Here is a 144,179-nt window from a genome sequence, read left to right on the forward strand (position 1 = left end):
GCTATTTTTTAATGAATGAGCCAATGGCTAGATGAATGGATAGTTGAAATAGTTTTTCCTAATCTTTGATTCTTGTTGTCTGGTTTCTAGTTTGATACCCAAATTCAGCTTTCAATTCAGTTTAGTCACTCAGTCCTGTCCGACTCTTTGAGATCCCATGGACTGCAGCATGCCAGGCTTCCCTGTCCATCACCAACTCCCCAGAGCCTATTCAAACTCACGTCCATCGCATCAGTGATGACATCCAACCATCTCATCCTTTGTCGTCCCCTTCTCCTCCCACCTTCAATCTTTCCCAGCATCAGGGTCTTTGCATCAGGTGGACAAAGTATTGGAGTCTCAGCTTCAGCATCAGTCCTTCCAATGAATATTCAGGACTGATTTCCTTTAGGATGGACTGGTTGGATCTCCTTGCAGTCCAAGGGACTCTCAAGCATCTTCTCCAACACCATAGTTCAAAAGCATCAATTCTTCAGCACTCAGCTTTCTTTATAGTCCAACTCTAACATCCATACATGACTACTGGAAAAACCATAGTTTTGACTAGATGGACCTTTGTTGGCAAAGTAATGTCTCTGCTTTTTAATATGCTGTTGAGGTTGGTCATAGCTTTTCTTTAAAGGAGCAAGTGTCTATTAATTTCATGGCTGCAGTCACCATCTGCAGTGATTTTGGAGCCCCTCAAAATAAAGTCTCTCACTGTTTCCATTGTTTTCTGATCTATATACTATGGAGTGATGGGACTGGATGCCATGATCTTACTTTTCTGAGTGTTGAGTTTTAAGCCAACTTTTTTCACTCTCCTCTTCCACTTTCATCAAGAGACTCTTTAGTTCTTCATCACTTTCTGCCATAAGGGTGGTATCATCTGCATATCTGAGGTTATTGATATTTCTCCTGGCAATCTTGATTCCAGCTTGTGCTTCATCCAACCTGGAATTTCACATGATATACTTTGCATATAAGTTAAATTAGCAGAGTGACAATATACAACCTTGATGTACTCGCTTTAACCATATTACCATTTGTTTCATCTTTCTATACAGGGTGGCATGGAAAGACAAGTGTCGAAACCGAGATCTCAGGAGTTATGTTCAGGATTGCAGAGTCTAGCAGTGGCGCTTTCTTTCTTCAGCTTATTTCATCTCTTTTTCATATTAAGGAAATAATAGTTGAGTGGGAGTTTATGCTACCATTCTTTCAAACAAATAATGTTTTTACAGAAGCAGAAGCATGCGGTCTTCCTTCTAAGAGGCTTAATGTTTGCCTCATGTGTTTATTGTTTGATATTAGCCTAGAGTATATTTAAGTTTGTTAATTGACTTAAGCTAGTGAATATTTGTCTAAAATGTTGATTATCAAATATATCTCCAGTACATTCATTTCTTAATTAAATAACCCAGACGTAATCTTGAATGATGCAAGTACTCCTCAATACTCAATATAAATATAACAAAAGAATACCTTTTTGTTATATTAAACAAATTGATCTTAGGCAAAAATCCCACCTGTGTAAGCCTGTGACACCTTCATCTGTGGAGTTGTCTCTAAAAACAGTAAAAGATAACTACTCTTGTTGGGCAATATAAAATTTAAAAGGAAGCAGAATGCCAAATAGCTAAAAATGAAAACAGCCTGCCCTAAGGATTTTGTTTTCATAAAGTGTGACCTTTGAATTAGATGTTTTCTTAGAAATGCTGCATTTACACAACTTTAGGAATAAACTCAGAATTTATTTATCAATGTATTTTAAGCCTTTTAAAAAACTCATTTATGCATCTTGCTTATCATGAAAGAATATAAAGAAGGATTAGATAAATTGTTGCTTTCTCTTAATTTTATTTGCTTAGATTAATGCCTTATGACTGAATTCAGAGGCAGATAATTTTGCAAATATTGAAATCATTGCTAATTAATCACAGGTATGAAATCATGCATGCTAAACATTTTCAATAAATCTTTGCAATTCATATCTTGTCTTTTTCTGTTCAGAGCGATTTAGTGTCTCTGAAAAAATGCCTATGTATATCTTAGGAAAAAATGATGTGACACTTGGTATTTCCTACCTCCTTACCTGTACCAAAGAAGATGGATATGGCTGCAGAAAAATTCATAAGCATGTTCACAGATCTCACTTTATTTATTTATTTTTGTACTTTTGGCCATGCCACTGGCTTGGGGGATCTTAGTTCTCTGACCAGAGATTGAACCCCCACCCTCACCAGTGAAAGCTGGGGTCCTAACCACCAGACCCCGAGGGAGTTTCCCTCACATTAAATTCATAACCACAAATCTCAAATGGCCTTTCAAGTCTGCCTGGTTGTCTTAGTCACTTCTCTGCAATCCTTCAGTGTTGGTGTCCTGACTCTTCAAAATGGCTGCCATTTTACTTCTCTCATTTCAAAGTCCCATTTACCATTTACTTCTCTCATTTCAAAGTCTCATTTACCATTTACTTCTCTCATTTCAAAGTCCCAGCGCACATGCCAACCACTGGCCTTCCACACTCTGCTCTCAGTAGATAACCTGGCCTCACTTTACACTGCCAGAACAGAAGCAACTGATACAAAATTCTCTGCTCCTGGCTACCATATAAAGCTCACATTTTCCCTGGGCTCACCCTCCCTTCCTTAGCCTTTTTTCACTGGGATGAAGGGCTTTTGTTCCTGCCAATGGCAGTGTATCCACATGCAGTCTTTTTTTTTTTTTTTAACTTTTTATTTTGTGTTGGGATACAGCTGATTAACAAACAATGTTGTGATAGTTTCAGATGAACAGCGAAGGGATACAGCCATACATGTACATGTCCCCCAAACCCTCCTCCCATCCAAGCTGCCACTTAGCACTGAGCAGAGTTCCATGGACTCTACAGTAGGTTCTTGTTGGTTATCCATTTTAAATAAAGCGGTGTGTACATATCCATCCCAAACTCTCTAACTATCCCTACCCTCATCCTTCCCCAGGGCAATTATAAGCTCATTCTCTAAGTCAGCGAGTCTCTTTCTGTTTGGTAAGTTCATTTGTATCATTTATTTTTAGATTCCACATATAAGGTGCTATATGATATTGCTCCTTCTCTGTCTGGCTTACTTTCACTCAGTATGACACTCTCTAGGTCCATCTATGTTGCTACAAATAGCATTATTTCATTCTTGCTTATGGCTAATACTTCATTGTATATATGCACCACATCTTCTTTATCTGTTCCTCTGTTGGTGGACATTTAGGTTGTTTCCATGTCTTGGCTATTGTAAACAATCCTGCAATGAATATTGGGGTGTGTGATTATTTTCAGATAATGTTTTTCTCTGGATATATGCCCAGAGTGGGATTGCATGGTCTTATGGATGGGTCATGGTGTGGAGTTCTGACAAAACGTGGTCCATTGGAAAAGAGAATGGCAAATCACTTCAGTATTCTTGCTTTGGAACCCCATGAACAGGATGAAATGGCAAAAAGATAAGACACTGAGAGATGAGCCCCTGAGGTCAATAGGTGTCCAATATGCTACTGGAAATACTGGAGGAATAGCTCCAGAAAGAATGAAGAGGCTGAGCCAAAGCAGAAATGACACCCAGTTCTGGATGTGTCTGGTGGTGAAAGTAAAGTCCAACGCTGTAAAGAGCAATATTGAATAAGAGCCTGGAATGTTACATCCATGAATCAAGGTAAATTGGATGTGGTCATACAGGAAATTTGGCCTTGGAGTAAAAAATGAAGCAAGGCAAAGGCTAACAGAGTTTTGCCAAGAGAACGAGCTGGTCTTAGCAAACACTCTCTTCCAACAACAAAAGAGATGACTCTACACAAGGACATCACCAGATGGTCAATACTGAAATCAGATTGATTATATTCTTTGCAGCTGAAATGGAGAAGCTCTGTACAGTCAGCAAAAACAAGACCTGAAGCTGACTATGACTCAGATCATGAGCTCCCTATTGCAAAACTCAGACTTAAATTGAAGAAAGTAGGGAAAACCACTAGGCCATTCAGGTAGGACCTAAATTAAATCCCTTATGATCTTACAGTGGAAATGACAAATAGATTCAGGGGATTAGGTCTGATAGACAGAGTGCCTGGAGCAATATGGATGCAGGTACAAGAGGCAGTTACCAAAACTATCCCCAAGAAAATAAAATGAAAGAAGGCAAAATGGTTGTCTGAGGAGGCCTTACAAATAGTTGAGAAAAGAAAAGTGAAAGGCAAAGGAGAAAGAGAAAGATATACCCATCTGAATGCAGAGTTCCAAAGAAGAGCAAGGAGAGATAAGAAAGCCTTAAATGAACAATGCAAAGAAATAGAGGAAAACAATAGAATGGGAAATATTAGAGATCTCTTCAAGAAAATAGAGATACCAAGGGAACATTCCATGCAAAGATGGGTACAATAAAGGACAGAAAAGGTAAGTAGTAACAGAAGCAGAAGATATTAAGAAGAAGTGGCAAGAATACACAGAAAAACTATACAAAAAAGGTCTTAATGACCTGGATAACCACAATGGTGTGGTCATTCACCTAGAGACATACATCCTGGAGTGTGAAGTCAAGTGGGCCTTAGGAACAAAGGTAGTGGAGGTGATGGAATTTCTGCTGAGCTATATCAAATCCTAAAAGATGATGCTGTTAAAGTGCTGCACTCAATATGCCAGTGAATTTGGAAAACACAGCAGTGGCCACAAGACTGATAAAGGTCAGTATTCAATCTAATCTCAGAGAAGGGCAATGCCAAAGAATGTTCAAACTATTGTAAAGTTGTACTCATTTCACATGCTAGTAAGGTTATGCTTGAAATCCTTCCAGCTAGGTTTCTACAGTATGTGAACCAAGAACTTCCAGATGTACAAGCTGAATTTAGAAAAGGCAGAGGAACCATAGATCAAATTGCCAACATTCATTGGGTCATAGGAAAAGCAAGAAAATTCCGGAAAAACATTTACTTCAGCTTCATTGACCATGTGAAAGCCTTTGACTGTGTGAGTCACAACAAACTGTGGAAAATTCAAGAGATGGGAATACCAGACCACCTTACCTGCCTCCTGAGAAATCTGTATGCAGATCAAGAAGCAACAGTTAAGACCAGATATGGAAAAATGGACTAGTTAAAAATTGAGAAAGGAGTACATCAAGGCTGTATATCATTCAGTCTACTTATTTAACTTTTATGCAGAGTACATCATGTGAAATGCTGGGCTGGATGAATCATAAGCTGGAATCAAGATTGCTGGGAGAAATATTAATAACCTCAGGTATGCAGATGACACCACTCTAATAGCAGAAAGCTAGAGGAGCTAAAGATCCTTTTGATGAAGGTGAAAAAGGAGAGTGAAAAAGCAGACTTAAAACTCAGCATTTAAAAAACTAAGATAATGGCATCTGGTCTCATCACTTCATGGCAAATAGATGGGGAAAAAACAGAAATAGTGACAGAGTTCATTTTATTGGGCTCCAAAATCACCTTGGATGGTGACTGCATCCATGAAATTAAAAGATGCTTGTTCCTTGGAAGAAAAGCTATGACAAACCTAGACAGCATATTAAAAAGCAGAGACATCACTTTGCTTGAACCATCACAACCAAGGTTCACATAGTCCAAGCTATGGTTTTTCCAGTAACCATGTATGGACGTGAGAGTTGGGCCACAAAGAAGGATGAGTACTGAAGAACTGATGCTTTCAAACTGTGGTGTTGGAGAAGACCCTTGAGACTCCCTTGGACTGCAAGGAGATCAAAGCAGTCAATTCTAAAAGAAATCAATCCCGAATATTCATTGGAAGGACTGATGCTGAAGCTGAAGCTCCAATACTTTGGCCACCTGATGTGAAGAGCCAGCTTATTGGAAAAGACCCTGAAATGCTGGAAAAGATCGAGGGCAGGAGAAGAAAGGGGCAACAGAGGATGAGATGGTTGGATGGCATCATTGACTCAATGGACATGAGTTTGAGCAAACTCCAGAAAACAGTGAAGGTCAGGGAACCCTGGCCTGCTGCAGTCCACGGGGCTGCAAAGGGTCGGACATGACTTCGCAACTGAAAAACAAAAACAGTTGCTCTATTTTTGTTTTATTAAGAACTTCCATACTGTTCTCCATAGTGACTTTACTAATTTATATTCCCACCAACAGTGTAGGAGGGTTCCCCTGTCTCCACATCCTTTCCAGCATTTATTTTTTCCACAGGCAATCTTCATCACAGCCCTCTTACTACTCCACTTCAAGCTGAGTATTTTCTGCATCTGAGTTTCTCCCTCTTTGCTGGATGATTTTTATCACCATGCAAAGTGCCCTGATAAACGTCTGTCTTCAAAGAACTCTCCAAGAACTCTACATAACCCTCCAAGGACAACATCATTCTCTGCTCCCTTTTATAGGAACACTTCTGGGATGAGATATCTATGCTAATCTTCTCTGTATCCTTCCAATTTTTGTGTATTTGCTGCAGAGGCAAGCACAACCGTGAATTTTAAAGTAACTCATCTTTCAATGCCATTCTCCCCAGAGGGATGGTACAGGGAGGGAGGAGGGAGGAGGGTTCAGGATGGGGAACATGTGTATACCTGGGGTGGATTCATGTTGATATATGGCAAAACCAATACAATATTGTAAAGTTTAAAAATAAAATAAAATTTAAAAAAATAGAAAAAGAAAAAAAAAAAGTAACTCATCTTTAGCCAGTCTTTCTAAAGTATTTAACAAAGTTTTCTTTGAACCAATTGTGTTCATAGTTGTATTTTGTTGGTTTCCATAATACCAAGCCATGAAATCACTGGAAAAAGTACTATTGCTATAGTTTAGGAACACATGCCTGAGTCTGATGGAATGTAATTAGTAAGCAGAAGTTTCTGGACTTAAATGTGTGAATAAGTCAGTTTTATAGAAAGACTGTATAGCTAGGCTGTGTAAAGTTCTTATAATTGGGTACTCAGGTTATTCCACTAGATTTCTGACTTGTATAAAGGATACTCTAATGATATCCTTACAAGTAAATCTAAATGCATATCTTTTCCAAAAAGTAGTTTCTTGTGGTGCTTGATTTAATAAGTATGAACAATTGAAATTTTTTGATACACGAAGTTGCTCTCTGACTTTCACCACATCTATACGTGAAGATGCATATTTTCCCACAGCTTTTTCAATAATGGGTGCTTTAAAATATATTTATTTTAGTGGTAAAAGCTGGTATCTTTTAAAATATTTTGTGATTTTTTTTTACAGTAGCTTAAACTCTTTAACATTTTAAAATATTTTAGGTATTTAAAAATATTAGTGTACTGCCATCTAGTGATAACTTTGTAAGAAAGAAAAGGGTAAGTCATAATACTTCAGTAGTTTCATCTTGTAATAGAGGAAACAGTTAAGTATATGCATTCACACCCCAAGTAATATAACCAATTAAGTGCGAACTCAAGAACAGAAAAATCCAAGCCAAGCTCTCATCCAAGAAAGATCTGAAAGATTCTTTTCTAATCCATTGTTCCTCCTAAGTCACAGCAGTACAGTCAAACCCAAAGTTCAGATGGTGAGGAAAATAATATTCTCATTCTTCTGATGAAAGCAGTTAATAAAACCTTTTTATGTTTATACTGAAAATATTTCTAAATTTGCTCAATGCTCATAAAAAGAGTCATTTGAAGGAAAGGAGTTTTGTACCTACATATTTTGCATTTATATATAGATTATTTGGGAAATATATTTAACATCTCTTTGAAGAGTATAGAATTCTAATGTCATTCTGAATAGATTTCTCATGGTAGGTGTAAGAGTGTGGACTTAATTTTACTTAGTTACATAGTACCTGTTTTGTTTTTATCCCTAGGTGAAAGAGCCTATTTTTTTTTTGGCATTTGAGTGCCCACTCTGATGCTATACATGACATTTGGAAAGGGGATATGAGTCAAGGAATATTCTTTCTGTCCTTTGAGAGTCAAGAAATAATTTATACCCAACAAATACTCAAAATTACTACAATGTGCAAAATTCCATGAGCACACAAAGAAAGAAAACCGTGTGTTGTCTTGGAAGAAAGCAGTTGAAGGGACATCCTGGCCACTTTCCCATGTGGTATTTTTAATGTAAGCATCAAATCAATTCCATTGGAGTTCCTCAATTTACAGGTGCGGAAAGAAATTTAGGAAGATTCAGTAGCAAAGCAGTAATCCACTTAGGCTCAGAAGAGCCAATCTAGAGCATGTGATGGGGGACTTAGTGGCGATTACTTACAGAAGACGGGAGACGGCGTGAAAGACTCCATAGATAAAGCATCAGGATCAACAGGTTAGAAAACTTTGTGAACACAACGGTATAGAAACCAGATATAAAGTAGCTAGTATTAAATCTAATAAAGAGTTCAAGCCCTTTTGGAGAAAGTTTTAAACCTTTAACGGAGGCACTAATATAGACCCAAAGTCAACAGACATACCAAGTTCATGAACAGGAAAGTTTAATGTAGTAAGTGTGACAATTCCCTCCAAAGTGACTTAGCATTAATGCAAAGCCTATTAAAATTCCAAGAGGGTTTTCAAATCTTACTGGATATGACAATCTAGTTCTAAACTTTATGTGGAATTGAAAGTAAATGAAGAAAGAGACTGGGGAAGAGTTGCTCCATCACATATGAAGGCCTATAATAAGATAGTGCAGACTTTCTACAAGAATAAATAAATAGGCCATGGAAAAATACAGAGGTACCAGAAACCATATGTATATGAAAACTAGAGTTTATGCTAAGATGGAAATTGCTATGGATTACACTGAAATACAAAAATGAGATCTTTACCTAATACTACACATAAATATCAGTTCTAGGTGGATTAATGTGGACTTAATGGGAGAGGCAAAGCTAGACTATTAAGAAGAAAATATAGAAAACAATTTTATGACCTCAGATTAAGGAAGAATTTTTTAATATACAAGTACAAATCATAACAGGAAAGATTGATAAATGTGAATAAAGTAAGAACTTCTATTCATTAGAAGATACCACAAAGGCAGAGAAAAGACAAGCCCTAAAATGGGGAAACATACTTGAAACATACAAAAGTGACAAAGGATTAATATCAAGTATATATAATAAACTACAGATCTATAAGAGAATGACAGAAATCCAGTAGGAAAATGAGCAACAGACATGAACTGATATTTCACACACACACAAATAGTCCATAAATATAAAAATGATATCCAACTTCATCAGTAATCTAAGAAATGCACATTGAAATCACAGGTGCCATTTCATACCTGCTAGGTTGACCTCCCAAAAAAGTTTAATCAGTTCTAAGTAAAGTAAATGTCCATATACCCTTCAGGGAAGCTTGCATCTTTGCACTTGGGGGCATTTGCAATAATGCATACAGCAACATTATTTCTAACAGCAAAAAACTGGGAACAGCTCAGATATTCACCATTATTAGAGGAGATAAATAGTAGGACATCTATATAATGAAATACTATACAGGCTGAAAAGACAAGAACTCTAACAGCACACTATGACTTAAATGAATCATAAAATTATGTTGACTGGAAGAAGCAAGTCACAGAAGAATTCACACAGTATTATTCTGTTTATACTACTGGCAGGATCCAAGGATTCCAATTTCTCCACATCCACACCAATGCTTATTTTATTTGTTGTTTGGGGTTTTGTTTTATTTTGGCTTTATAATGGCCATCCTAGTGGGTAGGAGATGATATCTCATTTTTAGTTTAATATGAATTTCTCTAGTGATTACTGATGATGATCTTTTCATATGCTTATTGGCCATCCCAGGGATCAAGCCCATGCCCCCCACAGTGGAAGGCAGAGTCATAACCACTGGACTGCCAGGGAAGTCCCTCTCTTACCCATTCTTTAATCGGGTTCATCGTTTTGGTGTTGAGCTGTTAAGAGTTCTTTATATATGTTAAATATTGCCCTTTATCAGATATATGATTTACAATTTTTCTCCCATTCCACAGTTACTTTTCACTCTGTTGATTATTTACTTTAGTGTGCACAAGTTTTTAAGATATGAACCCACTAATCTATGTTTGCTTTTGTTGCCTGTGTTTTTGGTGTCTTATCCAAGAAATCTTTGCCAGATCCAAGGTCATTAAGTTTTTCTCCTATGTTTGCATCCAGGAGTTTTACAGTTTTAGGAGGAGATGAGGATTGAGTACAGTTTTCAGAAAGATTATGGCTACATTCAAGTTTCCTACTTTTAGGTCCCAGAACTATGAATCAATGGGAGAGAAATTAAAGTGGCTTGACTGAGATAATAGCAGTAGAGAGGAAGTAAGACTGAGTATATTTTAAAGGTAGAGCCAACTTCGTTTGTTGATGGACAAAAGGTGAATGTGAGAGAAAGAAATCAAGGATGTCTCTATAGTTTTTGACCTAAGAAAGATTTATTTATCTGTTTATTTTATTTTGGCTGTGCTGGGTCTTCACTGCTGTGCTCAAGCTTCCCCTGGTTGCAATGAGTGGGGGATACTCTCTAGTTGTGCTGCATGGGCTTAGTTGCCTCACAGCATGTGGGATCTTCCTGGACCACGGATAGAACCCATGTTCCCGGCATTGGCAGATGGATTCTTAACCACTGGGCCACCAGGGAAGTCCAAAATTTTCTTATTGAGTATGTTGGGTTTGAGAAAATGATTAGACTACCAAATGGAAACATCAAGTACTCATTTGGATGTATATATCTGGAATTCACCTACTTGATGGATGTGAGTTTGAGCAAGCTCTGGGAGTTGGTGATGGACAGGCAAGCCTGGCATGCTGCATGGGATCACAAAGAGTCGAACATGACTGAGTGACTGAACTGAACTGAGTCTGGAATTCTGGGACAATTTAATGGTTGGAAATATAATTGTGCAAGGTTATCAGTGCCCAGATAGTGTTTAAAGCAGTGGGACCAGGTGAGATCACCAGGAGATTGTTGATGGATAAAGAAAAAATGTCATCAGCCTGAACCATAGGGAGCTCCTATGCCTAGAAAAAGGGGAAATAGAATGATGCAATTAAAAAGGCAGAGGCAGAAGCTTATGAGGTAAGAGAACCAAGGAAGAAAGGAAAAGGGTGAGAAGGGAAAGAAGAGAGAGAGGGAGGGAGAAAGGAGGGAAGACAGGGAAGGAGAAGGGAGAAAAAGAAGAGGGAAAGTAGAGGAAGGAAGAAAGGAGGGAGGGAGGGAAAGAGGGAAAGAAAAGTTGGGTGTCTCAGAAGCCAAGTTTCACAAAACAGGCAATGAAGTGTGTCACATGCCACTGAGGGTTTTGATGAGATGAAGACTAATCTGAGCTTTTGGCTTGACATCTGGAATTCACTGGTGACTTCGAGTTGAATGATTTTAATGGAGTGGTGAGGATAAAAGGATGATTAGAGTGAATTCAGGAGGGAATGGAAGGAGAGAAACGAGTTTTTAAAAGAGTAAAGAAATGGGAAAGTAACTGGAAAGGGATGTTGTTATTAATTGGTAGATGTCTGGAATCTTACACAAACCAAGGGTCATGATGATGTATTCAGGAATGGCCAAGCCATATTTGAAAGATCATCTTCCACTTGTTGACTTACACAAAGTTGAAGGCCCACAAGGAGCATAGATTTTTACAAAATATCCACCTTCCAGTGAGCCGGTTTTGAGTTGTGAGTGTATGTAAAGATCCAGAATAGTAATCTCATTAAGGCCTCCACAGTCCTAACAATGGAATTTCATATTTTTCTCACATAGTAAACCTGTGTGTCCTCATAGGATACTTGAAAGGCATAATGAACTTTTACCAGAACATGGTATATATTGACTTCAAAAGAACCTTTGTTTCTAGCAAGGACACAAAGTCACTATAACTCTAGCCTTCTAGATTGTGGTCCCACTTACACTATGGAGAAGTTCATTTGCCTCCATATACAAATATACTCCTTAAATATATTTATTTATTCAGGATAATTTGTGAGTTAGCATATGAAATTAGAGCCCATTCCTTTTGGGAAAAATCATGTAAGAGAATTCTTTTGTAAAAATGGAGAATACTACTAGGCTGTGAAATTGGTGACATCCTAGATCCAAAGTTCCTTTTACCTTCTACTTAGAAACCAGCCAGTGCAACAAGGTGGCAAGGGAGACACCCTCTGTATTTGCTTCCTAGCACTGCTGTAACAATGCACCACAAAAACAACAAATGTATTGATTCACGGTTCTGAGACCTAGAAGTAGGAAACTTGAATGCAGCCATACTCTTTCTGAAAACTGTACTCAATCCTCATCTCCTCCTAAAACTGTAAAACTCCTGGATGCAAACATAGGAGAAAAACTTAATGACCTTGGATCTGGCAAAGATTTCTTGGATAAGACACCAAAAACACAGGCAACAAAAGCAAACATAGATTAGTGGGTTCATATCTTAAAAACTTGTGCACACTAAAGTAAATAATCAGCAGAGTGAAAAGTAACTGTGGAATGGGAGAAAAATTGTAAATCATATATCTGATAAAGGGCAATATTTAACATATATAAAGAACTCTTAACAGCTCAACACCAAAACGATGAACCTGATTAAAGAATGGGTAAGAGAGGGACTTCCCTGGCAGTCCAGTGGTTATGACTCTGCCTTCCACTGTGGGGGGCATGGGCTTGATCCCTGGAATGGCCAACAAACATATGAAAAGTTCATCACCATCAGTAATCACTAGAGAAATTCATATTAAACTAAAAATGAGATATCATCTCCTACCCACTAGGATGGCCATTATAAAGCCAAAATAAAACAAAACCCCAAACAACAAATAAAATAAGCATTGGTGAGGATGTGGAGAAATACTTTGTGAAAAGTATATATAAAATAATTTTAAGTGAAAAAGATAAAGACAATATACTGCAGACATATAAAATGACTTGATGTAAATGCATGTTAATCAAAGATGGGAGCTCATTTTCAGTTGAGTAAAATGTTCATTCAGGTTTTTTTTCTTTAAACTTGCTCAACTTCATAATAAAATAGGAGGAAATTTTTTTTGGCAATAGTGCTAATCCCAGTTTTTCCTGAGCAATGTCTTTAAGCAATCTCATTTCATTATTTTCTTGCAGGTTAATTCTTAGAGTATCAGAATATCTCTCTTCAAATGTAAGAAGGAAAACTTTTAAGTCAGTGGACCAATAAGCTCTTTCTGTTTTCCACATATCTCAGAGGGTGGAGTGACCAAACCAGTGATATAAGAGGGAAGTGAAAAGATGTTAAATAGCAAGTCCAGCTCACCCTGGTCAGTCTGGAGGTCTGGCTTCTCAGTCAATGTGAAGGCTGTCCTTATTCTGGGGCTTCTCCTCCTTTCTGTCACTGTCCAGGGCAAGGTCTTTGAGAGATGTGAGCTTGCCAGAACTTTGAAGAAACTTGGATTGGATGGCTATAAGGGAGTCAGTTAACTCTGACTCTGTAAGTTAACTCTTCTTCATCCCTCCAAATAGGTAGCCAGGTGTGGAACAGATACTAATAGAGAATGAATAATAAGAAAGGGACTTTGGGTGAATGGCTTTTTTCTTTCTTGGAGGGTTTGTACACTTACATCAGCTTGTTCCTTTAGAATCAGATGTACAAGCCGAAGGATTGAGGCATGGGAAGTTCAAATCCTATACCGTTCTAAGCATGCCAGGTTCCCATGTACTCCTCTAGCACCACTAAGTTTGCCAGCTGGCACATGAAGGCTGACTATAAGATATATCTCAGCACTTGGGATATCTCTTTCAAGCACTTGATGTCTGACTCTATCCATTTCCAGTTTAGAAGTTGGGTTCTTCAAGCCTGAGTAAGACTGTAAGATTTTCAATCCCCCTCCCATGATGTTGCGAGAAGGCAATGGCACCCACTCCAGTACTCTTGCCTGGAAAATCCCATGGATGGAGGAGCCTGGTGGGCTGCAGTCCATGGAATCGCTAAGAGTCGGACACGACTGAGAGACTTCATTTTCACTTTTCACTTTCATGCATTGGAGGAGAAAATGGCAACCCACTCCAGTGTTCTTGCCTGGAGAATCCCAGGGACGAGGGAGCCTGGTGGGCTGCCGTCTATGGGGTCGCACAGAGTTGGACGCGACTGAAGCGACTTCTGTCCTTGGACTGCAAGGAGATCCAACCAGTCCATTCTGAAGGAGATCAGCCCTGGGATTTCTTTGGAAGGAATGATGCTAAAGTTGAAACTCCAGTACTTTGGCCACCTCATGCGAAGAGTTGACTCATTGGAAAAGACTCTGATGCTGGGAGGGATTGGGGTCAAGAGGAGAAGGGGATGACAGAGGATGAGATGGCTGGATGGCATCACTGACTCGATGGACGTGAGTCTCAGTGAACTCCGGGAGTTGGTGATGGACAGGGAGGCCTGGCGTACTGCGATTCATGGGGTCGCAAAAAGTCAGACATGACTGAGCGACTGATCTGATCTGATCTGATCTGAAGCGACTTAGCAGCAGCAGCCCATGATGTTGGGCTTTTAACAGCAAGGTTTTTTTAAAACTTACATTGAACTCTTACAACAGGGATAGTTAAGAACTATTTCCTTTCAATCAGTATCTATCTGAGGATCCCAGAAATGCAGTATGTAATGATGTTTTATTATTCTGACTCTAGTTCATTAATTATTTTTCATTTTCTTACATAGAATTCAAGATGTTCCCTAAGGAAAAGGTACTTTATATTTTAGTCCATATTTGTCAATGTCATCACTGTATTTGTCAGGTAGAATTCAGACATTTCGCCTCCATAACTATTTTTGAATGAATGAGCCAATGGCTAGATGGATGGATGGATGACATAGTCTTTCCTATTCAATGATTCTTATTGTCTGGATTAAATTTGATACCCAAATTCACCTCTAGGTATCATAAGAAATTTTCTTTCATCCAGAAAATATTCATTTTTCCTAATAAAAGTATTTTCCACTAGTGTATACATCTGCATCAAACAACCAAACCCACTCAACAATTCTGTTGATTTTCTATTCTAGGCTCAATCTTACCTGAGAGATGGGAGCAGAAGAGCATCTTTTAATATTTAAAAAAATATATCGTTTCATTGGTATTACCAAATGATTTGCCAATGAAAGAATTTTCTTAAAAGCCCTTTAACACAAAAGTGTTAAAATATTTCACAAGTAAATACATCTTTATACTTATAAATAAGTCATTACTAAAGTAGAATTAGTTAAATTGAACTAATTGGGCTATGAACTCTAAGTCTAGTTGTGTTGCTGTTTATAATCTAAAAATATTTTTATTCAGGGTTGTGTTTGACCAAATGGGAAAGCAGTTATAACACAAAAGCTACAAACTACAATCCTAGCAATGAAAGCACTGATTATGGGATATTTCAGATCAACAGCAAATGGTGATGTAAAACCCCCAAAGCAGTTGACGGCTGTCATGTGTCCCACAGCGGTAAGACAAGATGAAGTTGAGTGATGGCTCAGGCCCCATCTGGTTATACCTATAAGAACAGAGATTCAGTAGAAATGAAAATGTCTTGAAGAGTTCATTAGGGACCTAGAAAAATTCCACCATAACTTCTATAAACACTCTATTATCCTTCTCCTAATTTCTTAACTAAGAAATTAAAGAGCTGGTATCTTAAAAGGTTACTGTTTGCTAACATACAGGTTAATTTACACATCTGTTTACTTGGAGTGAAATAAATATTCTACTGAGTTTCTTTTGAAATAGAGATAACATGTAATCTTAGGTGCACAAAATATTGGAGAACAATCTAAAATTTATATTGTTAAATTTTTATACATTAAAATTCCTAATAAAGAAGATTAGTCTAAGAATATCTTTTGTAACCAGGTAATTTACTTTAAAAAATATTTTGTATTATAATCTGTGAAGTGAAAGTCGCTCAGTTGTGTCCAACTCTTTGGGAACCCATGGACTATACCATCCATGGAATTCTCCAGGCCAGAATACTGGAGTGGATATATGTTCCTTCTCCAGGGGATTTTCCCAACCCAAGGATCAATCCCAGGTCTCCTGCACTGCAGGTGGATTTTTTTTTTTTTTTTTGTAGGTGGATTCTTTACCAGCTGAGCCACCAATATATACACATCTGTCCCACATATGACCATGTAAGCAATGTATTTCACATAAAAAGAAACTGTAGTAAATTTACTGCTTTACAATATGTTCTTTATTATACAAAATTGTTTTTATCAACAAATACCAATCTTTATTATATTTCAAGATGAATAAATTCCACTAAATAAATATTCTATAATTTATCTACCCAACTCACACTGTTAAGGACTTAGGCTATAATTTCTCCTTTTATTAATTGCTTTGAAACATCTTAAAGACACACATCTTTGGATGCATCTCTTATTATTTCTTTAGGTTAAACTTCCAGTAATAGAATTGCTAAGCAAAAAACTGCTAGACCAGTTTCTGCTTGTTTGTTTTGTTCTGTTTTTGTGGTGCATAGTAAGAAAAAGAAGCTTCTATCACATATTCAATAGTTCCAAAGATTCCAATGACTTTGGAAAATGAGAAACAGAATGCTTTATTTCATGCCAAATTGGACGGAATAAGGAAAGAGTTTTCTTCCAACATTCACAGATACACTCACTCTTAAAAAATAATTTTAGTTGTTTTTTCCTCAACCTAAGAGAATTTAGTTGTTCTTTCATTAACCTAAGAGAATAAACTTACATGAAATTTCTGTGTTGTTTTCATTTCTCACCACCTTATTTTCATAATTAATGGAAAATGACATAGCTAAAGCTGTAGCATGTGCAAAGAAGATTGTCAGCAAGCAAGGCATTACAGCATGGTATGTTGTTTTTGTTTGTTTGTTTGTTTTCTCCTTCCAGTTCTATTGAGATGTAATCGACATACAACATTGTAGAAGTTTAGGGAGTATAGCCTAATGATTTGACTTACATACATCATGAAATTATTGTCACAATGTTTAGTGAACATCCATCATGTCATATGGATACAGAATTAAAGAAATATAAGAATATGTGTGATCAAAATTCTCAGGCTTTACTCTCAACAGTTTTCATTATAACATATAGCAGTGTTAATTGTATTGATCACATTCCAAATTACATCCTTAGTATTTATTTTTCTTATTCCTAGAAGTTTGTAGTACCCTTGACTGCCTTTGTCTAATTCCTCACCCCTCACCGCTCAGCCTCTTACTTCTGGTAACCACATATCTGACCTCCTTTTCTATGAGTTTGTATGTTTGTGTTTGAAGTATAATGGACCTACAACAGTATGTAAGTTCATGTTACAGAGCATGGTATGTGTTAAGCATTAAAGAGGAGAGCTGGGGACTTCCCTGGTGTCCAGTGGTTGAGCCTTTTTGCTCCCAACAAAGGGGATACTGGACAGGGAACCACTTGGCATGTGATGGAGCCAAAAAAAAAAAAAGGTGATGGGGGGGGCTGGGGGCTTTTGGCAATGCCTCGGGCCAGGTGGGATTTTAGACCCCAACCCCACTACCAAGAATCAACCCCCAACCCCAGCATTGGAATGGTGGAGCCTTAACAACTGGACCACCAGGAAAGTCCCAGATGAGAGCTCTTTTATCCAACTTATGAGAGATGCGAGGGAATATTTCCAAGTATGTTACTGAGAACTGAAAATTACAGCTTTAGGTTTATGCTAGACAATTTATTACGTAGAAACTATCTATTTTCAGTGATTCAGAATCTTATTCTTTTATTCCTCAATTTATTTTAGGGGATTCTAGAGTTTTTAAGGTTTTACAGGCTCTACTAATCCCTTGTCATATTTTGAAATTATTTTTGGAATTAAGTAAATGTGGAATGCACTCTGCAGTTGTGTTGTGGACTATGCGGGACTCACCATTTGTGTTCGGCATTCTGTGCCCCAGTGAAGAGGTAGATGCGAAGTCCTTGCTATACATGTCTCCAGTTAATAAATAGCAATACTCGGATCTGTCTGTAGACTCTATTTCATGTACTGATAAACTATTTTGTTCTCCCAAAGGATTTGAAGTATGTACATTACAATGAAGCTATGTTTTAGCCTAAGTACCATTTGTTTCATCTTTCTCCACAGGGTGGCATGAAAAAGTCACTGTCGAGACCATGACATCAGCAGTTGTGTTGAGGGTTGCACCCTGTAACTGTGGAGTTAACATTCTTCAGCTCATTTTGTCTCTTTTTCACATTAAGAAAGTAATAGTTGAGTGAAAGCTTATACCATCATTCTGTCAAGCAAATAATGGTTTTACAGAAGCAGGAGCTGCGGTCTTTCTTTTAAGAGACTTAAAATGTATTAATATGCTACTTGTTTGATACTAGGCCTACAACATTTCTGAGTTTGCTATTAGAACTAATGCTGGTGAATATTTGCCTAAAACCTTAATTATCAAATATATCTCCAGCATATTCAGTTCTTAATCAAAAAGATCATTTATGCATCTTGCTGATCATGAAGGAATATAAAGGGGAATTTGGTGAGCTGTTGCATTTCCTTAATATTATTATCTTAGATTCATGCATTATGACAGATTCAGAGGCTGATGAGTTTGCAAGTATTGAAATAATTGCTATTAAACAAATGTAAATTTATGCTTGCTGTAAAAACAATGCATTTTCATTAAAAGCTTTGCAATTCATACCTTGTCTGTCTTTGTTTAGAGCCATTTAGTATTTCTGAAGAAATACAGAAGTATATATTTGGGGAAAAATGAGCTGACACAGTAATTCAAACATCCTCACCTGTACACCATCAGATAGATATTGCTGAATAAAACTCCATAGGCATGCTGACAGATCTCACTTAATTTTTTTTGAGCTGAGCTGCACAGCTTGTGGGATATTAGTTCCCCAACCGGGGACTGAACCCCGACCCTCAAAAGTGAAAATGTGGAGTCCTAACCACCAGACTGCTAGGGAATTCCCTTCAGTTTAAATCTGTAAACATAAACCTCATATGGGCCCTGAAATCTGCTTGCTCATCTTAATGTCTTCTTGGCAATCCTTCTGTGTTGCTTCCTACTCTCCAAACTGATTGTCCCTATTTACTTCTCTCTTTTCAAAGTCCAGCACACATGCCAGCTACTAGCCTCCATACTCTGCTCTCAGTAGATGACCTGGCCTCACCTTACACTGCCAGAACAGAAGCAACTCATACAAAATGCTCCCCTCCTGGCCACCATAACAGAGTTCACGTCTTTCCCTGAACCTCCCTTCCCTTCCTTCCCCTTTATCACTGGGATGAAGGGGCTTTGCTCCTGCCAATGGCAGTGTCTCCGCATGCCGTCTTCATCACAGCCCTCTTACTAATCCAGTTTAGGCTGTTTCCTGCATCCTGAGTTTCTCCCTCTTTGCTGGATCTGCATCACTGTATGAACGGCCCTGGTAACCTTCCATCTTAGAAAGAACTCTCCATGGACTCTATATAACCCTCCAACTACAACATTTTCGACTCCCTTTTACAGCAGCACTTTTGGGGTGAGATATCTATATTCACCCACTCCACATCCTCACCTCCCTTTCTCTTTTCATCTCTTCTTAATCTGACTGCTGTCCTCACACAGCTCTAAAGGGCTCCAGCCTGACTCCTCTCAGGATGCCTTGGGGCTGATTCTAGTGATCACCTGATTTCTGTTCATCCTCCGTGATCTCTCAGCAGCATTTGACAGAGTGAACCACTTCCTACTTCTAGAAAAATATTTTTTCCTCAGCCTTTCCTTCTTTATATCCTGCCTCATTGATGGTTCCTTTTAGCCCTCTTGGCTGGCTGTTTCTCTGCTGTTTGATTTTCAACTGTGAGAATGCCCCAGGACTCAAGTCTGTAACCATTTGATAAACTTGTTTTACTTATTCATTTATTTGTCTCTTCTTGCTGAAGGATAGCTTTCAAAAGAATAGAATCTTTCCAGCTCTTTAAGGCAATTAAAATATTTCAATCTTTCCCGAATTTGCAAGTACAGGATAGACTTTTATGTTTTCTGAACAATATGAGAATATACTGCCAACAGGGTGCCCAAAGGTTCTGAATCCTTCAGTATGTAAATCCTACAGAACCTCAAAACTTCATCCAAATCAGGAGGTGAACATTAACAAATTAGGACCACCTCATCATCAGATCTATGCAATTTTATCAATTGTGACATAACTTTTTCTTAACTAAAGGTCTAATTCAGAATCACATGTCAAAATTGGTTGTTATGTTTTTTCAGTTTCCTTCCATCTAGATCATTTCTTCACTTTTTCCTTAACTTTTATGACTTTAACCCTTTTAAAAACCTCAACTAGTTGTGCTATAAATGGCCTAAGGTTTTTCTGATATTCTCTGGAGTAGATTAGGTTATGTATCTCTGGCAGGGATGCCACAGACGTGATATTGTGCTCTTCCTCTTGCTTCCTTTCAGGTGACATGCAGTTTTGAAATGTTCTATTATTGATGATGTTCTCACTGATCATTTGATTAAGATGATGTCTGAAAGTCACTTACATTGTGAGGTATATTAAAGGATGAGGTGCTTTGAGAAATCTTCTTCCTCATCAAAATGTCAATTTATGCAATTATTTCTTGTATCAGTATAAAACCCTGGCTTTCTACTTTATTCCAATTATAATGAGTCTGAAAGTGAAGTCGTTTCATCGTGTCTGACTCTTTGCGACTCTGTGGACTATTGCCTACCAGGATCCTCAGGCGACAGTCCATGGGGTTTTTCAGGCAAGAGTACTGGAGTGGGTTGCCATTTTCTTCTCCAGGGGATCTTCCCGACCCAGGGATCGAACCTGGGTCTCCCGCATTGCAGGCAGATTATTTACCATCTGAGCCACAGGGAAGCTTCATTATCATTTACTTTGATGTTCACACTGTCCCTGATTTGGCCACAAGAGCCTCTGCAAGCTATCTTCTGTGTCATTTTAACACATCCCTGTCATTCTCTGGGCACTTTTTTGTTTTCTGGCATAAAATGTTGTAATGCTCACTTTGTTCTTTTCTTGCTTCAGCCTGGAATTAGCCATTTCTCCAAAGAGCCCTTATTTTAAAAAACCAGCTCTGGGAAGTAAAGTCACTGTTCCCAGGCCCCATCAATGGTCAGAGCTAAAGGATGTAGTATTTAAGTAATTTTTCTCTATTTAAATTGATTTTATATATCTCCAACTCCAATCTCACATCACAAGGTTACTTCTAGCTTTTTTCTTTTTCATGTTGGCAACTCCCTTGTATGACAGTGGGAAACCGGGCACATACTGTCTTTAATATCCTTAAGATGTATCCTAAGCACATGCATATATTTGATCAATTTGCCTGTTTGTAACCAATTTTGTGATCTCCCAACACTGCCACATCATGGAATAGATGGTCTCCACTCAGGCTTTGATACCTGTCATCCGATTACCCTTCTTTCACTTCTGGACACCTTCTTTATTGTGTTACATCTCTGATACTGTATGCAGGGCCTGTGTCCTTGCAGGAAAGAGGGCAGAAATCCTTTGCTCTTCTTTACACACATGTTGCAAATATAGAGAATAGTGTCAGTAGCATTGTACATGCAGTAGCAGTAGTATTCTACATGATCAATAAATATTGGTTAATTTAATGAATATTTTGATACTTTGGCACATTCCCCCACACTGGGCATTCTGAGAGTTTTCTTACTCTCTGATCCCACATGACTCCAGTACAGCAGCTTTTGGGACTCCAAGGGTTAGGTGTCAAGTCTATGTGACCAGACATGAGAGGACAGCTGGGGGTCCAAGATTCTGGTACCATTTTAATATGAATAAATGGCAAAGAATGTGGGTTTATTCATATCAGGATATCCAGAGGTGTATGGAAAATGAGTCAAGGTAGGGGAGAGAGACTTGACGAGTGACAACTCAGATGCAGAGACAGGATATAGCTAAGAAGCCCCAGAACTGACCCATGAGAATGGCTGACTGAAGAAACAACCAGAGATTAGCAAAAGTTGGCCTAAGAGGGATAGTGATTCTTGTTGAAGATTTTGCTTAGTGTTTTTGATAAATGTCATATCTTACTTATACCTGTTATTTTAATACCTTCAAGTTCCCAAACCAAATTTTATCCTTGTTCTGAGATAGAAATAAAAATCAATATGAAAGTTTCATCATTTTTAAAAGACACTCAATTCCAATGTTGCTCAGTTTCACCTCAGGATATGATTTGAAATGCAGAGTGATATTCCAGATGATTACTGGGCTCTTCCTGTAGCACCAGTTGTAACTGAGCCTTGAGCACATCTCTTGCACTTATATTTAGCGGACTTATTTAAAGAACATTTTCTTAGAAGTTGCTAAAAGGGAATTACTAAAAATGACTAATCATGTGTGACTAATTAGATATGATGCTTTTATATACATGTCTATTATGCAAAGTATACTTTAAATCATTTACAATTTTTTGTTGTTGCTGTTCAGTCACTAAGTCGTGTTGGACTCTGTCTCCTGCACAATGTTAGGAATCTCCACCCATAGTTCTTTAGACACTCTGTCTACAAGATCTAACCCCTTGAATTTATTTGTCACCTCCACTGTATAACCATAAGGGATTTTATATAGGTCATATCTGAATGGCCTAATGGTTTTCCCTAATTCTACAATTTGAACCTGAATTTTGCAATAAGGAGCTCATGATCTAAGCAACATTCATCTCCAGGTCTTGTTTTTTCCTGACTATATTGAGCTTCACCATCTTTTGCTGCAAAGAATATGATCAGTCTGACTTCAGTATTGACCATTTGGTGATGTCCATGTGTAAAGTCACCTCTTGTGTTGTTGGGAGAGGGTGTGTGCTATGATCAGTGTGTTCTCCTGAACACGCTGTTAGCCTTTGCCCTGCTTCATTTTGTACTCCAAGGCCAAATTTGCTTGTTACTCCAGGTATCTCTTGACTTCCTACTTTTGCATTCCAACCCTCTATGATGAAAAGGATGACATCTTTTGTTGGTGTTAGTTCTAGATCTTCTAGGTCTTCATAGAATCAGTAAACTTCAGCTTCTTCAGCATTAGTTTTTGGGGGCATACCTGAATTACTGTGATGTTGAATGATTTGCCTTGGAAACAAACCACGATCATTCTGCTGTTTTTGAGACTGCACTGAAGTACTGCATTTTGGACATTTTTGTTGACTATGAGGGGTACTCCATTTCTTCTAAGGCATTCTTGCCCACAGTAGTAGATACAATGGTCATCTGAATTAAATTTGCCATTCTGGTCCCTTTTAGTTCACTGATTTCTAAAATGTCAATGTTCACTCTTGCCATCTCCTGCTGATCATATCCAATTTACCATGATTCATGGATCTAACATTCCGGGTTCCTATGTAATATTATTCTTACAGCATTGGACTTTACTTTCTCCACCAGACAAATCTACAACAGAGCATCATTTCCACTTTGGCCCAGCTCCTTCATTCTTTCTTGAGCCATTAGTAATTGCCCTCCACTCTTCCCCAGTATCATATTTGGACCCCTGTGACCTGGGGGGACTCATCTTCTGGTGTCATATCTTTTTGCCTTTTCATACTGTTCCTGAGATCCTCACAACAAGGATACTGGTGTGGTTTGCAATTTCCTCCTCCAGGGGACCACATTTTGTCATAACTCTTCAAGGGGACCTGTCTTGATAAACCTCTAGTAGGCTAACTAAGTAAAAGAGAAGGCACAAATTACTAAATTCTGATACATGTGCTGATTAGTACAAGAACTGATACAGGATGAACTTTGAAAAATTATGCTAAGTGAAAGAAGTCAGTCACAAAGGACCACCTATAATATGATTCCATTCATATAAAATACCCAGCCCAGGGAAGTACATAGAGATAGAAAGTAGATTAGTGATTGTCTAGTGCTGGAATTAGGTGTCAGTGGGTGAAAGCTGAAGGATACCTGGTTTCTTTTTTTTTGTTTTGTTTCTTTTTTTAACGTGGTTTCTTTTTGGTGTGATGAAAATGATCTGAAATCAACTTGCTAATGCTAATGCCAAGTCGCTTCAGTCGTGTCTGACTCTGTGTGACCCCATAGACCGCAGCCTACCAGGCTCCACTATCCCTGGGATTCTCCAGGCAAGAATACTAGAGTGGGTTGCCATTTCCTTCTCCAATGCATGATAGAGAAAAGTGAAAGTGAAGTCGCTCAGTTGTGTCCGACTCTTAGCGACCCCATGGACTGCAGCCCACCAGCCTCCTCTGTCCATGGATTTTCCAGGCAAGAGTACTGGAGTGGGGTGGAAATCAACTTAGTTAATGGATATACCTATCTGTGAACAATTTTAATATATTCTTATATCCAACAAACTTGTTGAACTTAGTTATGAGTTCTAACAGGTTTTTTTAATGGGTTCCTTAGGATATTCTAAGTTCCCCATGACTCAGAGGTTAAAGCATCTGTCTGGAATGCAGGAGACCCGGGTTCAATCCCTGGGTCGGGAAGATCCCCTAGAGAGGGAAATAGCAACCCACTCCGGTACACTTGCCTGGAGAATCCCATGGAGGGAGGAGCCTGGTAGGCTACAGTCCATGGGGTCACAAACAGTCGGACACAACTGAGCAGCTTCACTTTCACTTTCTTTCACTTTAGGATATTCTATCAAGTTGGCCAAAAAGTTCCATAACATTTTATGGAAAAACCTGAAGAACATTTTTGGCCAACCCAATACATGAAAGATCATGTCATCTGTGAATAGAGATAGTGTTCCTTCTCCTTTCCAAAATGAGTGCCTTTTATTCTTTTCAGTGTTGAACTGAGATGGTGAGAGTGGGCTTCTTTGTTTTGTTCCTGATCATAGAAGAAAAGTATCCTGTCTTTCTTCATTACGTATAATCTTATCTGTAGCTTTTTAATAGACGTCTTTTATCAGACTGGAAATGTTCCCTTCTAGTCCTAGTTTGCTAAGTAGTTTCATCATGAAACTGTGTTGGATTTTTTCCATGCTGTTTTCTATGTCTGCTGAGATGATCATTTTGTTTCTTTTTTTTTTTATCCTATTAATGTGATGTGTTACACTGATTTTCAGGTGTTGAACCAACTAGTATTCCTGGGAAAAATCCATTCGGTTATAGGATATAATTCTTTTTATGTGTTGCTACATTCAGTTTCATAGTATTTTGTCAAGGATTTTTACTTCCATATTCATAAGAAATATTGATCTGTTAGCTTTCTGTTCTTGTGATGTCTTTCTTTAATTTTGGTATCAGGGTGATATTTGCCTCATAAAATGGGTTGGGTACCTTTTCTGGTTTTTGGTAGAGTTTATGAAGAATTGGTATTCATTCTTCTCTTATCCATTTACATTTAATGTTATTATTGATATAGTTGGATTTACATCTGTTATTTTATATTTTATTTGTACATATCTCATGTCTTTTTTGTTCCACTTTTCCTCCCTTACTGTGTTTTTTCATTAAACAAAATTTTCTAATGTAGTATTTCAATTTCTTAAATGATTTTTCACTACTTTTAGGTATTTTTTCACTTGTTCAAGAAAATGTGGATAGTTTACAGGTGTTGGCTATTAAGAATAAAGTGTCTATGAATACTCATATAAAAGTTCTTAGGAGGAAAGAAGACATTTCTCTGGGGTAAATACCCAAGAGTGGATTGCTGGGTTGTATAATTTTCAATTTTGACAGGAACTGCCAAACTATTTTCATACTTAATAGAGAAATGAAATCAGAATACTCTTCTGGAAAGAGAAAACTAAAATGGGAACATTTCCATCACTTTGCAAACAAGATTATGCTTTATGACCTGTTTGAAAAATAATTTCTCAGTGATGATAGCCCAATTGTTATGTAAATTGAGAAAGAATTTTTGTAACTTGATCTATGTGGAAAGGGAAATATTTGTTTATAAAGTGAAAAGAAGTGAGATCCAGCCTAAGTTCTAATTGTATTGACTGTGGATGTTTAAAGATAACAGAAATAATAGTACAAAGAAAGCATGCACAAAGAAATCCAAAGCTTTCCACAATTATCAGTTGTGCACATTAAGAATATTGATATTTATTCAGATCCTCTGGGGAGCCTGGTGGGCTGCTGTCTAAGGGGTCTCCAGAGAAGACATACAGATGGCAACAGGCACATGAAAAGGTGCTCAACATCATTAATCAATAGGGAAATGCATATTAAAATCACAATCAGTATCACCTACTGTCAGAATGGCTATCATCCAAAAGACAAGAAATAACAGGTGCTGGTGAGGATACGGATAAAAGGGAACCTTTGTGCACCATTGGTGGGAATGTAAATTGGTATAGCCACTATGGAAAACAGTTTGGAGGCTTCTCAAATTATTAAAAACAGAACTACTATATAATCCAGAAATCCCACTACTAGGTATTTATCTAAAGAAAATGAAAATACTAGTTCAAAAAGATACATTCACCCTTATGTTTATTGCAGCATTTTTTATAATAACCAAGATATGGAAATCTAACTATTCATTGATGGATGAATGAATAAAGATGTGGTATATATATGTAATGGAATAAATGCTGTTGTTGATCAAAAAAAAAAAAAAAAGAATATTGATATTCTCTTAGAGAAAACTCACACCTTAAAAATAAATACATAAAATGGGTTTGCATGACTATATTGGGATCCAAAATCAGACACGTGATAGACAAAGAAGTTATAGCCTGTTGAGGGATGAGGATTACATTGCAATAGAATTCCTTCCCTTTCACTTCAACTTCAAGATAATGTGGTAAACTGAAAAGGCCATGGAATCAACCTGAATCTTAAATCCTAGCTCTCCCGCTCACTAGCTATATGTCTCTGGACAGATGATGTATCTTCTCTAGGACACATTTTTTTCATCTGTAAAATGGACATAATTCCTACCTTAAGACCCCTGTACAATTATGTTGTTGCTGTTGTTCAGTTGCTAAGCCGTGTTTCACTCCTTGTGACACTATACACTACAGCAAGACAGACTCCTCTGTCCTTCACAGTCTCTGAGAGTTTTCTCAGATTAATGCCATTCAGTGATAATGTTTTCTAAACATCTCATCATCCGCCACTCCCTTCTCCTTTTGCCTTCAGTCTTTCCCAGTATTATGGTCTTCTCCAATGAGTCGACTCTTTACATCACATGGCCAAAGTATTGGAACTTCAGCTTCAGCATCAGTTCTTCCAATGAATATTCAGGGTTAATTTCCTTTAGGATTGATTGGTTTGATCTCATTCCAGTCCACGGGACTCTCATGAGTCTTCTCCAGCATCACAATTCGAAAGAATCAACTCTTCAATGCTTAGCCTTCCTTATGGTCCAACACTCACAACAAACATGACAACAGGAAAACCCATAGCTCTGAGTATACAGACCTTTGTTTGCAAAGTGATGTCTTTGCTTTTGAATACACTGTCTAGTTTGTAGTCGCTTTTCTTCCAAAGGGCAAGCATCTTTTGATTTCATGGCTGCACACACCATCTGCAGTGATTTTGGAGTCCAAGAAAGTAAAATCTGTCATTCCTTCCACTTTTTTCCCCTATTTGTCATGGAGTGATGGAACTGGGGCCATGATCTTAGGTTCTTGAATGTTGAGTTTTAACCAGCTTTTTCACTCTCCTCTTTCATCCTCATCAAGAGGCTCTTCAGTTCCTCTTCGCTTTCTGCCATTAGAGTGGGATCACCTCTATATCTGAGGTTGTTGATATTTCTTCTGGCAAGCTTGATTCTAGCTTGTGATTCATCCAGACTGGCATTTCCCATGATGTATTCTGCATATAAGGTAAATAAACAAGCTAATAATACACAGCCTGTCGTACTCCTTTCCCAATTTTGAATCAATCAATAATTGGTGTATTAAGTCATTACCCAAAGTCTTGGCCAGATTAGTGGAACTCCTTTCAATAAGTTCACACATTCCAGGCCATCTTCAAGTTTTTCCCCAGGAAGTCCACAGGGACAATTTTCCCTTCATCTCAAAAATTTACCTTCTCTTTTCTCTTGTATTAGAACCCCATTTCCTAGACCCCTCATATTCGATCTTATTTGCTCTTTAAAATTTTTATTTATTTATTTATTTTGGCTGAGCTGGGTGGCTTGCAGGATGTTAGTTCACCAACCAATGATTGAACCTGGCAGTGTAAGCACCAATTCTTAACCACTAGCCTGCCAGGGAATCCCCAGGAATATATAATTTTGTAATTTCTAGAGACATATGTCTTTTTATAGGATATTTGTTTAGAGTGGTGCTCTTTTTTTTGCATGTTATTAACAGACCCAAATATTCTTCATTTCTCTAATAAAAAGTCAAAAGCAGATAAACATATGTTTGGCAATTAATGTTTCAGTATTTTCTCTTTTTTTGGAAATGATGTACATATTCAGTGCTTGAGTTGCCATGAAAATTTCATGAGACACTAAAAATTAACCATTGTTTAAAATCACTGCAGAAGGTGATTGCAGCCATGAAATTAAAAGACGCTTACTCCTTGGAAGGAAAGTTATGACCAACCTGCTGCTGCTGCTGCTAAGTCACTTCAGTCGTGTCCGAATCTGTGTGACCCCATAGATGGCAGCCCACCAGGCTCCCCCGTCCCTGGGATTCTCCAGGCAAGAACACTGGAGTGGCTTGCCATTCCCTTCTCCAATGCATGAAAGTGAAAAGTGAAAGTGAAGTTGCTCAGTCATATCCAACTCTTAGCGACCCCATGGACTGCCGCCTACCAGGCTCCTCTATCCATGGGATTTTCTAGGCAAGAGTACTGGAGTGGGGTGCCATTGCCTTTTCCTAAATAGTATATTAAAAAGCAGAGACATTACTTTGCCAACAAAGGTCCATCTAGTCAAGGCTATGGTTTTTCCAGTAGTCATGTATGGATGTAAGAGTTGGACTGTGAAGAAAGCTGAGTGCTGAAGAATTGATGCTTTTGAACTGTGGTGTTGGAGAAGACTCTTGAGAGTCCCTTGGACTGCAAGGAAATCCAACCAGTCCATTCTGAAGGAGATCGGTCCTGGTTGTTCTTTGGAAGGAATGATGCTAAAGCTGAAACTCGAGTAGTTTGGCCACCTCATGTGAAGAGTTGACTCATTGGAAAAGATTTTGATGCTGGGAGGGATTGGGGGCAGGAGGAGAAGGAAACAGCAGAGGATGAGATGGCTGGATGGCATCACCGACTCAATGGACATGAGTTTGAGTGAACTCCGGGAGTTGGTGAAGGACAGGGAGGACTGGCGTGCTGCGATTCACGGGGTCGCAAAGAGTTGGACACGACTGAGAGACTGAACTGAAAGTTATTTTTCTTGTTGACAAATCCAGCAAGTAGCAAAACTCACAGAGGCAAAGAACATTAAAATTTACATGTCCTTTTTTCTTACCATATTGATGACATACATTAAAGAAATCATTTTTTAAAAATTCAGTTCTAAACTTGAATTTATAATTTTATCACACCAAGCATCTAGTAGAGACAACATATTTGTTATCAAGCTTATTTGAAGAAGCTTAATTTATTTTTTAAAAAATATTTATTCAGTTATTTGGCTACACCAGGTCTTAGTTATGGCATGGGGGATCTAGTTCCCAGGCCAGGGACTGAACCTGGACACCTTGCATTGGGAGGTCAGAATCTTAGCAACTGGACCACTAGGGAAATCCCATGACTAGTCTTAATTTATACAAGTGCTTCTATTTTGTTTAAGCCAGTTAAATAGAGCTCTTTCACAAGTTTTTAGGAATATATCAAGAGGGAGAAAAATATCCCATATACATAACATACATATATAGATATAGATAGACATATAGATAGACACAAACAGGGATCTTATAGCTTTCATTTAAACATTTTAGCCACATTTCAGGTACAGTAGTACAAAACTCAATAGCTTATAAAAGAATGTGCTCAGTTGCTTTAGTTCATGGGGTCTTTGAGACCCCATGAACCATATCTCACCAGGCTCCTCTGTCCATGGGATTTTCCCAGCAGGAATACTGGAGTGTGTTGCCATTTCCTACTCTTGGGGATCTTCCTGACCCAGGGATGAAACCCTGTGCCCCCTGCATTGCAGGGGGATTTATTACCCCTAAAGCCCTGTAGGGAAGCTTCTGGGAAGCCCTATAAAAGAATAATTGGATCAAAATGGTGTTTCTTGCAGATAGAACAAGTTAAATTTACCCACTGAAATGGCTGACCCCTTTTACCAAGATTTGTGGATAAGACTTCTAAGATTTTTATTTGCCTTTAAAAGATAATCTTACAGAGGCTGTGGACAAAGTCTGGAGTAAGGGAGCTTATGGAAATATCAAATAACAGTTTGTTTTAAAAATCTCTCTCACTATTTTTTTTCCAGTCACATGTTTGCTTTAGGCTACAGTTATCTCTTTAGATCTTAATGTTCAAAGATATGGTAAGGTCGATATTTCCAAAGTACTGAGAAAGAATTGTAGGGTTTATCTAAGAATGAACACAGGGGCATGTTTGCCTATTATCAGAAATCTAGGATAATTCCTATGACATTTTTGTTTTCTTTAACAGTAGGATAGGCTAGTTCAATATCTTAGTTTTTTAAAAAAATTTTTGTAGCACAGCCCCCAAATACAGGAAAGTCTGGAAATGGTCAGGTCTGCTATAGAGTAACAGGCAATACATTAAGCCCTCTTGTGCATTTCCTGGACCTTTGTCAAAGCTCTTTCCTGGCTATTTATATTAATGTAAATTTTACACCTGCTTGAGTGACTTCTGCAGTCCAGATGTTTATTCTCTGATCTTTTCCTAATCTTGTTAAGAATGTGTTTTGTTTTTTTTCCTCACACCAAAGTATTCTTCTATAGCTATATTTTTCCTTTCTTTCTTTTTTCTTTTCAATCTGATCTTCCCATTGATAAAAATAGGACATTTGTTTAAAATATGAGCTCTCTTAAAAATTCTTTTAGGTATAACAGTTCAAATCTTCAATATACCTATTTCAATTGTGACTCCAAACCACTGAGTCTTTTTATGACTTAAAACCAATATTAGGGCTTACCCATGGACATGAGAGGAGTACCTTAAGAAATATAGCTCTCTTGAGATGAGGAGCCTCTCCAGAGAAAGCTGAAGAAACAAAGATCTTCCATGTCTCAGGTGGCAAAGAAACCTCTGTCTCACACAAAGTAAGACCTCTAAAACAACTGATCTCCTCACCCATATCACTAGAAAGGTGATACTGGGTTGAGAGTTTTCCCCTCAAACCAAGCAGGGAAGGTAGAGGCCATAAAGACCCCTTATGCATGTGGACACTCTGTTAAAACAGACTGCCCTGAGAGTCGGCATGGTTGGACAGAGAATACTGCCTGTCACTTCATGTCTTAGGCTCCTAGCTGGCTAACTGTTGCATGCAAGCCTGATAACCTGCACTCCACAAGTGGCAGAAGCCAGAGGGAATATTCTCACTGGTTACAAAGCCAAATTCTCAGGATATAAAACAAGACAAATGGAGATTCTCATCTGATGATTTTTCATCCTTATAACAAATGACAGAGACAAAGTAAAACATGACTCCTACTGGGAGGCTAAGAATCAATAACCACAGGTGTTGATTACCAAAACCAAATTCACGAGTCATAATTTAAGATCTATTTTCACAAATGTCTTTCTCCTGCTGCTGTGAATTTGGAAAGGAAGGGACAAGGAAAAGCTTTATCCTCCTGTCTTGACTGTGCACTTTAGACAGAGAACTGGAAGCCTGACATGGTAAAAATTCTTACTTTCTGCTGGTCTGTTGTCGGTTATCCCATATCTCAACAGCAGTCTCCGGGGAGAATGGAGTGTTCCAGCCTTTCGCTGTCCCATCCTCATCACTAGAAACTACAGGAGGAAACATGTGTTTCCCTTTACTCTTTACCATTTTTAGCTGGGGCTCTGTAACAGAACACAGATTAATAAGAGAAAAGGAAACAAGTTTATTAACATGTACATCTCATGTATACTTGGGCTTCCCTGGTAGCATAGATGGTAAAGAATCTGCCTGCAATGCTGGAGACTTGAGTTCCATCCATGGGTCAGAAAGATCCCCCAGAGAAGGAAATGGCAACCCACTGCAGTATTCTTGCCTGAAAAATTCCATGGACAGTCCATGTGGGCACAAAGAATTGGAAATGACTGAGTGAGTAACACTTTCACTTTCCCATGCATACTTGTGAGAAATGAAGGGATAAGTAACTCAAAGAGGAGGCTAGAATTTAGATTTACAGATCATTTTAACCAAAGAACAGCATATATTTAGAGAGGCAACTAGAAAGAGGAAAAGAATACTAAGCTTCTGAGGGTTCCAAATTTTGGAACGATAAATACATTAGAAAGGGAAAAAAGATAATATCTAGTCAAATCGTTGTTTTGTAGAATCCTTTGGTGCTGTCTTGGGGCTGATAAGTGTCCAGGGTTGTTGGTGATTAATTTATGCACAAATTTATGTTCAGATTTCAGGAAGATAGGGGGAAGACAGAGAACTTGTCTAGGATTTGTTTTTTCAGCTCAAAATAATCCTTATGCCAAAGGGGAAGATTTTGGAATGGCATATTCTGTTATTCTTCTGTAGATTTACTATACAGTTTCCTTGCTTTACAATGACGCTTTAAGTTCTAACATGGAAATGTGAAGACTTAATGTAAATACATGTTCATCAAAGATGGGAGAAAACTCAACTCATTTTCAGTTGAGTAAAATGTTCATTCAGGTTTTTTTTTCCTTTAAACTTGCTCAACTTCATAAAAATAAGAGAAAGTTCCTCTTCGGGCAATAGGTCTAATCCTGAATCTACCTGAGCAATGTCTTTATGCAATGTCATTTCATTATTTTCTGCAAGTTAATTCTTAGGATATCAGAATATCGCTCTTCAAACATAAGAAAGAAAACTGTTTAAGTATATGGACCAATAAACTGCTCCTGTTTTTCACATGTCTTAGAGGGTGGAGCCACCAAATCAGTGAGATAAGAGGGAAGTGAAAAGATGTTAAATAGCAAGTCCAGCTCACCCTGGTCAGTCTGGACATTTGACTTCTCAGTCAACATGAAGACTCTCATTATTCTGGGGTTTCTCTTCCTTTCTGTCGCAGTCCAAGGCAAGGTCTTTGAGAGATGTGAGCTTGCCAGAACTCTGAAGAAACTTGGACTGGATGGCTATGAGGGAGTCAGCCTGGCGAACTGTAAGTTAATTCTTCTTCCTCCTTCCAAACAGTTAGCCATGTGTGGAACAGATACTAATAGAGCATGAATAATAGGAAAGGGACTTGGAGTGAATGGCTCTTTTCTTTCTTGGAGGGTTTGTACATTTACAGAGGTTAAAAACAGCAACTTGTTTCTTTAGAATCTGATGCGCCAGGGGAAGGAGTGAGGCATAGGAGGTTCAAATCCATATCATTTTAAGCATGTTAGGTGTGACTGTGCTTGTCTAGTGCCACTAAATTTTCCAGGTGGTACAAGTAGGCTGACAATAAAAATATTTCAGCACCTGTGATATATCTATCAAGTGTTTGACTCTAACCATTTTCAGTTTGGAACTTGGGTTCTGCAAGCATGAGTAAGGTAGTATTTTTCCACTTTTAACCCCCTTATCACGATGTTGAGTTTTTAACAGCAAAGTTTTAAAAAATTACTCTAAACTCTCAAAACAGGGACAATAGGAACCTATTTCCTCTCAATTAATATCTACATAAGGATCTCTGAAATGCACCATGAAAGGATATTTTATTAATCTGACTTTAGTCCATTAATTAATTTTCATTTTCTTCCACAGAATTCAAGCTGCACACTACAGAAAAGTAACTGTGTATTTTAGTCCATATTTGTCAATGTCATCACTGTATTTTTCAGATTGAATTCAGACATTTCCCCTCCATAACTATTTTTGAATGAATGCGCCAATGGCTAGATAGATGGATGGATGACATAGTCTTTTCTATTCTATGATTCCTTTGGTCTGGATTCTAATTTGATACCCAAGTTTACCTTTAGGTATCATAAGAAATTTTATTTCTCCCAGAAATTCCTTATTTTTCTTAATAAATAGTTTTTTAAATAAAAGTATTTTTCCATTAGCTTATACACCTGCTGATAATGAACAAACCCATTCAACAACTCTGTTGACTTTTCTATCTTGGCTGCATCTTACCTGAGGGATGGGAGCAGGGGAAGAGTAACAGGAATGGCAGAAATAGCTATTTTAATGTTTTTAAAAATATGTTGTTTTGTTTCATTAGTATTACCAAATGATTTGCTAATAAAAGAATTCTCTTAAGGGAATTCTTAACATGTAGGTGTTAGAATATCTCACAAGTAAAATACATCTTTAAACTTATAAAGTTGTTACTAAAATAGAATTAGTTAAATAGAACTGATGGGGCTATGAAGTCTAAGTCATGTCATGTTGCTGTTTATAATCAAAATATACATTTTTTTTTCAGGGTTGTGTTTGACCAAATGGGAAAGCAGTTATAACACAAAAGCTACAAACTACAATCCTAGCAGTGAAAGCACTGATTATGGGATATTTCAGATCAACAGCAAATGGTGGTGTAATGATGGCAAAACCCCTAACGCAGTTGACGGCTGTCATGTATCCTGCAGCGGTAAGACAAGATGATGTTGAGTGATGGTTCAGCCCCCATCTGGTTATACCTATAAGAACAGAGATTCAGTACAAATGAAAATGTCTTGAGGAGTTCATCAGGGACCTAGAAAAATTCCATCTGAACTTCTAGAACCTATTATCCTCCTCAAAATTTCTTAAGTTAAAAATTAATGAGCTGGTATCATAAAATGTTGCTGTTTGTTAACCTACAAGATTTTCTGTAATGACCTGTCATGTTATTATAACTGGACTTGTTGATGCTTGTAAAGAACAATGCTATTCCTCTTACTTACCTGGTTTGGGGAGGAGAGGGTAATTCGATTATGTGGTATTTTTCTAATCTGCCCTGATTTATTGGAAAACAAAGGATTACTAACTAACCAAAGAGGAGGACTATGTGTGGTCCTTTTAAAAATTTTGTTTTTACTTTTTATGATTAAATATTTTAAATATATGGAAAATTAGAAACATTAATATAATAACCTTCAATATGTTCATCATGTACTGTGACAGTTATTAATATTTGGTCATATTTATTTATCTTATGTATATAAACTATATATATATATATATATGGGTTTTTTTGCTGAGTGATTTAAAGTGAATTATTCATGGTGAATAGAAAATTATGACCTTTCATTTCGAAATTCTTTAGCTTGCATCTCCAAAAAGTACAGTTCCTGTATGAACGTTGTCATTCTGAGAAGTCAATTTATAGATCTGTTGAACTGGGGTGAAATAAATATGCTACTGAGTTCCTTTTAAAATAGAGATATGGAATCTTTAGTGCATAAAGTACTGGAGAACTAATGCAAAAATTGTTAAATTTTTACATACGAAAATTCCTAATAGAGAAGATTAGTCTAAGAATATTCTTTTGTATGCAGTTAATTTACATAGATAATATTTTTTATACAGTAATCATTAGTCATTGAGTAAAAATTGTCTCTACCCCAGGATTTATGAACACTGGGTAATTTTTGGAATTACAGCTTCTTTCACAATATACATCACTCATGGACATGAATATAAAACTATATTATGCACATTTGTACCCACATACAAACATGTAAGCAATGTGTTCCAACAAAAATGAAATTGTACTAAATTTTCTGCCTTACAATATGCTCTTTATTGCCCAAAATTATATTATCAGCAAACACCAATCTTTATTATATATCAAGATGAATAAATTTCACTAAATATATATTCTATAATTTATCAATCCAATGCACACTGTTAATGCACTTAGACTATAGTCCCTTTTTATTTTCCCCTATGAATCATTTTGTACACACATCTTTGGGGACATCTCTTATTATTTCTTTAAGGTAAACTTCCACTAATATTAACAGAAAGAGAAAGTGAAGTCACTCAGTCGTGTCCGACTCTTTGCAACCCCATGACCTGTAGCTTACCAGGCTCCTCCATCCATGGGATTCTCCAGGCAAGAGTATAACAGTGGGTTGCCATTTCCTTCTCCAATTACAGAATTGCTGAGCAAAAAATTGCTAGACCAGTTTCTGCTTGTTTGTTTTAGTTTTGTTTTGATTTTCTGGTCCCTAGTAAAAGAGAACCTTCCATCACATTAGTTAATAGTTCCAGAGCTGCCAGTGACTTTGGTAAAAGAGAAACAGAATGCTTTATTTCATGCCAAATAGGATGGAAAAAGAAAGAGTTTTCCCTCAACATTCACAGATACATGGACTCATAAAAAACAAAATTTTGGTTGTTCTTTGCTCAGCCTAAGAAAACAAAGCTGATTGAACTTAAACTTATAATGAAATTTCTATGAATGTTGTCTTCATTTCTTACCATCTCCTTTTCAGAATTAATGGAAAATGACATCGCCAAAGCTGTAGCATGTGCAAAGCATATTGTCAGTGAGCAAGGCATTACAGCATGGTATGTTTTGGGTTTTTTTCTCCCCTTTTCCAGTTCTACTGAGATGTAATTGCCATACATCACTGTAGAAGTTTAAAGTGTACAGCAAAATGATTTGACTTACATACATCGTGAAATTATTGTCACAATAAGTTTAGTGAACATACATCATGTCATATGCTGCTGCTGCAGCTAAGTCGCTTCAGTTGTGTCTGACTCTGTGCGACCCCATAGACGGCAGCCCACCAGGCTCCCCCATCCCTGGGGTTCTCCAGGCAAGAGCACTGGAGTGGGTTGCCATTTCTTTCTCCAATGCATGAAACTGAAAAGTGAAAGTGAAGTCACTCAGTCATGTCCGACTCTTTGCGACCCCCTGGACTGCAGCCTACCAGGCTCCTCCGCCCATGGGATTTTCAAGGCAAGAGTACTGGAGAGGGTTGCCATTGCCTTCTCCATCATGTCATATAGATACAAACAAAGAAATAGAAGAAAAACTTTGTGTGTGTGATGAAGTCTTAGGCTTTACTCTTTTAACAATCTTCATATACAACATATATCAGTGTCAATTGTATATATTACCACATACATTACATCCCCAGTATTCGTTATCTTATACCTAGAAGTTTGTAAGAACTTTGACTGACTTCATCTAATTCCCCACCCTCATCCCCTCCCACTACCCCTACCTATGATAACCACATATTGACCTCTTTTCCTATGATTTTGTTTGGATGTATGTGTTTGAAGTATAATGGACTTACACTATGTAAGTTCCTGTTACAGAGCATGGTATGTGTTAAGCATGAAAGAGGAGATCTGGGGACTTGCCTGGCCATCCAGTTGATAAGACTTTGTGCTTCAATGTGGGGGGTGCTGGACAGGGAACTGCATGCCATTAGATGTGGCCAAAAAAATAAGGGGAGGATGGAGAACTGGGGTTTTTGGTAGTGCCTTTGGGCACCTAGGATTTTAGCCTCCTACCTAACTACCAGGAATCTACCCCAATATTGGAGGGGTGGAGTCTTAACCACTGGACCTCCAGAGAGCTGTTTTACTCTACTGTTATGAAAGAAGCAAAGGAATATATTCCCAAAGACCAAAATATGCTGAGGACTGAAAATTGCAGCTTTGTTTGTGTGTTCCGTCAGTAAGTCAGATCTGACTCTTTGTGACCCCATGGACTGTAGAACACAGGCTTCCCTGTCCTTCATTATCTCCTGGAGTATGCTCAAATTCATGTCCATTGAGTTGGTGAAGCTATCTAAGCATCTCATCCTCTGCCGTACCCTCCTTTTTTTGCCTTCAATCTTTCCCAACATCAGGGTCTTTTCCAATGAGTCGGCTCTTCAGGACACCTGGCCAAAGTATTGGAACTTCAGCTTTAACATCAGTCCTTCCAATGAATATTCAGGATTGATTCCCTTTAGGATTGACTGGTTTGATTTCCTTGCTGTCAAAGGGACTGTCAAGAGTCTTCTCCAGCACCACTATTCAAAAGCATCAATTCTCAGGCACTCAGCTTCTTTATGGTCCAGCTGTCACATATGTACATGACTACTGGAAAAACTATAGCTTTGACTATAGGAACCTTTGTCGTCAAAGTGATGTCTTTGGTTTTGAATACACCATCTAGGCTTGCCACAGCTTTCCTTGGAAAGAGCAAGTGTCTTAATTTCATGGCTGCAGTCACCCACCACAGTGATTTTGGAGCACAAGAAAATAAAATCTGTCACTGCTTCCACTTTTTCCCCTTCTATTTGCCATGAAGTGATGGGACCAGATGCCATGATCTTAGTTTTTTGAATGCTGAGTTTTAACCAGCTTTTCCACTCTTCTTTCACACTCATCAAGAGGCTCTTTAGTTCCTCTTCACTTTCTGCCATTAGAGTGGTATCATCTGCATATCTGCGGTTGTTGATATTTCTCTTGGCAATGTTGATTCCAGCCTGTGATTCATCCAGCCCAGCATTTTGCATAATATACTCTGCATATAAGTTAAATAAACAGGATGACAATATATAGCCTTGTCATACTGATTTCCCAATTTTGAACCAATGAGTCGTTCCATGTAAGTTTCTGACTGTTGTTTCTTGACCCATATGCATGTTTCTCAGCAGACAGACAAGGTAATCTGGTATTCCCATCTCTTTAAGAATTTTCCACAGTTTGCTGTGATCCATAGCACAGTTTGCTTGTATATCCATACAAGGCTTAAGCATAGTCTATGAAGCAGAAGTAGATGTTTTCTAATAAATTCCCTTGCTTTTCCTATGATCCAACGGATGTTGGCAATTTGATCTCTTGTTCCTTTGCCTTTTCTAAATCCAACTTGTACATTTGGAAGTTTTCGGTGCATGTACTGCTGAAGCCTAGCTTGAAGGACCCTGAGCATAACCTTACTAGCATGGGAAACGTGCTATGTGAAATGTGGAAGGAGCACAACTGTAAGATATTTTGAACATTCTTTGGCACTGTCCTACTTTGGAATTGGAAGGAAAACTGATCTTTTTGAGTCCTGTGGCCACTGCTGAGTTTTCCAAATTTGCTGACATATTGAGTCAGCACTTTAAGAGCATTATTCTTTAGATTTGTGCTGAACAATGTATTATATAGAAACAGTCTATTTTAATGGAATCAAAATCTTATTCTGTTATTCCTCAGTTTATTTTAGGGGATTTCTAGAGGTTTTAAAATTCTCTCTCGTCTATCAATTACTTGTCATATTTTGAAATTATTTTGGAATTAAGTAAATGTGAAATGCACTCTGCAGTTGTGTTGTGGACTACATAGGACTCAACATTTGTGTTCAGCATTCTGTGCTCTAGTGAAGGCTTGATAGAGATGTGAAGTCCTTGGTATACATACCTCCAGTTAATAAATAGTGATACTTGGAACTGTCTATAGTCTCAATTTCATGTATTGATAAGCTATTTTGTTCTGCCAAAGAATTTGAATATGTTTATTACAGTATCACTATGTTTAAGTCTTATTACCATGTTTCATCTTTCTCCACAGGGTGGCATGGAAAAGTCACTGTCGAGACCATGACGTCAGCAGTTATGTTGAGGGTTGCACCCTGTAACTGTGGAGTTATCATTCTTCAGCTCATTTTGTCTCTTTTTCACATTAAGGAAGTAATAGTTGAGTGAAAGGTTATACCACCATTCCTTCAAACAAATAATATTTTTACAGAAACAGGAGCATATGGTCCTTCTTCTAAGAGGCTTAATGTTTACCTGATGTGTTAACGGTTTGTTAATGGGCCTACAATATTATTCAGTGTGCTAACAGAACTAATGTTGGTAAATATTTGTCTAAACTCTTAATTATCAAATATGCCTCCAGTACATTCAGTTCTTAATCAAAGAGAGATCACTTATACATCTTGCTGATCATGAAGGAATATAAACAGGGATTAGATGACCTGTTTCTTTTCCTTAATTTTATTATCATAGATTCATGCATTATGACTAAATTCAGATGAGATTGCCAGTATTGAAATAATTGCTAATTAACTATAGATATGAAATGATGCATCTGTAAAAAATACAGACATTTTCATTAAAAACCTTGCAATTCATACCTTGTCTGTCTTTGTTTAGAGCTATTTAGTGTCTCTGAAGAATACATACGTATATATGCAGGAAAAAATGATACTTAATATTTACAACATCTTTATCTATACCCAAACAGATGGATATTGCTGGAGAAAAATCCATAAGCATGCTGACAGTTCTTATAATTATTATTATTATTTTTTTGGCTGAGCTGATCAGCTTGTGGGATCTTAGTTCCCCAACCAGGGATTGAACCCACACCCTCAACAGTGAAAGATCAAAGTCCTAACCACAAGATTCCCAGGGAATTCCCTTCAGTTTTAATTTATAAACATAAACCTCAAATGGGCACTCAAGACTGTCCGGTGTTCTTAGTCACTTCTCTACAATCCTGTGTTGGTGTTGCCACTCTCCAAAATGACTGCCACTATTTACTCATTTCTTTTCAAATTCCCAGCACACACGCCAATTACTAGCCTTCCACACTCTGCTTTCAGTAGATGACCTGGCTTCTCCCATTACACTGACAGAACAGAAGCAACTCATACAAAACTCTCCCCTCCTCACCATCATAACAGAGCTCACGTCTCTCCCTGGGCCTGCCCTCCCTTCCTTCCCCTTTATCACTGGGATGAAGGGCCTCTGCTCCTGCCAATGGCAGTGTCTCCACATGCAGTCTTCATCACAGCCCTCTCCCTACTCCAGTTTAGGCTGAGTGTTTCCTGATCCTGAGTTTTCCCTCTTTGCTGGATCACCCCCATCATGGAACGAACTGCTCTGGTAATCTTCCATCATAGAAAGAACTCTCCATGGACTCTACATAACCCTCCAACCACAACATCATTTTTGACTCCCTTGTTTACAGCAACACTTCTGGGATGATATGTCTATATTCACCCACTCCGCCTCCTCACCTCCCTTTCTTTTTTCATCTATTCCTAATCTCAGAGCTGTCCTTACTCAGCTGAAAATGGCTCCAGCCGACTCCTCCCAGGATGCCTTGGGGCCAGTTCTAGAGATCACCCGATTTCTGTTCATCCTACTTGATCTCTCAGCAGCATTTGACAGAGTGAGCCACTTCTACATCTAGACAAGTTTTTCTTCCTCAGCTTCTCCTCCTTTACATCTTGTCTCATTGATGGTTTCTTCTTAGCTCTTCTTGGCTGCCTGTTTCTCTGCTGTTTACTTTTAACTGTGGGAGTGCCCCAAGACTCAAGCCTGTAACCATTTGATAGACATGTTTTATTTATTCATTGATCTGTCTCTTCTTGCTGAAATATAACTTTCAAGAGAATAGAGTCCTTCCCCCTTTTCTAGACATTGAAATAATCTCAATTTCCCCCCAATATTTTCAAGTACAGTATAGCCTTTTATGTTTTCTGAACAGTTTGAGAATACACTGCCAACATGGTGTCCAGTGGCTCTGAATCCCTTAGTGTGTAATTCCTACATAACCTCAAAACATCATCCAAATCAACAAGTGAATACTGACAAATTAGGACCACCTAATCATCAGATGCTATGCAATTTCATCAATTGTCCCATTAGTGCTTCTTAATTAAAATGTCTAATTCTGATTCATGTTATATTTGTTTGCCATGTTTTTCAGTTTCCTGCAATCTAGGTCACTTTTCACCTTTTCCTTGACGTTTATGGCTTTAACCCTTTTGAAGACCTCAACCAGCTATGGTGTGAAATTTTCTAAGATTTTTCTGATATTCTCTGGGTTAGATTAGTTATGCATCTTTGGCAGGGATACCATAGCAGTAATGCTGTGCTCATCTCCCTGCACCCTTTCAGGTGACATTCAGTTTTGAAACATTCTATTACTGATGATGTTCTCATTAATCATTTGATTAAGGTGATGTCTGCAAGTCACTTCCATTGTGAGGTATTTGGGAGAGGGTGAAGTATTTTGAGAAAATTTCTTCCTTATCAAAATGTCAATTTACATTTTTACTTATTATATCAGTATGGACTCTCAGCTTCCTACATTACTCCAATTATTATGTATCATAATCCATGGCTATCATTTATTTTGATGTTCACATTGTCCCTGATTTGGCCATGAGAGCCTCTGCAAGCTAGCTTCTATGTCACTTTGACTTGTCCCCATCATTCCTTGGGGACTTTTTTGTTTTCTGGTGTAAGATGTTCTAATGCTCACCTTCTTCTTTTCCTACTTCAGCCTGGAATCAGTGATTTCTTTCATGAATCCTTATTTTAAAAAATAGCTATAGGCAATAGAGTCACTGTTCCCAGGCTCCATCAATGGTCAGAGCTAGAGGATGTAGGTATTTACATTATTTTAATCTATTTAAATTGAATTCATACAGTATCTCCAATATCAATCTCACACCACAAGGTCAATTCTAATTTTTTCCTTTTTCACTGTGTTACATCTCTGCCACACCATCTGGGCCGCTGTCCTTACAGGAAATAGGGCAGAACTCCTTTACGCTTGTTTACACCCATATCCCAAATATCTGGAACTGTGCCTATAACATGATGAACAATAAATATCAGTTGATTTAAAGGATCTCTGAAATTATTTGGCATATTCCCCCACCCAGGGAATTCTGAGAGTTTTCTCACTTTATAGTCCCACATGATTCCAGCACAGCAGCTTCTGGAGCTCCAAGGTTTCAAGTCTATGTGACCAGCCATGGGAGGACAGCTGGGGGGTCCAAGATTCTGGGACCATTTTTATATGAATCAACAGGAAAGAATATGGGTTTATTCATATAAGGATATTGAAAGGTGTATGGAGAATGAGTCAAGGTAGGGAGAGAGACTTGAAGAGTGACAGCTCAGATGCGGAGACAGGATATAACTAAGAAGCACCAGGACTGATCCATAACAATGATTGGCTGAGGAAACCATCAGAGTAGCAACAGTTGGCCTAAGGGGGAAAGCAACGCTTATTGCAGATTCTTCCTTGTTTTTTTTTTCAAGTCATATCTTACTTATACCTGTTGTTTTAATACAATCAAGCTCCCAAACCAAAAATTGACCCTTATTCTGAGAATGAAGTAAAAAATCAATATCAAGGTTTCCTCATTTTTAGTTCAGTTCAGTTGCTCAGTCGTGTCCGACTCTTTGCGACCCCATGAATTGCAGCATGCCAGGCATTCCTGTACATCACCAACTCCTGGAGTTCATCCAAACCCATGTCCATTGAGTTAGCGATGCCATCCAACCGTCTCATCCTCTATTGTCCCCTTCTCATCCTGCCTTCAATCTTTCCCAGCATCAGGGTCTTTTCAAATGAGTCAGCTCTTCGCATCAGGTGGCCAAAGTATTGGAGTTTCAGCTTCAACATCAGTCCTACCAATGAATACTCAGGACTGATTTCCTCTAGGATGGACTGGTTGGACCTCCTTGCAGTCCAAGGGACTCTCAAGAGTCTTCTCCAACACCAGAGTTCAAAAGCATCAATTCTTAGGCACTCAGCTTTCTTTATAGTCCAACTCTCACATCCATTCATCACCACTGGAAAAACCATAGCCTTGACTAGATGGACCTTTGTTGACAAAGTAATGTCTCTGCTTTTCAATATGCTGTCTAGGTTGGTCATGACTTTCCTTCCAAGGAGTAAACATCTTTTAATTTCATGGCTGCAATCACCATCCACAGTGATTTTGGAGCCCCCCAAAATAAAGTCAGCCACTGTTTCCACTGTTTCCCCATTTATTTGCCATGAAGTGAAGTATTAGTGGCTCAGTTGTGTCCAACTCTTTGTGACCCTGTGAACTGTAGCCCACCAGGCTCCTCTTGTCCATAGAATTTTTCAGCAAGAATATCAGAGTGGGTTGCCATTTTCCTCCTCCAGGGGATCTGCCAGACCCAGGGATTGAACCCAAGGTCTCTTGCATTAGCTGGCAGATCCTTTACCAATAGCACCATCTGAGAAGCCCCCAAAGTAAATGGTCGCATTCCTAATTTCTTTCAGAAATCTGAGTTAACTTTATCTAAAAAGTGATTCTGTCTTTAAAATTCTAGGTTATCTTTTGTAATTGCTTCCTCATGTTGGAGAAGCTCATCCTTCTGTAGTTTGTGTGCTATGCGTGTGCTTAGTTGCTCAATCATGTCTGACTCTTTGCGACCCTGTGGACTATAGCCTACCAGGCTCCTCTGTCCAAGGGATTCTCCAGGCCAGAATACTGGAGTGGGTTGCCATGCCCTCCTCCAGGGGATCTTCCCAACCCAGGGATTGAACCAAGGTCTCCCACTTTGCAGGCAGATTCTTTACCATTTGAGCCACCAGGGAAGCTGTGGCTCTAGTTTGTGGTTGATATTTGTTTGTAAGCTTGCATTACTTCCCTGCATCATTTGTAATATCAAAACACTATTTTAACACAGGTGGTCAAGAGAGGAGTGTAACACCTTAATTGTAGGTGGAGTATATTTATATACAGGGAATTTACCAATTTCATTGAATGTCTACACTATACATATGAGTGTCCTTTCTGAGAAAGCAGAGAAGCCTTAAGGGAGCATAAGATCTCAAGTAGCTCATCATGATGAATATAAGGACATGACAGCAAACCTCAGGATAGACAATAAAGTCATAGGTGACATGTGCTTGACATATGTGTGTTATAAAGGCCGAGTCCTCTGAGTTCAAGGTTGGCATGCTCTGGATGAAGACTGGGTTGGAGGGAAGAGAAACTGGAGGGAAGAAGACTGCTTAGAAAGCCAGGTCAGTCCCATCATGAAATTCAAATCCTAACCAGATTTCACACACTGACTACGCAGAGGATATTTGACTTGCCGTGGATTGAACCTTTACATAAGGAAGATATTTTAAGTCCATTCACTCAGTCGTGTCCAACTTTTTGTGACCCCATGGATTGTAGCCCTTCAGGCTCATCTGTCCATGGAATCCTCCAGGCAAGAATACTGGAGTGGGTTGCCATTTCCTTCTCCAGGTTTCTATATTTAGGTTTATTTTATTCCTGTTATTTTTCAGAAAAATTAGTAGTCATGCACGTATGTATAAGTGAGTTTGTGGAAACTTTCCTATAAGAAGATAGTATACTTATGAGAAAACTTAAAAGTACCTTAACTTCCTAGATGTTGAAACATCCATTCATTTTTTTTAAAGCAGATTTAAGTTTACCATTTTATATTTACATGATATTTCTGATTTACTAAATTGCTCTTTAACTGAAAAATCCTTTTGCAGTGGAAGGGAAGCTCAAGAGGGAGGGGATTTATGTAAACTTATAGCAGATTTACATTGTTATACAGCAGAAACCAATACAATATTGTTAAGCAATTTAATTAAAAAAAATAAATCTTAAAATAGAAAATCTTATTGAATCAGTAGTCAAGGAAACTATTTTCCAAAATAAATCTGTAAGGCACTGATACTAGTCCTCATCATCTTTGGGGTCAAATCATGTTAGACTCTGTGAAAATGGTGCCATGTTTGTGAGTTCAGCTTCTATTTGACTGAGTTGGAAATAGACCACTCCCATGCCAGCAACCAGCTACCTCACAGAGGTATGATATTGGCTTGAGGTGAGGGGTTGGGGTGAGAAAATGAATTAAAAAAAAAATCTTAAACAACTTGGAGTGTTTCATCTTCAATTCAATGTGTACAGATAAATTGTTGTTAATAATAAGTTGAGTACGTTATCTTATTCAGTTCCTATGCTATGCTAAGCTATGCTAAGTCACTTCAGTCGTGTCCGACTCTGTGCAACCTCATAGACGGTAGCCCACAGGCTCCCCCGACCCTGGGATTCTCCAGGCAAGAACACTGGAGTGGGTTGCCATTTCCTTCTCCAGTTTTTTTGTGATGTTGCTAGAGCTAAATTACAGATTGAAACCATAGCTTTCTAGTTCAAGAAAGAAACCGAATGACTATGCAGCTGCACAAATAAAAAGATCAAACCTAATCTTAAATCAAAAAGTAATGCTTAACAGAGAAATAAAATAAGAATTCTCTTCTGGAAAGAGGAAACTAAAATGGGAACATTTTGTTCTCTTTGTAAACAAGATTATGCTTTATCATCTGTTTGAAAAATTATTTTTCAGTGATGAATGCCCAATTGTTATGTGAATTGAGAAAGGATTTTTGAACCTGACCTGTATGGGAAGGGAAATATTTGCTCATAATGTGAAAAGGAGAAGTGAGATCCAGCCTAAGTTCTAATTGTATTGACCATGAACCTTTAAAGATGATAGAAATAATAGGACAAAGAAAGTATGCACAAAGAAATCAAATTTGCTCAGTTATCAGGTGTGCACACTTTAAGAATTTTGTTATTGAAATAGTCTCTAATTGTTTTGTGGCATTCCTGGTGTGGGATCAATCTCTTAAAGAAAAGTCACACTTTAAAAATAAATACATAAAATGGGTTTGTACAACTGTATCAGGAACTAAACGTGGTAGATAAAGGAGTTACAGCATGTTAGGGGGTGTGAATTGCATAGCGATAGAATTCCTTCCCTTTCACTTCAACTTCAAAGTAATGTGGTAAACTGAAAAGACCATTGAGATGATCTGAATCTAAATCCCAGCTCTACCACTATCTATGTCTTTGGGCAGGTGACTTTTCTTCTCTGGGAACACATATATTTTAATTTGTAAAATGGACATAATACTTACATTTAAGATACTTGTATGAATTATGTTTTTGTTGTTCATTCAATAAGTCATGTATCCTCTGTGGCCCCTAGGACTATAGGACACTAGGCTCCTCTGTCCTGCACTATATCCCAGAGTTTTTTCAGATTAATTCCATTCAGTGGTAATACTATCTAACCATCTCATCCTCCGCCACCCCTTTCTCTTTTGCCTTCAATCTTTCCCAGCATCAGGGTCTTTTCCAATGAGTTGGCTCTTTGCGTCACATGGCCAAAGTATTGGAGCTTCAACTTCAGCATCAGTCCTTCCAATGAATATTCAGGTTTGATTTCCTTTAGGATTGACTGGTTTGATCTTCTTGCAGTCCAAGGGACTCTCAAAGTCTTCTCCAGCACCATAATTAAAAAGCTTCTGTTCTTCAGCACTCAGTCTTCATTATGATCCGACTTTCACATCCGTACATGATTTCTGGCAAAACCATAGATTTGACTAGATAGACCTTTGTCAGCAAAGTGATGTCTCTGCTTTTGAATACACTGTCTAGGTTTGTCATAGTTTTCCTTCCAAGGAGCAAGCGTCTTTTGATTTCATGGCTGCACTCACCGTCCACAGTGATTTTGGAGCCCAAGAAAATAAAATATCTCACTGTTTCCACTTTTCCTTCTTCTATTTGCCATGAAGTAACGGGATCAGATGCCATGATCTTAGTTCTTTGAATGTTGAGTTTTAAGTCAGCTTTTTCACTCTCCTCTTTCACCTTCAAGAAGCTCTTTAGTTCCTCTTTGCTTTCTGCTATTAGGGTGGTGTCATCTGCATATCTGAGGTTATTGATATTTCTCTGAGCAATCTTGATTCCAGCTTGTGCTTCATCCAGCCCGGCATTTCACATGATGCACTCTGCATAGAAGTTAAATAAGCAGGGTGACAATATACAGCCTTGTACTCCTTTCCCAATTTTGAACTAGTCAGTAATTTGTGTATTAATTCATTACCCAAAGTCTCAGCCAAAGTTGTCAAACTCCTTTTAACAGTTTCACACATTCCAGAACATCTTTAAGTTTTTCCCCAGGAAATTCACAGGGAGTCTTCTCCCTTCATCTCAATAATTTATGTTCTTATCTCTCCTGTATTAGGACCCTGTGTTTAGAACCCCCATATTCTAACTGATTTGCTCTTTTTATTTTTTATGTATTCATTTTTATGGCTGAGCAGGGTGACTTGCAGGATCTTAGTTCCCCAACCAAGGATTGAACTTGGGCCCTGGCAGTGAAAGCACCAATTCCTAACCACTAGAAAACCTGAGAATCTCCAGGAATACATCATTTTGGAATTTCTAGAGCCACATGCCTTTTTAATGTACATCTTTTTAAAGTGGCAAAAAGAGCATGTTATTAACACCCAGATATCTTCATCTCTCTAATATGAAGTTAAAAGCAAATAATCTTAAATGAATGTTCGGCAATTAATGTTTCAGTATTTTCTCTTTTCTGGAAAGGATCTACATATCCAATGAATATTCATCTTAAATTTAAGGTTACAAAATGATTTTGAAAGCTATTTTTAAGTAGATATAGTTTATAAAATATAATGATGGTTGCAAAATTCATTTATAAACCTTTTTCCCATTTAGTAGCAGAAGTAGTAGTAGTTAGTCACTCAGTCATGTCCAACTCTTTGCAACCCCATGGACTGTAGTCCACCAGGCTCCTGCATCCATGGGATTCTCCAGGCAAGAATAATGGAGTGGGTTTCCATGTCCTTCTTCAGGGGATCTGCCCAACCCAGGGATCAAACCTGCATTGCAGGCAGATTCTTTACCATCTGAGCCACCAGGGAAGACCCTTTTGCCCACTTATATGCATTTAATTCGTGTGTTCTTAACAATTATGCTTGAGTTGCCATGAAACTTTCATGAGATATTAAAAATTAGCCATCATTTTGAGTTACTTTTCTTGTTGAAGAACCAGGCAAGCAGCAAAAATCACAAAAGGATAGAAACTTAAAATTTACACATGGCTTTTTTCTCTACCATATTGACATATATCAAGAAAATATTTTTATTGTAAACTGAGTTCTTAGATTGAATTTATAATTTTATCATCTCAAGCATCTAGTAGAGATAACATAAATTTATTTGACAAGGCTGATTCATTTATTTTTTAAAAAATATTTACTTAGTTATTTGGCTGCACCAGGTCTTAGTTGTGGCAAGCAGGATCTCTATTTGCAGTATGTGGGATCCAGTTCCCAGACCAGGGACTAAACCTGGGCCCCTGGCATTGAGAGTTTAGAATTTTAGTCACTGGACTGTCAGGAAAATCTCATGACTAATCTTAATTTATACAAATGATTCTATTTTCTTTAAGCCAATTAAATAGAGCACAAGTTTTTGGAATAATATCCAGAGGGAGAAAAATATCACATATATACAACATACAAACATAGATATAGATAGACATATAGCATCTGGTCCCATCACTTCCTGGGAAATAGATGGGGAAACAGTGGAAACAGTGTCAGACTTTATTTTTTTGGGCTCCAGGGTCACTGCAGATGGTGACTGCAGCCATGAAATTAAAAGACACTTACTCCTTAGAAGGAAAGTTATGACCAACCTAGATAGCATATTCAAAAGCAGAGACATTACTTTGCCAACTAACGTCCGTCTAGTCAAGGCTATGGTTTTTCCTGTGGTCATGTATGGATGTGAGAGTTGGACTATGAAGAAGGCTGAGCGCCGAAGAATTGATGCTTTTGAACTGTGGTGTTGGAGAAGACTCTTGAGAGTCCCTTGGACTGCAAGGAGATCCAACCAGTCCATTCTAAAGGAGATCAGCCCTGGGATTTCTTTGGAAGGAATGATGCTAAAGCTGAAACTCCAGTACTTTGGCCACCTCATGCGAAGAGTTGACTCATTGGAAAAGACTCTGATGCTGGGAGGGATTGGGGGCAAGAGGAGAAGGGGACGACAGAGGATGGCATCCCTGACTCGATGGATGTGAGTCTCAGTGAACTCCGGGAGTTGGTGATGGACAGGGAGGCCTGGCGTGCTGCGATTCATGGGGTCGCCAAGAGTCGGACATGACTGAGCAACTGAACTGAACTGAACTGATAGACAGATGCAAAACAGATCTCATAGCTTTCATTTCAATTTAGTCACATTTCAGGTACAGTTGTACAAAACTCAAGAGCTTATAAAAAAATCAGATCACATCAGATCAGTCGTTCAGTCGTGTCCGACTCTTTGCGACCCCATGAATGACAGCACACCAGGCCTCCCTGTCCATCACCAACTCCCGGAGTTCACTGAGACTCACATCCATCGAGTCAGGGATGCCATCCTCTGTCGTCCCCTTCTCCTCTTGCCCCCAATCCTTCCCAGCATCAGAGTCTTTTCCAATGAGTCAACTCTTCGCATGAGGTGGCCAAAGTACTGGAGTTTCAGCTTTAGCATCATTCCTTCCAAAGAAATCCCAGGGCTGATCTCCTTTAGAATGGACTGGTTGGATCTCCTTGCAGTCCAAGGGACTCTCGAGAGTCTTCTCCAACACCACAGTTCAAAAGCATCAATTCTTCGGCGCTCAGCCTTCTTCACAGTCCAACTCTCACATCCATACATGACCACTGGAAAAACCATAGCCTTGACTAGAAGAACCTTAGTTGGCAAAGTAATGTCTCTGCTTTTGAATATGCTATCTAGGTTGGTCATAACTTTCCTTCTAAGGAGTAAGTGTCTTTTAATTTCATGGCTGCAGTCACCATCTGCGGTGATTTTGGAGCCCAGAAAAATAAAGTCTGACACTGTTTCCACTGTTTCCCCATCTACTTCCCATGAAGTGATGGGACCAGATGCCATGATCTTCGTTTTATGAATGTTGAGCTTTAAGCCAACTTTTTCACTCTCCACTTTCACTTTCATCAAGAGGCCTTTGAGTTCCTCTTCACTTTCTGCCATAAGGGTGGTGTCATCTGCATATCTGAGGTGATTGATATTTCTCCCGGCAATCTTGATTCCAGCTTGTGTTTCTTCCAGTCCAGCATTTCTCATGATGTACTCTGCATATAAGTTAAATAAACAGGGTGACAATATACAGCCTTGACATACTCCTTTTCCTATTTGGAACCAGTCTGTTGTTCCATGTCCAGTTCTAACTGTTGCTTCCTGACCTGCATACAAATTTCTCAAGAGGCAGATCAGGTGGTCTGGTATTCCCATCTCTTTCAGAATTTTCCACAGTTTATTGTGATCCACACAGTCAAAGGCTTTGGCATAGTCAATAAAGCAGAAATAGATGTTTTTCTGGAACTCTCTTGCTTTTTCCATGATCCAGCGGATGTTGGCAATTTGATCTCTGGTTCCTCTGCCTTTTCTAAAACCAGCTTGAACATCAGGAAGTTCACAGTTCACATATTGCTGAAGCCTGGCTTGAAGAATTTTAAGCATTACTTTACTAGCGTGTGAGATGAGTGCAATTGTGCGGTAGTTTGAGCAATCTTTGGCATTGCCTTTCTTTGGGATTGGAATGAAAACTGACCTTTTTCAGTCCTGTGGCCACTGCTGAGTTTTCCAAATTTGCTGGCATATTGAGTGCAGCACTTTCACAGCATCGTCTTTCAGGATTTGGAATAGCTCAACTGGAATTCTATCACCTCCACTAGCTTGTTCGTAGTGATGCTTTCTAAGGCCCACTTGACTTCACATTCTAGGATGTCTGGCTCTAGGTGAGTGATCACACCATCGTGATTATCTGGGTCATGAAGCTCTTTTTTGTACAGTTCTTCTGTGTATTCTTGCCATCTCTTCTTAATATCTTTTGCTTCTGTTAGGTCCATACCATTTCTGTCCTTTATCGAGCCCATCTTTGCATGAAATATTCCTTTGGTATATCTGATTTTCTTGAAGAGATCTCTAGTCTTTCCCATTCTGTTGTTTTCCTCTATTTCTTTGCATTGATTGCTGAAGAAGGCTTTCTTATCTCTTCTTGCTATCTTTGGAACTCTGCATTCAGATATTGATATCTTTCCTTTTCTCCTTTGCTTTTTGCTTCTCTTCTTTTCACAGCTATTTGTAAGGCCTCCGCAGACAGCCATTTTGGTTTTTTTGCTTTTCTTTTCCATGGGGATGGTCTTGATCCCTGTCTCCTGTACAATGTCACAAACCTCATTCCGTAGTTCATCAGGTACTCTATCTATCAGATCTAGGCCCTTAAATCTATTTCTCACTTCCACTGTATAATCATAAGGGATTTGATTTAGGTCATACCTGAATGGTCTAGTGGTTTTCCCTACTTTCTTCAATTTGAGTCTGAATTTGGCAATAAGGAGTTCATGGTCTGAGCCACAGTCAGCTCCTGGTCTTGTTTTTGCTGACTGTATAGAGCTTCTCCATCTTTGGCTGCAAAGAATATAATCAATCTGATTTCGGTGTTGACCATCTGGTGATGTCCATGTATAGAGTCTTCTCTTGTGTTGTTGGAAGATGGTGTTTGTTATGACCAGTGCATTTTCTTGGTAAAACTGTATTAGTCTTTGCCCTGCTTCATTCCATATTCCAAGGCCAAATTTGCCTGTTACTCCAGTTGTTTCTTGACTTCCTACTTTTGCATTCCAGTCCCCTAGAATGAAAAGGACATCTTTTTTGCGTGTTAGTTCTAAAAGGTCTTGTAGCTCTTCATAGAACCGTTCAACTTCAGCCTCTTCAGCGTTACTGGTTGGGGCATAGACTTGGATTACTGTGATATTGAATGGTTTGCCTTGGAAACGAACAGAGATCATTCTGCGGTTTTTGAGATTGCATCCAAGTACTGCATTTCAGACTCTTTTGCTGACCATGATGGCCACTCCATTCCTTCTGAGGGATTCCTGCCCGCAGTAGTAGATATAATGGTCATCTGAGTTAAATTCACCCATTCCAGTCCATTTCAGTTCGCTGATTCCTAGAATGTCGATATTCACTCTTGCCATCTCTTGTTTGACCACTTCCAATTTGCCTTGATTCATGGACCTGACATTCCAGGTTCCTATGCAATATTGCTCTTTACAGCATTGGACCTTGCTTCTATCACCAGTCACATCCACAGCTGGGTATTGTTTTTGCTTTGGCTCCATCCCTTTATTCTTTCTGGAGTTATTTCTCCACTGATCTCCAGTAGCATATTGGGCACCTACTGACCTGGGGAGTTTCTCTTTCAGTATCCTAACATTTTGCCTTTTCATACTGTTCATGTGGTTCTCAAGTCAAGAGTACTGAAGTGGTTTGCCATTCCCTTCTCTAGTGGACCACATTCTGTCAGATCTCTCCACCATGACCCGCCCATCTTGGGTTGCCCCACGGGCATGGCTTAGTTTCATTGAGTTAGACAAGGCTGAAGAATAGTTGGATCTATGTGGTGTTTCTGGCAGATGGAACACGTTTTCCCCTCAGATGACTGGTGCCTTTTACCAAGATTTTTATTAATATTTTTGCTTGTCTTTAAAAGATAATCTTAAGGAGGCTGTCAACAAAATGTGGATCAAGGGAGCTTATGAAAATATGAAATAACAGTTTGTTTTTCAAATATCTCTTTTTTTTCCAGTCTCATGCTTGCTTTAGGTAACAATTTCTCTTTGCATGTTTACATTTCAAAGATATGGTAAAGTCAATATTTCCAAAGTACTGAGAAAGAATTGTAGGGTTTAATCTAAGAAGGAACTCATGGGTATATTTGCCTATTATCAGAAATCTAAGCCTATTTCTATAACATTTTTCTTTTCTTTTATAATAGGATAGTTCAATGATATTTTAAGTTTCTTTTTATTTATTTATTTATTTTTTTGCAGCCCAATCCAGACTATAGGACATTCTGGACATGGTGGGATCCTTCTACAGAATAACAGACAATACATCAAGACTTCCTGTGCATTTTCTGGACCTTTGTCGAAACTTTTTCCTGGCTATCAATATTTATGTAAATTATAAACCTCCTTGAGTGATGTCTGCAGGTTTTGACATTTATTCTCTGATCTTCTTCTTTTAATCTTGTTAACAAAGTGTTTTGTTTTGCTTTGTTTTCTCAAGTAACCAAGATATTTTTCTGTAGCTATCTTTTTCTTTTCTTTTCAATAGGATCTTACCACAGGTAAAAATAGGACCTTTGTTTAAAATGCAAGCTCTTTAAAAATACTTTTTAGATATAAAAGTTCAGATCTTCAATATACCTCTTTCAACTGTGACTCCAAACCAGTGAGTCTTTTTATGGCTTAAAACCAATATTAGGGTGGCTCAGATGGTAAAGTGTCTGCCTGCAATGCGGGAGACCTGGGTTCGATCCCTGGGTTGGGAAGATCCCCTGGAGAAGGAAACGGCAGCTCACTCCAGTACTCTTAACTGAAAAATTCCATGGATGAAGGACCCTCACTGGCTACAGCCCATGAGGTTGTAAAGAGTCGGATATGATTGAGCAACTTCACTATGGACATGAAAGGTGTCCAAGAAATGTAGCCCTCTCAAGATGCAGAACCTCTCCAGAGAAAGCCTAAGAAACAAAGACTTTCCTTGTCTCAGGTGACAAAGAAAGCTCAATTCCCACAAAGTGGGACACCTTAAATGACTGACCTCCTAAACTATGCTACCAGAAAGGTGATACTGGGATGAGAGTTTTTTCTTTCCCAAATCAGACAATGAAAATAGAGGCAATAAAGTCCCCTTATGAACTGAGACCCTTTATTAAGACAAACTCCCCTGAAAGCCAGCATGTTTGGACAAAAAGAAGGTTGCCTGTCACTTCATGTCTTCAGCTCCTAGCTGGCTGACTAGCTGCTGAGGCAAGCCTGACAGACAACCTGTGTTCCCAAGCAGCAGAAACCAGAGGGAATATTCCCAGTGGTTACAAAGCCAAATTCTCAGGATATAAAACAAAACAATTGGAGATTCTCATCTGATGATTTTTCATCGTTATGACAAATGAAAGGGACAAAGGAAAATGTGACTCCTTCTGGGAGGCTAAGGATCAATAACCATAGGTGTTTATTACCAAAACCATGTTTACAAGAGTCACAATTCAAGATCTATTTTCACAAATGTTTTTCTCCTGCCACTGTGAATTTGGAAAGGGAGGGACAAGGAGAAATATTTATCCTCCTCTGTTGACTGTGCACTACAGACAGAGAGCTGGGAGACTGACATGGTAAGAATTCTTACCTTCTGTTGGTCAGTTGTCAGCTATCCCATAGCTCAACTTCAGTCTCCAGGGAGAGTGGGGTGTTTTGGGTTTTCACTGTCCCATCTACAATACTAGAAACTGTACAGGAGGAAGCATGTGTTCCATTTTACTCTTTTCAGTTTTTGGCTGGAGCTCTGTAATAAAATGCAGATTAACAAGAGAAAAGGAAACAAATATACTAACATGTACATCTCATGTATACTTATGAGAAATGCGGGGATAAATAACTCAAAGAGGTGGCTGGAATTTGGACTTACAGAGCATCTGAACCAAAGAACAGTATATAATTAGAGGAGGGACTACAGAGAGGAAAAGAGTAGTAGGCTTCCAAATGTATCAAATTTTGGGATGATAAATACATTTGAAACTAATGGCAGATAGTAACTAGTACTAATGTTTGTTCTGTATAGTTCTCTGGGGCTGTATTGGGGCTGATAAGTGTTCAGGGTTGTTGGTGATTAATTTATGCACAAATTTATGTTCTGCTTTCTGGAAAATAAGGGGAGGACAGAGAACTTGTCTTTGATCTGCTTTTCCTCCATTGCCTTCAGCTCAAAATAATATTTGTCTCAAAGTGGAAGAGTGACATATTCTGTTAATCTTCTGTCAGTCAGTCAGTTCAGTCGCTCAGTCATGTCTGATTCTTTGCAACCCCATGAACCACAGCATGCCAGGCCTCCCTGTCCATCACCGACTCCCAGAGTTTACCCAAACCCATGTCCATTGAGTTGGTGATGCCATCCAACCATCTCATCCTCTGTTATCCCCTTTTCCTCCTGCCCTCAATCTTTCCCAACTTCAGGGTCTTTTCCAATGAGTCAACTCTTCGCATGAGGTGGCCAAAGTATTGCAATTTCAGCTTCAACATCAGTCCTTCCAATGAACACCCAGGACTGATCTCCTTTAGGATGGACTGGTTGGACCTCCTTGCAGTCCAAGGGACTCGCAAGAGTCTTCTACAACACCACAATTCAAAAGCATCAATTCTTCAGCACTTAGCTTTCTTTATAGTCCAACTCTCACATCCATACATCACTACTGGAAAAACCATAGCCTTGACTAGACAGACTTGTGTAGACAAAGTAATGTCTCTGCTTTTTAATATGCTATCTAGGTTAGTCATAACTTTCCTTCTAAGGAGTAAACATCTTTTAATTTCATGGCTGCAATCACCATCTGCAGTGATTTTGGAGCCCCCAAAAATGAAGTCAGCCATTGTTTCCACTGTTTCCCCATCTATTTGCCATGAAGTGATGGGACCGGATGCCATGATCTTCATTTTCTGAATGTTGAGCTTTAAGCCAACTTTTTCACTCTCCTCTTTCACTTTCATCAAGAGGTTCTTTAGTTCTTCTTCACTTTCTGCCATAAGGGTGGTGTCATCTGCATATCTGAGGTTACTGATATTTCTCCCGGCAATCTTGATTGCAGCTTGTTACAGGTTTTACTATGAAGTTCTCTTGCTTTACAATGACCCTTTATGTTCTAATGTGGAAATGTGAAGTAAGGCTTTGTTAGAAAGGAGTTAGGAATGTTGTTCACATGAGGCTTACTGATCATAGTAAAACATTGATTTATAAATTAAGAATTTACAATAGACACCAAAAGAGTGAGTATAGGAATCTGTGATCAACATGGTGCTGGGCTATTTACCAATCAGAACAACAGGAGTGTGTCACGTTCTTTGTGAAAAGTGTATATAAAATAATTTTAAGTGAAAAAGATAAAGACAATATGCAAAACACCTTAATGTAAATGAATGTTAATCCAAATGCGAGCTCATTTCCAGTTGAGTAAAATGTTCATTCAGGTTTTTTTCTTTATACTTGTTCAACTTCATAATAAAATAAGAGGAAGTTCCTCTTTTGGCAATAACGCTAACTCCAGTTCTTCCTGAGAAATGTCTTTAAGCAATGTCATTTCATTATTTTGTGCAGGTTAATTCTTACGATAACAGAATATATCTCTTCAAAGATAAGAAGAAAAACTTTACAAGTGTGTGGTCCAAAAAGCTCTTTTTGTTTTCCACATGTCTCAGAGGGTGGAGCCACCAAACCAGTAAGATAAGAGGGAGTGAAAAGATGTTAAATAGCAAGTCTGGCTCACCCTGGTCAGTCTGGACATTTGACTTCTCAGTCAACATGAAGGCTTTCATTATTCTGGGATTTCTCTTCCTTTCTGTTGCTGTCCAGGGCAAGGTCTTTGAGAGATGTGAGCTTGCCAGAACCCTGAAGAAACTTGGACTGGACGGCTATAAGGGAGTCAGCCTGGCGAACTGTAAGTTAACTCTTCTTTCTCCTTCCAAACAGTTAACCAGGTGTGGAACTAACAGAGGATGAATAATAAGCAAGGGACTTTGAGTGAATGGGCTTTTTCTTTGTTGGAGGGCTTGTACACTTACCATGGTTAAAAACATCAACTCGCTTCTTTAGAATCAGATGTACCAGGTGAAGGATTGAAGAATGGGAGAGTCAAATTCTATATCATTCTAAACGTAAGATTAGAAACTATAAAACTCCTAGAGAAGAACGTAGGCAAAACCCTCTCCGACATACATCACAGCAGGATCCTCTATGACCCACCTCCCAGAATATTGGAAATAAAAGCAAAAATAAACAAATGGGACCTAATTAAACTTAAAAGCTTCTGCACAACAAAGGAAACTATTAGCAAGGTGAAAAGACAGCCTTCAGAATGGGAGAAAATAATAGCAAATGAAGCAACTGACAAACAACTAATCTCAAAAATATAAAAGCAACTCCTGCAGCTCAATTCCAGAAAAATAAATGACCCAATCAAAAAATGGGCCAAAGAACTAAATAGACATTTCTCCAAAGAAGACATACAGATGGCTAGCAAACACATGAAAAGATGCTCAACATCACTCATTATCAGAGAAATGCAAATCAAAACCACTATGAAGTACCATTTCACGCCAGTCAGAATGGCTGTGATCCAAAAGTCTACAAGTAATAAATGCTGGAGAGGGTGTGGAGAAAAGGGAACCCTCTTACACTGTTGGTGGGAATGCAAACTAGTACAGCCACTATGGAGAACAGTGTGGAGATTTCTTAAAAAACTGGAAATAGAACTGCCTTATGATCCAGCAATCCCACTGCTGGGCATACACACAGAGGAAACCAGAATTGAAAGAGACACGTGTACCCCAGTGTTCATCGCAGCACTGTTTATAATAGCCAGGACATGGAAGCAACCTAGATATCCCTCAGCAGATGAATGGATAAGAAAGCTGTGGTACATATACACAATGGAGTATTACTCAGCCATTAAAAAGAATACATTTGAATCAGTTCTAATGAGGTGGATGAAACTGGAGCCTATTATTACAGAGTGAGGTAAGCCAGAAAGAAAAACACCAATACAGTATATTAACACATATATATGGAATTTAGAAAGATGGCAACAATAACCCTGTATATGAGACAGCAAAAGAGACACTGATGTATAGAACAGTCTTTTGGACTCTGTGGGAGAGGGAGAGGGTGGGAAGATTTGGGAGAATGGCATTGAAACATGTAAAATATCATGTATGAAACGAGTTGCCAGTCCAGGTTCGATGCACGATACTGGATGCTTGGGGCTGGTGCACTGGGACGACCCAGAGGGATGGTATGGGGAGGGAGGAGGGAGGAGGGTTCAGGATGGGGAACACATGTATACCTGTGGCGGATTCATTTTGATATTTGGCAAAACCAATACAATATTGTAAAGTTTAAAAATAAAATAAAATAAAATAAAATAATAAAAATAAAAAAAAACAAAAACAAAATAAACATTCCAGGTCCCCCTATACTCCTCTAGGGCCACTAAATTTGCCAGCTGGCACTTGTAGGCTGATTATAAAATGTTTCAACACCTGGGATATCTCTTTCAAGCCCTTGGTGTCTGACTCTAGCCATTTCCAGTTTGGAACTTTGGTTCTGCAAGCCTGAGTAAGGCATTATTTTTCTCATTTTTATACTCCTACCAAGATGTTGGGCGTTTAACAACAATGTTTTTTCAAAAAATTACATTGAATTCATAAAACAAGAACAAGGACAGTAGGAACCTATTTCCCTTCAGTCAATATCCATATATGGATTTCTGAAATGCAACAAGAAATGACATTTTATTATTTTCACTCAAGTTGATTAATTTGCATTTTCTTCCTCAGAATTCAAGATGTGCATTAAGTAAAAATTACTCTGTATTCTAGTCCATATTTTTCAAGGTCACCACTGTATTTTTCAAATTGAACTCAGACATTTCCCCTCTATAACTATTTTTGAAAGAATGAGCAAATGACTAGATGGATAGATGGATGATATAGTCTTTCCTAGTTTATGATTCTTGTTGTTCAGATTCTAATTTGATACCCAAATCCACCTTTCAGTTCAGTTCAGTCGCTCAGTCATGTCCGACTCTTTGCGACCCCATGAATCACAGCATGCCAGGCCTCCCTGTCCAACTCCTGGAGTTCACCCAGACTCACGTCCATCGAGTCGGTGATGCCATCCAGCCATCTCATCCTCTGTCGTCCCCTTCTCCTCCTGCCCCCCAATCCCTCCGAGCATCAGAGTCTTTTCCAATGAGTCAACACTTTGCATGAGGTGGCCAAAGTACTGGAGTTTCAGCTTTAGCATCATTCCTTCCAAAGAAATGCCAGGACTGATCTCCTTTCTCTTAAGGATGCTTTAACATGAAAGTGTTAAAATATTTTGCAAGGAAAATATTTCTTTATATTAATACTTATAAAAGTCATTAATAAAATATTATTATTTAAAAGAATTGATTTGTCTATAAAGTATAAATCGTGTCCTGTTGTTGTTTTTCAACTAAAAATACATTTTTTTCAGGGTTGTGTTTGACCAAATGGGAAAGCAGTTATAACACAAAAGCTACAAACTACAATCCTAGCAGTGAAAGCACTGATTATGGGATATTTCAGATCAACAGCAAATGGTGGTGTAATGATGGCAAAACCCCTAACGCAGTTGACGGCTGTCATGTATCCTGCAGCGGTAAGACAAGATGATGTTGAGTGATGGCTCAGCCCCCATCTGGTTATACTTGTAAGAACAGAGATTCAGTACAAATGAAACTGTCTTGAGGAGTTCATCAGGGACCTAGGAAAGCTCCATATTAATTTCTAGAAGCTCTCTATTATCCTCCTCCTGATTTCTTAAGTAAGAAATTAAAGAGCTGGTATGATAAAAGGTTACTTGTTTGCTAACATCAAGAGTATCTGTAATGACCTATGATTTTATTATAACTAGACTTGTTGATGCTCTGTAGAAAACAATACCATTTCTCTTTCTTATCTTGTTTGGGGAGATTTAGGGATAATTTGGTTGTGAGGTCTTTTTTTTTTTTTTTTAAATCTATTCTCCTTTATTGGAAAACAAAGAATTATTAGTTAAACAAAGAGGAGGAATACATGTGATCATTTTAAAAAATTATTTTTACTTTTAATGATGAAATGTTTTAAAAAATAGTAAATTAGAAACATTAATAGACATCAATATGTTCATTATGTACTTTAACAGTTTTTAATATTTTTTAATATTTACTTCTTTTATGTATATAAATTATATGTGAAAGTGAAATTTGCTCAGTCATGTCCAACTCTTAGTGATCCCATGGACTCTACAGTCCATGCAATTCTCCAGGCCAGAATACTGGAGAGGGTGACCTTTCCCTTCTCCAGGGGATCTTCCCAACAAATTATATATATGGGTTTTTTTTTCTTGCTTAGCAATTTAAAGAAAATTAGAAACATTATGATACTTCATTTCTAAATTCTTTAGCTTGCATCTCCATAAGATACAGTTCCTATATAAATATTGTCATTTGGAGAAGTTAATTTACAGATCTGTTTAATTGCAGTGAGAAAAATATTCTATTGAGTTCCTTTTAAAATAGAGATATGGAATCTTTAGTGCATAAAATATTGGAGAACAATTACAAAATTTATGTTGTTACATTTTTAAATATTAAAATTCTTAATGAGAAGATCAGTCTAAGAATATTCTTTTGTATCCAGTTAATTTTCTTTAAAAATATTTTGTATTATGCAATAATATGTGGTCATTGTGTAAATATTCTTACTACTCTGAGATGTATGACCACCAGCAACTTTTGGTACCCACAGTTTCTTTCAGAATATACATCACTCACGGACATGAATGTAAAGCTAAATTACATATATCTGTACTCAGATATGAACATGTAAGCAATGTGTTTCAACAAAATAGAAATTGTACTAAACTTACTACTTTACAATATGCTCTTTATTGTACAAAATTATTTTTATCAACAAATACCAATCTTTATTATATTTCAAGATGAATAAATTCCACTAATAAGATTTTCTATAATTTATCAATCCAAATCACACTGTTAAGCACTCAAGCTGTATTTTCCCCTTTTATTAATTGCTATGGAACATCTGGTACACACATCTTGGGTACATCTCTTATTACTTCTTTAGGATAAACTTCCAGTAACAAAGTTGGTAAGCGAAAAACTGCTAGACTGGTTTCTGCATGTCTGCTTGTTTTATTTTGATTTTATAATCCCTAGTAAAAGAGAACATTCTATCACATTAGTTAATAATTCCCAAAGCTTCCATTGACTTTGGCAAATGAAAAACAGAATGCTTCTTTTCATGTCAAATAGGATGGAAAAGAATTTTCCCATGGTATTCACAGACACATGGACTTTTTTTTTTTTTTCACATTAATATAGTCTATTTATTATTGACAAAGTTACAAAAGTAATTCAGGGAAAATGGCTTTTTAACAATAGTGTTGGAAAAATTAGACATCTATTTGAGTAAAATAGAACATCAGCCTATTCCTCATCTTATATAAAATTAACTCAAAATGGATCATGCACATGTGGATAAACTGTTAAACTATGAAACTTCTAGAAAAAGAAAAGATAAAAAATATGTGATTTCAACTAAGCAGAGAGTTCTTCTATATAACCTCAAAGTATGGTCCTTTGAACTTTTTAAAAAATAATAAACAGGATGCTACCAAATTCTTAATCTAATGCTATGCAAGTAATTCTAGCCAGAGAATAAAAAAGGCAAGCTGCAGACTGGAAAACATATTTTCAAATCATAATTGACAAAGTACTTGTATTCAGAATATATAGAGAACTTCAAAAGGTTCAACAGTAAGAACAAATTCAATTAGAAAATAAGAAAAAGTTTCCATAGACCTCCTGCCAAAGACCAGTTCAGTTCAGTTCAGTCACTCAGTCATGTCCAACTCTTTGTGACCCCATGAACCACAGCACGCCAGGCCTCCCTGTCCATCACCAACTCCCAGAGTTTACCCAGACTCATGTCCATTGAGTTGGTAATGCCATCCAACCATCTCATCCTCTGTTGTACCCTTCTCCTACCCTCAATCTTTCCCAGCATCTGGGTCTTTTCAAATGAGTCAGCTCTTCCCAATAGGTGGCCAAAGTATTGGAGTTTCAGCTTCAACGTCAGTCCTTTCAATGAATATTCAGGACTGATCTCCTTTAGAATGGACTGGTTGGATCTCCTTGCAGTCCAAGGGACTCTCAAGAGTCTTTTACAACACCACAGTTCAAAAGCATCAATTCTTCGGCACTCAGCTTTCTTTATAGTGCAACTCTCACATCCATACATGACTGCTGGAAAAACTGTAGCATTGACTAGAGAGACCTTGACACATGGACTCTTAAAACATACTTTTAATTGTTCTTTCCTCAGCCTAAGAGAATAAAGCTGGCCAAACCTAAACTTAAAAAGAAATTTCTATGAATGTTGTTTTCATTTTTCATCATCTCCTTTTCAGAATTAATGGAAAATGACATCGCGAAAGCTGTAGCATGTGCAAAGCAGATTGTCAGTGAGCAAGGCATAACAGCATGGTATGTTGTTCTTGTTTGTGTGTGTGTGTTTTTTTTTCTCCTTCCAGTTCTATTGAGATGTAATTGACATGCGGCACTGTAGAAGTTTAAGACAAACAGCAGAATGATTTGACTTACATATATCATGAAATTATTATCACAATAACTTTGGTCAACATCCATTATATCATATGGATACAAATTAAAGAATTAGGAGAAAAAAATTTATGGGTGATGAAAAGTCTTAGGCTTTACTCTGTTAGCAATTTTCATATATAACAATAGCCATGATAATTGCATTTATCACGCTGTACATTTGATTCCTAGTATTTATCTTATACCTAGAACGTTGCAGTATCTTTAACTGCCTTCATTCACTTTCCCACCCCTCACTTCACCCACTACAACCTCCACTGGTAACCATAAGTTCAGTTCAGTTGCTCAGTCATTTCAGACTCTTTGTAACCCCATGGATTGCAGCACGCCAGGCTTCCCTATCCCTCACCAACTCCGGGAGCTTGCTCAAACTCAAGTCCATCTAGTCCGTGATGCCATCCAACCATTTCATCCTCTGTCGTCCCCTTCTCCTAATCTGACCTCTTTTACTGTGAGTTGTTCCTATATTTGTTTGTTTGTTTTAAATATAATTGACCTACAACACTATGTAAGTTCCTGTTACAGAGCATGGTTTGTGTTAAGCATTAAAAAGGAGAACTGGGGACTTCCCTGGTGGTCCTTTGATAAGACTTCGTGCTTCTAATGCAGAGGATGTTGGACAGGGAACCACATGCCATTAGGTGCTGCTAAAAAAAGGTGGGACTCAGTAAGAATTGGGGTTTTTTTTGCAGCACTCCAGGGCATGTGGGATTCTAGCCTCCCACCCCACCATCAGGAATCAAAATCACTCCCTCAGCATTGGAAGGTCCAGGGGTCCTTAATGCTGGACCACCAGGGAAGTCTCAGGTAGAGCTGTTTTACCCTACTCTTCTGAGAGAAGGGAGAGAATATTCTCAAAGACAAAAGTATGCTACTGACAACTGAAAATCACAGCTTTAGATTTATGCTAAACAATGTGTTACATAGAAACAATCTACTTTAACTGATTCAGAATCTAATTCTTTTACTCCTCAATTTACTTTAGGGGATTCTAGAGTTTTTACGATTCTACAAATAATACCAATTTCTTGTCATATCTTGAAATAATTTTTGGAATTAAGTAAATGTGGAATGCACTCTTCAGTTGTGTTGTGAACAACACAGGACTCACCATTTGTGTTCAGCATTCTGTGCTCTAGTGAAGGCTGGTAGAGATGTGAAGCCCTTGGTATACATATCTCCAGTTAACAAATAACAATACTTGGATTTTTCTATAGCTTGTATTTCATGTACTGATGAACTATTTTGTTCTCCCAAAGGATTTGAAGTATGCACATTACAAGGAAGCTATGTTTTAGCCTAATTACAATTTGTTTCATCCTTCTCTACAGGGTGGCATGGAAAAGTCACTGTCGAGACCATGACGTCAGCAGTTATGTTGAGGGTTGCACGCTGTAACTGTGGAGTTATCGTTCTTCAGCTCATTTTGTCTCTTTTTCATGTTAAGGAAGTAATAGTTGAATGAAAGCTTATACCACCATTCCTTCAAGCAAACAATGGTTTTACAGAAGCAGGAGCATATGGTCTTCTAAGAAGCTTAATGTTTATCTAATGTGTTAATTGTTTGGCACTAGGCCTATAATATTTTTCAGTTTGCTAGTAAAACTAATGCTGGTGAATATTTGCCTAAACTCTTAATTATCTAATATAGCTCCAGTACATTCAGTTCTTAACTAAAGCAAGATCATTTATGCATCTTGTTGATCATGAAGGAATATAAAGAGGGATTAGATGAACTGTTGCTTTTTCTTAATTTCATTAGCATTATGACAAATTCAGAGACAGATGAGTCTGCAACTATTGAAATAATTGCTGGTTAACCACAGATATGAAATGACGCATGCTGTAAAAATACATTTTCATTAAAAACTTTGCAATTCAAACCTTGTCTTTGTTTGTTTAGAGCCATTTAGTGTCTCTGAAGAAATATCTATGTGTATATTTTGAACAAAAAAAAGGGCTTCCCTGGTGGCTTAGAGGGTAAAGTGTCTGCCTGCAATGCGTGAGACCCGGGTTCAATCCCTGGGTTGAGAAGATCCCCTGAAGAAGGAAATGGCAACCCACTCCAGTACTCTTGCCTGGAAAATCCCATGGACAGAGGAGCCTAGTAGATTACAGTCCATGGGGTCACAAAGAGTCGGACACAACTGAGCGACTTCACTTTCCTTTCCTTTCCTTTTGAAAAAAATGACATTTAGCATTTCCAACATCCTCATCTATGCCCAGAGAGATATGCTGGAGAAAAACCATAAGCATGGTGAAAGATCTTACTTAACTTTTAAAATTTTTTTGGCTAAGCTGCACAGCTTGTGGGATCTTAGTTCTCCATCTAGGGACTGAACCTCTGCCCTCAACAGTGAAAGCAGGGAGTCCTAACCACCAGACTACCAGGGAATTCCCCTCAGTTTAAATTCATAACCACAAATCTCAAATGGGCCCTCAAGACTACCTGGTCATATTAGTCACTTCTCGGCATTGGTGTCCCCACTCTTCAAAATGTCTGTCGTTATCTACTTCTCCTCTCATTTCAAAGTCCACGCACACATGCCAACCACTGGTCTTCCACGCTCTCAGATCTCAGTAGATGACCTGGACTCACATTACACTGGCAGAACAGAAGCAACCTCATAAAAATTCTCCCCTCCTCGCCACTGTAACCGAGCTCATGTCTTTCTCTGGGTCCATCCTCCCTTCTTTCCCCTTTATCACTAGGATAAAGAGCCTATGCTTTTGCCAATTGCAGTGTCTCAACAGGTAGTCTTCATCACAGCCCTCTCACTACCCCAATTTAGGCTAAGTTTTTCCTGCATTCTGAGTTTTTCCTCTTCACTGGATCATCTCCATTACTGTATTAACTGCCCTGGTAACATTCCAGAGATCTTGGTGTACTCTACATAATCCTCGAAGTAAAATATTATTCTCTGCTCCCTTTAACAGCAACACATCTGGGATGAGATATCTATTTTCATCTGCTTCATGTCCTCACCTCCTTTTGCCTTTCAACTCTTCTTAACATGACTGCTACCTCACTTAGGAGAAATCTGCTTCAACCTGACTACATCCATGATGTCTTGGGGCCAATTCTAGTGATCAGCTGTTTTCTGTTCATCTTACTTAATCTCTCAGCAGCATTTGACAGAGTGAGCCACTTCCTACTTCTAGAAAAATTTTTTCTTCCTCAGCTTCTCCTCCTTAACATCCTGACTCAATGATGGCTCCTCCTCAACTCTTCATGGCTGGCTGATCTCTGCTGTTTGATTTTTAACTGTGGCATTGCCCCAGGACTCAAGCCTATAAAAGCATTGGATAGACCTATTTTACTTATTCATTTATTTGTTTCTTCTTGTGGAAGTGTAACTTTCAAAAGAATAGAGTGTTTCCCACTTTTTCAGGAGATTGAAATATCTCAACCTTTCCCAAAATTTGCGAGCACAGGACAGCCTTTTAAGTTTTTGAACAGTTTGAGAACACACTGCCAATACAGTGCCCAGTTGCTCTGGAATCCATCAGTGTGTAATTCCTGCTGCTGCTGCTGCTAAGTCGCTTCAGTCGTGTCCGACTCTATGCCACCCATAGACAGCAGCCCACCAGGCTCCGCCGTCCCTGGGATTCTCCAGGCAAGAACACTGGAGTGGGTTGCCATTTCCTTCTCCAATGCATGAAAGAGAAAAGTGAAAGTGAAATCGCTCAGTCATGTCCGACTCTTCGTGACCCCATGGACTGCAGCCTACCAGGCTCCTCCGTCCATGGGATTTTCCAGGCAAGAGTACCGGAGTGGGTCGCCATTGCCTTCTCTGGTGTAATTCCTACAGAACCTCAAAACATCATCCAAATCAGGAGGTAAACACTGACAAATTAGGATCACCTAATCATCAGATTCTATGCATTGCATCAATTGTCCCATAAGTCCTTTTTAATTACAAAGTCTAATTCAGAATTGTGTTATATTTAGTTGTTATGTTTCCCAGTTTCTAAATTTAGATCACCTCACATTTTCCCTGACATTTATGACTTTAACCCTTTTGAAGATCTCAAGTAGCTATGGTATAAAATAGCCTAAGTTTTTTTTTTTTTTTATGTATATTCTCTGGAATAGGTTAGGTTATGCATCTTTGCAGTGGAATCTTAACCAATGGACCTCCAGGAAAGGCCCTGAAAGTGAGATTTTTTTAATGAAATATAGTTGGATTTTGCTTTTTTATTCAGTCTGACTTTTCATTTCAGTGTCAAGTCATCCTAAGTGCTTTTTCTTTTGATTTTCAATACTTGCACTCTTCTTCTGCTATTTGCTCTTAGCCCACTTTTTCCATAAAATTTGATTATAGCTACTTTAAATAGCTTGTTGTTGTTCAGTCAATCAGTTGTGTCTGACTCTTTGCAACCCCATGGACTGCAGCACATCAGGCTTCTCTGTCCTCCACTAGCTCCTGGAGTTTGCTTAATCTCATTTCCATTGAGTCAGTGATGCCATTCAACATCTCATCTTCTGTCTCCCCCTTCTCCTCCTGCCCTCAATCTTTCCCAGCATGAAGATCTTTTCCAGTGGCTTTTCATATGGCTTTTTCCCAGCATCAGGATCTTTTCCAATGGCTCTTCATATCAGGTTTCCAAAGTATTGGAGCTTCAGCTTCAGCATCAGTCCTTCCAAGGAATATTCAGGGTTAATATCCTTTAGGATTAACTGGTTTGATCTCCTTGCTGTCCAAGGGACTTTCAAGAGGACTCTCCAGCACCACAGTTTGAAAACATGAATTCTTTGATGCTCAGCCTTCTTTATGGTCCAATTCTCACAGCCATGCATGACTACTGGAAAAACCATAGCTTTGACTATACGAACCTTTTTTAAAAATCATTTAAAATTTTGTTGTTGCTGTTGTTCAGTCACTAAGTCATATCCTACTCTTTGGGACCCCATGGACTGCAGCACACCAGGCTCCACTGTCCTTTACTAACTCCTGGAATTTGCTCAAATTCATGTACATTGAGTTGGTGATGCCATCTAACCATCTCATCCACTGCCTTCCCCTTCTCCTTTTGCTTTACAGCATGATGGTCTTCTCAATGAGTCATTCTTTATATCAAGTAGCCAAAGTATTGGAACTTCATCAGTCTTTCCAATGAATGTTCAGGATTGATTTCCTTTAAAAATGACTGGTTTGATCTCCTTGCAGTCCAAGGAACTCTCTTTTTTTCTAGTATTAGATATAATGGTCATCTGAATTAAATTCACCCAATCTTGTCCATTTTAGTTCACTGATTTCTAAAATGTCAATGTTTTCTCTTGCCATCCTCTGCTTGGCCATGTTGACTTTATCTTGATTCATGGACCTAACATTCCAGGTTCTTATGCAATGTTGTTCTTTACAGCATTGGAGTTTACTTTCACCACTAGGCACATCTGCAACTGACTATTTTTTTTCTACTTTGGCCCAGCCACTTCATTCTTTTTGGAACTATTTCTCTGCTCTTCCCCAGTAGCATACTAGACATCTACTGACCTGGGGGACTCATCTTGTGTCATATCTTTTTGCCTTTTCATACTGTTCATGGGTTTCTTGAGGCAAGAATAATGCAGTGGTTTGCCATTCCCTTTTCCAATGGACCATGTTTTGCCAGAACTCTCCACCATGACCCATCCCTCTTGGGTGGTCCTGAAAAGCATGGCTCATATCTTTATTGAGTCATGCAAGACTGTGATCCATGTAATCATTTGTTTAGCTTTCTGTGATTGTGGTTTTAGTTCTGGAGGATGTGAGATTATTCTTCTTACTTCTGTCTACCCTCTGATGGATGAGGGTAAGAGGCTTGTGCAAGCTTCCTGATGGGAGTGACTGGCTGTGGGGAAAACTGGATCTTGCTTTGGTGGGCTCAGACAGTAAAGAATCTACCTGTGATGCAGGAGATCTGGGTTCAATCCCTGGAGAAGGGAATGGTTACCCACTCCAGTTATTCTTGCCTGGAAAATCCCATGGACAGAGGAGCCTGGTGGCCTACAGTCCTTGGGGTCACAAAGAGTCAGACACAGCTGAGTGACTAACACTTTTGGTGGGCAGGGCCATGCTTAGTAAATCTTTAATCCAATCATCTGCTGATGGGTGGGTCTGTTCTCACTCTCCATTAGTTGTGGCCTGAGGTAACTCTTTGAGAAGAGCTGACTCATTGGAAAAGACCCTGATGCTGGGAAAGATTGAAGGTAGGAGGAGAAGGGGATGACAGAGGATGAAATGGTTGGATGGCAATACCAATGCTATGAACATGAGTTTGAGTAAGCTCCGGGAGTTGGTGATGGACAGGGAAGCCTGGTGGGGTCACAAAGAGTCAGACACGACTGAGTGACTGAACTGAAGCAACTCAGTCCTGGAGTGTACAAGCTCTATGGTGGGGCTACTGTTGTTGTTCAGTAACTAAGTCGTCTCTGACTTTTTGTGACCCCATGGACTGCAGCATCACAGGCTCCTCTGTCTTCCACTAGCCCCTGGGGTTTGCTCAAACTCAAACATGTCCATTGAGCTAGTGATGCCATCCAACTATTTCATTCTCTTACCCCTTCTCTTCCTGCCCTCAATCTTTCCCAGCATCAGGGTCTATCCCAGTGAATCAGCTCTTTGTATCAAGTAGCCAAAGAATTGGAGCTTCAACTGCAGCGTCAGTCCTTCCAATGAATATTCAAGGTTGATTTCCTTTAGGATTGACTGATTTGATCTCCTTGCTGTTCAAGGGACTCTCAAGAGCATTCTCCAGCACCACAGTTGGAAAACATCACTTCTTTGATGTTCAGCCTTCTTTATGGTCCAACTCTCACAGCCATACATGACTACTAGAAAAACCATCATTTTGACTATATAGAACTTTGTCAGCAAAGTCATGTCTCTGTTTTTTAATATGTCGTCTAGGTTGCTCATAGCTTTCTTTCCAAGGAGCAAGCATCTTTTAATTTCAAGGCTGCACTCACCATCCACAGTGATTTTGGAGCCCAAGAAAATAAAATCTCTCACTGCTTCAACTTTTTTCCTATTCTTTTTGCCATGAAGTGATGGGACCAGATGCCATGATCTTAGTGTTTTGGGAATGTTGAGCTTTAACCCAGCTTTTTCACTCCCCTCTTTCACCTTCACCAAGAGGCTCTTTAGTTCGTCTTTGGTTTCTACCATTAGAAGTGGTAATGGCAGTGGCATCATCTGCATATCTGAGGAGGGCTACTGGCTATCTCCACAAAGGACTGGTCCCAGCACATGCCTCCCAGGACTGCTGCTGCCTGGGCTCTTGTCCCCATGGCAGGCCACTTCCAACCCCTGCCTCTGTAGGAGAAAATCTTTTCATCCGTGTCAGACTGGCTTCTGCTCAGGATTTCGAAGCTGCTATATTTCTGAGTCATTCTCTGCTCTGCTCCTCTCCATTCATTCTAAAAACTGTTCAGGAGGTCAAAAGTCCATTACTGGTCTTAGGTGATAATCAAAGCACTGACAGGCCTGTATTCCATTCTAAAGGCTCAGGGACAATCCAGTTTCTTGTCTTTTTCAGTTTCTGGAGGCCATCTGGTCTTCCTAAAGCTGAGATGCCTGCAGCAGCAACTTCTTCCAGCCTCTACTTAGTTAGGTTTATCAAACCTCTACCAAACTTTTCAAAGAGCCAGATTTTTATTTGTTGATTTTCTCTATTGTTTTTCTGTTTTCAATTTCACTGATTGCTGCTTTAATTTGTATTATTTCTTTTCCTCTGCTTTAAGCTTGAGTTGTTCTTCTTTTAGGTTCCAAGTTAGAAGTTCAGGGTTTTTTTTTTTTTTTTTTTTTTTCACAGTTTATTCTCTACTAATATATGTCTTTAATGCTATACATTTCTCTGTAAGCACTGTTTTTACTGCATCCCATACATTTGGATGAGCTTATTTTTATTTTCATTTAGTATAAACAAATTTTTCATTTCTCTTGAGACTTTTTTTGGACCCAGTGTTATTTAGAAGTGTGGTGCTTCATCTTTATTTTTAAAATATTTTTTCTGTGTATAAAATACTAGGTTGACTGTTTTTGCCTTTCAGTACTTTAAAAATGTTACTCCAATGACTTCATTGTTTTTATTGTTTCTGACAAGAATTCTGATCTCACTCTTTCTCTATATGTAACTAGTCTTTGTTTTCTGGATCCTTAAAAAGCAGAAACAGCTTAATTGAGATAAAATTATTTTCATAACCCATTAGTAGTCACTTCTCATTTCTCCCCAGTGCTCATAGCACTAGCCAGCCACTAATCTCCTTTCTGTCTCTACAGGATTGCCTAACTAGACAACTCATGCATATAGTGTGTGGTCTTCTATAATTGTCATTTTTCACTTAGCATCATGTTTTCAAAATTTATCCATGTCATAACATGTATCAGTACTTCATTTCTTTTTATGGTGAAATAATATTCAGATATATGTATCCTGTTAAATGTATGTACCACATTTTATTTATGTGCTTATTAGTTGATGGGCATTTGAATTGTTTTCATTTTTAGCTGTTATGAATAATGCTGCTATGAACATTTGTTTACAAGATCTGCATGAACACGTGTTTTCATTTCTTTTGAAATGAAACCTAGGAGTTGAAGTGCTGGATCATAAGGTAACTATGTGCTTAACATTTTGAAGAACTGCTAGACAATTTTCCAAATGACTGCACCATTTACATTCCTGCCAGGAGTGTATGATATTTCTATTTCTTTGCATCCTAACCAATATGTGTTATTATCTGTATTTATGAATCTAGCCAGTACCACACTGTCTTGATTACCATTGTTGTGTAGTAAGTTTTGAAACTGGGGAGTGCGAATCCTACTTTATTCTTTTCCAAGATTTTTTTTGCTACTCTGGGTCCCTTGAATTCGATATGAATTTTAGGATCAGCTTGTCAGTTTCTACAAAGAAGTTACTGGGATTCTAATAAGGATTTTGTTGAATCTATAGATCAGTTTGGAGAATACTGCTATCCTAACAATGGTAAGTCTGCTGGTCCTTGAACATGTAATTTTTCCCAATTATTTAACTTCTCTCAACAATGGCTAGTGGTTTTCAGTGTGTATGTTTTGCACTTTTTTGGTTAAATTTATTCCTGAGTATCTTATTCTTTTTTATAAAGAATAAATAATCTTATTTTTTAATAAGAATAAATAATAATTACATTTGTAAAAGGAATTATTTTCTTAGTTTCATCTTTGGATGGTTCATTAAAAGTGCACAGACATGCAACTGACTTTTATAACTTGATCCTGTATCCTGCAACCTTGCTGAACTTGTTTATTAGGTTTTTTTTTTTTTTTTTTTAACAGATTCTTTAGGATATTCTATCAGGTTGGCCAAAAAATTCAGGTTTTTCCATAACGTTTTATGGAAAAATCCAAATGACATTTTTGGCCAACCCAATACATACAAGATCATGTCTACCATGAATAAAGATGGTTTTACTTCTTTCCAATCTGGATGACTCTTATCCTTTTTGTAACTAATTGGTTTGGCTAGGGCCTTCAGTACAATGTTGAAAAGAAGTGGTAAACAAAGAAGGGCTTCTTTGTTTTGTTCCTGATCTTAGGGGGCAGGTATCCAGTTTAACAAAATTAACTATACAGGTTTTTTTTTATAGACATCCTGTATCAGACTGAAAATGTTGCCTTCTGTTCTTAGTTTGTTGAGCAGTTCCATCAGGAAATGGTGCAGGATTTTTTTCAATGTTTTTTTCTGTATCTACTGAGATGATAATATAATTTTTGTTTTTTATCTGGTTGATGGAATGTATTGCATTGTATTCAGGTGTTAAGCCAATTAGTATTTCTGGGATAAAATCCACTAGATCATGGTGCATAATTTGCTTTATGTGTTGCTATTCAATTAGGTATTATTTTTTGACGAGCTTTACACCCATCTTCATACGAAATACTGATCTGTAGTTTTCTGTTTTTGTGATGTCTTTAATTTTGGTATGAGGGTAATATTTGCCTCCTAAAATGGATTGAGTACTGTTTCTTATTCTGATTTTGGTAGTTTGTGAAGAATCGGTATTCATTCTTCTTTTATCCATTCACATTTAATGTTATTATTGATAGTTAGATTTACATCTGCAATTTTATTATTTTTTACATGTTTCATGTTTTTTTGTTCCACTATTCTTCCTTTACTGCATTTTTTCATTAAACAAGTTTTTCTAATGTAGCACTTTAATTGAATGATTTTTCACTATTTTTAGGGTTTTTTAGTAGTTGCTCTAGTTTTTACCATCTTTATCTTAACTTATCAAAATCAGCTTCAGATTTTTACCACCAAAAAATAAAACTATTCTTCTTGGCATTCAGTAGGAGGGGCTTTCCTGATGGCTCAAATGGTGAAGAATCTGCCCGCAATTTAGAAGACCCAGATTCAGTCCCTGAGTTGGGAAGATCCCCTGTTGATGGGAATGGCAACCCACTCCAGTATTCTTGCCTGGAGAATTCCATGGATAGAGGAGTCTGGCAGGGAACAGTCATGTGGTCACAGAGAGTCAAATACGACTGAGTGACTAACAACACAACAGCTTTATTAGTCTGTATTTTGATTAGTAGAAAGGGTAATTCACTATCTTTTAAAAACAATTTTATATTATTTACAATTTTGCAACAACTGTGTTCTTTTTATAGTCACACAAAAAATAAAAATAAAATACACAAATAAATAAATAAAAAGAAAAACAACGTTAAGGTTCAAGTAACCTGCAACACAAACAGGAAAAAATTTAAGGATAAAAGATATACTTTCATGCCCAGCTTATTTTCTTTTTCCCAAAATGACAGAGTGTCCAGATCATTTGTGAACCCCTGTAATTACATATTTCTCACTGGTCTTTTTTGTTATATCAGCTTTTAAGTGTCAAAATAATTATATTCAAAGGTTTTCAATGAAAGGTAAGAGAAGATAGTAGTTTTAAATTCAGTAAAGTTCAACAAAGGTAAAGTTTTTTTCTGTGTAACTGACAAAATTATTAATTATAAGTAAATCATATTCTTAAAATGTACATCAGATCAGATCAGTCGCTCAGTCGTGTCCGACTCTTTGCGACCCCATGAATCGCAGCACGCCGGGCCTCCCTGTCCATCACCAACTCCTGGACTTCACTGAGACTCACGTCCATCGAGTCAGTGATGCCATCCAGCCATCTCATCCTCTGTCGTCCCCTTCTCCTCTTGCCCCCAATCCCTCCCAGCATCAGTCTTTTTCAATGAGTCAACTCTTCGCATGAGGTGGCCAAAGTACTGGAGTTTCAGCTTTAGCATCAGTCCTTCCAAAGAAATCCCAGGGCTGATCTCCTTTAGAATGGACTGGTTGGATCTCCTTGCAGTCCAAGGGACTCTCAAGAGTCTTCTCCAACATCACAGTTCAAAAGCATCAATTCTTCGGCGCTCAGCCTTCTTCACAGTCCAACTCTCACATCCATACATGACCACAGGAAAAACCATAGCCTTGACTAGACGAACCTTTGTTGGCAAAGTAATGTCTCTGCTTTTGAATATGCTATCTAGGTTGGTCATAACTTTCCTTCCAAGGAGTAAGCGTCTTTTATTTCATGGCTGCAGTCACCATCTGCAGTGATTTTGGAGCCCAGAAAAATAAAGTCTGACACTGTTTCCACTGTTTCCCCATCTATTTCCCATGAAGTGATGGGACCGAATGCCATGATCTTCGTTTTCTGAATGTTGAGCTTTAAGCCAACTTTTTCACTCTCCACTTTCACTTTCATCAAGAGGCTTTTCAGTTCCTCTTCACTTTCTGCCATAAGGGTGGTGTCATCGGCATATCTGAGGTTATTGATATTTCTCCTGGCAATCTTGATTTCAGCTTGTGTTTCTTCCAGTCCAGCGTTTCTCGTGATGTACTCTGCATATAAGTTAAATAAACGGTGACAATACACAGCCTTGACGAACTCCTTTTCCTATTTGGAACCAGTCTGTTGTTCCATGTCCAGTTCTAACTGTTGCTTCCTGACCTGCATACAAATTTCTCAAGAGGCAGATCAGGTGGTCTGGTATTCCCATCTCTTTCAGAATTTTCCACAGTTTATTGTGATCCACACAGTCGAAGGCTTTGGCATAGTCAATAAAGCAGAAATAGATGTTTTTCTGGTACTCTCTTGCTTTTTCCATGATCCAACGGATGTTGGCAATTTGATCTCTGGTTCCTCTGCCTTTTCTAAAACCAGCTTGAACATCAGTTCAAGTTCACGGTTCACATATTGCTGAAGCCTGGCTTGGAGAATTTTAAGCATTACTTTACTAGCGTGTGAGATGAGTGCAATTGTGTGGTAGTTTGAGCATTCTTTGGCATTGCCTTTCTTTGGGATTGGAATGAAAACTGACCTTTTCCAGTCCTGTGGCCACTGCTGAGTTTTCCAAATTTGCTGGCATATTGAGTGCAGCACTTTCACAGCATCGTCTTTCAGGATTTGGAATAGCTCAACTGGAATTCTATCACCTCCACTAGCTTTGTTCATAGTGATGCTTTCTAAGGCCCACTTGACTTCACATTCTAGGATGTCTGGCTCTAGGTGAGTGATCACACCATCGTGATTATCTGGGTTGTGAAGCTCTTTTTTGTACAGTTCTTCTGTGTATTCTTGCCATCTCTTCTTAATATCTTCTGCTTCTGTTAGGTCCATACCATTTCTGTCCTTTATCGAGCCCATCGTTGCATGAAATGTTCCTTTGGTATCTCTGATTTTCTTGAAGAGATCTCTAGTCTTTCCCATTCTGTTGTTTTCCTCTATTTCTTTGCATTGATCGCTGAAGAAGGCTTTCTTATCTCTTCTTGCTATTCTTTGGAACTCTGCATTCAGATGTTGATATCTTTCCTCTTCTCCTTTGTTTTTCACTTCTCTTCTTTTCACAGCTATTTGTAAGGCCTCCCCAGACACCCATTTTATTTTTTTTGCTTTTCTTTTCCATGGGGATGGTCTTGATCCCTTTCTCCTGTACAATGTCACGAACCTCATTCCATAGTTCATCAGGCACTCTATCTATCAGATCTAGGCCCTTAAATCTATTTCTCACTTCCACTGTATAATCATAAGGGATTTGATTTAGGTCATACCTGAATGGTCTAGTGATTTTCCCTACTTTCTTCAATTTGAGTCTGAATTTGGCAATAAGGAGTTCATGGGTGAGCCACAGTCAGCTCCTGGTCTTGTTTTTGCTGACTGTATAGAGCTTCTCCATCTTTGGCTGCAAAGAATATAATCAATCTGATTTCGGTGTTGACCATCTGGTGATGTCCATGTATAGAGTCTTCTCTTGTGTTGTTGGAAGACGGTGTTTGTTATGACCAGTGCATTTTCTTGGCAAAACTCTATTAGTCTTTGCCCTGCTTCATTCCGTATTCCAAGGCCAAATTTGCCTGTTACTCCAGTTGTTTCTTGACTTCCTACTTTTGCATTCCAGTCCCCTAGAATGAAAAGGACATCTTTTTTGGGTGTTAGTTCTAAAAGGTCTTGTAGGTCTTCATAGAACCGTTCAACTTCAGCTTCTTCAGCGTTACTGGTTGGGGCATAGACTTGGATTACTGTGATATTGAATGGTTTGCCTTGGAAATGAACAGAGATCATTCTGTCGTTTTTGAGATTGCATCCAAGTACTGCATTTCAGACTCTTTTGCTGACCATGATGGCCACTCCATTCCTTCTGAGGGATTCCTGCCCGCAGTAGTAGATATAATGGTCATCTGAGTTAAATTCACCCATTCCAGTCCATTTCAGTTCGCTGATTCCTAGAATGTCGACATTCACTCTTGCCATCTCTTGTTTGACCACTTCCAGTTTGCCTTGATTCATGGACCTGACATTCCAGGTTCCTATGCAATATTGCTCTTTACAGCATCGGACCTTGCTTCTATCACCAGTCACATCCACAGCTGGGTATTGTTTTTGCTTTGGCTCCATCCCTTTATTCTTTCTGGAGTTATTTCTCCACTGATCTCCAGTAGCATATTGGGCACCTACTGACCTGGGGAGTTTCTCTTTCAGTATCTTATCATTTTGCCTTTTCATACTGTTCATGGGGTTCTCAAGGCAAGAATACTGAAGAGGTTTGCCATTTCCTTCTCCAGTGGACCACATTCTGTCAGATCTCTCCACCATGACCCGCCCATCTTGGGTTGCCCCACGGGCATGGATTAGTTTCAACGAGTTAGACAAGGCTGTGGTCCTAGTGTGATTAGATTGACTAGTTTTCTGTGAGTATGGTTTCAGTGCGTTTGCCCTCTGATGCCCTCTTGCAACACCTACCGTCTTACTTGGGTTTCTCTTACCTTGAGCGTGGGATATCTCTTCACGGCTGCTCCAGCAAAGCGCAGCCATTGCTCCTTACCTCGGACAAGGGGTATCTCCTCACCGCTGCTCTTCCTGACCTTCAAGTGGGATAGCTCCTCTAGGTCCTCCTGCGCCCGCGCAGCCATGGATCCTTAGATGTGCGGTTGGTCCTCCCGGCCACAGCCACTGCCCTGGCCTCGGGCGTGGATTGCTCCTCCCTGCGGCAGCCCCTGGCCTAGGGCGTGGGGGCGTGGGGGCGTGGGGTAGCTCCTCCCGCCTGCGGCCCCTGACCTCCGACGCGGGGTAACTCCTCTCATCACCGCCCCTGACCCTGGATGCTGGGTATCTCCTCTCGGCCGCCCCCCCTGACCTCGGACGCAGGGTAGCTCCTCTCGGCGGTTCCTGCGCCGTTGCAGTCTGGTACTCTCGGCTGCTGCCCCTGACCTCGGGCGTGGGGTAACTCCTCTTGGCTGCCGCCCTTCAGGCATGGGGTCCTCCGGGCTTCTGCCACTGACCTCGGACGTGGGGTGGCTCCTCTCGCCTGCGCTTAGCGCGCTGGTCGCAGCCGCCTTAAAACATTCTTATTTTGAAATAATTATAAATTCATAGAAGTTACAAACAATGTACAGAAGAATCCTATGCACGCTCCCTCCAGCCTCTTCCACTGTTAACATTTTGCACAACTGTAGTACAGTACCAAAGTAAAAAACTGACATTGATATAATCTAGAAGGCTTATTTAAATTCACCACTCATACACGTACTTATTTGTGGGTGTGTGTATGTGTGTGTGTGTGGCTTTATGGTGCTTTATCACATGTGGAGTCTTGGATAATTACAATCAAGATACTTGATCATACACATCAGCCCAAGACTTCTCTCTTCCACTACTTTATAGTCATAACTCTCTACTCCCTCCCATCCCTAACCCCTATAACTGTTTCTCTATTCTCAGTCTCTTTTATTGTTATTTCATGAATGTTAAATAAGTGGAATCTTCCAGTGTGTATCCTTTTGAAATCTGTTTTTTTTAAATTCAGTATAATTTTCTTGATGTCCCTCCAGGATGTTGCATGGTTTAATAGTTTGTTTCTTTATTATCACTGGGTAGTCAACCATGGTTTGGACACACCAGTTTGTTAAACCATTCGTTTGTTCAAGGAAATTTGGATAGTTCACAGTTATTGGCTATTTAAGAATAAAGTTGCTATGAATATACTTACATAGAATTTCTCATGAGGAAAGAAGACATTTCTCTGGGGTAAATACCCAAGAGTGGATTGCTGGGTTGTATAATAAGTCCATTTTAATTTTTGCATGATTTGCCAGGCTATTTTCAAACTTAATAGAGAAATCTAAATACTCGTCTGAAAAAAAAAAAAAACTAAAATGGAAAAATTTCCATCACTTTTTAAACAAGATTATGCTTCATGATGTGTTTAAAAAATAATTTCTCAGTGATGAATGCCCAACTGTTATGTAAATTAAGAAAGGATATTTTAATCTGCCTTATGTAGGAAGGGAAATATTTGTTCATAATGTGAAAAGGAGAGTGAGATCAAGCCAAAGTTCTAATTGAATTGACCATGGAAATTTAAAGATAACAGAAATAATTGTACAAAGAAAGTATACACAAAGATATCCAAAGCTTTCCACAATTATCAGTTGTACACACATTAAGAACTAATGTTTAAATAGTCTCTAATTGTTCCATGGCATTCCTGGCATTAGATCAATCTCTTAAAGAAAAATCACACTTCAAAAATAAATACATAAAATGGTTTTGCACAACTATATCAGTAACTAAAATCAGACACGTGGTAGATAAAGAAATTACAGTGTGTTAAGGGGTGAGAATTGTGTTGCAATAGAATTCCTTCCCTTTCACTTCAACTTCAAAGTAATGTGGTAAACTGAAAAGGCCAGGGAACTGACCTGAATCTAAATCCCAGCTCTCCCACTCCCTATCTGTATGTCTTTGGGCAGATGAATTTTCTTTCTGGGACACAGATTTTTAAATTTGTAAAATGGACATAATACCTATGTTTAAGACCCTTGCTTGAATTATGTCATTGTTGTTGTTCAGTCATTAAGTCATGTCCAATTCTTTGTGACCCCATGGACTACAGCATGCCAGTCTCCTCTGTCCTTCACTATCTCCCAGAGTTTTCTCAGATCAATTCCATTCAGTGATAATACTATCCAACCGTCTTGTCCTCTGCCACCTCCTCCTTTTGCCTTCAATCTTTCCCAGCATCAGGGTCTTCTCTAATGAGTTGGCTCTTTGCATTAGGTGGCCAAAGTATTGGAGCTTCAATTTCAGCATTAGTCCTTCAAATGAACATCAGGATTGACTTCCTTTATGATTGACTGCTTTAAACTTCTTGCAGTTCAAGGGACTCTCAAGTGACTTCTCCAGCACAATTTGAAAGCATCAATTGTTCAGCACTCAGCCTTCTTTATGTTCCATGCTCACATCCGTACACGTCTATTGGAAAAGCCATAGTTTTGACTATATGGACCTTTGTCAGCAAAGTGATGTCTCTGCTTTTTAATATGCTGTCTAGGTTTGTAATTCCTTCCTTTCAGGGAACAAGCATCTTTTTTTTTTTTTTCTCTTGACAACAACATCGTTTTATGTCTTATATATTGATGTGCTCCTATGTTGGATGTATGTATACTTAAAATTGTTGCCAATCTTCTTGGGTTGAGTTTTTCATCATTATGTAGTTAGTGTCCTTCTTTGTCTCTTATAACAGTGTTTATTTTAAAGTTTATTTTGTCTAATATAAGTATTGTAACCGACTTTCTTTCGATTTCCATGTGCATGGAATACCTTTTACCATCACCTCACTTTCAGACTGTATGAGTCTCTTGATTTGAAGTGAGTCTCTTGTAAGCAGCAAATATATGGGTCTTATTTTTTTATTCATTTGGTTAGTCTTTGTCATTTGGTTGGGGCATTTAGTCCATTTGCATTTAAGGTAAAAATGGATATGTCTGTCTTATGGCCATTTTGTTAATTGTTTTGGATTTGGTTTTGTAATGTTTTTTCTTTATTCTTCTTTTCTTCTCTTCTCTTGTGATGTGATGGCTATCTTCAGTTTCATTTTTAAGTTCCTTTTTGTATGTGTATCTATTATAAATTTTTATTTTGTGGCAATCATGAGAATTTTGTTTAGGAGTCTATAGTTATACATGCTTGTTTTAAGTTGCTAATCTCTTGATTTCAAGTAAGCAGTCTTTTAATTTCATGGCTGCAGTCACTGTCCACAGTAATTTTGGAGCCGAAGAAAATAAAACCTGTCGCTATTTCCATTGTTTCCCATTCTACTGGCCATAAAGTGATGACACTGGATGCCATGATCTTAGTTTTTTGAATGTATAATTTTAAGCCAGCTTTTTCACTCTCCTCTTTCACCCTCATCAAGAGGCTCTTTAGTTCCTCTTCACTTTCTGCCATTAGAGTGGTATCATCTGCATATCTGAGGTTGTTGATATTTCTCTCAGCATTCTTGATTCTAACTTATGATTCATCCAGCCTGGCATTTTGCATGATATAGTCTGCATATAAATTAAATAAGCAGGATGACAATATAAAACCTGTTATACTCTTTCCCCAATTTTGAATTAGTCAGTGATTGATGTATTAATTCATTACCCAAAATAGTCAAACTTCTTTCAATAGGTTCTCACATTCCAGATCATCTTTTAAGTTTTTCCCCAGGGAGTTCACAGGGACACGTCTCCCTTCATCTCAATAATTTACCTTCTCCTCTCTCCTGTATTAGAATTCTGTCTCCTAGAACCCATATATTCTATCTTATTTGCTCTTTTAAATTTTTATTTATTTATTTTTTGGCCAAGCTGCGTGGCTTGTGGGACCTTAGTTTCGCAACTAAGGATTGAACTTGGGCCCTGGCAGTGAATGCACAAATTCCTAACCACTAGTCAGCCAAGGAATTCCCAGGAATACATCATTTTGTAATTTTTGGAGACATATGCCTTTTTAAAGTACATTTTTTTTTCAAATAGACAAAAGAACATTTTATTAACAGATCCAAATATCTTTTGTTTCTCTAAGAAGTCAAAAGCAGATAAACATGTTTAGCAATTAATATTTCAGTATTTTCTCTTTTTTGGAAATGATTTACATATTCAATGAAGGTACCTCATTTAAAGTTAATGTTACAAAAAGATTTTGGAAACTGTCTAAGTAGACATATTTTATAAAATATAATGATGGTTGCAACATTCATTTATAAACTTTTCTCCCACTTATATCCATTTAATTTGTGTGTTCTTAAAAATTATGCTTGAGTTGCCATGAAAATTTCATGAGATATTAAAAATTAGCCATCAGTTTATTTTTCTTATTGAAAAACCAGGCAAGTATCAAAAGTCACAGAAGCAAAGAACCTTAAAATTTACACATGGTTTTTTATCCTTAGCATATTGGTATACATTAAATAAATAATTTTTATTGTAAAGTTAGTTCTTAGACTGAATTTATAATTTTATCATCTCAAGCATCTAGTGGAGATAACATAAATATATTTGACAAGGCTTAATTTATTTTATTAAAAAAATTTATTTATTTGCCTGCATCAGGTCTTAGTTGTGACATGCGGGATCTTTATTTGCATATGTGGGATCTAGACCAGGGACTGAACCCAGGCCCCCAGAAAGGGGAGCATAGAATCTTAGCCACTGAACCAACAGGGAAATCAAGTGACTGGTCTTAATGTAAAAATTGCTTCTATTTTCTTTAAACCAATTAAATAGAGCTCTTTCACGAGTTTTTAGGAAAACTATCCAGAGGGACAAAAATATCACACACACATAGCATACATACATAGATATATGTAAACATATAGATGAATGCAAAGACACATCTTATAGCTTTCATTTAAACATCATAGTCACATAGCAAGTGCACGTGTAGCTCAGTTGCTCGGTTGTGCCCAACTCTTTGCAACCCTGTGGACTGCAGCCCTCCAGGCTTCTCTGCCTATGAGATTCTCCAGGCAAGAATACTGGAGTGGGTGGCCACAACCGTCTCAGAGTATCTTCCTGACCCAGAGATCCAACCCGCATCTTTTATGTCTCCTACTATTGGCAGGCAGGCTCATTACCACTAGTGCCATCTGGGAAGCCCCTATAAAAGAATAGTTGGATGTAAATAGGTTTCTGCCACGTGGAACAAGTTAAGTCTACCCACTACAATGGCTGAAGTATTTACCAATATTTGTGGATAAGACTTTTAGATTTTTACTTGTCTTTAAAAGATAATCTTACAGAGGCTTTTGGCAAAATCTGGAGTAAGGGAGCTTATGGAAATATCAAATAAAGTGTTTTTAAAATCCCTCTCGGTTATCATTTTTCCAGTCCCAAGTTTGCTTTAAGCAACACTTATCTCTTTGGATGCTTACATTTCAAAGATATGGTAAGGTCAATATTTCCAAAGTACTGAGAAAGAACTGTAAAGTTTATCAGAGAAGGAATTTAGGGGCATATTTGCTTATTATCAGAACTCTAAGATAATTAATTACTATAACATTTTTCTTTCCACTAGCAGTAGGATAAAATAGTTCAATGATATTTAAAAATTTTTAAGTTTTTTATAGGGCAGCCCCAAAATACAAGAAGGTCTGGATATGGTGGGGTTAGCTTACAGAGTAATAGACAATAAATCCAGACTTTCTGTGCATTTTCTGAACCTTTGTCAAAGCTATTTGTGGCTATCAATATTTATGTAAACATCACAACTGCTTGAATGACGTCAGCAGCTCTTAATGTTTATTTTCTGAACTTACCCTCCTAATCTTGTTAACAAAATGTTTTATTTTGTTTTTTCTTACACTAACCAAGGTATTCTTCTATAGCTATCTTTTCTTTCTTTCTTTTTTTCTTTTCAATCTCATCTTCCCATAGGTACCAATAGGACCTTTGTTCAAAATGCAAGCTCTCTCAAAAACCCTTTTAAGGTGTAAAAGTTCAAATCTTCAATACACCTCTTTCAACTGTGACTCCAAACCAGTGAGTCTTTTTATGGCTTAAAACCAATATTAGGGCCTACTCATGGACACAGGGGCTTCCTGGGTAGCTCAGTTGGTAAAGAATCTGCCTCCAATGCAGGAGACCCCGGTTTGATCCCTGGGTCAGGAAGTTCCCCTGGAGAAAGGATAGACTACTCATTCCAATATTTTTGGTCTTCCCTCATGGTTCAGACAGTAAAGAATCCACCAGCAATGGGGAAGACCTGGGTTTGATCCCTGGGTTGGGAAGATCCCCTGGAGGAGGGCATGACAACCCACTCCAGTATTCTTGCCTGGAGAATCCCCATGGACAGAGGAGCCAGGTGGGCTACAGTACATGGAGTTGTGAAGTCAAACACGACTGAGCGACTAAACACACACATGAACACAAGGGGTGTCCCTAAGAAATGTGGCCCTCTCAAATGCAGAGCCTCCCCAGAGAAAGCCTAAGGAAACAAAAGCCTTCCATGTCTCAGGTGGCAATGAAACCTCTATCTCTCACAAAGTGAGACACCTTAAGTCACTCATCTCCTCACCTCTGATACCAGAAAGGTGGTACTGGGATGAGAGTCTTCCCTTCACAAATCAGGCAACAAAGGTAGAGCCTGTTCATAGAGGCCCCTCATGAACTGAGACTCCTTATTAAAGCAGACTCCCCTGAGTGTTCACATGGTTGAATAAAGAGAATGTTGCCTGTCAGTTCGTGTTGTAGGCTCCCAGCTGGCTGGCTAGCTGCTGATGCAAGCTGACAGACAACCTGCACCTCTAAAGTGGCAGAAACCAGAGGGAGTATTCTCACTGGTGACAAAGCCAAGTTCTCAGGATATAAAATAAAACAAATGGAGATTCTCATGGTTTTTCATGCTCATGACAAATGGCAGAGACAAACGAAAATATGACTCTTTCCGGGAGGCTAAGAATCAATAACCATAGGTGTTGATTACCAAAACCAGAGTCACAATTTAAAATCTATTTTCAAATTTTTTTTTTCTCCTGCCAGTGTGCATTTGGAAGGGAAGGGACAAGAAGAAATTATTATCCTCCTTTTTTGTCTATGCAGTCTAGACAGACAGCTAGGAGACTGACATGGTAAGAATTCTACTGGTCTGTTGTCAATTAAACCATATCTCGACTATAGTCTCCATGAACAGCAGAGTGTTCTGGCCTTTCACTGTCCCATCCTCATCACTAGAAACTGTACAGGAGACAACATGTGTAACAAAAGACAGTTTAACAAGAGAAAAGGAAACAAGTATATTAACATGTACATTTTGTGTGTACTTGTGAGAAAGGCCAGGATGAGTAAATCAAAGAGTGGCTGGAATTTGGAATTAACAGATTATCTTTACCAAAGAACAGTAAACATTTAGAGGAGCAACTAGACAGAGGAAAAGAGTACTGGGCTTACAAAGGTGCCAAATTTTAGGATGATAAATACATTAAAAATGATAGGCGATAGTAGCTAGTCAAAATCGTTGTTTTACAGAATCCTCAGGTGCTGTTTTGGGGCTGGTAAGTATCTGGGGTTTTGGTGATTAATATCTACACAAATTTATGTTCTGCTTTCAGGATGATAGGGGGAGGGCAGAAAACTTGTTCAGGATCTGCTTCTTCAGCTCAAAATAATCCTTGTGCCAAAGGGGAAGATTTTGGAATGGCATATTCTGTTATCCTTCTATGGATTTTACCATCCTGTTTTCTCACTTTACAATGACACTGTGTTCTAACATGGAAATGTGAAGTAAGGCATTGTCAGATGGAGTTAGGAATGTTGTTCACCGGAGGCTTATTTATCATACTATGACATTGACTTATAAATTAGGAATTTATAATAGACACCAAAAGAGTAAGTATAGGAAGCTGGCTGAGCAACATAGTGCTGTGCAATACACCAGTCAGAACAACAGGAGTGTGTCATGTTCTTTGTGGAAAGTGTATATAAAATAAATTAAGTGAAAAAAATGAAGACAACATACTGAAGTCACATAAAACAACTTATTGTAAATGAATGTTAATCAAAGATGGGAGCTCATTTTCAGTTGAGAAAAATGTTCATTCAGGTTTTTTTTTTTTTTTTTTTCTGAATACTTGCTCAACTTCATAATAAAATAGGAGGAATTTCCTCTTTTGGCAATAGTGCTGAACCCTGTTCTTTCTTTCTTAATGTCTTTAAGTAATCTCACTTCCTTATTTTCTTCAGATTAATTCTTAGGGTATCAGAATATCTCTCTTCAAACATAAGAAGAAAAATGTTTTAGTCAGTGGACCAATAAACTGTTTCTGTTTTCCACGTGTTTCAGAGGGTGGAGCCACCAAACCAGTGAGATAAGAGGGGAGTGAAAAGATGTTAAATAGCAAGTCTGGCTCACCCTGGTCAGTCTGGACATTTGACTTCTCAGTCAACATGAAGGCTCTCATTATTCTGGGGTTTCTCTTCCTTTCTGTTGCTGTCCAAGGCAAGGTCTTTGAGAGATGTGAGCTTGCCAGAACGCTGAAGAAACTTGGACTGGACGGCTATAAGGGAGTCAGCCTGGCGAACTGTAAGTTAACTCTTCTTTCTCCTTCCAAACAGTTAACCAGGTGTGGAACTAACAGAGGATGAATAATGAGCAAGGGACTTTGAGTGAATGGGCAATTCTTTGTTGGAGGGTTTGTACACTTACCATGGTTAAAAACATCAACTTGCTCCTTTAGAATCAGATGTACCAGGTGAAGGACTGTGGCACAAGAGGGCCATTCTAGTCCCACTAAATATGCCAGCTGGCACATGTAGGGTGATGATAAAATGTATTTCAGCACCTCGGATATGTCTGTCAAGCCCATGGTGTTTGACTCTAGCTATTTCCAGTTTGGAAGTTGGGTTCTTCTAACCTGAGTAAGGCAATATTTTTCTCATTTTTAATTCCCCTACCAATATTGGGCTTTTAACAGCAAGGTTTTTTTAAAATTACATTAAACTCTCAAAACAGTGACAGTAGGAACCTATTTCCCTTGATTCATTTCTATAATAAGGATCCTTAAAATACAGCAAGAAATGACATTTTATTGTGCTCACCCCAGTTGATTATTTTTCATTTTCTTCCACAGAATTCAAGAAATGGCCTTAGGAAAAGTTCCTCTGTATTTTAGTCTATATTTGTCAATGTCATCACTGTATTTTTTCATATTGAATTCAGACATTTCCCTCCATAACTATTTTTGAGTGAATGAGCAAATGGCTAGATGGATGGATGGAGGACAGTCTTTCCTATTCTGTGATTCTTACTGTCTGAATTCTAATTTGGTACCCCAGTTCACCTTCAGGGTCATAAGAAATTTTCTCTCTCCCAGAAAATCCTTATTTTTCCTAATAACATATTTTTCCTTTAGTGTGTGCATCTGCTGCTAATGACCAAACCCACTCAACCAATCTGTTGGTTTTTCTATTCTAGGCTCAGTATTAACTTAGGGATGTGTGAAGGGCAAGAGCTATTTTAATATTTTTAAAAGTTTATTATCTTGTTTCATTAGTATTACCAAATGATTTGCTAATAAAAGAATTCTCTTAAGAGAATTCTTAACACAAAAGTGTTAAAATATTTCACAAGTAAGTACATCTTTGTACTTATAAAGTAAATTGTTAATAAAGTAGAATTAAATAGAACTGATTGGGCTATGAAGTGTAAGTCATGTCATGTGGTTTTTCAACTAAAAATACATTTTTTTTTCAGGGTTGTGTTTGACCAAATGGGAAAGCAGTTATAACACAAAAGCTACAAACTACAATCCTAGCAGTGAAAGCACTGATTATGGGATATTTCAGATCAACAGCAAATGGTGGTGTAATGATGGCAAAACCCCTAACGCAGTTGACGGCTGTCATGTATCCTGCAGCGGTAAGACAAGATGATGTTGAGTGATGGCTCAGCCCCCATCTGATTATACCTATAAGAACAGAGATTCAGTACAAATGAAAATGTCTTGAAGGCTTCCCTGGTGGCTCAGATGGTGAAAAATCTGCTTACAGTGAGGGAGACCCCTGTTCGGGGAGAATTGGGGGACAGAGGAGCTTGGCTGGCTACAGTCCATGTTGTCGCAAAGAGTCTAACACAACTCAGCGATTAACACTTTCTCTCATCATGAAAGTTGGCTGTTTGCTAACATACAAGAGTTTCTTGAATGACGTAGCACTTTAGTATAACTGAACTTGTTGATGCTTTGTAAAGAACAATGCCATTCCTCTTATCTTGTTTGGGAAAATTTAGGGATAATTACGGAGAAGGCAATGGCACCCCACTCCAGTATTCTTGCCTGGAGAATCCCAGGGACAGAGGAGCCTAGTGGGCTGCAGTCTATGGGGTCGCACAGAGTCGGACATGACTGAAGCGACTTAGCAGCAGCAGCAGGGATAATTAGGTTGTGTGTGTGTGCGTTTATTTAATATACCCTCCTTTATTGGAAAACAAAGGATTACTAGTTAACCAAAGAGGAGGAATACCTATGGTTCCTTTTAAAAAATTGTTTTTACTTTTTATGATGATATGTTTTAAATATATAGAAAATTCGAAACATGACTATATCAACCATCAATATGGTCATCATGTACTGAACTGAACTGAACTTTAACAATTATTCACATTTTGTAATATTTACTTCTTCTATGTATATAAACTGTATATATATATATATATGTGTGTGTGTGTGTGTGTGTGTGTGTGTGTTGGCTGAGTGGTTTAAAGTGAGTTTGAAACTCTAAGTTCTTGAGCTTGGATTTCCAAAAAATACAGTTCTTATTTAAATACTGTCATTGTGATAAGTTAATTTACAGATTTGTTTAACTGGGCTGAAATAAATTTTCTATTGAGTTTCTTTTAAAATAGAGATGACATACAATGTTTAGTGCATAAAATATTGGTGACCTGATACAAATTTATATTGTTAATTTTTTATATATTAAAATTCATAATAGAGAAATTAGTCTAAGAATATTCTTTTGTATCATGTTAATTTACTCTAAAAAGCATTTTGCATTATATAATAATCTGTGCTCACTGAATAAAAATTCTCACTATCCAGAGATTTGTGATAACTGGTAAGTTTTGGTATCTACATCTTTCAGAAGATACATCATTCACATACATGAATGTAAAACTATATTATGCATATTTGTACCCACATACAAGCATGTAAGCAATGAATGTCAGCAGAAATGAAATTATACTAAACTTACTGCTTTATAATATGCTGTTTATTACACAAAATTATTTTATCAACAAGTACCAATCTTTATTATATTTCAAGATGAATAAATTCCACTAAATAAATGTTCTATAATTTATCAATCCAAATCTCATTGATAAGCACTTAGGCTATATTTTCCCCTGTTATTAATTGATATGAAACATCTGTACACACATCTTCGGGTGTGTACATCTCTTATTATTTCTTTAGAATAAACTTCCAGTAATAGAATTGCTGAGCCAAAAAATGCTGGACCCATTTCCCCTTGGTTGTTTTTGTTTTGTTTCAGTAGCTCAGCTGGTAAAGAATCCACCTACAATTCAGGAGACCCTGGTTCAATTCCTGGGTCGGGAAGTTCTCCTGGAGAAGGGATAGGCTACTCACTCCAGTATTCTTGGCCTTCCCTGGTGGCTCAGATGGTAAAGAATCTGCTCACAATACAGGTGACCTGGGTTCAATCCATAGTGGTTGTATGGCAACCCACTGCAGTATTCTTGCCTGGAGAATCACCATGGAGAGAGAAGCCTGATGGGCTACAGTCCATGGGGTCGCAAAGCGCTGGGCATGAATGAGCGACTAAGCACAGCGCAGTAAAAAGTGAATCTTTTATCACATTAATTAATAAATCCAGAACTCCCAATGACTTTGGTAAATGAGAAACGAAATGCTTTAATTTCATGCCAAATAGGATAGAATGAAGACAAGGTTTTCCCCAATATTCACAACATGGACTAAAAAAATAATTTTAGTTGTATTTTTCTTAGCTTAAGAAAATAAAGCCTGCTGAAACTAAACTTAAAATGAAATCTCTAGGAATGTTGTTTTCATTTCTCACCATCTGCTTTTCAGAATTAATGGAAAATGACATCGCTAAAGCTGTAGCCTGTGCAAAGCAGATCGTCAGTGAGCAAGGCATTACAGCATGGTACGTTGTTTTTTGTTTTTTTTTTTTCTGCTTCCAATTCCATTGAGATGTAATTGACACACAGCGCTGTAGAAGTTTAAGGTGTACGGTATAAGAGTTTGACTTACATACATCATGAAATTATTATCACAGTCAGTTTAGTGAACAACCGTTATGTCATATGGTTACAAAAATAAAGAAATTGAAGAAAAAAATATGTGTGTGTGATGAAAAGTCTTAGGCTGTACTCTCTTAACAGTTTTCATATATATATGAATTTTATGTATGAATATGTATATTCATATAAATGAATTCATTAAATTCATTTATATGAATTTTCATATATTTCTTATTTCATACATATAGCGGTGTTGACTGTATTTATCACATTGTACATTACATTCCTAGTATTTTTATACCTAGAAGTTTGTAGTACCTTTAGTTGCCTTCATCCAGTTCGCCACCCCTCATCTCAACCACAACCTGCTCCTCTGGTAACCACGTATCTGACTTCTTTTTCTATGAGTTTGTATGTTTGTTTGTGTTTGAAGTATAGTGGACCTACAACACTGTGTTAATTTCTATTACAGACTATGGTTTGTGTTAAGCATTAAAAAGGAGAGCTGGGGGCTTTCCTGGTGGTCCAGTTGATAAGACTTTGTGCTTCTAAGGCAGGGGGTGCTGGACAGGAAACCAATGACATCAGGTGTGGCCAAAAAAATAAGACGGTGGGGAGAACTGGGGGTTTTTTGGTAGCACCTCAGGGCACCCGAAGTTTTAGCTTCCCTCTCCCCCACCAAGAGTTGAACCTTGTCCACAATTTTGGAGGGGCAAAGTCTTAACAACTGGACCGCCAGGGAAGTCCCAGGTGAGAGCTGTTTTACCCTACTCTTATGAGAGAAGTGAAGGAATATTTCCAAAGAACAACGTATACTACTGAGAACTGAAAATTTGCAGCTTTAAATTAATGCTGAACAATGTACTACATATGAACACTTTACTTTAACTGACTCAGAATCTTATTCTTTTACTCTTCAATTTATTTTAGGAGATTCTAGAGTTTTTAAGACTCTACACACTCTACCTTGTCATATCTTGAAATTATTTTTGGAATTAAGTAAATGTGGAATGCACTCTGCAGTTGTGTTGTGAATAACACAGGACTCACCATTTGTGTTCAGCATTCTGTGCTCTAGTGAAGGCTGGTGGAGATGTGAAGTCCTTGGTATACATATCTCCAGTTGGCAAATAACAATACTTGGATTTGTCTATAGCTTGTATTTCATGTATTGATGAACTATTTTGTTCTCCCAAAGGATCTGAAATATGTACATTACAATGAAGCTATGTTTTAGTCTTATTACCATTTGTTTCATCTTTCTCCACAGGGTGGCATGGAAAAGTCATTGTCGAGACCATGACGTCAGCAGTTACATTGAGGGTTGCACCCTGTAACTGTGGAGTTATCATTCTTCAGCTCATTTTATCTCTTTTTCATATTAAGAAAGTGATAGTTGAATGAAAGTTTATACCACCATTGTTTCAAACAAATAACATTTTTACAGAAGCAGGAGCATGTGGTCTTTCTTCTAAGAAGCCTAATGTTTATCTAATGTGTTAATTGTTTGATATTAGGCTTACAATATTTTTCAGTTTGCTAATACTGGTGAATATTTATCTAAACTCTTAATTATCAAATATGTCTCCAGTACATTCAGTTCTTAATTAAAGCAAGATCATTTATGTGCCTTGCTGATCATGAAGGAATATAAAGAGGGATTAGATGAGCTGTTTCTTTTCCTTAATTTTATTAGCATAGATTCATGCATTATGACCAAATTCAGAGGCAGATAAGTATTGAAATAACTAATTAACCACAGATATGAAATTATGCATGCTGTAAAAAATACAAAATTTTCATTAAAAGCTTTGCAATTCATACCTTGTCTGTTTTGTTTAGAGCCATTTAGTGTCTCTGAAGAAATACATATGTATGTACTTGGGAAAAAATGAGCTGACACTTAGTATTTCCAACATTCTCACCTGTATCCAAACAGAAGGATATTGCTAGAGAAAAATCCATAGGTTTATTCACAGATCTCAATTAAAAAAAAAAAAATTTGTGGAACTGCACAGCTTTGGGATATTAGTTCCCCCAAGCAGGTATTGAATCTCCACCCTGAACAGTGAAAGCATGGATTCCTAGCCACCAGACTGCCATTCCTTTCAGTGTGGTTAAATTCATAACCACAAATCTCAAATGGGCCCTTAACACCGATTGGTGGTCACTTCTCTGCAAACTTTCTGTGCTGATATCCCCACTCTCCAAAATGACTGTCACTGTTTACTTCTCTCTTTCCAAAGTTCCAGCAAGCACACCAGCTACTAGCCTTCCATCCTCTGCTTTCAGGAGACAACCTGGGCTCACATTACACTGACAGAACAGAATCAAGTCATACAAAATTCTACCCCCCTGGCCACCATAATAGTGTTCACACCTCTCCTTGAGCCCTCCTTCCCCTCTTTCCCCTTTATCACTAGGATGTAGGGCCTCTGCTCCTGCCAGTGACAGTTTCTACGTGCAGTCTTCACCATACATAGCCCTCTCACTACTCCAATTTAAGCTAAGTTTTCCCAGCATCCTGTGTTTCTTCCTCATTGCTTGATCACCCCATCACTGAGCAAACTGCCCCAGAAAAGTTTTATCTTGCAAAGGACTCTCGTGGACTCTATATCATGGACTCTACATCTCCAAATACATCATTCTTTGCTCCCTTTTACAGCAGCATTTCTGGGATGAAATATCTATATTCACCCACACCATGACCTCACTTCCCTTTCTCTTTTCATCTCTTCTTAATCTGACTGCTCTCCTCACTCAGCTGAAAACAGCTCCAGCCTGACTCCTTCCAGGATGCGTTGGGGCCAGTTCTAGTGATCACCTGATTTCTGTTCATCCTATTTGATCTCTCAGCAGCATTTGACAGAGTGAACCACTTTCTACTTCTAGAAAAGTTTTTCTTCCTTAGCTTCTCCTCCTTTACATCCTGCTTCATTGATGGCTCCTTCTCAGCCCTTCATGGCTGGCTGTTCCTCTGCTCTTTGATTTTTAAGTGTGGGAGTCCCCAGGACTCAAACCTGTAAAACCATCTGAAATAATAGTTTTACTTATTCATTTATTTTTCTTTTCTTGCCGAAGTATAACTTTCAAAAGAATAGAGTCCTTCCCACTCTTTAAAGACATTAAAATAATCTCAATCTTGCCCAAAATTTGCAAGTACAGTAAAGCCTTTTAAGTCTTCTGAACAGTTTGAGAATATACTGCCAATATGTTGCCCAGTGGCTCTGAATCCTTCAATATACAACTCTCACAGAACCTCAGAACATCATCCAAATCAGGAGGTGAACACTGACAAATTAGGACCACCTCATCATCAGATCTTTGCAAGTTTATCAATTGTCACATAAGTTTTTCTTCACTAAAAGGTCTAATTCAGAATCATGTGTTTAAATTGGTTGCTATGTTTTTCAGTTTCCTTCAATCTAGATCATTGCTTCACTTTTTTCTTAACTTTTATCACTGTAACCCCTTTGAAGACCTCAAACCAGCTATGGTGTAAATGGCCTAAGTTTTTTCTGATATTCTTTGGAATATATTAGGTTATGCATCTTTGACAGAGATACCATAGACGTAATACTGTACTCTTTCTGTTGTATCTTTCAGGTGACATGCAGTTTTGAAATATTCTATTACTTATGATGTTCACATAGATTATTTGATTAATGTAATGTCTGCAAGTCACCTTCACTGTGAGGTATTTGGAAGAGGGTGAGGTACTTTGAGAAATTTTCTTCCTCATCAAAATGTCAATTTTTGCATGTACTTACTATATCAGTATGGACCCCTGGCTTCCTATCTTACTGCAATTATTACGTGTCATAATCCATGAAAGTGAAAGTGAAGTCGCTCAGTCGTGTTTGATTCTTTGCGACCCCATGGACTGTAGCCGAGCAGGCTCCTCTGTCCATGGGATTTTCCAGGCAATAGTACTGGAGTGGATTGCCATTTCCTTCTCCAGAGGATCTTCCCAACCCAGGGATTGAACCCGGGTCTCCCACATTGTAGTCAGACACTTTACTGTCTGAGCCACCAGGGAAGTTGAAGTCATAATCCATGGCCATCATTTATTTTGATGCTCATATTGCCCCTGATTTGGCCAGGAGAGCCTCTACACACTAGCTTTGGTGTCCCCATCATTCTCTGGGTACTTTTTTGTTTTCTTGTATTAAGTGTTTTAACTCTCACCTTGTTCTTTTCCTCCTTCAGCCGGAATCTTCCACTTCTCCCAAGAACCCTTATTTTAAAAAACCAGCTCTGGGTAGTTGAGTGTTATTGTTTGCCTATCCCATCAATGATAAGAGCTATAGAATGTATGAATTTACATAATTTTTATCTATTTAAATTGAGTTCATATAATACCTCCAGTTCCAGTCTCATACAACAAGGTTAATTCTAGTTTTTTTCCTTTTTCATGTTGGTAACTCCCTTGTATGCTGCTGCTGCTGCTGCTGCTGCTGCTAAGTTGCTTCAGTCATATCCGACTCTGTGCGACCCCATAAATGGCAGCCCACCAGGCTCCCCTGCCCCTGAGATTCTCCAGGCAAGAACACTGGAGTGGGTTGCCATTTCCTTCCCAATGCATGAAAGTGAAAATGAAGTCGTTCAGTCGTTTCCGACTCTATGCGACCCCATGGACTGCGGCCTACCAGGCTCCTCCATCCATGGGATTTTCCAGGCAAGACTGCTGGAGTGGGGTGCCATTGCCTTCTCCAACTCCCTTGTATGACAGTGAGAAATTGGGCACCCATTGTCTTTAATATCCTTAAGATGTATTGTGAGCACATGCATATATTTGATCAACTTGACTGTTTGTAACCAATCTCCCAACACTGCCACACCATGGATTTGATGCTGTGCACTCAGGCTTTGATACCTCTTACTGGGTCACTCCTTCTTCCACATCTGGACCGCTGCTTTGGTGTGTTATATCTTTGACACAACATGCTGGACCACTGTTTTTACAGGAAGGAGGGCAGAAAGGTTTTCCTCTTGTTTATACCTGTAATCCAAGTACCTAGAACAGTGTCTGTAACATGATATATGCCCAATAAAAATCAATTGCTTGAATGAATATCTCTGATTATTTAGTATATTCCCCCACCCCAGGGATTCTAAGAGTTTTCTTACTATCCAATCTCAGATGATTCTAATACAGTAGCTTCTGGGGCTCCAAGTGTCAGATCTCAAATCTGTATGACCAGCCATGGGAGGACAGCAGAGGGTCCCAACTCTGGTACAGCCTCTGACTTCAAGATTTTAGGAGCATTTTGCTATGAATAAAGGGTTTATTCATATCAGGATATCCAGAGGTGTAAGAAGAATGAGTCAAGGTAGAGGAGCGAGGCTTGAAGAAGTGACAGCTCAGATGCACAGATAGGTATATCTAAGAAGCATCAGGACAGATGTATAACAATGGCTGACTAAAGAAATAATCAGAGAGTAGCAAAAGTTAGCCTAACAGGGAAAGCAATGGTTGTTGAAGATTTTGCTTAGTGTTTTTGATAAATGTCATGCCTTTACTTATACCTGTTATTTTAATACAATTAAGTTCTCAAGCCAAATTTTCACCCTTATTCTTAGAATGAAGTAAAAATCAGTGTGAAAGTTTCATCATGTTTAAAAGACATTCAGTTCTGATGTTGCTCAGTTTCACCTCAGGATATTATTTGAAATGCAGAGTGATATTCCAGACGATTTTACTGGGCTCTTCCTGTAGCACTAGTTATAACTAAGCCTTGAGCATATCTCTTGCACTTGTATTTAGCAGACTTACTTAAAAAATATTTTATAGAAATTGCTAAAGGGAATTTAAAAGTTATGTCATGAGTGACTAAAGTCATTCATAGACATAACGTTTTTCAGTTATATATGTCTATTATGCAAATTTCATTTAAAAAATAATTTTGTGTATTCATTTTATTTTTGCTGTGCTGGGTCTTCATTGTGTGGGCTTTTCCATAGCTGAGGCAAGAAGGGGCTGTCTCCAGTTGCAGTACATGGGCCTCTCCTTGGGGTGGCTTCTCTTGTTGCAGAGCTCTGGGGGCTGGGGCTTCAGTGGTTGCTATGTGAGGGCTCGGTAGTTGCAGCCCCCGGGCTCTAGAGCACAGCCTCAGTAGTCGTGGTGGGCAGGTTTAGCTGCTCCGCAGCACATGGGATCCTCCCAGGTCAGGGATCGAACATGTGTCTCCTTCATTGGCAGGTGAATTCTGTACCACTAAGTCCGCCAGGGAAGCAGCAAATTATATTGTAGACCATTCAAAATTTTTTACAAAGTTGTAAATTCTCAGTGTTTACAGAATGATATGTTTCTACAGGTTTGTTATGAAAGATGTTACTCCTCATTTTTCCCACTTCACAGTCAACAATTCTCTACTCTTTTAGGTTAATGTTAGGAATTTTAGACAGTGCCGTGTTGGCCTAATGGTTAGCATTTTGCAATTTCACTGCTGTGGCCGGGGTTCAATTCCTGGTCTAGGAATTAAGATAACACAAGCTGTGGGGCATGGCCAAAAAAAAAAAAAAGAATTTTATTTATACTCCCATGCTTTTATGCTTGTAATGCTTCTTGGTTTCTCCATTTTATGATATTGATTCCCACAGTTAAGGATTAAGTTCTATTTCCTCCTCCTGCATCTTCATCACACATGGCAACTTTCCCTAAAACCTATCCTTCTGATGTAACTATATATACTTTATTAGATCAATACTCAGTTTTTACATAGTCATAAATACAATTATTTTCTTCTCTTATGCAAGATTTTATTTCCCCTAGAGCTAATAACTACATGATCTTAAACTGGCTTAGCTTTCTTTGTATCTATCCTTAGTTCAACTCCCAACTTCAAGGTGGCTTCAGTACTTTATTGAAGTATAGTTGATGTAAACACATTATTATATAAGTTTTAAGTGTACAACATAGCAATTCACAATTCTTAAAAATTATATTTCATTTGTAGTTATAAAGTATTGGCTATATTCCTTGTATTGCCCAATATATCTGTGTAGTTTGCTTATTTATTTTGTCTGTGCTACATGGCTTTCAAGATTTTAGTTTCCAACCAGGGTCCAAACCCATGCTCCCTGCAGTAGATGTATGGAATCCTATCTGCTGGACTGCCAGGGATTCTCAGCTTATTTACTTTATGCACAGTGGTTTGCACCTCTTAATCCCCACTGCTATCTATGTCTCCCGTTTAAATCTCCTCTCAGGTCTTTAGTTGCAGCTAGTATGTCATCCGTCTTATCTTTCTCCAAGTTTTTTCATTTCTGCTATCAAAGTTTTAATTCCAACAGCTCTTTTTCACTCCCTGAATATTCTTTTCTTCCTTGTTTTGTGTCATATTTGCTATTTCTTATTTTATCTGGATGTAGTAATAACAATTTGGGTTTGTTTTGGCTTTAGTTGACTTCTCTATGTTTCCTCTTATCTGCCATTTCACTTGTTTAATTTGAATTATATCTTTTCATATTAGAGGCATTTCTCTGTTATTTGGCAATCCTTGGTTATCTATTTAAATTTAGGATTGGGAAACTTTAAAAGTCATTTGAGGTTCCGAGGGCCTATATGGATTTGACTGCGTGTCCTCTGAAGGATGAGCTGGTGGGTTGAGTCAGTTTCACTAAGGCTCCTTAGACTTAGACTGGACACATCCCCAGGGCAGCCTCTCCCTCCTCTCTGCTCACACACACATAAAAAGGCCTGGTTGCCAGTATTTCAAGAGTTTAGTGGGGGATGACGGTCTCAGTACCCCGCATGTGTTTGGCTAATCTACCTATTTTCTGTACGGTATTCCTCCCTGTCTGGTGACCCTCAATGCAAAGGCCCTGCTTTACAACCTTGTTCTATCCTGTGGGGGTAAATAATTGTTCAGCTATAAGAACCTGAATTTAAAAAAATTTTTTGTGGTAAAAGTCACATAATATAAAGCATACTATTTTAACCATATTTAACTATACATTTCAGTGGCACTAAGTGCATTCACATTATTGTGCAACTTTCATTATCATCCATTTCTCAAATTGTTCACCTTCCTACTGAACCTCTGTCCCCGTTAACCACTAACTCCCCATTCTCCCTCTCCCAGCCCCCAGCATCTACCCGTGTACTTTCTGACTCTATGAGTTTGAGTATTCTAGGTGTCTCCTATAAGTGGAATCAAACAGTATTTGTCTGCATCTAACATATATTCCCTTGTGGCTCAGCGGGTAAAGAATCTGCCTGTAATGCGGGAGACCTGCGTTCGATTCCTGGGTTGGGAAGATCCCCTGAAGAAGTGAAAGGTTACCTACTCCAGTTTTCTGGCCTGGAGAACTCCATGGACTATTGGACACGACTGACTTTTACTTTCAATGTACATTGGAATGTATTTTTAGGTAAATATATGTCCTACGAACAGATTGTAACTTCTTTATTTTTTTTTCTGCTATGGGAACAGTAGGTTCTCAATAATCATCTATTTTATACATGGTAGTGGTATATGCCAATCCCAATCTGCAAACTTATCCTACCTCAGTCCTCCCCTTGGTATCCATGTGTTTGTTCCCTATGTCTGTAGAACCTGAATATTTTTTAAACAGAATCTCAACCAGTCTTTTTTTTCTAGCTCCTCTCTTCCTCCTCCCTTCCCTTACTTCCAGAGATCCCTACACCCACAAATTCTTGAGATTCAGGGAGTTCCTGCAGTGTGAACTGGATAGCTTCTTAGCTCTGACCTCAGCTCCGAGGACTGCCCTATACCACTTGCCTTTTCTAGTCCAAGTTTCAAGATTTCTGTTTTGGTCTTCTCTCTCATTCTCCCAGTCCTGATAGGTTTATGTCTTTTTGAAAATCTCTTATTTTTTGATTATTTCTCTCTTTATTTTATTTTTGGCTGTACTGGTCTTCTTTGCTGAATGCAAGCTTTCTCCAGTTGTGGCGAGCGGGTGTCACTGTGCGTTGCAGGGTGCGGATTTCCCACTGTGGTGACTTTTCTGTTGCGTTGTGCGGATTTCGCACTGTGGTGACTTCTCTGTTGCAGGGTGCGGATTTCCCACTGTGGTGACTTCTCTGTTGCAGGGTGCGGATTTCCCACTGTGGTGACTTCTCTGTTGCAGAGCACGGGCTTTAGCCTGGAGGGCTTCAGTAGTTGCAGCACACATGCTCAGTAGTCGTGGTACACAGTTTTTAGATGGCATGTGGGTCTGTCTTCCCAGACCAGGGAGCAAACCTGTGCCCTCTGCCTTGGAAACACAGATTCTGAACCATTAGACTACCAATGAAGTCCTTAATTTTATTTTATGAAAGCTTATTTTGCTTTAAAAATACTTAGGGTAACCTCTTAAGCAAAGAATAAAAAATTTTTTTGAGAAATGGGAGAAGCAGAAATAGGAAAGCTGGAGAAATAATTACAAAGAGGAAAGTTCTGCTCCAGAGATCACATTATTTTTTTTTGGCTAAGGCGGATCTTACTTGCAGAATGCTGGGTCTTTAGTTGGAGCATGTGGGATCTAGTTTCCTGACTGGGGACCGAACCTGAGAACCTTGCATTGGGATCTTTAGTCTTAGCCACTGGACCACCAGGGAAGTTCTAGAGACCACATTCTGAAAGGTAGAATCCAGTAAAGTGTGCAGAGGACAAAAAATCCTGTATTGTGGCATGAAGAATGTATTGTAACTGAAAGTTGGATCCCGCTGCTCACTACACAAAAGCCAATAAAGAGGTCAGGGTGGTGTAAAAGAAAGTTTGCTTTATTTTGAATGCTGGCTACAGGAGTGGGAGGGGTGTGGGGGGGGCAGGGGGGAGGGGATACCTGTTCAAAGGCAGAATCCCCCCAAAACCCCCCATAGTCAGTGGACAAGAGCTTTTATAGGCCGAGGAAGGGGGTTATATGCAGAAACAGTATGATCAGCTCTGACAGTCACCTTGAAATTGGTCATGTGCTAGTCTAACCACTGTCATGTGGTTTTAGGTACAGTGAATCTTCAGCTCTAGGGTTGATTTGTTTCCATTTCCTTGAGGCCAGTTCTCAGAATTGTGGCAGCTCATGTCCTGGGTCCTGCTCCATTTCAGTACGACAGAGTACTTCAACAGACCTCACTGATTTCAACCACTTTTGGGAAAAGAGACTCAAGTCTTCTTAACTTTTCCAATTTTCATTTATTCACTATTCAACAAACATAGATGACTAGAAACATTTCATAAGGCTTAAGAACATTAAAGTGTATAAGATACAATTATTGGCCTTATGGAGTTCACAAATAATTAGTATATAACTTAAGTGTTTCAATCCAGTAAGCACCATAGAAACAGAGGACAGTGTGACTGAACTATCTGGAAATCAGCTGCCAGAAAGATAGGAGAAAAAAGTGACTGTATTTTATAAAAGGAGGCCTAGATAGCTGTGTCAAATCCTTCCAAGAAGCTAAGGAATTAGGGGAAGTGGCAGATGGATTTACTGATCCAATAGCTTTGTTCGTAGTGATTCTTCCTAAGGCCCATTTAACTTCACTTTCCAGGATGTCTGGCTCTAGGTGAGTGATCACACCATCGTGACTGTCTGGGTCATGAAGATCTTTTTTGTACAGTGCTTCTGTGTATTCTTGCCATCTCTTCTTAATATCTTCTGCTTCTCTTAGGTCCATACCATTTCTGTCCTTTATTGAGCCCATCTCTACATGTCTCCAATTTTATTTTTGTCTTTGCCTTTTCATATATATATATATATATTTTTTTTTAATTTTTATATATTTATTTTGGGCTGTGCTGAGTCTTTGTTGCTATTAGGGTTTTTCTCCAATTGCAACAAGCAGGGGCTACTCTCTAGTTGTTGTGCTCAGGCTTCTCACTTGTTGTGGAGCACTGGCTCTGGGGTGTATGGGCTTCAGTAGTTGTAGGTCCTGGGCTCTAGAGCACAGGTTCAATAGTTGTGGTGCATGGGCTTAGTTGCAGCAAATGGAACTTTTCCAGATCAGGGATCAAATCCTGTTTCTTGCATTGGCAGACAATGACACAGAAGTTAGCTTGCAGAGACTCTTCTGGCCAAATCAGGGACAATGTGAACATCAAAATAAATGACAGTAATGGGTTATAGCAAAGTTAGTGGAGGTGATGGAATTCCAGTTGAACTATTTCAAATCTTAGAAGATGATGCTGTGAAAGTGCTGCACTCAATATGGCAGCAAATTTGGAAAACTCAGCAGAGGCCACAGGACTGGAAAAGGTCAGTTTTTATTCCAATCCCAAAGAAAGGCAATGTGAAAGAATACTCAAACTACCAAACAGTTGCATTCATCTCACACAGTAGTAAAGTAATGCTCAAAATTCTCAAAGCCAGGCTTCAGCAATACGTGAACCATGAACTTTCAGATATTCAAGTTGGTTTTAGAAAAGGCAGAGGAACCAGAGATCAAATTGCCAATATCCGCTGGATCATCAAAAAAGCAAGAGAGTTCCAGAAAAACATCTATTTCTGCTTTATTGACTATGCCAAAGCCTTTGACTGTGTGGATCACAATCAACTGTGGAAAATTCTGAAAGAGATAGGAATACCAGACCACCTGACCTGCCTCTTGAGAAATCTGTATGCGGGTCAGGAAACAACAGTTAGAACTGGACATGGAACAACAGACTGGTTCCAAATAGGAAAAGGAATATGTCAAGTCTGTATATTGTCACCCTGCTTATTTAACTTCTATGCAGAGTACATCATGAGAAACACTGGGCTGGAAGAAGCACAAGCTGGAATCAAGATTGCCAGGAGAAATATCAATAACCTCAGATATGCAGATGACACCACCCTTATGGCAGAAAGTGAAGAGGAACTAAAAAGCCTCTTGATGAAAGTGAAAGAGGAGAGGGAAAAAGTTGACTTAAAGCTCAACATTCAGAAAATGAAGATCATGCATCTGTTCCCGTCACTTCATGGCAAATAGATGGGGAAACAGTGGAAACAGTGTCAGACTTTATTTTTTTGGTCTCCAAAATCACTGCAGATGGTGATTGCAGCCATGAAATTAAAAGATGCTTACTCCTTGGAAGGAAAGTTATGACCAACCTAGATAGCATATTCAAAAGCAGAGACATTACTTTGCCAACAAAGGTCCATCTAGTCAAGGCTATGGTTTTTCCAGTAGTGATGTATGGATGTGAGAGTTGGACTGTGAAGAAAGCTGAGTGCCGAAGAATTGATGCTTTTGAACTGTGGTGTTGGAGAAGACTCTTGAGAGTCCCTTGGACTGCAAGGAGATCCAACCAGTCCATACTAAAGGAGATCTGTCCTGGGTGTTCATTGGAAGGACTGATGCTGAAGCTGAAACTCCAATACTTTGGCCACCTGATGTGAACAGCTGACTCATTGGAAAAGACCCTGATGCTGGGAAAGATTGAGGGCAGGAGGAGAAGGGCACAACAGAGGATGAGATGGTTGGATGACATCACCAACTCAATGGACATGAGTTTGGGTAGACTCCGGGAGTTCGTGAAGGACAGGGAGGCCTGCCGTGCTGTGGTTTATGGGGTAGCAAAGAGTTGACATGACTGAACAAATGAACTGAACTGAACTGAATGGATTATGACTCATTATAATTGGAATAAAGTAGGAAGCCAAGGGTCCATCCTGATATAATGTGTCATGCCTGCATGTGCGCTTAGTCATGTCCGACTCTGTGACCCCATGGACTATAGCCCTCCAGACTCCTCTGTCTGTGGGATTATACTGGCAGAAATACTGGAGTGGGTAGCCATTTCCTTTACCAGGGTTCATCTTGACCCAGAGATCGAACCCATGTCTCATGTGTCTCTTGTATTGGCAGGAGAATTCTTTACCATTGAGCCACTGGGGAAACCCATACTGATATAATAAGTGAATATAAAAATTGAAATTTTGATTAGGAACAAAATTTCTCAAAGTACCTCACCATGTCCTAAATACATCACAGTGGAGGTGACTTGCAGACATCACCTTGATCAAATGATCAATGTGTACATCATCAGTAATAGAACATTTCAAAACTGCATGTCACCTGTAAGGATGCAATGGAAAGAACACAAAATCACTTCTATGGTATCCCTGCCAAAGGTGCATAACCTAATCTACTCCACAGAATATCAGAAAAGCCGTACACCGTTTTACACCATAGGTGGTTGAGGTCTTCAAAAGGGTTAAAGTCATAAAAGTCATGCAAAAGATGAAAAAGGGATCTAGACTGAAAGAAACTGAGAAACATAACACCGACTAAAACACTTGATTCTTTTAATTAAGAAAATCTTTTGGGACAATTGATGAAATTGCATAAGATCTGATGATTAAGTGGTCCTAATTTGTCAGTGTTCACCTCCTGATTTGGATGATGTTTTGAGGAGTTACACACTGAAGGATCAGAGCCACTGGGCACCATTTTGGCAGTATATTCTCAAAGTGTTCAGAAAGCATAAAAGACTGTAATGTACTTGCAGATTTTGGGGAAAATTGACATTATTCCAGTGTCTTCAAAAAGTTAGAAAAACTCATTTTTAATGTTATACTTCAGCTAGAAGAGACAAATAAATGAATAAATAAAGTATGTCTATCAAATGATAACAGGCTTGAGCCCTAGGGCACTCTAACTCTTAAATATCAGTCAGCAGAGAAATAGCCAGAATGGCTGTGAAAGAAGCATCAATGAAGCAGAATATAAAGGAGGAGAAGCTGAGGAAGAAAAAGTTTTCAAAAGTAGGAAGTGGTTCAGTCTGTCAAATGCTGCGGAGAGATCAAATAGGATGAACAGAAATCAGGTGATCACTGAACTGGCCCCAAGGCATCCTGGAAGGTCAGGCTGGAGCTGTTTTCAGCTGGGTAAGGACAGCAGTCAGATTGAGAAGAGTCACAAAGAGAAACGGAGGTGAGGATGTGGAGTGGGTGAATATAGATAACATCCCAGAAGTGTTGCTGTTAAAGAAAATAAAAAATGTTGCGGTTGGAGGGTTATGTAGAGCTCACGGAGAGTTCTTTGTAAGAAGCAAGGTTACCAGGGCAGTTTGTACAGTGATGGAGATGATCCAGCAAAGAGGGAGAAACTCAGGATGCAGGAAACCCTCAGCCTAAACCGGAGTAGGGAGAGGGCTGTGATGAAGACTGCATATTGAGACACTGCCACTGGGAGGAGCAGACGCCTTCATCATAGTGATAAATGGGAACGAAGTGGGGATGGGCCCAGGGAAAGGTGTGAGCTCTATTATGGTGGGGATGAAGGCAGAATTTTCTGGGTTGCTTCTGTTCTGTCAGTGTAACGTGAAGCCAGGTCATCTACTGAGAGCAGAGTGTGTTGAAGCCCAGTAGTTGGGCATGTATGTTAGGACTTTGAAATGAGAGGAGAAGCAAATAGTGACAGCCATTTTAAAGAGTGGGGACACCAATACAGAAGAACTGCAGAGAAGTGACTATGATGACCAAGCAGATTTGAGTGCCCATTTGAGATTTATGTTTATGAATTTAAGGTGAGGGGAATTCCTTGGTGGCCCCCTGATTAGGACTCTGTGCTTTCACTGTTTAGGGTGCGAATTCAAGCCCTGGCTGGGGAACTAAGGTCCCAGAAGCTGTGTGGCACCACCAAAAAAAATTTTAATTTAAAATATTAAGTGAGATCTGTCAGCATGCTTATGGATTTCTCGCAGCAACATCCAGGTGTTTCTTTACAGGTGAAGATGTAGGAAATACTAAGTGTCAGATCATTTTTTTCCCCAAATATATACATATGTATTTCTTCAGAGACATTACATGGCTCTTAACAAAGAAAGACAAGGTATGAATTGCAAAGCTTTTAATGAAAATGTTTGTATTTTTTACAGCCTGCATAATTTCACATCTATTTAATAGCAATTAATTCAATGCTTGCAAGCTCATCTACCTCTGAATTTGTCATAAAGTGTGAATCTGAGTTAATAAAATTAAGGAAAAGCATCAGCTCGTCTAATCCTTCTTTATGTTCCAGAATCAGCAAGAAGCATAATGAGTTCTTTACAAAGGCTAAAATAGGTTGATGTATAAATTGTGAGTTTATTTTTAAAGCTATGTAAATGTAACATTTCTATAAAAACATTAAAATCAAAGGCCACACGGTATGAAAACAAAATTCTTAATTCAGGCTGTTCTCATAGTTAGTCATTTGACATTCATCTCCTTTTGGCTGGACAGATAAAAATTCACATGCCTATTCAGTGGGACTTTGCCCAAGATCAATTCACTTATTCTTTTGTAATATTTGTGTTAAATATTGGGGGGAATACTTGTATCATTCAAAATTAAGTCTGGGTTATTTCTTTGATTAAGAACTTAATGTACTAGAGATACATTTGCTAACTAAGGATTTAGACAAATATTCACCAGCATTAGTTTTGTTAAGAACCTGAAAAATGTTGTAGTAATATCAAACAATTAACACATGAGGTAAACATCAAGCCTCTTAGAAGAAAGACCACATGCTCCTGCTTCTGTAAAAGCATTATTTGTTTGAAAGAGTGGTAGTATAACCTTTTACTCAACTATTACTTCTTAATATGAAAAAGAGACAAATGAGCAGAAGAAAGAAAACTACAGAGTTACAGTTTGCAACCCCGAATATAACTGCTGACATCTCGGTTTCGACACTTGTTTTTCCACGCCACCCTGTAGAGAAAGATGAAATACGTGGTAATAAGGTTAAAACATATCTTCATTGTGTTATACATATTTCAGATCCTTTGGGAGAACAAAATTGTTTATCAATATATGAAATACAGGCTACAGACCGATCCAAGTATTGCTATTTATTAACTGGAGACATGTATAGCAAGGAGTTCACATCTCTCCCAAGCCTTCACTAGAGCACAGAATGCTGAACACAAATATTGAGTCTTGTGTAGTCCACAACACAACTGCAAAGTGTGTTCCATATTTACTTACTTTCAAAATTAATTTCAAGATATGACAAGAATTGGTAGAGTATGTAGAAACTTAAAAACTCTAGAAGCCCTTAAAATAAATTGAGGAATAAAAGAATTAGATTCTGAATCGGTTAAAGTAGATTATTTCTATGTGATACACTGTTGAGCATAAATCTAATTTTTTAGATTTTCAGTTCTCAGTAGCATACCTTGGTCTTTGAGAATATTCCCTCATTTCTCTCATAACAGTAGGGTAAAACTACTGTAAAACAGTAGGATAAAACTCCCCCCGGCCCTTTTTTTTTAATCGCACCACATGGCCTCTGGTATCTTAGGTTCCCCAACCAGGTACCAGACCTCCACCTCCTGAATTGAAAGCACAGAATCTAAACTACTAGGGAAGACTGCAGGTCTCCCTTTTAATGCCTAACGCATACCTTGCTCTGTAAAAGGAACTTACATAGTGTTGCAGTTTGAAGTTTATACTTCAAACACAAACAAACCAGCTCATAGAAAAAGAGGTGAGATTTATGGTTACCAGAGGTGGCTGTTGTGGGTGGGGTGAGGGGTGGGGAATTGGATGAAAGCAGTGGAAAGTACTACAAACTTCCAGGTATAAGATAAACAAACACTAGGGATGTAATGTACAACATGATAATATAATTAATAGATCAGAGTGTAAATCCTAAGCTTTTCATCACACACACAAAATTTTTTCTTCTGTTTCTTTAACTTTTTATCCGTTGAGATCATGGGTGTTCACTAAACTTACTGTGACAATCATTTTGGGGTGTGTGTAAATCATTTATGCTGTACACCTTAAACTTACGAAGTGCTGTGTGTCAATTATATCTCAACAACACTGGACGGAAAACAAAAACAAAAAAAATAACATACCATGCTGTAATGCCTTGCCGACTGACAATCGTCTTTGCACATGCTACAGCTTGAGTGATGTCATCTTTCAGCATAGCTGAAAAAGAGGTGGTGGGAAATGAGGACAGTGTTCATAGAAATTTCATGTAAATTTAGGTTCAGTCAGCTTTATTCTCTTAGGCTGAGGAAAGAACAACTAAAATTATTTTTTTAAGAGTCCCTTTATCTGTGAATATTGGGAGAAACTCTCCATTCCATCTCACTTGGCATGAAATAAAGCATTTTGCTTCTCATTTGCCAAAGTCATTGGAAGCTCTGGAACTATTAACAAATATGATAGAAGGTTCTCTTTTCACTGGACACTGTGAAAACAAAACAAAAACAAACAAGCAGAACCTGGTCTAGCAGTTTTTTGCTCAGCAATTCTACTAGTGGAAATTTATTCCAAAAAAAAAATAAGATATGTACCCAAGATATATATGTTAATACAAGAGCTGGACTGATAAATTTTAGAATATTTATATAGTAGAATTCTATTCATCCAGAAAAAATAATAAAGATTAATATTTGTTAAAAAATGATTTTTTACAGTAAAGAGCAAATTGTAAGCTGGTAAATATAGTTCAGTTTCATTTTTGTTGAAGCACATTGCTTACATGTTTGTGGGTACAAATGTGCATAATACAGCTTTATATTCATGTACATGACTGATATATATTCTGAAAGAAGATGTGGATACCAAAAGTTACCAGTGGTCATAAATCTCTGGGTAGTAAGAATTTTTATTCAATGATCACAGATTATTATATAATAAAAAATAATTTTTAAACCCTAACAATTAACCGAATACAAAAGAATATCCAGAAACTAATCTTCTTTATTATGAATTTTAATATTAAAAATTAAACAATATCAAATTTGCAATACTTCTCAATATTTTATGCAATAGATATTGTATGTGTATGCATATTTGCTAAGTAGCTTCAGTCGTGTCCGACTCTGTGAGACCCCATGGACTGTAGCCCCTCAGGCTCCTCTGTCCGTGGGGATTCTCTCAGGCAAGAATACTGAAGTGGACTGCCATGCCCTCCTCCAGAGGATCTTCCCAACCCAGGGATCAATCCCGTGTCTCTTATGTCTCCTGCGCTGGCAGGCAGGTTCTTTACTACTAGCCTCACCTGGCAAGCCCTAAATATTGCATATGTTATCTCAGTTTGAAAAGGAACTCAATAGAATATTTGTTTCATTCTGATTAAACAAATCCATATATGAAATTGTTAGAATGATAGTGATTAAATATGAAGTGTAGTTTTTAGAGATGCACAGTAAAGAATTTAGAAATGGAATGTAAGAATGTTTCTAATTCACTTGAAAATCACTCAGCTAAAAACCACCAACTGGATAATATATACATAAAAGCAGTAAACATGACAAAATGTTAACAACTGCTAAAGCACATATTATACTGTTAAAGTACACATTTATGTTGATATACTAATGTTTCAAATTGTTCACATATTTAAAATATTTCATAATCAAAAGTAAAAGTTTTTTAAAAAGACCACACATATTCCTCCTCTTTGGTTAACTATAAATTCTTTCATTTTCCAACAAAGGAGTGTATATTTAAAACACACACACACACAACCTGATTATCCCTAAACCTTTCCCAAACAAGGTAAGTAGGAGGAATAGCATTGCTCTTTACAAAGCATCAACAAGTCCAGTTATAATAAAGTGATAGATCATTCCAAAAATTTTTGTATGTTAACAAACAGCAACCTTTTATGATACCAGCTGTTTAATTTCTTACTTAAGGACTTAGGTAGATAATAAAGCATTTCTATAAGTTAAGATGGAGTTTTTCTAGGTCCCTCATGAATTCTTCAAGACCTTTTCATTTGTATTAAATCTCTCCTCTTATAGGTACCACCAAATGGGGCCTGTGCCATCACTCAACAGTGTCTTGTCTTACCACTGCAGGATACACCACAGCCGTTAACTGCTTTTGGGGTTTTGCCATCATTACACCACCATTTGCTGTTGATCTGAAATATCCCATAATCAGTGCTTTTGCTTCCAGGATTGTAGTTTGTAACTCGTGTGTTATAACGGCTTTCTCCATAGGTCAAACACATCCCTGAAAAAAAAAATGTATTTTTAGTAATAAACAGCAACATCATATGACTTATATTTCATAGCACAATTCTATTTTACTAATGATTTGTTTTAGAAGCATAAAGATATATTTTACTTGTAAATATTTTAACACTTGGTATTGAGGACCCTTAAAAGAATTCTTTTGTTAGCCAATCATTTGAAAATACTAATGAAATAAGATAACATATTGCAAAAATATTAAAATAGCTGTGTCTTCTATTACTATTACCCTTCCCGTGCTCCCATCCCTAGGTAAGATTGAGCCTAGAGTGGAAAAAGCAACAGAGTTGGTGAGTCATTAGCAGCAGATGTATATGCTAATGGGAAAATACCTTTATTAGAAAAAGCAAGGATTTTCTAGGAGAAAGAAAATTTTTTATGATACCTAAAGGTGAATTTGGGTATCAAAATAGAATCCAGACAACAAGAATCATAGAATAGGAAAGACTGTGTCATCCAGCCAGCCAGCCAGCCAGTTGCTCATTTGTTCAAAAATAACTTATGGAGGGAAATATATGAATTCAATCTGAAAAATACAGTGAGGACGTTGACAAATATGGACTGAAGTACACAGCCACTTTTCCTTAAGGTACATCTTTAATTCTGTGGAAGAAAATGAAAATTAATTAATGGAGAGTTAGAACAATAAGATATATTTTCATGCTGCATTTCAGGGATCCTTATGTAGATATTGATTGAGGGAATTAGGTTCCTACTGTCCCTGTTTTAAGAGTTCAATGTAAGTTTTAAAAAACTTTGCTTAAAAGCTCAACATCATGGTAGGGGGATTAAAAATGGAAAAAAAAAAAAAAAAACCAACACTGCCTACTCAGGCTTGCAGAACACGAGTTCCAAACTGGAAATGAGTAGAGTCAAACACCAAGGGCTTGACAGACCCATCCCAGGTTCTGAAATATATCTTAGAGTCAGCCTTCATGTGCCAGCTGGGAAATTTAGTGGCATTAGAGGAGTATATGGGAATCTGGCATGCTTAGAATGGTATAGAATTTGACCCTCCCATGACTCATTCCTTCACCTGGTACATCTGATTCTAAAGGAAACTTCGATGTTTTTAACCATTGTAAATGTACAAACCTGCCAAGAAATAAAAAAGCCCATTCACTCAAAGTCTCTTTCTTCTTCCTCTGTTAGTGTCTGTTCCACACCTGGCTAACTGTTTGAAAGGATGAAGAAGAGTTAACTTACAATTTGCCAGGCTGACTCCCTTGTAGCCATCCAGTCCAAATCTTCTCAGAGTTCTGGCAAGCTCACACTTCTCAAATTTCTTGCCCTGGACAGTGACAGAAAGGAGGAGAAGACCCAGAATAAGGACAGCCTTCATGTTGACTGAGAAGCCAGACCTCCAGGCTGACCAGGGTGAGCTGGACTTGGTATTTAACATCTTTTCAGTTCCCTCTTCTCTGATCAGTTTGGGGGCTCCACCCTTGGAGACATGTGGAAAGCAGGGACGTTTTATTGCTTCACCGACACTAAAAGTTTTGTTCTGTATGTTTGCAGAGGGGTATTCTGATGTCCTAAGAGTTAATTGCAAGAAAATAATAAAAGATACTGCTCAGGAAGAACTGGGATTAGCACTATTGAATTTCAGCAACTATAAAGAAAAAAAAAAAAACCCTGAATGAACATTTTACACAACTGAAAATGAGTTCCCATCTTGATTAACATTCACTTGCATGGTGTTGTTTTATATACTTTCATTATATTGGCAGAAAGTGAAGAGGAACTAAAAAGCCTCTTGATGAAAGTAAAAGAGGAGAGGGAAAAAGTTGGCTTAAAGCTCAACATTCAGAAAACGAAGGTCATGGCATCCAGTCCCATCACTTCATGGGAAATAGATGGGGAAAGAGTGGAAACAGTGTCAGACTTTATTTTTCTGGGCTCCAAAATCACTGCAGATGGTGACTGCAGCCATGAAATTAAAAGACACTTACTCCTTGGAAGGAAAGTTATGACCAACCTAGATAGCATATTCAAAAGCAGAGACATTACTTTGCCAACAAAGGTTCGTTTAGTCAAGGCTATGGTTTTTCCTGTGGTCATGTATGGATGTGAGAGTTGGACTGTGAAGAAGGCTGAGCGCCGAAGAATTGATGCTTTTGAACTGTGGTGTTGGAGAAGACTCTTGAGAGTCCCTTGGACTGCAAGGAGATCCAACCAGTCCATTCTGAAGGAGATCAGCCCTGGGATTTCTTTGGAAGGAATGATGCTAAAGCTGAAACTCCAGTACTTTGGCCACCTCATGCGAAGAGTTGACTCATTGGAAAAGACTGTGATGCTGGGAGGGATTGGGGGCAAGAGGAGAAGGGGACGACAGAGGATGAGATGGCTGGATGGCATCACCAAATTGATGGACGTGAGTCTGAGTGAACTCCGGGAGTTGGTGATGGACAGGGAGGCCTGGTGTGCTGCGATTCCTGGGGTCACAAAGAGTCGGACACGACTGAGTGACTGATCTGATCTGATCTGATCTGATTATATTGTCTTCATCTTTTTCCTTAAAATTGTTTTATATACATTTTCCACAAAAGGACATGACACGCTGCCTGGTGTTCTGACAGGTATGTAGCACCACACCATGTTGCTCAACCAGATTCCTCTGCCAACTTTTTTGGTGTCTATTACAAATTCTTATTTTATGAATCAGTGTTTTACTATAATAAGTAAGCTCATGTGAACAATATTCCTAACTCCTTTCTGACAATGCCTTATTTCACATTTCCATGTTAGAACATATAATGCAAAAGAACTTAACAGCAAAGCCTACAGAAGGATAACAGAATATGCCACCCAAAAATCTTCCCCTTTAGCACAAGGATTATTTTGAGCTGAAGGCAACTGAGAAGAAACAGATCCAAGAAAAATTCTCTGCCCTCCTCCTGTTTTCCTGAAAGCAAAGCATAAATTTGTGTAGATATTAATCACCAACAACCTTGGTGATTATTGACACTTATCAGCCCCAAGACAGCAACAGAGGACTCAACAAAATAACCTTTACTGAGTAGCTAGTATCTTCCATCAGTTTCTAATGTATTTATTGTTCCACAATTTGCCAACCTTGAAGCCTAGCACTCATTTCCTCTGTCTTGTTGCTACTTTAAAAGTATATTGTTCTTTGGTCAAGATAATCTGTAAGTCCAAGTTCTAACCATGTTTTTAAGTTACTCCCGCTAACATTTCTCATAAGTATATATGAGATCTACATGTTAATATACTTGTTTACTTTTCTCTTGTTAATCTTTTGCACAGAACCCCAGCCAAAAACTTAATAAGGTAAAATGAAACAAAAGTTTCCTCCTCTACAGTTTCTAGTGATGAGAATGAGACAGTGAAAGGTTGGAACACTCTACTCTCCCTGGAGACTGCAGTTGAGATATGGGATAACTGACAACAGGCCTGAGAATTTTTACCGTCAGTCTCCCAGCTCTCTGTCTGTAGTGCACAGTCAGAAGAGGAAGATAACAATTTTTCCTTGTCCCTTTGTGAATTCACACTGGCAGAAGAAAAACATTTGTGAAAATAGATCTCGAATTGGGACTCTTGTGAATTTGGTTTTGGTAATCAACACCTGTGGTTATTGATTCTTAGCCTTCCTGAAGGAGTCATGCTTTCCTTTGTCGCTGTCATTTGTCAGAAGAATGAAAAACCATGAGATGAGAATCTCCATTTGTTTTACATATTGAGAACTTGGCTTTGTCACCAGTGAGAATACTCCCTCTGGATCCTGCCACTGGGGGGTGCAGGTTGTCTGTCAGGCTTGCATCAGCAGCTAGCCAGCCAGCTGGGAGCCTGAGACATGAAGTGACAGGCAACACTCTCTTTGTCCAACCATGCCAGCCTTTAGGGGAGGTTGAATAAAGTATCCAAGTCCATAAGAGGCCATAATGGCCTCTACCTTTGTTGCCTGGTTTTGAGGGGAAAACTCTCTTAGTAGTATCATCTTCTGGTAACACAGGTTAGGAGGCCAGTGATTTAAGGTGTCACTTGGTGGGAGATAGAGGTTTCTTTGCCACCTGTGACATGGAAGGTCTTTGCTTTCTTAGGCTTTCTCTGGAGAGGCTCTGCATCTTGAGAGGGCTACATTTCTTAGGGGACACCTCTCATGTCCATGGGTAAGCCCTAATATTGTTTTTTTTAAAATTTATTTATTTTAATTGGACGCTAATTACTTTACAATATTGTAGTGGTTAACATCGACATTAATCAGCCACGGGCGCACGTGTGTTCCCCATCCAGACCCCCTCTCCCACCTCCCTCCCCATCCCATCCCCCAGGGTCATCACAGTGCACCAGCCCTGAGCACCCTGCCTCATGCATCGAACCTGGACTGGAGATCTGCTTCACATATGATAATATACACGTTTCAACGCTACCCTCTAAAATCATCCCACCCTCTCCTTCTCCCACAGAGTCCAAAAGACAGTTCTTTACATCTGCATCTCTTTTGCTGTCTCACATATAGGGTCATCATTACCATCTTTCTAAATTCCATATATATGTGTTAATATTGGTATTTTTCTTTCTGACTTACTTCACTCTGTATAATAAGTTCCAATTTCATCCACCTCATTAGAACTGATCCAAATGCATTCTTTTTATTGACTGAATAATATTCCATTGTGTATATATACCACAGCTTTCTTACCCATTCATCTGCTGATGGACATCTAGGTTGCTTCCATGTCCTGGCTATTGTAAACAGTGCTGCGATGAACACTGGGGTACACGTGTCTCTTTCAATTCTGGTTTCCTTGGTTTGTATGCCCAGCAGTGGGATTGCTGGGTCGTATGACAGTTCTATTTCCAGTTTTTTAAGGAATCTCCACACTGTTCTCCATAGTGGCTGTACTAGTTTGCATTCCCACTAATATTGGTTTTAAGTCATAAAAAGACTCACTGGTTTGAAGTCAGAACTGAAATAGGTATACTGAAGATTTGTAGTTTTATACCTAAAAGGATTTTTAAATTTTTATCTATTTATGGCTGAACTGGGTCTTCGTTGCTGCGTGCAGGCTTTCTCTGGTTGCTGCGAGCAGGGGCTGCTCTCTGGTCATGGGGGGTGAGCATACCATTGCAGTGGCTTTTCTTGTTACCAAGCATGGGCTCCGGACCCCCGGGTTCAATAGTTGCAAAGTGTACCCTCAATAGTTGTGGTGCAAAGGCTTAGTTGCCCCTCAGCATGTGGAATTTTCCCAAGCAGGGATCAAACCCATGTCCCCTGCATTGGCAGGATTCTTAACTACTGGACCACCAGGGAAGTGCCTAAAAGGACTTTTTACAACTAAGTTATTTTATTTTTGGCTGTCCTGGGTCTTCATTGCTGCACGAGCTTTTCTCTAGTTGTGCAGAGAAGGTGCTACTCTCTAGTATGTGGGCTTCTCATTGTGATGGCTTCTCTTGTTTTGGACCACAGGCTCAAGGGCACACGGGCTTCAATAGTTGGGATTCATGGGCTCAGTATTGCAGGTCCCAGCCTCGAGAGAACAGGCTCAGGCATTGTGGTGCACAGGCTTGGTTGCTCTGGGGCATGTGGGATCATCCTATATCAGGGATTGAACCCGTGTATACTGCATTGGCAGGTGGATTCTTTACCACTGAGCTACCAGGGAAGACTGATAAAAGGATTTTTCAAAGAGCTCTAATCTGGACAGGTTCAACATTGGGAAAGGAGTTCATCAAGGCTGTATATTGTCACACTGCTTACTTCACTTCTACACAGACTGCATGTGTGCCTGCATGCTAAGTCACTTCACGCGTGTCCAGCTCTTTGCAACCCTGTGGACTGTAGCCCACCAGACTGCCCTATCCATGGGGATTCTCCAGGCAAGAATACTGGAGTGGGTTGCTATGCCCTCATCTAGGGAATCTTCCCGACCCAGGGATCAAACCTGCTTCTCTATGTTTCCTGCATTGGCAGGTGGGTTCTTTACCACTAGTGCCACCTGCGAAGCCCTCTATGCAGAGTACATCATGTGAAATTCTGGACTGGATGAAGCACAAGATGGAATCCAGATTTCTGGGAGAAATATCAATAACCTCAGATATGCAGATGACACCACCCTAATGGCGGAAAGCAAAGAGTAACTAAAGAGCCTCTTCATGAAGGTGAAAGAGGAGAGTGTAAAGCTGACTTAAAACTCAAAATTTTAAAAACTAAGATCATGGCATCTGGTCCCATCACTTCCTGGCAAGTAGATGGGGAAAAAAATGGAAACAGTGACAGACTTTATTTTCTTGAGCTCCAAAATTACTGTGGACAATGAGTGCAGTCATGAAATTAAAAGACGCTTGTTCCTTGTGAAAAAAAGCTATGATAAACCTAGATAGCAAATTCAAAAGCAGAGACATTACTTTGCCAACAAAGGTCCATTCAGTGAAAGCTATGTTTTTTCCAGTAGTCATGTATGGATATGAGAGTTGGACCATCCGTCTGAAGGCTGAGCACTGAAGAATTGATGCTTTCAAGCTGTTGTGCTGGAGAAGATTCTTGAGAGTCCCTTGGACTGTAAGGAGATCAAACCAGTTGATCCTAAAGGAAATCAACCCTGAATATTCACTGGAAGGACTGATGCTGAAGCTGAAGTTCCAATAATTTGGCCACCTGATGCAAAGTGTGGGCTCACTGGAAAAGACCCTGATGCTGGGGAAGATTGAGGGCAGGAGGAGAAGAGGGTGACAGAGAGTGAGAGGGTGGGATGGCATCACTGACTCAATGGAAGTGGGTTTGAGCAAGCTCTGGGAGATGGTGAAGGACAGGGAAGCCTGCTGTGCACCAGTCCATGGGGTCACAAAGAGCTGGACACAACTGAGTGACTGAACAGCAGCAACAATCTTAAACAAATGTCCTCTTGATACCTATAGGAAGATCAGATTGAAGAAAGAGAGAGAGAAAGAAAGGAGAGAAGTATATATAGAATACCTTGGCTAGTGTGAGAAAAACTAAAACACTTCCTTAAGATTAGGAGGGGAATATCAGAGAAAAACTTCAAGAACTGCAAATGGTACTCAAGTAGGTGTAAAATTTATGTAAATATTGATAGCCAGGAAATAGTTTTGACAAAGGTCCAGAGAATATACAGAAAGGCTTGATAGATTTTCCCTTACTCTGTAAGCAGACCCCATCAGGTCCAGAACACCCCCCCCACCCAACACCATATTTGGGGCTGGCACTACCAAATAAAAATTATCGAGCTATATTATCCTACCATCAAAGAAAAGAAAAACATTATAGTACTTATCCTAGATTTTTGTTAATAGGCAAATATGCCCCTGAGTTCCTTCTTAGATAAAACCTACAATTCTTTCTCAGTCCCTTGGAAATGCTGACCTTACCATATCTTTAAAGTGTAAGCATCCAAAGAGATAAATGCTGACTAAAGCAAACATGGGACTGGGGAAAAAGAGAGAGAGAGAGATTTTATAAAAAATAAATAAATTGCTATTTGATATTTCCATAAGCTCCCTCGGCCCTAGATTTTGTTCACAGCCTCCATAAGATTGTCTATTAAAGACAAGTAAAAATCTTCAAAGTACGTTTCCAGAAATACTGGTAAAATGCTTCAGCCATCTGAATGGGTAAACTTGTTCCATCTGTCAGAAACACCATTTAGATCCAGCTATACTTTTATAATAATTATAAGAATATAACTATTCTTTTTGCTTTAATTTACAAACCATAGAAGTTTATTTCTCACAGTTCTGGAGGCTGGAAGGTCCAAGGTCAAGGCACTGGCACTGTGGATTCTTCTACAGGTTCTCTTCCTGGTTTGCAGCCAGGGCCTCTTGTTGCTGTTCCTCACATGGTGGAAGGGTCTCTGTGGGGTCTGTTTTATGAGAACACTAATCCCATTTGTGAAGGCTCCATCTTTATGACCTGAGAACTGCTCAAAGGTCTCATCTCCTAATATATCATCTTTGGGGTTTTAGGACGTCAACATCTGAATTCAGGGGAATACAAACAACATAAATATTCTTTTATGAGTTCATCTCAAAGTTCAGTGGTAATGTTTTGAAATTTTTATCTCTAAAAGGGAGTTAGCTTCCTGCCCTAGAAATTTGCTACCAGTTGCTAATTGCTTAAATGAATATTCTTATGTTTCAGGATTAGGTCTCAAGAATTTTCTGTGTTCTGGGACTCTGTCAAGTAATCTAAATTAGGAGTTCTGGGTTATTGAAAAAAGGGGGAATCTATTAACAGGTCTTCCTTGATTTACTGTGGAGTTACATTCTGAAAACCCATCATAAGTCAGAAATAACATAAGTCAAAAATGCATTCTATACACCTAACCTACCAGATATCAGAGTTTTACCTAGCATACCTTAAACCTCCCTGGGACACATTCATTAGCCTACAGTCAGGCAAAATCATCTGACACAAAGCCTGTTTTGGAATTAAGTGTTGAATATGTCATGCAATATTGAATATGCTCTTGAAAGTAGAAGACAGAATGGCTGTCTGGGTACAGAATTGTTTTAAGTATATTGGTTATTTACCCTTGTAAACAAAAGGTTAACACTAGCCTGGGAAAAGATCACATTTCAAACTCCAAGTATATTTTCTACTGAATGTGTTAGGGGAAGCACAGTGACTGAAAGCACCCACCCTGGACAGGCACCATAGTAACCATCTGCATGAGCTGTTTTATGACAGGAGAATCTGATAAGGAATACGGAACTAATAAGCCACCACCAACCAGAAGAGTTAGGGAAAGGTCGAAAGGAAACACCGCATGTCCGTCCACTTCCCAGAATCCCTCTCGCTAGCATCCGTCTTGGCTGAGCGATGCGTGCTCCACCAGGAAAGACTCTGAATTAGAACGATTGGTCAAAGACCACCCAGAAACTAATTCCATCACCATAAAACCCGAGACTGTGAGCAACGTGGCAGAGCTGTTCTTCTGGGTTCACTTACCCTACTGCTCTCCACCCGGGTGCGCTTTCCCAATAAAATCTCTTGCTTTGTCAGCACATGTGTCTCGTCAGACAATTCATTTCCAAGTGTTAGACAAGAGCCCAGTTTCGGGCCCTGGAAGGGGTCCCCCTTCCTGCAACAAACGCATACCACTTTCACACCATTGTAAAGTTGAAAAACCATAAGCCATGTTGAAGTTGGCAGACCTTCTGTACTATAACAGCAAATTCAGACACAGGGCATACCATGTCCCAGGCATTATTCTAAAAAGCTTAATATGTATTAACTCACTTAACTCCCTTTGAAAAAGGTATTGTCAACATTGGCATTTTACAGATGAGGAAACAGAAATTCACTGAAGTCCAGCAGTTTGCCCACAGCCCCTATGGGAGCGAGTAAAAGGCCCCCCTGCCTGTCCACCTGCTTTTCCTGTAAGCTCTATCCAACACTTCAGTAAAATACCTATTAAAGGCCCATCAGAGCGCCTCTAACAGGAAGTTGATTTGAAAGCAGGCCAGTTAGTAGAGTTGGGATCTGTGGGATTTGGAAGGACAGGCTGATGTCAGAGTGCTGTATCATCCTTTTGTTGTTGCTGTTCACTTAGTATTACATTTAAGGGGTCATACTAAGGTACATTGATGGAGAGGCCTACCTGTGTTTTCATTTATAGGTTCTCTTGCATGCAAGAAGCTGACAGGGCAGATAATCAAACCTTGTGATCATTGTGCTCATTGTTACTAGGGTAATTCCCTGGCTCCACCAGAAAAATAGCTTCAGGGACAAGTCACAGTTCCCAGGAGCCAGCAATACTTGCAAAGGCTGGAGTTTTACTTCCTCATCAAGAATGAGCCTCTCCAAAGAAACGCAGGAAACTAAGTATGCAAATTCTTGAAAGTATACATTTGCCTGGTGTGAATCACTACTTGCTTAATTAGGTGCTTTGTGAAGAAAACAGCTTTGTATAAGGATGGGGGGAGAAACAGGGACAGGAGGTGGTGGAGATGGTGCTGGAAAGGAATGGGCAGGATAAATAACTGTTAGGGCAAATGTATTAATTCTATCTGCAGAGTTTTTTGTTTTTAATTTTTATTGGTTTGGGTGTTTTGGAGGGCTTTTCAGGTTTTGGTGTCATTTTGGTTTGTTTTTTGGCAGATCTTTCTCTTTAATTCTACAAGGTGAGAATGACCAAGCAGAAGACAGACCCTCTGATCTTAGTGATAGTTTCCAAAGTTACTTATTACTCACTTGGTGGCTGTTGAACTCTGAAATCTCCTCTTTTACTTTCTGAGAAAGGTGAGAATTCCATTTTTAAAAGTTTGCACACAGAAAACATCAAGATTCTGTAAACTTCATAAGAAGTTGGGTTTTGGCTTTGTGTCTGGCAGAGAGTGCCTTTATCCAGGAGAGTTGGTTTTGATCGTTCTAAGCAACGAGGTTTACCGTGACTGCTCCTCTGTCTTCAGCAGCCACAGGTCTGCTTGTTGCCTGGTGTGTGCACCCTCCCCTCTCTTTAGCCACCCTGTGTGGACACAGGAGATTAATTAAACCCTGTGCAGTTCCTTTTCTTTCAAGTTCTGCTTGAGAGAACGTTCTGATTTTCAAGTGAGAAAATTTGTTTAAGTTCTAGTCATTCTGGAGCAGCACCCTGAGGTGTCTTGCCACAAGTTGCTGCTGCTACTGCTGCTAAGTCGCTTCAGTCATGTCCGACTCTGCGCGAGCCCATAGACGGCAGCCCAACAGGCTTCCCCATCCCTGGGATTCTCCAGGCAAGAACACTGGAGTGGGTTGCCATTTCCTTCTCCAATGCATGAAAGTGAAAAGTCAAAGTGAAGTCGCTCAGTCGTGTCCGACTCTCAGCGACCCCATGGACTGCAGCCCACCAGGCTCCTCCATCCATGGGATTTTCCAGGCAAGAGTACTGGAGTGGGATGCCATTGCCTTCTCCATGCCACAAGTTAGAGTCCTTGAATTATGGGTGGGGAGGTGATACCTTAAATTCAAATCTTTTTCTTGCATGTGTGATCTCTCAAGGAAAATGTTCCAAGTCCATGCCTTGTAGGTAAAACTGAGCATGTCATTAGATGATGGAGGCTTAATAAAAAATGGAGGCTTCTCTTTTAGCTCAGTGGTAAAGAATTAGCCTGCCAATGCAGGAGATGCAGGTTCGATCCCTGGGTCAGGAAGATTGCCTGGAGAAGGAAATGGCAGCCCACTCCAGTGTTCTTGAGTGGGAAATCCCACAGACAGAGGAGCCTGGTGGGCTACAGTTCATGGGGTCATGAAAGAGTCAGACATGACTTAGTGACCATAACAACAGCAACAATGAAAGATGCTTGTCTGAGAATTTACACGGCAGGCTTAGAAATCCAGGAACTTGACTGTCATCCTTCAGAAAAGCCCAAGCCTCATTGCCTTTGCTCTAGATACATTTTCTGCAGGCTTTTGTGTGTTTGGGAAGGGTAAGTGCTTCAAGGAAGACAAGGAGCTAGCGTGCAGGGTGTGGGTGAGGCTGGGAATGGTGTTCCTGTCCCTTGTGTCATGCCTGTGTCACATTTGTGCCACCCTCCACCCCTGGCTTGCTTTTCAAATTTCTGTTGTTTTGCAAGCAAGGGGAGCCAAGCAGAGGCACTGTAGTTCTTGGGAGATAACTTGTTGTGAAGCTCATAGTTGGGAAAGGGTGGTGTTAAAGATCTGTTAGATCATATTTTAAGACAAAACAGAGGCAATTATTCTATTTCTTTATGGGCCACCTGCAGAACTACTGGAGGTACTGACTTTTAAAAAGAAGAGTTTTCTATACCCCCTCACCAAAGTTGATATTAAGCCCTGAGAATCTGCTACTTTAATAGTACCCCATGTTTTTTCAAATATTAACTGTAAATCTTAGAGCTTTGCAGAGTATTCCATAGACTGAAGGGATATATCCATGTGCACAGTTCTCTGTCTTGAAAAAAATTACCTCCACACTGAGAGTAATGGCCAGCCTACAAAGAGACTCCCTATCCTGCCTCACTTAGTCCTGGAAAGGATTCAGTTCAGTCCAGTCACTCAGTCGTGTCCAACTCTTTGCAAACCCATGGACTGCAGCACGCCAGGCCTCCCTGTCCATCACCAAGTCCTGGAGTCTACTCAAATTCATGTCCATTGAGTCAATGATGCCATCCAACCATCTCGTCCTCTGTCCTCCCCTTCTCCTCCTGCCTTCAATCTTTCCCAACATCAGGGTCTTTACAAATGAGTCTGTTCTTCCAATCAGGTGGCCAAAGTATTGGAGTTTCAGCTTCAGCATCAGTCTTTCCATTGAAGATTCAGGACTGATTTCCTTTAGGATGGACTGGTTGGATCTCCTTGCAGTTCAAGGGACTCTCAAGGATCTTCTCCAACCCCACAGTTCAAAGCATCAATTCCTTGCCCTCAGCTTTCTTTATAGTCTAACTCTCACATCCATACATGATTACTGGATGGACCTTTGTTGGCAAAGTAATGTCTCTGCTTCTTAATATGCTGTCTAGGTTAGTCATAGTGTTTCTTCCAAAGAGCAAGCGTCTTTTAATTTCATGGCTTCAGTCGCCATCTGTACTGATTTTGGAGCCCCCAAAATATAAAGTCTGACACTGTTTCCACTGTTTCCCCATCTATTTGCCATGAAGTGATGGGACCAGAAGCCATGATCTTAGTTTTCTGAATGTTGAGTTTTAACCCAACTGTTTCACTCTCCTCTTTCACTTTCATCAAGAAGCTCTTTAGTTCTTCTATGCTTTCTGCCAGAAGGGTGGTGTCATCTGCATATCTGAGGTTATTGATATTTCTCCCAGCCATCTCGATTCCAGCTTGTGCTTCATTCCAGCGTTTCTCATGATGTACTCTGCATATAAGTTAAATAAGCATGGTGACAATATACAGCCTTGACGTACTCCTTTTCCTATTTGGAACCAGTCTGTTGTTCCATGTCCAGTTCTAACTGTTGCTTCCTGATCTGCATATAGGTTTCTTAGGAGCAAGATCAGGTGGTCTGGTATTCCCATCTCTTTTAGAATTCTGTACAGTTTGTTGTGATCCACACAGTCAAAGGCTGTGGCATAGTCAATAAAGCAGAAATAGATGTTTTTCTGGAACTCTCTTGCCTTTTTGATGATAGTTCTATGTATATGTTACCCTGTGCCCTGACCATGGCTAACTGGATTTTAGTTAGACCTGGGATACAAGTTTGTTGATCAATTAGAGTTTCTTAAAATTTAAAGTAAGTAAACAAAGCAATTGTCATTAGTCTATGATGAGTACTCATAAACCAGGGGACTAAATGCACCAATGAGTCATGTATCAGGGGCAGAGAGAGGCTGCAGACAAATTTAGCCTCTACAACTGGGCAGCTTTGCCCTGTCCAGGTACCTGCAATTGGATAGGTTTTGGCAAAAGGTTTGTCCTAGTTTCTCTTGGTAAACCAGGTTTGGTCATTATATTAGTCACACATTGCCAAAGTTAGTTACAAAAGTTTTTTTTTTTTTTTCTGTGATGATGTTAAACATGTACTTTCAACAAATTTAAATGTGCAATAGAGTAACTATCATCACTGTGCTGTACTTCATATCCCCATGACTTGTTTTGTAACTGGAAGTTAGTACTTTTGGACCTCCTTCACCTTATCTCCCACTGCCCACCGCCTCCCCCCACTTCTGGCAACCATCCATCTGTTCTCCATATCTATGAGCTTGGTTTTCTTTCCTGTTGTTGCTGTTTTGTTTATTTATCCCATGCTGGGTCTTTGTTGTAGCCCTTGGGATCTTTGATCTTCACTGGGGCATGTGGGATCTTTAGTTGCAATACTTGGGATATTTTTTTTTCTTCAGTTGCATCTTTGGGATCTAGTTCTCTGACCAAAGCTCAAACCTGGGCTCCATGCAGTGGGATTGCGGGGTGTTAATCACTCCACGACAAGGAAGTTCCTGTTGGTTCACAAAGTGGAAGAGGAACTTTCAGAGTTCAACAGGCACCAAGTGAGTCACAAGTGACTTTGGAAACTAAGATCAGAAAGTCTGTCCTCTACCTGGACATTCTCATCTTGTAGAATTAAGAGAAAGATCTGCAAAAAAAAAAAAAAAAAAAAACAAACCAAAATGAAACCAAAACCAAAAAAGCAACAAAAATTTAAAAAGCACAAAACCCTGCAGATGGAATTAATCCTGTTAGGTAGGTAGAATAGGGAAAAGGAGTCCAAAATGGCAGTGGCTAAAAGATAAAGAAAGAAAAAGCCCGTGAAAATAGAACAAAAGAAGGTCCGAGGACCGGAGTGAGGATCTCAGGTAAAACAAACAACACTCCTGGCTGGCCCAGTTTACATAGGACAGGCCCAGGGAGACACAAACATATAAAAAGAGGAGCCAAAGCTAGCTCTCTCTCTCTCTCTCCTGCACGCTGGGGTGCTCTTCTTTTTTCGTCTTTGGATTGATGTGCCCTCACGCCTCAAAGATGGATTTTCTTGCTGTCTTCTAAATAAAATAAAGCTGTTTAACACGGATTTGTCTAAAAGCTATAACATGGTCCTTTCGACACCTGAGAGCTATAACACGGTCTATCCAAGACCTGAGAGCTGTGACGCGCCGAGGGGGCTTTAATGTCCGTCACTCCAAATCTTTGTTGTGACGAGACAAAGAACCGAGGAGCACACACTCGCGTGACCATACATTTCCCCTGACAGTTATTTAACCTTTTCACTCCTTTCCACCACCCTCTGGCCCCATTTCTCCCCCCATCCATACTCAAAGCTGTTTTCTTAACTAAGCTAGTAGTGATTCACTCCAGACAGTGTATACTTTCAAGAGTTTGCATACTTAGCTTCCCATGTTTCTTTAGAGAGGCTCATTCTTGATGAGGAAGTAAAACTCCAGCCTTCGCAAGTATTTGGTGGCTCCTTGGAACTGTGACTTCTCCCTGTAGCTATTTTTCTGGTGCACCCAGGGAATTACCTTAATAACAATGAGCACAATGAACACACGGTTTGATATCTGCCCTGTCAGTTTCTCGCATGAAAGAAAACGTATTAACAAAAAGGCAGGTAGGCCTCTCCTTCTGTGTAACTTAGAATAATCACTTGAATGGAATGCTAAGTGAACAGCAACAATAAAAGGAGGTCTGATAGAGCACTTTGACATTAAGCTTGTACTTCCATTTCACACAAATTCCAACTGCTTTCTGATGAACTGCCCATTAGAGGCATTCTGATGGGCCCTTCAGTTCAGTCATTTCAGTCGCTCAGTCATGTCCAACTCTTTGCAACCCCATGAATCGCAGCATGCCAGGCCCCCCTGTCCATCACCAACTCCCGGAGTTCACTCAGACTCACGTCCATCGAGTCAGTGATGCCATAGAGCCATCTCATCCTCTGTCGTCCCCTTGTCCTCCTGCCCCCAATCCCTCCCAGCATCAGAGTCTTTTCCAATGAGTCAACTCTTGGCATGAGGTGACCAAAGTACTGCAGTTTCAGCTTCAGCATCATTCCTTCCAAAGAAATCCCAGGGCTGATCTCCTTCAGAATGGACTGGTTGGATCTCCTTGCAGTGCAAGGGACTCTCGAGAGTCTGCTCCAACACCACAGTTCAAAAGCATCAATTCTTCGGCACAGCCTTTTTCACAGTCCAACTCTCACATCCGTACATGACTACTGGAAAAACCATAGCCTTGACTAGACGGACCTTTGTTGGCAAAGTAATGTCTCTGCTTGTTCATAACTTTCCTTCCAAGGAGTAAGTGTCTTTTAATTTCATGGCTGCAGTCACCATCTGCAGTGATTTTGGAGCCCCCCCAAAATAAAGTCTGACACTGTTTCCACTGTTTCGCCATCTATTTCCCATGAAGTGATGGGACCGGATGCCATGATCATTTACTGGATGTTGAGCTTTAAGCCAACTTTTTCCCTCTCCTCTTTCACTTTCATCAAGAGGCTTTTTAGTTCCTCTTCACTTTCTGCCATAAGGGTGGTGTCATCTGTATGTCTGAGGTTATTGATATTTCTCCCGGCAACCTTGACTCCAGCTTGTCTTCTTCCAGCCCAGCGTTTCTCATGATGTACTCTGCATATAAGTTAAATAAGCAGGGTGACAATATACAGCCTTGATGTACTCCTTTTCCTATTTGGAACCAGTCTGTTGTTCCATGTCCAGTTCTAACTGTTGCTTCCTGACCTGCATACAGATTTCTTAAGAGGCAGGTCAGATGGTCCGGTATTCCCATCTCTTTCAGAATTTTCCACAGTTTATTGTGATCCACATAGTCAAAGGTTTTGGCATAGTCAATAAAGCAGAAATAGATGTTTTTCTGGAACTCTCTTGCCTTTTTGATGATAGTTCTATGTATATGTTACCCTGTGCCCTGACCATGGCTAACTGGATTTTAGTTAGACCTGGGATACAAGTTTGTTGATCAATTAGAGTTTCTTAAAATTTAAAGTAAGTAAACAAAGCAATTGTCATTAGTCTATGATGAGTACTCATAAACCAGGGGACTAAATGCACCAATGAGTCATGTATCAGGGGCAGAGAGAGGCTGCAGACAAATTTAGCCTCTACAACTGGGCAGCTTTGCCCTGTCCAGGTACCTGCAATTGGATAGGTTTTGGCAAAAGGTTTGTCCTAGTTTCTTTGGTAAACCAGGTTTGGTCATTATATTAGTCACACATTGCCAAAGTTAGTTACAAAAGTTTTTTTTTTTTTTTCTGTGATGATGTTAAACATGTACTTTCAACAAATTTAAATGTGCAATAGAGTAACTATCATCACTGTGCTGTACTTCATATCCCCATGACTTGTTTTGTAACTGGAAGTTAGTACTTTTGGACCTCCTTCACCTTATCTCCCACTGCCCACCGCCTCCCCCCACTTCTGGCAACCATCCATCTGTTCTCCATATCTATGAGCTTGGTTTTCTTTCCTGTTGTTGCTGTTTTGTTTATTTATCCCATGCTGGGTCTTTGTTGTAGCCCTTGGGATCTTTGATCTTCACTGGGGCATGTGGGATCTTTAGTTGCAATACTTGGGATATTTTTTTTTCTTCAGTTGCATCTTTGGGATCTAGTTCTCTGACCAAAGCTCAAACCTGGGCTCCATGCAGTGGGATTGCGGGGTGTTAATCACTCCACGACAAGGAAGTTCCTGTTGGTTCACAAAGTGGAAGAGGAACTTTCAGAGTTCAACAGGCACCAAGTGAGTCACAAGTGACTTTGGAAACTAAGATCAGAAAGTCTGTCCTCTACCTGGACATTCTCATCTTGTAGAATTAAGAGAAAGATCTGCAAAAAAAAAAAAAAAAAAAAAAAAACAAACCAAAATGAAACCAAAACCAAAAAAGCAACAAAAATTTAAAAAGCACAAAACCCTGCAGATGGAATTAATCCTGTTCGGTAGGTAGAATAGGGAAAAGGAGTCCAAAATGGCGGTGGCTAAAAGATAAAGAAAGAAAAAGCCCGTGAAAATAGAACAAAAGAAGGTCCGAGGACCGGAGTGAGGATCTCAGGTAAAACAAACAACACTCCTGGCTGGCCCAGTTTACATAGGACAGGCCCAGGGAGACACAAACATATAAAAAGAGGAGCCAAAGCTAGCTCTCTCTCTCTCTCTCCTGCACGCTGGGGTGCTCTTCTTTTTTCGTCTTTGGATTGATGTGCCCTCACGCCTCAAAGATGGATTTTCTTGCTGTCTTCTAAATAAAATAAAGCTGTTTAACACGGATTTGTCTAAAAGCTATAACATGGTCCTTTCGACACCTGAGAGCTATAACACGGTCTATCCAAGACCTGAGAGCTGTGACGCGCCGAGGGGGCTTTAATGTCCGTCACTCCAAATCTTTGTTGTGACGAGACAAAGAACCGAGGAGCACACACTCGCGTGACCATACATTTCCCCTGACAGTTATTTAACCTTTTCACTCCTTTCCACCACCCTCTGGCCCCATTTCTCCCCCCATCCATACTCAAAGCTGTTTTCTTAACTAAGCTAGTAGTGATTCACTCCAGACAGTGTATACTTTCAAGAGTTTGCATACTTAGCTTCCCATGTTTCTTTAGAGAGGCTCATTCTTGATGAGGAAGTAAAACTCCAGCCTTCGCAAGTATTTGGTGGCTCCTTGGAACTGTGACTTCTCCCTGTAGCTATTTTTCTGGTGCACCCAGGGAATTACCTTAATAACAATGAGCACAATGAACACACGGTTTGATATCTGCCCTGTCAGTTTCTCGCATGAAAGAAAACGTATTAACAAAAAGGCAGGTAGGCCTCTCCTTCTGTGTAACTTAGAATAATCACTTGAATGGAATGCTAAGTGAACAGCAACAATAAAAGGAGGTCTGATAGAGCACTTTGACATTAAGCTTGTACTTCCATTTCACACAAATTCCAACTGCTTTCTGATGAACTGCCCATTAGAGGCATTCTGATGGGCCCTTCAGTTCAGTCATTTCAGTCGCTCAGTCATGTCCAACTCTTTGCAACCCCATGAATCGCAGCATGCCAGGCCCCCCTGTCCATCACCAACTCCCGGAGTTCACTCAGACTCACGTCCATCGAGTCAGTGATGCCATAGAGCCATCTCATCCTCTGTCGTCCGTCCCCTTGTCCTCCTGCCCCCAATCCCTCCCAGCATCAGAGTCTTTTCCAATGAGTCAACTCTTCGCATGAGGTGGCCAAAGTACTGGAGTTTCAGCTTTAGCATCATTCCTTCCAAAGAAATCCCAGGGCTGATCTCCTTCAGAATGGACTGGTTGGATCTCCTTGCAGTGCAAGGGACTCTCGAGAGTCTGCTCCAACACCACAGTTCAAAAGCATCAATTCTTCGGCACAGCCTTTTTCACAGTCCAACTCTCACATCCATACATGACCACTGGAAAAACCATAGCCTTGACTAGACGGACCTTTGTTGGCAAAGTAATGTCTCTGCTTGTTCATAACTTTCCTTCCAAGGAGTAAGTGTCTTTTAATTTCATGGCTGCAGTCACCATCTGCAGTGATTTTGGAGCCCCCCAAAAATAAAGTCTGACACTGTTTCCACTGTTTCCCCATCTATTTCCCATGAAGTGATGGGACCGGATGCCGTGATCGTTTACTGGATGTTGAGCTTTAAGCCAACTTTTTCCCTCTCCTCTTTCACTTTCATCAAGAGGCTTTTTAGTTCCTCTTCACTTTCTGCCATAAGGGTGGTGTCATCTGCATGTCTGAGGTTATTGATATTTCTCCTGGCAACCTTGACTCCAGCTTGTCTTCTTCCAGCCCAGCGTTTCTCATGATGTACTCTGCATAGAAGTTAAATAAGCAGGGTGACAATATACAGCCTTGATGTACTCCTTTTCCTATTTGGAATCAATCTGCTGTTCCATGTCCAGTTCTAACTCTTGCTTCCTGACCTGCATAGAGGTTTCTCAAGAGGCAGGTCAGGTGGTCTGGTATTCCTATCTCTTTCAGAATTTTCCACAGTGATTGTGATCCACATAGTCAAAGGCTTTGTCATAGTCAATAAAGCAGAAATAGATGTTTTTCTGGAACTCTCTTGCTTTTTCAATGATCCAGAGCATGTTGGCAATTTGATCTCTGGTTCTTCTGCCTTTTCTAAAACTGGCTTGAACATCTGGAAGTTCGTGGTTCACATCCTGTTGAAGCCTGGCTTGGAGAATTTTGAGCATTACTTTACTAGTGTGTGAGATGAGTGCAATTGTGTGGTAGTTTGAGCATTCTTTGGCATTGCCTTTCTTTGGGATTGGAATGAAAACTGACCTTTTCCAGTCCTGTGGCCTCTGCTGAGTTTTCCAAATTTGCTGGCATATTGAGTGCAGCTCTTTCACAGCATCATCTTTCAGGATTTGAAGTAGCTCCACTGGAATTCCATCACATCCACTAGGTTTGTTCATAGTGATGCTTCCTAAGGCCCACTTGACTTCACATTCCAGGATGAGACTGTGGCTCAGATCATGAACTCCTTATTGCCAAATTCAGACTTAAATTGAAGAAAGTAGGGAAAACCACTAGACCATTCAGGTATGACCTAAATCAAATCCCTTATGATTATACAGTGGAAGTGAGAAGTAGATTTAAGGGATTGGATCTGATAGACAGAGTATCCTTCTTTTAAGGGATTCCTGCCCACAGTAGTAGATATAATGGTCATCTGAATTAAATTCACCCATTCCCGTCCATTTTAGTTCACTGATTCCTAGAATGTCGACGTTCACTCTTGCCATCTCCTGTTTGACCACTTTCAATTTGCCTTGATTCATGGACCTAACATTCCAGGTTCCTCTGCAATATTGCTCTCTACAGCATTGGACCTTGCTTCTATCACCAGTCACATCCACAGCTGGGTATTGTTTTGCTTTGGCTCCATCCCTTCATTGTTCCTGGAGTTATTTCTCCACTGATCTCCTGTAGCATATTGGGTACCTACCGACCTGGGGAGTTCCTCTTTCAGTATCCTATCATTTTGCCTCTTCATACTGTTCATGGGGTTCTCAAGGCAAGAATACTGAAGTGGTTTGCCATTCCCTTCTCCGGTGGACCACATTCTGTCAGACCTCTCCACCATGACCGGCCCATCTTGCGTGGCCCCACTCGGCATGGCTTAGCTTCATTGAGTTAGACAAGACTGTGATCCGTGTGGTCAGATTGGATAGTTTTTTGTGGTTATGATTTCAGTGTGTCTGCCCTCTGATGCCCTCTCTCAACACCTACCATCTCACTTGGAATGTGAAGACAAAAGAGTCCAAAATGCAGTACTTGGATGCAATCTCAAAAACGACAGAATGATCTGTGTTTGTTTCCAAGGCAAATCATTCAATATCACAGTGATCTAAGCCTATGCCCCAACCAGTAATGCTGAAGAAGCTGAAGTTGAATGGTTCTATGAAGACCTACAAGACCTTTTAGAACTAACACCCCAAAAAGATGTCCTTTTCATTCTAGGGGACTGGAATGCAAAAGTAGGAAGTCAATAAACACCTGGGGTAACAGGCAAATTTGGCCTTGGAATACGGAATGAAGCAGGGCGAAGGCTAATAGAGTTTTGCCAAGAAAACGCACTGGTCATAGCAAACATCCTCTTGTAAGGAGGCCTTACAAATAGCTGTTTAAAGAAGGGAAGCGAAAAGTAAAGGAGAAAAGGAAAGATACTCCAATTTGAATGCAGAGTTCCAAAGAATAGCAAGGAGAGATACGAAAGCCTTCCTCTGTGGTCAGAGCAAAGAAATAGAGGAAAACAACAGAATGGGAAAAACTAGAGATCTCGTCAAGAAAATTAGAGATACCAAGGGAACATTTCATGCAAAGAAGGGCTCGATAAAGGACAGAAATGGTATGGACCAAACAGAAGCAGAAGATATAAAAAAGAGGTGGTAAGAATACACAGAAGAACTGTACAAAAAATATGTTCATGACCCAGATAATCACGATGGTGTGATCACTCACCTAGAGCCAAACAAGCAAGAATAGTTGGATATAAATGGTGTTTCTGGCAGATGGAACAAGTTAAGTTTACCCACTCAGATGGCTGAAGCCTTTTACCAATATTTGTGGGAAGACATTTTAAGGTTTTTACTTGCCTGTTTTTAACTTTTATTTTTAAATGGGGGAAAATTGCTTTACAATGTTGTGTTGCTTTCTGATGTACAACAAAACAAATCAGCCATAATTATACATGTATCATCTCCCTCTTGAACTCAGAATTATTCTTCTCCACAGAAATTTTTAGTTAAAGGTGAAAGATTTATATGATAGAAAGAGAAGCAGAATATTACTTGCCTTTAATAGATAACCTTATGGGGGCTGTGGATAAAATTTTTGGCAGTTACGGAAGTTACAGAAATATCAAGTAGCAGTTTGCTTTTTAAAATCTCTCTCTCTTTTTGTTTGTTTTTTTTTCCAGTCCCAAGCGAGGGTGCTTTAGCCAACCATTTGGATGCTCCATTTCAAAGATATGATAAGATCAATATTTCCAAGGGACTAAGAATCGTAAGTTTTATCTAAGGAGGAAGTCAGGAACATATTTGCCTGTTATCAGAATTCTGGATAAGTACTATAATCTTTTTTATTTTCTTTAATAGTCCGTAGATTAGTTCAATATTTTGTGTGTGTGAAGTGCCTTCCCCAAATACACAAAGATCTGGACCTGGTGGTGTCTGCTTAGAGAGTAAGGGACAATAAATCAAGCCTTTCTGTACATTTCCTGGACCTCTGTCAAAGCAGTTTCCCGACTATCAATATTTACATAAGTTTTATACTTGCTGTGTGCCATCTGTAGTTCTTGACATTTGTTCTCTGATCTTCCCCTCTTAATCTTGTAGAAACAATAAAGACCCCTTATAATGTCTTTATAAAGACAAACTTTCCTGAGACCCAGTGTGGTTAGTTAGATGAAGAAAATGTTGCCTGTTACTTCATGTCTTAGGGTCCTAACTAGTTATTGAGGCAAGCCTGACAGACAACCTGCACCCCTCAAGTGGCAAAAATGAGAGGGAATATTCTCACTGGTTACAAAAGTTCTCAGTACATAAAACAAGAGAAATAGAGATTCTTGTTTTAACGTTTTTCATTCCTATGACAAATGAGAGAGACAAAGGAAAGCATGACTCTTTCTGGGAGGCTAAGAATCAATAACCGTAGGTGTTGATGACCAAAAACAAATTCACAAGAGGCATGATTCAAGATCTATTTTCACAAATATTTTTCTCCTGCCAGTGTGAATTTGGAAAGGAACAGAGAAGGAGAAATTTTTATCCTCCTCTCTTGAATGCACTACAGACAGAGAGCTGGGAGACAGACATGGTAAGAATTCTTACCTTCTGCTGGTCTGTTGTCGATTATCCCATATCTCAACTGCAGTTTGAGGCAAGAGGAGTGTTCTAGCCTTTCCCTGTCCATCCTCATCACTAGAAACTGTACAGGAAGAAACGTGTTTCCTTTTGCCATTTTAAGGTTTTTGTTTGGGTCTCTGTAACAAAAGATTAACAAGAGAAAAGTAAACAAAGTCCATTAACATGCACATCTCATTTATACTTATGAGAAATACTAGTAGGCATAATTCAAAAACATGGCTAGAACTTAGACTTACAGATTATCTTAACCAAAGAACAAGATACTTTTAGAGTAGTAACAAGACAGAGGAAAAGAATGCTAGGTTTCAAGGCTGGCAGATTGTAGGATGATAATAAAAACATTAAAAACTAATACTCAGTAAAGGTTGTTTTATTGACTCTTCTGGTGCTGTCTTGGGGCTGGTAAGAGTCAAGGGTTATTGGTGATTAATATCTGCACAAATTTATGTTCTGCTTTCAGGAAACTAGGGGGAGGGCAGAGAATTTTTCTTGGATTTGCTTCTTTTCAGTTGCCTCAGCTCAAAATAATCCTTGTGCCAAAGAGGAAGATTTTGGGGTGGCATATATGGTTATCCTTCTGTAAGTTTTACTGTTAAGTTATTTTGCTTTACAATGACCCTTTATGTTCTAACATGGAAATGTGAAGTAAGCCATTGTCAGAAAGGAGTTAGGAATGTTGTTCACATGAGCAGTCTGGTTGAACAACATGGTGTGGTGCTACTTACTTATCAGAACACCAGGCAGTATTTCATGTTGTTCTGTGGAAAATATATATATAAAATAATTTTACGTGAAAAAGAAGACAACATAGTGAAAGCACATAAAGATTTAATGAAATTTTAGAGTTAATTTTCAGTTGGATAAAATATTCATTCAGTAATCTTTTTTTTTATAGTTACTCAAATTTGTAATAAAACAAGAGGAAGTTCCTCTTTGGGCTATAGTGCTAATCCCAGTTCTTTCTGAACAAGGTCATTAAGCAATCTCATTTTATAATTTTCTTGCCAGTTAATACTTAGGATATCAGCATATTCCTTTAAACATAAGGAAGAAAACTTTGGTCAGTGGACCAAAAACAGGCCCTGCTTTCCACATGTCACCAAGGGTGGAGCCCCCAAACTGGTCAGAGAAGAGGGAAGTGAAGAGATTTTAAATACCAAGTCCAGCCTGGATATCTGGCTTGTCGGTCAACATGAAGGCTCTCCTTAATCTGGGGCTTCTCCTCCTTTCTGTCACTGTTCAGGGCAAGAAATTTCAGAACTGTGAGCTTGCCAGAACTCTGAAAAGACTTGGATTAGATGGCTATAAGGGCGTCAGCCTGGCAAAGTGTAAGTTAACTATTCCTCCTTCCAAATCGTGAGCCAGGTGTGGAACAGATACTAATAGCGGATGAATAATAAAGGATATTGTGTGAATGGACTTTTCTTATTTCTTTGAGGTTTTGTACATTCACAGTGGTCAAAACATCAATGGTTCCTTTAGAATCAGATGTACCAGGTGAAGGACTGAGGCATGGGAGGGTCAAATTCTATACCATTCTAAGCATGCCAGGTACCGCTATACTCTAGAGCCACTGAATTTGCCAGCTGGCATGTGGAGGCTGACTATAAGATATATTTCAGCACCTGGGATATGTCTGTCAAGCCCTTGGTATTTGACTCTAGCCATTTCCAGTTTGGAACTTGAGTTCTGCAAGCCTGAGTAAGGCAGTGTTTTTCTCATTTTTAATGCCCCTACCATGATGTTGGGCAAAGTTGTTTTTTTTTAATTTCATTGAACTCTTAAAACAGGGACAAAAGGAACCTATTCCCCCTCACTCAATATCTATATAAGGATCCCTGAAATGCAGTATGAAATGACATTTTATTATTCTGACTCCAGTTGATGAATTATTTTTCATTTTCTCCCACAAAATTCAAGATGTGTCCTAAGGAAAAGTGACTGTGTATTTTAGTCCATATTTGTCAGTCATCACTGTATTTTTCAGAGTGAATTCAGACATTTCTCCTCCATAACTATTTTTAAATGAATGAGTAACTGGCTAGAAGGATGGATGGATGACATAGTCTTTCCTATTCTATGACTCTTTTCAGGATTCTAATTTGATATCCAAATTCAACTTTAGGTACCATAAGAAATTTTTTTTTCTCCCAGAAAAAAATACTTAAAATTTTTTTTCCTAATAAAAGTATTTTTCCATTAGCATATGCATATGCCACTAACAGGGCTTTCCAGATGGCTCAGTAAAAAGAAACCATCTGCTGATGCAGGAGACGCAAGAGACGTGGATTTGAGACCTGGGTTGAGAGGAGGGCATGGCCACCCACTCCGGTATTCTTGTGTGGAAAATCCCATGGACAGAAGAGCCTGGAGGGCTACTGTCCATGGGGTTGCAAAGAGTCAGACACCACTGAAGCATCTTCTCTCACACATATACCGCTAATGACAAAATCTACTCAATAACTGTTGATTTTTTTATTCTAGGCTGAATCTTACGTGAGTGATGGGAGCAGGGGAAGGGTAATAGCAATAGAGGAAACATCTATTTTAATATTTTAAAATATGTTACTTGTTTCATTGGTATAAACAAATGTTTTGCTAACAAAAGAATTCTCTTAAGGGCCCTTTAACACGAAAATGTTAAAATATTTTACAAGTAAAACACATCTTTATACTTATAAAATAAGTTGTTAGTAAAGTAGAATTAAATAGAACTAATTATGCTGTGAAGTATAAGTTATGTCGTGTTGCTGTTTATTGCTAATTTTTTTTCAGGGATGTGTTTGGCCAGTTGGGAAAGAAATTACAACACACAAGCTACAAACTACAATCATGGAGACAAAAGCAGTGATTATGGGATATTTCGAATCAATAGCCATAGATGGTGTAATGATGGCAAAACCCCAAGAGCAGTTAATGCCTGTCATATACCCTGCAGCGGTAAGACAGGATAATGTGGAGTGATGGCACAGGACTCACCTGGTTATACCTGTTGGGTTAGTCAAGCTTTTCCATAAACATCTTATGGGAAAACTGGAATGATACTTTAGGTCAAGATTCAATAGAAATAAAAAGGTCTTGAAGGGCTCATCAGGGACCTAAAATAACTCCATCTTAACTTCTAGAAGCTCTTTACTTTGCTCCTCATAATTCCTTAAGTTAGAAATTAAAGAGCTGGTATCATAAAAGCTTGCTGTTTGCTAACATACAAGAGTTTCTGGAGTGACCTATCACTTCATCATAACTGGACATATTGATGCTTTGTAAAGAACAATGCCATTCCTCCTACTTTCCTTGTTTGTAGAGGTTTAGGGATAATTTGGTTGTGTGGGAGTTTGTTTGTTGTTTTTCAATGTACCCTCCTTTATTAAAAAACAAAAGTATTAGTGGCTAACCAAAAAAGAGGAATATGTGTGGTCTTTTTAAAATATAACTTTTACTTTTTATTGTGAAATGTCTTAAATATTTGGAAAATTAGAAACATTAGCATAATAAACAACAATATGCTCATCGTGTACTTTTACAGTTATTTACATTTTGTCATATTTACTTCTTTTATGTATATCATATATATGGGATTGTTTGCTGAGTGATTTTAAACTGATTTAGAAACATTATGACATTTCATTTCTAAATTCTTTGGTTTGCATCTTCAAAAAATCCTGTGCCTGTATAAGCATAATCATTCTAACAGGCTAATTTACAGATTTGTGTAAATGGGGTGAAAAAAGTATTCTATTGAGTTCCTTTTAAAGTAGAAATAACATATGAATCTTTACTGCATAAAATGTTGAAGAAATATTGCAAAACTGATAGTTATATTTTTAAATATTCCAAGTCCTAATAAAAAGATTAGCCTTTAGAATATTATTTTGTATCCAGTTAATTTATTTTATACAAATATTTTGCATTATAGAATAACCTGTGATCATTGAATAGAAATTCTTACTACCAAGAGATGCATGAACACTGGTAACTTTTGGTATCCCTATCTTCTTTCAGAATCTACATGACTCATGTAAATGAATTAAAGCTATATTATGCACATTTGTATCCACAAGCAATGTGTTTCAACATAAAAGAAATTGTACTAAATTTACAGCTTTACAATTTGCTCTTTATTTCACAAACTATTTTTGTTAACAAATACCCATCTTTATTATTTTTTAAGATGAATAGAGTTATACTGTGTAGATATTCTGTAATTTATCAATCTATTCCTTTTTTAACATCTGTTTGTTTATTTTTGGCCATGTGAAGTCTCAGTTGCCACAGGCAGGATCTTCATTGTGCCATGCAGGCTTCTCTCCAGTTGGGACGTGCAGGCTTAGCTGCCCTGCAGCATTTGGCATCTTCCTTCCCCCACCAGGGATTGAACCAGCATCCCCTGCATTGGAAGGTGCACTCTTAACCACTGGGCCACCAGGGAGTCCCTCAGTCTATCTCTCAGGGTTAAGCACTTAGGCTGTTTCCATTTTCTCCTTTTATATAAACTGCTATGAAACATTTTGTATACACATCTTTGGGTACATACCATGATTTTTTTAGGATAAATTTCCATTAGAATTGCTAAGTAAAAAACTCTAGACCTGTTTCTGCTTGTTTGTTTTGTTTTTACACTGCCTAGTAAAAAGAGTCCCTTGTATCACATTAATTAATAGTTCCTGAACATCCACTGACTTTGGTAAATGAGAAACAGAATGCTTTATTTCATACCAAAGGATCCATCAAATGAAGAAAGAGTTTCCCTCCAGCATTCACACAGATACACAGACTCTTAAAAAATAGTATTAGTTGTTCTTTCCTCAGCCTAAGAGAAAGCTGACTTAACCTAAACTTAAAATGAAATTTCTATATTGTTTTCACTTCTCACCACTTCTTTTCCAGCTTTGCTGAAAGATGACATCACTCAAGCTGTAGCAAGTGCAAAGAAGGTTTCAGTGATCCACAAGGTGTTAGAGCATGGTATATTTTTTTTCCCCTTCCAGTTTTACTGAGATGTAATTGACATACAGCACTATAAAAGTTCAGGGTGTACAGCATAGTGATTTTATTTATAGTCATCATGAAATGATTATCACAATAAGTTTAGTAAGCATAGATTATCTCATATGGATACAAAATTAGAAAAATAGAAGAAAAAAATTCTGTGTGGGATGAAAAGTCTTAAAATTTACTCTCAACATCCTTTATATACGTATAACATATAGCAGTGTTAATTATATTTATCATGTTGTATATTGTATTTTGTTGTTGTTTAGTTGCTAAGTCGTGTCTAGTTCTTTCAGGACCCCATGTACCGTAGCCCGCCAGGCTCCTCTGTCCTTGGGATTTCCTAGGCAAGAATACTGGAGTAGGTTGCCATTTACTTCTCCAGCGGGTCTTCCTGACCCAGGGATCAAACTTGGGTCTCCTGCACTGCAGCTGCAATCTTTTGCCATTGAGCCACCAGAGAAGGTCTGTTGAACATCACATCCCTACTATTGTCTTATAACTGGAAGTCTGTAGTACCTTCCACTGCCTTTGTCCAGTTCCTCACCCCTCACCCCACCCTCAAGCCCCACTCTGGATCACCACAAATCTGACCACTCTTCTATGGATTTCTTTGTATGTTTGTGTTTGAAATATAGTGGACCTACATCACTGTGTAGATTAGTCTTTAGAATAAGACTAATCTTATTAGTCTTTAGCTCCTGTTATAGAGCACAGTATGTGTTAAGCACTAAAAAGGAGAGCTGATTCATCCTGCTGTGATGAGAGAAGTGAGGGAATATTCCCAAAGACCATGGTAAAACTGCAGCTTTAGATTTATGCTAAACAGTGTATTACATAGAAACAATATTTTACCAGATTCAGAATCTTACTCTTTTACTACTCATTTTTTTGGGGGGGGGGGGAATTTCTAGAGGCTTTAAGATTCTCCATACACTACCAATACCTTGTCATATCTCGAAATTAGTTTTGGAATTAAGTAAATGTGGACTGCACTTTGCAGTCTGTTGTGGACTGCACAGAACTCAGCATTTGTGTTCAGCATTCTGTGCCCTAGTGAAGGCTTGGGGGAGATGTGAAGTCCTTGATATACATATCTCCAGCTAAACATCAATACTTGCAGCTGTCTATAACTTGTATTTCATGTATTGATAAACTATTTTGTTTTCTCAAAGGATTTGAAGTATCTATAACACAATGAAGATATGTTTCAACCTTCTTACCATATGTTTCATCTTTTTCTACAGGGTATGGAGAAACAAGTGTCAAAACCAAGATCTCAGGAGTTATGTTCAGGGCTGCGGAGTGCAACAGTGGATTTTTCATTTCAGCTCATTTTGTCTCTTTTTGATATTAAGGAAGTAATAGTTGAGTAAAAGGTTACACTACAACTCTTCAAACAAATTATGTTTTTATAGAAGCAGGAGCATGCAGTCTTTCTTCTAAGAGGCTTGACGTTTACCTCACGTGTTTATTATTTAGTATTAGGTCTACAACATTTTTCAGCTTGCTAACAGAACTAATGCTAGTGAATATTTGTCTAAAATCTTCATTATCAAATGTATCTCTAGGACATTCAGTTCTTAATCAAAGAAATAACCCAGACTTAATCTTGAATGATACAAGTACGCTCCAGTATTCAACAAAAATATAATGAGAATCTTTAAACAAATTGATCTTAGGCAAAGTCCCACCTGTGTAGGCATGTGAACCTTCATCTGTTCAGTCAAAAGGAGCAGAACAGTGAGAGCATGGAGTCCTAACCATGGGTGTTTGTGTTAGTCTCTCAGTCATGTCCACTCTTTGCAACCCCATGGACTATAGCCCACCCAACTCCTATGTCCATGGAATTCTCCAGGCAAGAATACTGGAGTGGCTTGCCATTTCCTTCTCTAGGGCCTAACCATGGAATCACCAAGGAATTCCCCTCACCTTGAATTCATAAACATAAATTTAAATGGGCCCTCAAGTCAGCCTCGTCATCTTAGTCACTTTCTGCAATCCTTCTATGTTGGTGTCCCCACTCACCAAAATGACGGTCACTAATTTTTTTTTCTTTTTTTGGCTCTCACTATTTACTTCTCTCTTTTCAAAGTCCCAGCACATATGCCCAACCACTGGCCTTCTGCACCTGCACTCACTAGATTATCTAATCTCATTTTACACTGACAGAACAGAAGCAACTCATACAAGGTTTTACCCTCCTGGCCACCGTAGTAGAGTTCGCGTCTTTCCCTGGGCCCACCTTCCCTTCCTTCCCCTTTATTACTAGGATGCAGGGCCTCTGCTCCAGCCAGTGGCAGTGTCTCCACATGCAGTCCATCACCATACTGCCCTGGTAACCTTGCTTGTTATATAGAACTCTCCAGGGGCTCTACATAACCCTCCTACTGCAATATCATTCTCTGCTCCCTTTCCAGTAACACTTCTGGGGTGAGATATCTATATTCACCCAGTCCATGCTCTTACCTCCCTTTGTCTTTTCATCTCTTCTTAATCTGACTTCTGTCCTCACTCAGCTGAAAACGGCTCCAACATGACTCTTCCCAGGATGCACTGGGGCCAGTTCTAGTGATCAATTGTTTTCTGTTCATCCTACTTGATCTCTCAGTAGCATTGCACAGAGTGAACCACTTCCTATTTCTGAAAAGTTTTTCTTCCTCAGCTCTCCTCCTTTATATTCTGTCTCATTGATGGTTCCTACTCAGCCTTTCTAGGCTGGCTGTTTCTCTGCTGATTGATTTTTAAGTGTTGGAGTGTCCCAGGGCTCAAACCTGCAACCATTTGATACATGTTTTACTTATTCTTTTATTTATTCTTTTTGATGAAGTATAACTTTCAAAAGAATAGTTTTTCCCACTTTTTAAAGAGACTGAAATAATCTCAATCTTTCCCCAAATTTGCAAATACAGTACAACCTTTTATGTTTTCTGAACAGTTTGAGAATATACTGCCAACATGGTGCCCATGGCTCTGAATCCTTCAGTGTTTAACTCCTACAGAACCTCAAAACATCATCCAAATCATGAGATGAACACGGACAAAATTAGGACCACCTGGTCATCAGATCTGTGCAATTTCATCAATTGTTCCATAAACTCTTAATTAAAAGGTCTAATTCAGAATCACATGTCATATGTGGTTGTTATGTTTTCCAGTTTCCTTAAGTCTAGATCACTTCTTCATCTTTTCCATGACTTTTATGACTTTAACCCTTTTGACGACCTCAACCACCTATGGTATAAAATGCCTAAGGTTTTTCTGATGATCCCTGGAGTAGATCAGGTTATGCATCTCTGGCAGGGATGCCACAGATGTGATATTGTCCTCTTCTCACTGTGTCCTTTCAGCTGACATGCAGTTTTGAAATGTTCTGTTACGGATGATGTTCACAGTGATCATTTGATTAAGGTGATGTCTGTAAGTCACCCTCATTGTGAGGTATTTGGGAGAGGATGAGGTACTTTGCAGAGAAGGCAGTGGCACCCCACTCCAGCCCTCTTGCCTGGAAAATCCCATGGACAGAAGAGCCTGGTGGGCTGCAGTCCATGGGATCGCTACAAGTTGGACACGACTGAGTGACTTCACTTTCACTTTCCAGCATTGGAGAAGGAAATGGCAACCCACTCCAGTGTTCTTGCCTGGAGAATCCCAGGGACTGAGGAGCCTGGTGGGCTGCCGTCTATGGGGTCGCACAGAGTCAGACGTGATTGAAGCGACTTAGCAGCTGCAGCAGCAGAGGTACTTTGACCTCTGAGAAATTTGAGAAATTTTCTTCCTCATCAAAATGTCAGTTTTTGCATGCACTTATTATATCAGTATGGACCCCTGGCTTCCTACTTTATTCCAATTATAATGAGTCACAATCCATTGCTATCATTTATTTTGATGTTCACATTGTCCCTGATTTTTCTCCTTTCAGAGAGCCTCTGCAAGCTAGCTTCTGTGTCATCTTGACATGACCTCATCATTCTCTGTGTTTTCTGGCACAAGCTGTTCTAATGCTCACCTTGTTCTCTTGCTGCTTCAGCCTAGAAACAGCTATTTCTCCAAAAGCTCTTAGCCCTCACAGTTGATAACAGTTTAAAAAAAAACCAGTTCTGGGCACTAGAGTGACATTGTTCCCATGCCTCATCAAAGGAAAGAGCTAGAGGATGTATGTATTTGCCTAATTTTATCTACTCAAATTGAGTTCATAGAATACCTCCAATCCCAATGCCATACCACAAGGTTAATTGTAGATTTTCTTTTCTTTTCTTTTATGTTGATAACTTCCTTGTAATATAGTCAGAAAGCAGGTACCTATTTTTCTTAAAATTCTTAAAGCGTATCCTGATCAGTTTGCCTGTATGTAACCAGTCTCCCAACACTGCCACACAATGGAATAGATGGTCTCCATTCAGGCTTTGATACCCTTCAGGCGGTCAGCCCTTGTTCCACATCGGGACGTCTTTACTGTGTTTCATCTCTGACATACCATGCTGGGACACTGTTTTTACAGCAAGGAGGGCAGAAAGTTTTTCCTCTTGTTTATGCCCACATTCCCAATACCTAGAACAGTTCCTGTAACATAATATACGGTCAATAAAAATCAGCTGTTTGAGTGAATCTCCCTGATGATTTAGTACATTTCCCCACACTGGGCATTCTGAGAGTTTTCCTACTTTCCATTCTCACTTACTTCTAGTATAGCAGTTTCTGTGGCTCCAACAGTCAGGTCTCAAATCTATGTGACCAGTCCCCTGGAGGACAGCAGAGGGGCCCAACTCAGGTGCATCCTCAGATTTCAGGATTCTGAGACCATTTTGATATGAATCAACAGGAAAGAATGTGGGTTTATTCATATCATGATATCCAGAGGTGTACAAAGAATGAGTCAAGGTAGGGGAGAGAGGCTTGAAGAGTAAGAGCTCAGATGCAGAGATAAGATATATCTGAGAAGCACCAGGACTGATGCATAACAATGACTGACTGAAAAAACAATCAGAGATTAGCAAAAGTTGGCCTAAGAGAGAAAGCAATTCTTGTTGGAGATTTTGCTTAGTGTTTTTAATAAATGTCGTGTTACTTATACCTGTTACTTGAATGCAATCAAGTTCCCAAACCAAATTTTCACCCTTATTTAGAGAACAAAGTAAAAACCAATATGAAAGTTTCATCATTTTTAAAAGAAAGTCAATTCTGATGTTGCTTAGTTTCACATCAGGATATTACTTGAAATGCAGAGTGATATTCCAGATTAAAACTAGGCTTTCATGTGGCACTAATTATAGCTGAGCTCTGAGCACATTTCTTCCGCTTGTATTTCAGTTCAGTTCAGTTCAGTCACTCAGTCATGTCCAACTCTGCAACCCCATGGACTTCAGCACGCCAGGCTTCCCTGTTCATCACCAACTCCTGGAGCCTACTCAAACTCATGTCCATCGTGTCAGTGATGCCATGCAACCATCTCATCCTCTGTCATCCCCTTCTCCCGCCTTCAATCTTTCCCAGCATCAGAGTATTTTCCAATCACTTGTATTTAGGAGACTTTAAAAATATTTTTTAGAAGTTGCTAAGGAGCTTCCCAGGTGAATCTGTCTGCCAGTGCAGGAGATGTAAGAGATGCAGGTTCAGTCACTGGATTGGGAAAATCCCCTGGAGGAGAGCATGGCAACCTACTCCAGTATCCTACCCAGAGAATCTCATGGATAGAGGAGCCTGGCAGGCTACAGTCCATAGCAACACACAGAGTCAGATATGACTGAAGAGACTTAGCAGGCACAAAGGGAATTACTAAAAGTTATAATCATGAGTGACTAATATCATACATAGATACAATGTTTTCAATTAAATATATGTCTATTAAACAAATTATATTTTAAATCATTTAAAATTTTTATGAGGTTATAAGTTAATGTTTACAGTAGGATAGTTCTAAGAGATTTTTATGTAACTCCCCATTTTTCCCTCTTCGCATGCAACAGTGTTCTACTTTTTTAGCTTAATGTTAGGAATCCTAGGCAGTAGGCACCGCAACTACTGAGCCCCTGGGTTGCAACCACTGAAGCCCACACGCCCTAGAGCCCATGCTCTCCAGCAAGAGAAGCCACTGAAATAAGAGGCCTGAGCACCACAACTAGAGTGTAGTCCCCACTTGCTGCAACCAGAGAAAGCCCCTGCGCAGCTCCAAGACCCAGCGCAGCCAATAAAGAAATTTAATTAAATTTAAAAACGAATCCTAGGAAGTTCCCTGGTGGCCTACCTGTTAGGTCGGTACTTTCAGTGCCATTGCCTGGATTCAATCCCTGGTCTGGAAACTGAGATCTCAGAAGCTATGAGACATAACCCCAAAAAAAAACAAAAAAAGAATTTTACGTTTTCTCCCATGGTTTTATGTATCAGGCTCGTTTTGTTCCTGATGTTGGTTCCTACAGTGGAAGTTAAGGATTAAGTTCTATTTTCTTCCCCTGTATCTCATCACATATGGCACTTTTCCCTAAAACGCATCCTTCCAGTGTAATTACATGTACTTATTAAGATCAATACTCAGTATTTACATAGCCGTAAATACACTTACTTTCTTCTCTTATGCAAGATTTTATTTTCCCTAGAGCCTGTAACTGCATAATTGCTATATTGGCTTACCTTTATTTGTATCTATCATTAGCTCAATTCCCAAACTCCAGGTCTCTTTTTTCTTTATTGAGGTGTGGTTCATGTACAATATTACTAACTTTGAGGTGCACAACATAGTGATTCACATTTTTATAGGTTATATTTCATTTAGTTATTATAAAATATTGGGTATATTCTCTGTATGGTACAATATATCCTTGTAACTTATTTATTTTGGACTGTGCTGCATGGCTTATGAGATCTTAGTTCCCAAAGCAGGGATCAAACACAGGCACCCTGCTGTAGAAGCAATGAGTCTTAGCCACTGGATGGCCAAGGAAGTCTCAGTTTATTTCATACATGCTAGTTTGTACCTCGCAATCCCCACTGCTCTATGTCTTCCATTTAAATCTCCTCTCAGATCTTCAGAGGCAGCAAGAATTTCATTAGTCTAACCTAGCTCTGAGGTTTTTTTCATTTCTGTTATCATAGTTTTAATTTCCAACAACTCCTTTCCATTTTTGAATACTCTTTTCTCCTTGCATCATGTTTGCCATTTCTTATTTTGTATACAGTATTAATATGGGTTATATTTACTATATTTTGGATATAGTAATAGTAAGGGCTTCCCTGGGAGCTCAGCTGGTAAAGAATCCACTTGCAATGCAGGAGTCCCCGGTTCAATTCCTGAGATGGGAAGATCCCATGGAGAAGGGATAGGCCACCCACTCCAGTATTCTTGGGCTTCCCTGGGGGCCTGGATGGTAAAGAATCTGCCTGCAATGTGGAAGACCTGGGTTCGATTCCTGGGTTGGGAAGATCCCCTGGAGGAGGGCATGGCAGCCCACTCCAGTATACTTGCCTGGAGAATCCCCATGGAGAGGGGAGCCTGGTGGGCTATACTCCATGGGGTCACAGAGTTGGACATGACTGAGTGACTAAGCACAGCACACAGCATAGAAATATAACAGTTTGGTTGTTTTTGGTTTTAGTTGACTTATCTGTTTCCTATACTTTGGATTATATCTTTCATACCAGAGGCATTTCTCTGTTATTCGGCAATCCTTGGTTATCTACTTAAATTTAAGACTGGGAAACACTACTGTTCATAAGGAACAAAAAAGTAATTCCGTAAATGCTATTGGCAAAATTGATAACTGTGGGGAGGAAAACTTCATTTAGATTGTGCTTCATAGCACTTACCAAAACAAATTCCAGTTTTATTAATGATAGTTAATTGTTTTGGGTTTTCTTGGTTTTTTTTTTGTTTTTTTTTTTTTTTACCACACCACATAGCATACAGGATCTTATTCCCCAACCAGGGATCAAACCCATGCCCCGTGCATTGGAAATGTAGTTTTAACCAATGAACTGCTAGGAGAGTCCCTAAATGTTTCTTTAAAATCTATTAACCTGTTAAAAAAGTTAGAGAAATGATTGTCTGTCCTGGCTAAGGCAGACTTTGTAAATTTGAGGTGTTAGAAGAAATTATATTGAAAGAAAGACCAGAAAAATTTTTGCAAGAT

General features: G+C 38.9%; 4 protein-coding genes, 1 long non-coding RNA gene and 2 pseudogenes across 5 annotated transcripts; 5 read left to right on the forward strand and 2 right to left on the reverse strand.

Moving 5' to 3' along the window:
• The window catches only part of LOC129651557 (lysozyme C-2-like), a 20,574-nt pseudogene extending 2,133 nt beyond the window's left edge, over window positions 1–18,441 (forward strand).
• An 8,019-nt stretch (window positions 18,442–26,460) lies between these two features.
• LOC129651616 (uncharacterized) lies at window positions 26,461–77,753 on the reverse strand. The gene is made up of 4 exons (XR_008714248.1): window positions 77,155–77,753; window positions 32,920–33,144; window positions 31,654–31,807; window positions 26,461–27,682 (listed from the first exon to the last, which is right to left on the reverse strand). It is a non-coding gene; the product is annotated as an uncharacterized LOC129651616 (long non-coding RNA).
• LOC129651603 (lysozyme C-2) lies at window positions 32,919–39,966 on the forward strand. The gene is made up of 4 exons (XM_055580250.1): window positions 32,919–33,090; window positions 34,348–34,512; window positions 36,344–36,419; window positions 39,414–39,966. Exons 1-4 carry the CDS (start codon window positions 32,955–32,957, stop codon window positions 39,478–39,480), a joined length of 444 nt encoding a protein of 147 aa, XP_055436225.1. The 5' UTR covers window positions 32,919–32,954; the 3' UTR covers window positions 39,481–39,966.
• Window positions 56,867–64,683, forward strand: LOC129651590 (lysozyme C-1). The gene is made up of 4 exons (XM_055580246.1): window positions 56,867–57,031; window positions 59,611–59,775; window positions 62,590–62,665; window positions 64,132–64,683. Exons 1-4 carry the CDS (start codon window positions 56,896–56,898, stop codon window positions 64,196–64,198), a joined length of 444 nt encoding a protein of 147 aa, XP_055436221.1. The 5' UTR covers window positions 56,867–56,895; the 3' UTR covers window positions 64,199–64,683.
• A 7,491-nt stretch (window positions 77,754–85,244) lies between the features above and the next one.
• On the forward strand, window positions 85,245–91,250 carry LOC129651576 (lysozyme C-1-like). The gene is made up of 4 exons (XM_055580244.1): window positions 85,245–85,673; window positions 86,844–87,008; window positions 89,203–89,278; window positions 90,646–91,250. Exons 1-4 carry the CDS (start codon window positions 85,478–85,480, stop codon window positions 90,710–90,712), a joined length of 504 nt encoding a protein of 167 aa, XP_055436219.1. The 5' UTR covers window positions 85,245–85,477; the 3' UTR covers window positions 90,713–91,250.
• Window positions 91,251–104,932: 13,682 nt separating this feature from the next.
• LOC129641657 (lysozyme C, intestinal isozyme) lies at window positions 104,933–109,653 on the reverse strand. The gene is made up of 4 exons (XM_055566309.1): window positions 109,499–109,653; window positions 108,108–108,272; window positions 106,154–106,229; window positions 104,933–104,999 (listed from the first exon to the last, which is right to left on the reverse strand). The coding sequence occupies exons 1-4, from the start codon at window positions 109,632–109,634 to the stop codon at window positions 104,933–104,935; spliced, it is 444 nt and encodes a 147-aa protein (XP_055422284.1). The 5' UTR covers window positions 109,635–109,653.
• Window positions 109,654–132,256: 22,603 nt separating this feature from the next.
• LOC129649363 (lysozyme C, milk isozyme-like) lies at window positions 132,257–137,421 on the forward strand (annotated as a pseudogene).
• Window positions 137,422–144,179: the final 6,758 nt, after the last annotated feature.

Source organism: Bubalus kerabau, chromosome 1 (assembly GCF_029407905.1).
Source record: "Bubalus kerabau isolate K-KA32 ecotype Philippines breed swamp buffalo chromosome 1, PCC_UOA_SB_1v2, whole genome shotgun sequence".
Taxonomy (NCBI): domain Eukaryota; kingdom Metazoa; phylum Chordata; class Mammalia; order Artiodactyla; family Bovidae; genus Bubalus; species Bubalus kerabau.

Coding starts and splice junctions, on each gene's coding strand:
- LOC129651603 (XM_055580250.1), top strand. CDS start 32,955: ATGAAGACTCTCATTATTCTGGGGTTTCTCTTCCTTTCTGTCGCAGTC. Junction 34,513..36,343: donor CTGTCATGTATCCTGCAGCG/GTAAGACAAGAT, acceptor TCTCCTTTTCAG/AATTAATGGAAAATGACATC. Junction 36,420..39,413: donor GAGCAAGGCATTACAGCATG/GTATGTTTTGGG, acceptor CTTTCTCCACAG/GGTGGCATGGAAAAGTCACT.
- LOC129651590 (XM_055580246.1), top strand. CDS start 56,896: ATGAAGGCTTTCATTATTCTGGGATTTCTCTTCCTTTCTGTTGCTGTC. Junction 57,032..59,610: donor GGGAGTCAGCCTGGCGAACT/GTAAGTTAACTC, acceptor CATTTTTTTCAG/GGTTGTGTTTGACCAAATGG. Junction 59,776..62,589: donor CTGTCATGTATCCTGCAGCG/GTAAGACAAGAT, acceptor TCTCCTTTTCAG/AATTAATGGAAAATGACATC.
- LOC129651576 (XM_055580244.1), top strand. CDS start 85,478: ATGTTAAATAGCAAGTCTGGCTCACCCTGGTCAGTCTGGACATTTGAC. Junction 85,674..86,843: donor GGGAGTCAGCCTGGCGAACT/GTAAGTTAACTC, acceptor TTTTTTTTTCAG/GGTTGTGTTTGACCAAATGG. Junction 89,279..90,645: donor GAGCAAGGCATTACAGCATG/GTACGTTGTTTT, acceptor CTTTCTCCACAG/GGTGGCATGGAAAAGTCATT.
- LOC129641657 (XM_055566309.1), bottom strand. CDS start 109,634: ATGAAGGCTGTCCTTATTCTGGGTCTTCTCCTCCTTTCTGTCACTGTC. Junction 108,273..109,498: donor GGGAGTCAGCCTGGCAAATT/GTAAGTTAACTC, acceptor TTTTTTTTTCAG/GGATGTGTTTGACCTATGGA. Junction 105,000..106,153: donor CGGCAAGGCATTACAGCATG/GTATGTTATTTT, acceptor CTTTCTCTACAG/GGTGGCGTGGAAAAACAAGT.